Source organism: Bubalus bubalis, chromosome 10, assembly GCF_019923935.1.
Source record: "Bubalus bubalis isolate 160015118507 breed Murrah chromosome 10, NDDB_SH_1, whole genome shotgun sequence".
Classification (NCBI taxonomy): Eukaryota; Metazoa; Chordata; class Mammalia; order Artiodactyla; family Bovidae; genus Bubalus; species Bubalus bubalis.
Window position 1 is genome coordinate 90,994,791 of NC_059166.1, and position 143,494 is coordinate 91,138,284.

Here is a 143,494-nt window from a genome sequence, read left to right on the forward strand (position 1 = left end):
GAGCGGCTTTCACTTTCATGGCAAATTACTACTATAACGGAACGTCATATACATGCCATCCACTCCAAGTTCTCCCCTTAACGATGCACGATTTAAGCCCCTGTCTTCCGCCTTAAGGTTCCCAGTCCCCGCTGCTCTCTGAGCTTTACCAGGGAGCGCAAGGAAGCGTAGCACTAGTCTTTAGAACACCAGCCACCCAGCGGGCCTACAACTGGCTGGCCCGACAACTCGGCCTTCGCCGCGCCTCAGCAAGCCAGGCCTCCGGAACCCGGCCGTCCCCGCCCCACCGCCAACCAAGTGGCCCGACCTCAAGATGGCGGCGGGGGCGGAGCCTGCGCGGCTGCCCCGGGGCGGGGCCTGTGACCGACGTGGCCGGGGGGCGGGGTCAGACTGGGGGTGGTGCCAGCGGCCCAGCTCTGCCTGGCCGCCTCGGCCCCGGGGCGGGGGGCTTCGGCGGTCCGGCTGGAGCTCTCTTTCCAGCGGGGCAGGTTTGCGCCGTAGCTCCCTGGAGACGTCATGAAGTCCCCGGTTTCGGACTTGGCCCCGAGCGATGGCGAGGAGGGCTCGGACCGCACACCGCTCCTGCAGCGCGCCCCGCGGGCGGAAACCGGTGAGTGGCGGCGCGATCCAGGGGGGTTTCGGGCGGGTAGCCGTCCCAAGGTGGAGGGTGTCCAGAGCCGCTCAAGCCCTCGGGGGCTGAGATCAGGGAGCCCGGTGAGGGCCCCCCCTCAAGCCTCCGATTTCTCGGATGCCCAGAAGCCCGGTGCCGGGCCCGGGAGGCAAGCGGCGCAGGGAGGCCGGGGCCGGGCGGAGGCTCGGGCGGGACCTCGGCAGGTGCAGCCCCGGGGGTCTCCGCAGGTGCAGCCCCGGAGGCCTCGGCAGGTGCAGCCGGCGGGCTCGGGCTCGGACGTGCTGGGCGCCGCGGGCTCAGGACGCCGGCCGATCTTCCGTAGTATTGAGCTGGGGACCCTGTGGAAGAACGAACTGGGGGAGAGAACCTTGAAATGAATGGGCAGAGGGCGAAGCGGAGGACCCCGAAGAAAAAAGCGCCCTGGGGAAACCTGCAATTGAAGGCTGGAGGGCGGGACGGAGACGCGGACTCTTCCTCCTTGTCACTGCCAGCTTGCCACAGCTGCTGGTCCTCCAGCATGTGATCTGGTAGCTAGCTCCTTGGGCGTGGAGACAAAAAAAAAAAAAAAAAAAAAAAAACACCGGACTGGGGTTAACTTTGTTGCGTATGCGGAGGGAAATTATTGGATAACTCAGCGAATATTTTGAAATTGTGCCGTAAAAGTTACTGCATACATTTTTTCCCCCCGTGTAGATAGTTGTCTACAATGAAGTCGTAGCAGTCTAATAAGTTAGGAAACGGGTAGACTATCCATAGATAGGCTCAAAATAGGCTATCCATAGAGCGCGCTAAGGTAATTTGTCCAAAGCATTGCAGCAAATAGAAAAGGATGTATAATACTTCACAACTCATCTTCCCTGAATTTGGGAAAATTAAAATATTTTGCTATCATGCTTCTTTAAAAGAAATCAAAACTAAAGAATAAATCACTTTGCATGCATTCTGTAGTTTCAAAGATGTATGCTTGAGAAACAGAGCTGAATTAGAAATTTAACTTTTCTTGACCAAGAGCAGTATAACCTTTTAAGTTTGTTTTCAACATTACCAGATGGTGGCAGTAGGGGTAGCAATATTATAGCTCCATCTGGCAACTAGGTGCTTATTTTTGTGGACGCTCAGGGTAAGCACTGTACCATACTGGCGTTTTATCTGGAAGTCGGACTTAGTTCCATAACTGATCTTTTTTCATGACATATGAATTAGATTTCTGTAATCCTCTTCTCTGAAATAATCTAGTGTGGAAATACAGAAATAAATGCCATCATAAAGATATTCCCTAGAAACTACTATATTCTATTGCAATTGGGAAATATATATATATATATATAAAAAATCAAATTTTAGCTCAGATGTTAAACAGAGTAGTTGTCAGGAAATGCAGATTAAAACTGCAAAGAGCCATCTTACTAAAATAGCTAATGTTAAAATGGCCAAAGATACCAAATACTGGCAAATATATGGAATAACTAGGACTCATATTTTGCTGGTAAGAGTGTAAAATGGTACAAGTACTTTGGAAAACTGGCAGTCTGTTAATATTTTAAAGTTAAACATGCAGGACCATAGTACCACACAATGTTTATAGAAGCTTTAATTCATAATATCCATAGTTAAAAACTGGAAACAACCTATCCATCAATCCATCAACAAATGACTGGATAAACAAATTGGGGTATATTCACATATACTCAGTGATAAAAAGTACCTACTGACACACGTGATATGGCTAAATCCCAGGCACAAAGGAAACCACCATGTTAATGTATCTTTCGGTCAGTATGAAGTTCTAAACAAGCGAAACTAATCTGTAATAACAGGAAGCAGATCATTGATTGCATGGAAACTACAGGCAGGAAGGAGTTGCCTGCAGAGACACTAGGGTACTTTTTGGGGTGATGGAAAAATTCTGCATCTTGACTAGGGATCACAGATGTATATATCTGTCATAATTCACCAAATAGTACACTTGAAATGGGAGCATTTTATTGTGTGTAAAATATACCTCAATAAAGTAGATTAAAAAAGAAAATTTTCATTCCTTTTGGAAAATGGAATGAGATGGAAATGAAATTTGAAAACAATCCCTCCTTGATTCATGGGTTGAGTGTTCTTGTATAGATCTTAGCCCTGGTTCCTCATGCCTTGAGGTGGCTGTCTTTATTATAACCACTTCCCCTCTTATTTTTACTCTATACATTACCTACAGGAGAGGAAAAGAAGATAAAAATAGCACAACACATTGTTATTTTTTGCTATTTAAAATATAAGGGTTTTAGAGAAAAGTTACAGGGTGTTGCATTAGTCAACAATATTTTAAATTAAGCTCTGTGCCTGGCATGCTATGACAAGGACAAGAGAGGAGCAATGGGAAAGACAAAGATGGGTATAACAGCTTTATAAGAGGCATCAGGGGTTACCTCGTCTTCTCGCTCAGTAATGCCCCTGTCCTAGCTTCTGTACATCTAATAGGAGAAACAAGATGACTATTAGTTATATTTTTATTTAAATTATGTTCTGTATGTTTACTTTGCACATTTCAGACATTGTAGGTGTTAAAAAAAAACAAACTTTTCATCCAGAATTAGCTTTTTTAGTGGTGCCTGAAGGAGTAGATCTTCAGCTGACCTTAAAATCTCTCTTTCTGTATGTTTATATATGTCTTGGGCTTCCCTGGTAGCTCAGTGGGTAAAGAATCTGCCTGCAATGCAGGAGACCCCAGTTCGATTCCTGGGTCAGGAAGATCCTTTGGAGAAGGGATAGGCTACCCACTGCAGTGTTCTTGGGCTTCTCTGGTAGCTCAGCTGGTAAAGACTCTGCCTGCAATGCAGGAGACCCTGGTTCGATTCCTGGGTCAGGAAGATCCCCTAAAAAAGGGATAGGCTACCCACTCCAGTATTCTTGGGCTTCCCTGGTGGCTCAGATAGTAAAGAATTCACCCACAATGCCGGAGGCCTGGGTTGGATGCCTGGGTTGGATCCCTGGGTTGAGAAGATTCCCTGGAGGAGGGCATGGCAACTCACTCCAGTATTCTTGCCTGGAAAAGCCCTGTGGACAGAGGAGCTTGGCGGGCTACAGTCCATGGGGTCACAAAGAGTCTGACGCAACTGAGCGTAGTATGTATGTTTTACTTATCATTTATGTTTGTTTTGGAACAAGCCTATATGAAATTAGCAGTATCTTCTCTACGCCTATGTGTATAGTTTTGTTTATCAGAAGAGATAACAAAAGCTGATAAAATGTTAGTTATAACATTATACATCAGTTAAAACACCTTAGAGACTAAACTACCATCTGATGGGCATCATTTTATATATAAACAACCAAGAGCCAAAGAGATTAAGTTCCCAAAGATTGCTGTAGCCGTGTTAAAGTCTAACCAGAGTTCTTCTAGATTTTAGTCCCATCCTCCTTCCTTGTCTCAACACTGCCACCTTTGCGTTACATTTGAGAAATTCCTACTTGCAAAATGCTTAATCATTTTTGTTGACTTAACAAATTTGAAAGTTCACCAGTCACTCCTTCATGGATAAGAGGACATGGTTTTGTTTTATAGGTAGTGCTTCTTTATTAAGAGAGCTAAAATTAAGGTATATTTCTATAGTATTGTAAATCAGATCAACTGTTAATATATCCCCCAAAATGTTTTTAAGTGATGGGGGGAAGGAAGGCTCGATGCTGATAAACCACAGGAATGTATAGATTTTTCTGCTTAATTTAGATAGGAGGGAGGAAGGGAATTAGGCACATACATAAAATTTCCATTCCTCACACTTCTCACCAGTTGAAGGTTTATTTTTGTATGAATGAAATGTGTCTTGTATTTGATTAAATGGACTTTCAGAATACTGTTTGCACCAAAATATGTTCATTCATGTTAGGAAAAGTCAGTTTTAGATCTCCTTAGACATTTCTTTGTGTTTAAAAGCAGAACATGGATCTGGAGGCAGGGTGCCTAATTGCCAATGCTAGTTTCAGTACCTAACCTAACCTCTCTGTGCCTGTAAATCAGAGAAAAATAATATACCTAACTCATAGGGCTATTTGTGATGATTAAATAAGCTAATGGAAAGTGCTTGGAATAGAGTTTAGCACACAGTAACATAGTAAATGTTAATTACTATTATTATCATCAATTAAAATTGTTTGGATTTTGCATTCCTCAGAGCAGCTGGCACCAAAAAAAAAGAGCCCCATTCTTCATGTCACACTCTATTGGAACTTGATTTTCTAGCTTATAGTGGCACATCCTCTGCTTTATTTCATTTTTTTGTTGTTTTGTTTTTGGCCTCTACTATTCTTCTGGGACAAGAGGCAGATGGTTACATTCAAGGTTCAGTTATATAAGCTTTGTATAGTACACATAAATAGACCTTGTGTGTAGTTACAGTCTTAAATATAAGGTATGGAGTGCTCGTAGATAGCAACCATATTGCAGGATGAAGGGAAGTAGCCTTGGGTCATGTTGTGATAATCAATACATATTAAAGTAACTGAGTCCATTTTAGTGGTTTTTTTTATTTTTCTCTTTCAGAGTATAGATTTAAATAAGGCCTACATTTAATGTTGTGTGTTGGTCACTCAGTCGTGTCCCGCTCTTTGCAACCCCATGGGCTGCAGCCTGCCAGGCTCCTCTGTCCATGAAATTCTCCAGGCAAATACATTTAATATTGTTGCATATATTTTAAAAATTAATATAGTCAATGCCTAACAGGAAAAAAATTAACTGAGTCCATTTTAATGGAATTTGTTTTCATGTAAATGGATATTAATTTGGGAACTAGAAATAAATAAGGATTTTTCAGGAGTGAGTTAGCTGTAAGACAGGCTGTGTGTGTGTGTGTGTGTTAATTGCTCAGTCATGTCCAACTGTCTTGGCAAGTCCAACCCATGGACTTGCCAGGCTTCTCTGTCCATGGAATTCCCCAGGCAAGAATACTGGAGTGGGTTGCCATTCCCTTTTCCAGGGGATCTTCCTGACCCAGAGATTGAACCTGGTTCTCCTGCATCACAGGCAGAGTCTTTACCATCTGAGCCACCAGGGAAGCCCAAGACAGGCTAAGATTAGTTAAATATTTACCCTTTTTAAAAGCAAAACTTATTTTAGCCATTTAGATAAGAACTCTTTTTTAATGAGGTTCCCTGGCTAAGGGGCTCAACCATCCAAGCCCTCTCCTCTATACAAACGCATCATCTTTGCATAGGTCAGTGCCCTTGACCATGAATTTTCCACCTCAGTCTCAGCCCCTCACCACCACTCAGTACATCCCTGCTCCTCAGCCAGGCCCGCTCGTCCCCAGTGTCAAACCCTCCCACCGTGAATGGAGGCCGGGCATTCTCAGGTTTTCACCAGCCTGAACTCACCTCAGGCACCTCATTACTCCAACAGAAGCCTGGCCTTCTGGGCTCTCCACGCCCAGTTCTCACTGCTGTTATCTTACAGCAATTGGTGGGGTTACTTCCTTCATACTCCGCACTGATGCTCCCAGACAATCGCCCCTCCACTCTCAGGGCCATTTGTCTAGACCACTTTCCCTGACATGGTCTCCTCCTCTGCCCACTGCCCAGCCCTTTGCTTCATTGATCACAGGCTTTACCACCCGACACATGTCCATCTTCTCCGTTCTAATTCCCCACTGTTATCTCGAGTGACTTCTCACACACGTCTCCTCAAGTTCTCAGACTCAAAAGTGTCCGACCACTTCCTTCCCTCCTCAGTCACCCCTTGGACTTCGTCAGCTCCCATAACTGCCTTAACCACAACTAGAATTCCTCCCTTCCTGCCTGTGTAACTGCTCCACTTTGACCTCTCTCTCATTCCATCTGAACTTTCCACCCACTGACTCATTTATTTTTATGGAAGATTTCACAAGGATCCAGAAGTAGAGAGAAGGTGTGTCTTTTATCTGTTGTCAAGATAGATACCAACTTCATAGGTAGAACTGTGAACTTCCATCCAGAAACACCCCTTGGGACTTCCCTTGTGGACCAGTAAGACTCTGCTTGCCAAGGCAGGGAACGTGGGTTAGATTCCTGCTCCAGGAAGATTCCACATGCCTCGGGGCAACTAAGCCAGTGCAGCACAGCTACTCTTTTTTTTTTTTTTTTTAATTTTATTTTTTAACTTTACAAAATTGTATTAGTTTTGCCAAATATCAAAATGAATCCACCACAGGTATACATGTGTTCCCCATCCTGAACCCTCCTCCCTCCTCCCTCCCCATACCATCACTCTGGGTCGTCCCAGTGCACCAGCCCCAAGCATCCAGTATCGTGCATTGAACCTGGACTGGCAACTTGTTTCATACATGATATTACACATGTTTCAATGCCATTCTCCCAGATCTTCCCACCCTCTCCCTCTCCCACAAAGTCCATAAGACTGTTCTATACATCAGTGTCTCTTTTGCTGTCTCGTACACAGAGTTATTGTTACCATCTTTCTAAATTCCATATATATGCGTTAGTATACTGTATTGGTGTTTTTCTTTCTGGCTTACTTCACTCTGTATAATAGGCTCCAGTTTCATCCACCTCATTAGAACTGATTCAAATGTATTCTTTTTAATGGCTGAGTAATACTCCATTGTGTATATGTACCATAGCTTTCTTATCCATTCTGCTTATCCATCTGCTGATGGACATCTAGGTTGCTTCCATGTCCTGGCTATTATAAACAGTGCTGCGATGAACATTGGGGTACACGTGTCTCTTTCCCTTCTGGTTTTCTCAGTGTGTATGCCCAGCAGTGGGATTGCTGGATCATAAGGCAGTTCTATTTCCAGTTTTTTAAGGAATCTCCACACTGTTCTCCATAGTGGCTGTACTAGTTTTCATTCCCACCAACAGTGTAAGAGGGTTCCCTTTTCTTCACACCCTCTCCAGCATTTATTGCTTGTAGACTTTTGGATCGCAGCCATTCTGACTGGTGTGAAATGGTACCTCATTGTGGTTTTGATTTGGATTTCTCTGATAATGAGTGATGTTGAGCATCTTTTCATGTGTTTGTTAGCCATCTGTATGTCTTCTTTGGAGAAATGTCTATTTAGTTCTTTGGCCCGAGCCTGTTCTCTAGAGCCCGTGCTCCACAACAAAAGGAGCTACCTCAGGGAGAAGCCGATGCACCGCATGAAGGGTAGCCCCCACTCCCCACAGCTAGAGAAAGCCTACGTGCAGCAGTAAAAGACTCAGCACAGCCAAAAATAAGTAAGTCAATAATTTTTTAAAAGATACACCTCTCGACTTTTTCATGTTCGCTCAGTCATGCCCAACTCTTTGTGACCCCATGGACTGTAACCCGCCAGGCTCTTCTGTTCATGGAATTTTCCAGGCAAGAATACTGGAGTGAGTTACCATTTCCTCCTCCAGGGGATCTTCCCAACCCAGGGATCAAACCTGCGTCTCCTGCGTCTCCTGAATTGGCAGGTGAGTTCTTTACCAGCCGAGCCACTGGGGAAGCCACACTCTCTACTTTTAAGCCCCCTAAATATTTGTATGCCAACTCTTGCAGACACAGCTCTAGGCGTTGAAGGTGGGCAGCAGTGAACAATACAGCCGAAAAGCTCCTGCTTTCACTGAGCATTAGCCCGCTCCATTTTACTGGCTTCTTGAGTCAGAATCGCGCTCCAGCACTTTATTTTCTTGCTCGTACTCTAAACTCCTTTGCCCTCTTGCTTTGTCGCCGCATCCATCTCAGTGTGAGCTATCTGCTTACAGGCAAGTTGTGCTTCAAGGTGAAACACAAGGGCAGATTGCTCGCCCCAGTTTTGGGTGATGTTCACTCACTCAGCAATTCTATCTGTTTCACTGGGAACTTCACACCCCCACTCTCTTCAATAGCTTCTTTTTTCAACTCTTAATTTCTCAGAAATGAGAAATAACCTGGATCCCTAACATACATGCATGCTCAGTTGCTTCAGTCATGTCCAACTCTTTGCCACCCTATGGACTGTAGCTTTCCAGGCTCCTCTGTCCATGGGATTCTCTAGGCAAGAATACTGCAGTGGGTTGCTATGCCCTCCTCCAGGGAATCTTCCTGACCCAGGGATTGAACCCACATCTCCTGTGTCTCCTGCACTTCAGGCTGATTTTTTACCCACTGAGACACCTGGGAAGCCCTAATTACCTCAATTCCTAATATCCAGAGAAAGCATTATAATAACAACAGTTCACAGTAATTGAAGCATATTATGTGTATTCTAAATATTTGATATGTGCCACCCCAGTTAATCCTTAAAACCATTATCTAAAACACTTAGACTGATACTGAGCACATTGAGCTCAATAATTATTGCCTATTGTTTTTGTTATTAAATTAAGAAACCAGTGTTCCACTCAGTTACTGCAGCATCATAGTCCAGCCCCATCAGGTCATCTGCTGTTTCCTGCTCCTTTTTTTAAAATTAATTTATTTTTAATTTTATTTTTTTTAATTGGAGGATGATTGTTTTACAATGTTGTATTGGTTTCTGCCTTTACGACAACACGAATCCGTCATATATATATATATATATATATATATCCCTCTCCCTCTTTAGCCTCCCTCCCCATTCCCATCCCACTTCTCGGGGTCATTACAGGATGCCATGCTGGGCTTCCTCTATTATATAGCAGTTTCCCACTAGCTATCTGTTTTCCACATGGTAGTGTATATCTGTCAATGCTATTTTCTCCAGTCCTCCTATTCATCCTGCCCTTTCCTTTCCTATTGTGTCCACAAGTTCATTGTCTACATCAGTATCTCCATTTCTTCCCTGTTAATAGGGTCATCAGTACTATTTTTCTGGATTCCATATATGTGAGTTAAAATATGATATAGTTTTTTCCTCTTTCTGACCTTGTTGTTGTTCAGTCGCTAAGCCATGTTTGAGTCTTTGTGACTCCATGGACTACAGCACACCAGTTTCCTCCATCCTTCAGTATCTCCCAGAGTGTGTTCAAATTCATGTCTGCTGAGTCAGTGATGCTCTCTAACTCTTCCTAACCTTTGCTATCCAACCCTTGCTATCTAACTGATGCTTCAGACCTTCCAATGAATATTCAGGGTTGATTTCCTTTAGGATTGACTGGTTTTATATCCGTGCAGTCCATGGAACTCTCAGCAATCTAGAGGGGTGGTATAGGGTGGGAGGTGGAAGGGAGGTTCAAGAGAAAGGGGACATACGGATGCCTATGGTAGATTCATGTTGATATACAGCAGAAACCAACACAATATTATAAAGCAATTGTCCTCCAATTAAAAATAAGTAAGTTTTTTTTAAAAGAGTCTTCTCTAGCACCACAATTCAAAAGAATCCGTTCTTTGGCACTCAGCCTTTTTTATGGTCCAACTCTCCTATCTGTACATGACTACTGGAAAAAACCATAGCTTTGACTGTACGGACCTTTGTTGGCAAAGTGACACCTCTGCTTTTTAATACGCTGTCTAGGATTGTCATAGCTTTCCTTCCAAGGATCAAGCGTCTTCTAATTCCATGGCTGTAGTCACCATCTGCGGTGATTTTGGAGCCCAAGACTTATTTCATTCTGTATAACGGGTTCTAGGTTCAGCCACCTCCCTACAACTGACTCAAATTCATTCCCTTTTATGACCAATATTCCATTGTATATATATGGACCACATCATCTATATTCATTCATCTATCAGTGGACATCTAACTGTGATCAGAAACCTTTCAACAAACAAAAGCCCAGGGCCAGATGGCTTCCTGCCCCTTTTGTGCTCACTCTTCTTGTTTCCACACTGTGCTTGCCCTGCCTTTGTTTGTATCACTCTCCCTCCTCTAGCCTGCCCATGGCTTCTTGCTTATGGATGAAGATTCAGTGTTGGGTGTTCTTTCTCCCAGAGGTCTTCCTTGACCATCCCCTGCCCCACACACAGCATGTTTACGTCCCTCTTTTGTCCCGTGTTACACACTTATGTGTATTGTAGCACTGTATCTCATCGGTATGACTTTCTCCAGGGTAAATGGGAAAGGATTCTCTTTTACTGCCTGCCCTTCGGTACTTCATCTAATCTACACACAACCCAGTGAGGTAGATGGCAGTCACCTCATTTGGCAGCTGAGAAACCTCATAATGGAAACTCTTAGCAGCCTTCCCCCAAGACACACCGCCAGTGAAAATCAGAGCTGATATTCCATCAGCAGGTCTGCTGCTGCTAAGTCACTTCAGTCGTGTCTGACTCTGTGTGACCCCATAGACAGCAGCCCACCAGGCTCCCCCGTCCCTGGGATTCTCCAGGCAAAAACACTGGAGTGGGATGCCATTTCCTTCTCCAATGCATGAAAGTGAAAAGTGAAAGTGAAGTCGCTCAGTCGTATCCGACCCTCAGCGACCCCATGGACTGCAGCCTACCAGGCTCTTCCATCCATGGGATTTTCTAGGCAAAAGTACTGGAGTGGGGTGCCATTGCCTTCTCCCATCAGCAGGTCTGCTTTGATCTAAATCAGCCTGTGTTCTTTCAACTACACCTACTTCACATTCCTAAGTTGAAACCATGTTTTAGAAGCTGCTGTTTGTTTTGGTGGGTGCTCCGCTCGTTATGCAAGCATGGTTTTACTTTGAATTTGATTTCTGTGTGGCGGGTGCCCAATGAATGTACTCTCTCATTGTCACACAAGCGCACTTTTCTTGGACCAGTTTCAACCACTGGCCACATTCACAGGTACATTTTGCTCTGCCACCATACATTCCTTTATTCTTGTCATACTTTCTTGAAATAACATCTTTCCAACTGATTTCTAGTCAACAGCCATTTTTTAAAACTAAGAACGATTTTTTTGTAATATTTCTTAAAACCTCATAGTCATATACTTTGTGGCTTCTGTGTTGGCATTTTCTTTTCTGATTATTGAATGTGCCTCCCGAAGTTAAAATTGCCTGATCCATAACTACTAGGTCAGATTTTCAAGTAATTGCACTGGTAATTTGAAATCGTTTTACTCGCTTCTTCTCCACTTCCCAAACTTTTGGCACCAAGGATGGGGGAAGGGATAGTCAGGGAGTTTGGGATGGACATGTACACACTGCTATATTTAAAATAGATAACCAACGAGGACCTAATATATAGCACAGGGAACTCTGCTCAATGTCATGTGGCAGCTTGCATGGCAGGGGAGTTTGGGGGAGAATGGATACATGTATATGTGTGGCAGAATCCCTTTGCTGTCCACCTGAAACTTTAACAACATTGTTAATCGGGCTATACCCCAATACAAAATAAAAGGCTTAATTAAAAAAAAAAAAACAACAACAACAAAAAACATGCCTTGTAGTTTGCAAACTGTCCTTAACTAAACAGCTACCAATTTGCTTGGGGTGGAGAGCAAGAGTATCTAGATTCAGGCGACAGAGGCAGTGTGAATAAAACTTTATAAATACAGTTTCCACAGGTCTGGATTGAACTGTGGCAGGTGGTGCCACAGTTCGAACACCAGCTCTGCTCTTGAGAAAGAAATCAAGAATGCCAAATGAAAAATTCTCTGTTAAAAGATGTCAGTCTTTCACAAAGCTAAAATTAATAGCAGGTGTTAAGTGTATGAGTGCTTACAGAGGAGTGAGTTGGATTACAGTATGTTAACATACACCTAAATGCAGTTGTGCTGCCTTCATTAAGGCTTTAATCTGAATCTGTACCAAGACAATTGTACTCTGAAAAATATATCCTTGTGCAAAGCTAGGTCAGTGAAAATACCAGGATTCCTGAGTAGGGAACAACAGGCATATGTGTGTGTGTATTGTATTTGTATGTGTGCATACAATGCTAATATATCCCTGCCAAATAAAAGCACACACATATGCTTTTATGTATATATAAATGTACGTATGTATTTAACTTGGCGTTAGCGATTGAAATAGATTTTCATATCTTTAAAAACACTCAGTGTGGGCCGAACTTACGGTGTAAAACCCTGGATTCACCACTATGTCATTGTCACTTGGGGTCAGTCACCCTTAATTCAGCTTCCTGAATTCTTATCTCCCCTCCAGTTCTGCCACTCAATAAAAGAAGAAAACCAGAGACAGTAGGTGCATACACCTATAATTAGAGGGAAAAAAATAGGTCAAACTCCTCCTGTCATATGATCTTCCTTTAACAGGTTTCTCCCACCCACTCCCTCTCCGTGTGTGTGTGTGTGTGTGTGTGTGTGTGTGTGGTGCATTCTCTTACTGTGCTTTTGACCGCGGGCCCTTTAAGCAAGACCAGCTGAGCAGCTGTTACAGGGCCTGCAACTGTCATAGATTCTGCGAGTTTGCTTCTGGATTCTTAAATACATATATTTCAGAAAGGCTTAAGTATTAATCATGGCTTCTGATTCAAACCCAGCCTCTGAGGATGGTTTTCAAGGTAAGAAACTGATCGTGGTGTGTGGGAGGCAGAGCGAGGGGAAGGGGGTTCACGCCCTGGCCTTAGCAGAAAGTTTTTTATGCTGAGATGTGTTTATGATGAGAGAGGACTACTAACCCATAGTTAGTAATATACACGGTATGCTGAATACTCAAAGACTTATTGGCCATGTTTGAGATGGTTTTTCAGCAACAGCAATGCCATTAAACCCCTTTACCTGTGTTTCTCGTATCTTGTCAGCTGACGGGGATTGTCAGCTTCAGTTTTGACTCCAGAATGCAGATTTTTCTGAGCAAAGTTAATAAAACTGGTGCCTCCATATTTTAAGAAACCATCTTACAGTTCAGGCTCTCATATGTTAAATGTTTATCAAAGGTACAGATACCAGAACAAATTCTCCTTGATACATGCTTTTAGGTATACTTCATCTGATAATATTCTCAGAAAAATATTCATAATTTACTAACTTGTGTACATCTAAGAAGTGACCTTTTAATGATTTAGACAATATGATCTAAGTTATTCTTTTCATGGAAGTTTTACCCCAAGTCTTTATTTCAGCTCCAGTGTGCTGCTCTGCTCGTTACAACCTAGCATTTTTGTCCTTTTTTGGTTTCTTCGTTCTCTACTCATTACGGGTGAATCTGAGTGTTGCACTGGTGGACATGGTGGACTCAAACACAACTGCCAAAGATAACAGAACGTCCTACGAGTGTGCAGAGCATTCTGCTCCCATAAAAGTTCTTCGCAACCAAACGGTGAGTGCTGTTTTTTCGAGCAGATGATCTTAATCGTAAAACACTTCCAGGTAAACATATTGAAAAACATTGAATTTGTTTGTCCCACAGAAACACAAACTCTTTCTTCATGTAAACCCTGAACCATTTTCTTTTGTGTTTTCCCAGTGACTGGTTAGCTGCTGCTGCTGCACCCTGATCTGTTTGAAAAGTAACTTTTGAGTTTCCTCCATAAACATGCCATCCTTGAAGAGAATTTAGAAAAACCTGTCTGGCATACTGGGAAATTAGATTGTTTTAGATGTTGCTAAATAGTTTTTATGGGAACAATATTTAATAGCTGTACTCTTTAAAAGGTTCCTGTTGCAGGAGAACTTTTAAAATTTTATTTATTTATTTTTGGCTACACTGGGTCTTTGTTGCTGCATGGGCTTTTCTCTCCTTGCCGCAAGTGGGGGCTCCTCTCTAGTTGTGGTGAGCAGGCTTCTCATTGCGGTGGCTTCTCTTGTTGCGGAGCACGGGCTTCAGTAGCTGTGGCACGTGGGCCCAGTAGTTGCAGTTCCCCAGACTCTGGAGTACAGGCTCAATAGTTGTGGTGCTTGGGCTTGGTTGTTCCACGTTATGGGGGAATCTTCACAGGTCAGGGATCGAGTGTCTCCTGCATTGTCTGGCTGTTTCTTTACCACTGGTCCACCAGGGAAGACTTCTGTTGCAGGAGAATTTAAACAATCTCAACTACAAGGGTGAAAAATAAGAATTCATCAATTTCTTTTCAAAAATCTATAACATGTCTCACCTAAGCTACTTACATCATTTTGCCCCCCTCGTATTCTAGTGGTATTGATGAGTGCTTGTTCATCATTTGTTCAGAATTGAGTTTTACACATATTAAATGTTTTATTTTGCATGGAGACAATACAGGGGGGCCAGGCTGGTGTCCTTTTATAAGCATATTTTTATCCATCTTCAGTGCTCATCAAGGAGCCAGATCCCATGTTAGGTGAGTCTTCTCTGCCATTTACAGATGAGAAGACTTCCCTCTTCTCAAACAGGGAAGTGGGTTTCTGCCCCCAAACAAGCACATGTACAAAAATAATGACATCAAAAATCTTTACGTTGGACTTTGATAATGCTACTGAATACATGTTAAGGGTACATATCACCCACTTTCCCTGACTCAACCTGTAACTGCTAGATACTTCATGAAGCCCTAGAATTTCAGAGAAGCTACAGACTGGTACTGTAAACAAAGATAATTGTGGGTTTGCTTTGTATTTCTCCTTTCCACAAATTCTTCTGATAATTCAACTACTTGAAAAGTTGTAGTCACTAATCGTGTCCGACTCTGCAATCCCGTGGACTCTAGCCCACTAGGCTCCTCTGTCCATGGAATTCTCCAGGCCAGAATACGGGGGTGGGTAGCCATTCCTTTCTCCAGGGGATCTTCCTGACCCAGGGATCAAACCAAGGTCTCCTGCATTGCAGGCAGATTCTTTAGCATCTGAGCCACCTATCTGCCCTGTACGCACAATAAAAAGAAATCCTGAATGGTTCTTAACACATGGGTTAGATTACATGGCTACGTGTACTAAACATTCAAATACCCAGTTGTCAAATCTTCATATTCAGACTTCCCTGGTGGTGCAGTGGATAGGAATCTGCCTGCCAATTCAGGACACAGGTTCGATCCTTTGTCCTGGAAGAGTCTACATGCCATGGCGCAAATAAGCCCGTGGGCCACAACTTTTGAGCCTGTGCTCTGCAATAAGAGAAGTCACTGTCATGAGAAGCCCATGCACCGCAGCTAGAGAGCAGCCCCTACTCGTTGCAACTAGAGAAAGCCCATGCATAGCAACAAAGACCCAGCACAACCAAAAATATAAATTAATAAAATTTTAAAATCTTCATATTCACCTTACTGTGTGTTGCTACTAGTTAAAAGACATTTCCTACTCACATGAAGCTTCTGGCTTGGTTTAAATTCTTGCTCTATTGTACTGCTCTATATCCTTATTTAAGTGCTTGCTCTGAAATGAGGAGACATTATATTTTTGCATACTAGTAGCTAACATCAAGTGATTACTTAGTATGTGTCAGGCCTTATTTTTTGTGCCTTTTCCATTTAATCTTCCCAGATTACAAATCCAGTAAGTAATAGAGCTGGCCTTGAACCCAGTCCTAGCTCAAAAGCCTGGCTTAGCCTCTGAAGTATCCTGATCAGTAACTTTCTGGATCAACCTTCTGCCTTTTTTGAGCCTTCTTTGTCACAAAACATCTACAATTCATCCCATAGTCTAGTTTTATAAAATAGCAAGCATGCCTGCACATTATGACTTTCAATGATTTTCCATTCACTCCTAGAAACTGCAGGTCTGTATCACATTGACTCACCCACCCAAGAGGAAGTCTGCATGTTCTTCAGCTTCCATCAGTGGTTCTGGGGAGTTTCCTGCTAGTCCAGTGGTTAAGACTTGGTGCTTTCACTGGTATGGCCTGGGTTCAGTCCCTGGTCAGGGAACTAAGATCTCACAGTCCTCACTGCCAAAAAACAAACAAACAGGAAAAAAGAACAGTGGTTCAAAATTGCATTTATATGTACCCATATGCCAGTAAGAGAAAGGAGCCATTTTATTAAGATGTTAAAAGGCTGGGTTTTTTTTTAATTTTTTATTTGGTGGAAATTTTCTTTACAATGTTCTATTGGTTTCTGCTGTACAACAATGGAAATCAGTCATAATTATATATGTATCCATAGCCTCCCTCAGCTGCCCCCATCCCACCCGCTCTAGGTCATCACAGAGCGCCAGGGTGGGCTCCCTGTGTTCTGTAGTGACTTCCCACCAACTGTTTATTTTACACGAGTGTGTATATATGTCAGTGCTACCTTCTCCATTCATTCCCACCCTCACTTTCCCCTGCTGTGTCCAGAAATCCATCCACTAATTTCATCAGTACCATTTTTCTAGATTCCATATGTATATGTTAATATACAATACTTGTTTTTCTCTTTCTGACTTACTTCACGCTCCATAACAGGCTCTAGGTAGAAACCTCAGGCACTGTTAGTGGGAATGTAAACTGATGCAGCCATTATGGAGAAGAGTGTGGAGTATTCCTTAAAAGAAAAAAAGAGGACTAAAACTACCATATGACCCAGCAATCCCACTACTGGGCATATACCCTGAGAAAACCACAATTCTAAAAGACATATGCGCCCCAGGGTCCATTGTAGCACTGTTTACAACAGCCAGACGTGGAGGAAACGTCCAAGTCCATTGACAGATGAATGGATAAAGCTGTGGTACGTAAACACGATGGAATGTTACTTAGCCATAAAAGACTTTTTTTTTTTTTTTTTTTAATTCCTATTTATAGGGTAAAAAGTACCAGTGGGATGCAGAAACTCAAGGATGGATTCTCGGGTCTTTTTTTTATGGCTACATCATCACCCAAATTCCTGGAGGCTATGTCGCCAGCAGAAGTGGGGGGAAGCTGCTGCTAGGACTCGGGGTGCTCGGCACTGCTGCCTTCACCCTGTTCACTCCGCTCGCTGCAGATTTCGGAGTGGGAGCCCTCGTTGCACTCAGGGCACTAGAAGGGCTAGGAGAGGTATGCTTTTTTCTCTTATATTCTTCTTCTTACCCCTTCTCCCTTTCTTATCTTCTTAAAGATATCATTCCCTGGTATGAACATGAGCCCCAAAAAATGACACTGGAAGATAATAGGGATTTATTTTTTAACTAAAAACTGATTAAACCATAAAATAACATGAGTAGATGTTTGTTTGTGGTCGATGAGCTCTCCAGTGGAAGCACTCCAAAATTAGAAGCTTTACTCAAAGACCAGAGAAAACATTTTCTAGGGGACACTTCATAGCTCCCCCTGCTCCCTCCTACTGAGGAGATAAGGAAGTGAAAAAGTGTTCGTCTCATTCAGGCCTTAAATAAAGTAGATGAGTAAAGTTAACATTGAGAGGAATCCCTTTATATCTGTGTAGGAAAAACACTGACTGGAGTAGTAAAATCCAGTCATATAATAATGGCTAGACAACTTTGGACATTGCCAAGTGCTATTTAAATTTCAGCTTTGCTCACTCATCTGAACGATCCTTATCAAATAGAGGTGTACCAAATAAGCTCTTCTTGATTATAAAATAAAACTAGCCCCCTAATACCAGATTCTTCTTCTCCTTACCTAAGTAAAATACATGTTTTACAGATAAAGACACGGAAGTTCTAAAAGGTTAACTAATCTTTCTGAGGCTACAACAGCTAGTGAATGGCCAAGGAGAGCAGTGAACCACTTTGAATCTCAGAATTTATTCCTTCCTGTTCCCCGTAGCATCTCCTCCTCTCCCAAGTCTCTATGGACCTCCCTGCTTTCACCGTTCTGTTACTTCTCCATTATCAGTAATTGGTATTTTTTTAAGTCAAAGTGTAACAGATGTACAATATTATGTAAATCTCAGATGTACAACATAGTGATTCAAAATTTTTATGGATTATACTCCATTTGTAATGTTTATAAAATATTATATTTCCTGTGATACATAATTTCCTGACAGCTTATTTATTTTATACCTAGTGGTTTGTATTAATACCTCTTAATCCCCTACTCCTATCTTGCCCCTCCACTAATTAGCATTTACTAGGCTGATTATGACCAGAAAACTTAAAAAAAAAAAAATTCCATAAACACCCTAATTAAGTATTTTTTGGTAGGACCATTTTTCCTATTGATAAGGGTGAATTTGAATTTTCTTCTAGTATCCCACCGTATTAGATCAGTATGTTTAAGTTATGTATTGGTTACATTTCCATTTCATGCAGGCCTTAAATAAAGCAGATGAGTAAAGTTAACATTGAGAGGAATCCTTTTATATCATCACTCAATACATTCTTTTATATTTTTTATAACCCTTACCTTGCAGTCCTCAAACCTGTTGACAGAATCCACAAATCTTTGTTCAGATTTTTAAAGTACTTCACTATGAGGTATTTTCACTCAACACTGTAAAGTCATGTCCCTCCATGAAACCTAATTCTGGTTTGAGTCTTATCCAGAAATTTTTCTTGCAACAAGATACTCAACTGAATTTAAAACATTAACAAAACGACTTTGTATTTCATCAGAAATGCCTTTTTCCCTTCTCAGGGTGTCACATTTCCAGCCATGCATGCCATGTGGTCTTCATGGGCTCCCCCTCTTGAAAGAAGCAAGCTTCTGAGTATTTCATATGCAGGTGAGATAACCATCTTTATAAAGACTGTTGCTACAGTTTGTTATCTACACATCAGCCTTGGGGGAAAGGTATACACCAGAGTCATGCAATGTCAAGTGTTTCCTTTGGGGAAAAATAAAGTTTTGAGGATACAACTTTGTTATTAATGGTTTTCCTTGGCTCACTAGCATACAGCAATGTGGCATAATTGACTGTTGTCATTTTGTCCATCTGCCATCCTTTATTTCAAACCATGTTGCCTTTTCAGATGTTGGTATAGAGAATGCTGTAACAGAACAAAATCCCCCAAAAGCTGGAAAATTGAATACTTGTGTCCTTAAATTGTGATTTCTGGTTTGATCATCTCATAAACATATCATGACTTTCAATCCCTCCCTTCAGACACCTTTTTTTTTTTCCTATGCATTATTTTCTATTGTTTTGATCTATAGGTAAGATAGCATGAGCTTTATATGTGAATTATAATTCCTCCAGCTCACATACTGAATGAAAACTTTTTGACCTGACCACTTTTAAATACAGTGGTTGAGAAAGACCTCTCTTGCAGTGGCTTTTAAGCTCAACTCTGAAGAAGGAGATGAACCAGTCATGCAAAGAGCAAAAAAGGAAAGCATTCCAGCCAATCAGAGCAACATGTACAAGGACTGACAGGCAGGAAGTAACATAGTTTCAAAGCGATGAGAAACACTGCTGCCGCTGAATAGCCTCAGTCCTGTCCGACTCTGTGTGACCCCATAGATGGCAGCCCACCAGGCTCCCCCGCCCCTGGGATTCTCCAGACAAGAACACTGGAGTGGGTTGCCATTTCCTTCTCCAATGCATGAAAGTGAAAAGTGAAAGAGAAGTTGCTCAGTCCTGTCCGACTCTGAGCAACCCCATGGACTGCAGCCTTCCAGGCTCCTCAGTCCATGGGATTTTCCAGGCAGGAGTACTGGAGTGGGTTGGGCTTAGAGAAATAGACAAGAGCCAGATTACATCAAGGCCTACAGGTCACAGGGTTTTTCTTCTCCAAAATGGGGAAATATTTTACATGAGAGATACGATCTCATGTACATCTTAAGAAGGTTCCTTTTTTTTTTTTTCTTTTAAGAAGATTCTTACTAATTGAAACCTCACAACAACAACAAAAAAAGAAGATTCTTACAGCTCTGTGGAGATCGATGTAAGAAATCTGATAAGAAGTTCAAGAAGAGGCACCATCTGTGGTTCTCCTTTGCCTATTAAATAAAATCTGGGGTCAGATGAGGGGTCAAGAGTCTTTGTGGTCATTATCACTTCATTTTAGCCAGCCTAGCCCCTGGTACATAGTGCCTGGCAGGGAGCAGATATTCAACAACTGTTCAGCCTGTTTCTCTAGCCTCTCTTTTCCTTTCCTTCACCCAGCTGAAGTTCCCAACGCCACTTGCCACCTTCCTTCTTTCATTCCTTACTCACCCTGTTACCTCTGCCTCTATATCTTCTTTCTTATGGGACCAAATCTTGCTCATCTTTTCAGAGTCCCACCACTGCCTTTTAACATCTTTTCCTGACCTCTAGTGGTCAGAGGTTATCTGTCCTACCTTTGAACTTTGATGTTGCTCTGTGACACTCAGCACTTTCTAACATATAATAATTGTTTATATTTACTTACTCTATAAGACTAAAACTTGAGACCAGAAACAATGTCTGATTATTTTAGCTTACACGGTACCTACTAAGATGTCTTCTGTTTGGTGGTTAAAATGAGTTTTAGCACTTATTTATCTGATACAAATGTGTGTAATGTATTTAGAGCAAATTAGATTACTGAAAGCTTTGTTCATTTTCCATCAGATGTGCTGCAGTACGTTATGTTTAGAGATCATCTTGAGCCTTTCCCCCAAACACTTGGCTTTCTAACACATTTACTAGTAATGTGGCATTTACTAGCTCATATTATAATAGGTCTTCTGTTGATTGATGCCTTCTAATTCAGCAATAGCTATATAATCGTAACTAATGTAACTATATATTAATGTATCCATTTTACATATTATGAGTTTTCTGGTAAATGATCCCTTAAGAGAATGGATTATTTATATTTGCATGTGACTAACTCAACTCCTCTGGCTTCCCTGGTGGCTCAGTGGTAAGGAACCTGCCTGCCAGTGTAGGAATGGCATTCTTTCCCTGGGTCAGTAAGATCCTCTGGAGAAGGAAATGGCAACCCACTTTATTCTTGCCTGGGAAATCCAACGGACAGAGAAGCCTACATGGCGGGCTACAGTCCATGGGGTCACAAAAGAGTCGGACATAACTTAGTGACTAAACAACGACAAACTCAACTCCTATGAGATTTTTTTTTTTAATTCATGTATTTATTGCTGCACTGGGTCTTCACTGCTGCACGTGGGCTTTCTCTGGTTACAGTGAGTGGGGGCTGCTTTGGAGTTGCAGTGCAAAGGCTTCTCCCTGTGGTGGCTTCTCTTGTTGCAGAGCACAGGTTCTAGGCCCACGGTCCTCAGTACTTGCCGCTTGTGTACTCAGTAGTTGTGGTGCATGGGCTTAGTTGCTCTGCATCATGTGGAATCTTCTAGGGCCAAAGATCAAAGCAGTGACCCCTTCATCTGCAGGCGAATTCTTAACCACTAGACCACCAGGGAAGCCCCACCTATGGGAGCTGATCGCTCTTTTCCTCATAATCTGTTATCCGTCTTCTTAAGCAGTAAACCTGTCCCCTGTTCGTTCATTTTTCTCCAAAGTTTACAAAGTTTTGTTGTTGTCCTAGGAGCACAACTTGGGACAGTAGTTTCTCTTCCTCTTTCTGGAGTAATTTGCTACTATATGAATTGGACTTACGTCTTCTATTTGTTCGGTAAGTTTATTCAAAATGTAACCTAAATTATGATGTGGGAGGTCTGCAATGTAATAGAGGTTTAATAATTGGTTAAAATATGTATATGCCAACCCACGGAAGTAACCATTTCCTAAACCACAAAGCCCTGAAACACTTACTGATAACCTGTTTTTCAAGTTCATGTGGTTAAAATGATCTGGCTAAGCTGTGACTTGCTGTTAATGTTGGAATATTTGTTCAATAGAAAGTGCTGTTGAATCCAGGCCTTCAATGCTACACTTACTACAAAAATTGCTATGTCATTTATTATAAAAATGTAAATTTTGAAAATATTTCTTCTCAAGCAAAGTAGGATACTCTCACTTGGTAGTTTTCATCTTTTTTGTTTGTTTGTTTAGCCCCAGGGCCTTTCATTCCTCAATCTCAATAGCATGATGATACACATTTTTAATAAAGTAGATTCCACCTAAACATTTACTTGGGAAATATGTCTGCAATCAAAACAAATAAACAAAAGCAGATACCTGCGGAAATAATAGATTGTAGACATTTAGTTTTTTAAAGGTTTTGTCTGGTAGATCCTGTTAGGCAGTCATGTGGTCAAAAGTTGTTCGCTTTAGGTGCAAAATTCCCATTATAAAATAAATAAGACTAGGTTTGTAAAGTATTGCACAGTGATATTGTAGTGCATATTTGAAAGTTGCCAAAAGAATAGATCTTAAAAGTTCTCATAACAAAAAAAAAGATTTGTGTGGTGAGAATGCTAGACATATTGTGGTGAAGTTTATAATTACATAATTTTTTTCAAGACATAAGTAAATTGCTGCATTGGTGCATTCTGATTTCATTTAACTATTTTCTATTTTAAGGCCTTGTTGGAATCATCTGGTTTATTTTATGGATCTGCTTAGTTAGTGATACACCAGAAACTCACAAGACAATCACCCCCTATGAAAAGGAGTATATTCTTTCATCATTAAAAAATCAGGTATGAACTTTGGCATATTCCAAAAATTATTTCAGAAACTTTTTTTTTCAGGTTTAAGATACCAACTTTTTATTGAATATTTCTGTTATGTACACTCTAGGCAAATTGATATACAAAGTACTGTTTTGCCCAAGATATTTTAGTTCTTTCTAGTTCAAATCTACGAAAAATTACTTTTCATTTTGCATCTTCTAGAGTAATGATTTTCAAGTGACTCTCTTTGTCGTTCTTCTTAGTAGAGAATAAGATGTGTTATCTACAAAAGGAATCTTACAGCTACATTCTAAATGTTTGTTGTTAGGAAACGAGTGTGTTTTTATCTGTATTTTAAATGAGTGTGATTTAACAAGGACAGCACATTTGCTATACTATATAATTTGCTCCTCTAGAATAGACCTTTAGAAAAAATTTATATGCACTAAAGTAAGATTTTCTTCACTTAATTGAGCACAATAGCAAATCAGAAATCAAATCTGTCATAATTTAATACAGTAAATTCTCAAGCCCTGGGGATAAAATATTTGTCTTTTAGTGAGAATAAAAGAAGAACCTGAAAACATTAGGAAAAATTAAAATACACAGTCTTTTCTTTAGCATTATTAATGGCTTCATAGTCACTTTATTGCTTTAAAGAACATGAAATATTTCATATAAAACTTTTATTCCCCATCAAGTTATTATTGTCACTTTATTGGTTTAAAGAACATGAAATATTTCATATAAAACTTTTATTCCCCATCAAGTTATTATTATTGATATTTTCAATTCCCCGCCCCCTGCCAGGCTGGTACAATTGCTCTTTTATTCTGTTCTATTTACAGTCATAAGAGTCAGTGACTTGTTGTTATTACAGTTGATTTACAGTGTTATGTTTCAGGTGTAGAGCAGAATGATTCAATTTTATATATATTCTTTCAGATTTTATTGTAGGTTACTACAAAATATTGAATACAGTTCCCTGTGCTAAACAGCAGGTCCTTGTTGGTCATCTATTTTCTTCTTTAATTTTTTTAATTGAAGGATAATGGCTTTACAGTATTTTGTGGTTTTCTGTCATACATCAACAAGAATCAGCCATAGGTACACCCATGTCCCTTCCCACCCAAACCTCCCTCCCATCTCCCACCCCATCCCACCTTTCTAGGTTGTCACAGAGCCCCTGTTTGAGTTCCTTGAGTCATACAGCAAATTCCCATTGGCTATCTATTTTACATGCTGCTGCTGCTAAGTCGCTTTAGTCGTCTCCGACTCTGTGTGACCCCATAGACGGCAGCCCATCAGGCTCCCCCGTCCCTGGGACTCTCCAGGCAAGAGTACTGGAGTGGGGTGCCATTGCCTTCTCCAATGTATGAAAGTGAAAAGTGAAAGTGAAGTTGCTCAGTCGTATCCAACTCTTAGCGACCCCATGGACTGTAGCCTACCAGGCTCCTCTGTCAATGGGATTTTCCAGGCAAGAGTACTGGAGTGGGGTGCCATTGCCTTCTCCGATCTGGTGTTGTAAATTTCTACGTTTCTCTCCATACATCTCACCTTCTCCCTCCTCGCCTCCCCTTGTGTCCATGGGTCTGTTCTCTATGTGTGTTCCTCCATTGCTGTCCTGAAAATAAATTCATCAGTACCATCTTTTTAGATTCCATATATATGCATCAGTATATGATATTTATATTTCTTTTTCTTCCTTACTTCACTCTGTATAATAGGCTCTAGGTTCATCCACATTAGAACTGACTCTAATGTGTTCCTTTTTATGGCTGAGTAGTATTCCATTGTATGTATGTACCACAGCTTCTTTATCCATTCATCTATCAATGGACGTCTAGGTTACTTCCATGTACTAGCTGTTGTAAATAGTGCTGCAGTGAACGCTGGGGTACACGTGTCTGTTTCAATTTTGGTTTGCCTGGGGTATATGCCTAGTAGTGGAACTGCTAGGTCATATGGTGGTATTATTCCTAGTTTTTTAAGGAATCTCCGTACCATCTTCCACAGTGGCTGTAATCAATTTACATTGATTACAGACTTTTTGATGATGGCCATTCTGACTGGTGTGAGGTGGTATCTCATTGTAGTTTTGATTTGCATTTCTCTAATAATGAGCGATGTTGAGCATCTTTTCATGCGTTTGTTAGCCGCCTGTATGTCTTCTTTGGAGAAATGTCTGTTTAGGTGTTTTTCCAAGTTTTTGATTGGATTGTTTGTTTTTCTGGTATTGAGTTGTATGAGCTACTTGCATATTTTGGAAATTAATTCTTTGTCAGTTGTTTCCTTTGCTATTCTTTTCTCCAATTCTGAGGGTTGTCTTTTAACTTTGTTTGTAGTTTCCTTTGCTGTGCAAAAGCTTTAAGTTTAATCAGGTCCCACTTGTTTATTTTTGTTTTTATTTCCATTACTCTAAGAGGTGGGTCATAGAAGATCTTGCTTTGATTTATGTCATCTAGTGTTCTGCCTATGTTTTCCTCTAAGAGTTTTATAGTTTTTGGTCTTACATTTAGGTCTGTAATCCATTTTGAATTTATCTTTGTGTATGGTGTTAGGAAGTGTTCTAATTTCTGTTTTTGCACATAGCTCTCCAGTTTTCCCAGAACTACTTCTTAAAGAGGCTATCTTTGCCCCATTGTATATTCTGCCTCCTTTGTCAAAAATAAGGTACCCATAGATGCATGGGTTTATCTCTGGGTTCTCTATTTTGTTCCATGGGTCTATATTTCTGCTTTTGTTCCAGTACCATACTGTCTTGATGACTGTAGCTTTGTAGTATAGTCTGAAGTCACAAAGTTTGATTCCTCCAGCTCCATTCTTCTTTCTCAAGACTGCTTTGGCTATTCAGAGTCTTCTGTGTTTCCATGTGAATTGTAAAATTTTTTGTTCTAGTTCTATGAAAAATGCCATTGGTAATTTGAAAGGGGTTGCACTGAATCTGTAGATTGCATTTGGTAGTATAGTAATTTTCACAATGTTGATTCTTCCTACCCAGAAACATGGAATATCTCTCCATCTGTTTATGTCACCTTTGATTTCTTTCATCAGTGTCCTGTAATTTTCCATATACATGTCTTTTGTCTCCTTAGGTAGTTTTATTCCTAGATATTTTATTCTTTTTGTTGCAGTGGTGAATGGGATTGATTCCTTAATTGCTCTTTCTGATTTTTCATTGGTGGTATATAGGAATGCAAGTGATTTCTGTATATTGACCTTGTATCCTGCAACTTTGCTGAGTTTGCTGATTAGCTCTAGTGATTTTCTGATAGTTTCTTTTGGATTTTGTATGTGTAGTATCATGTCATCTGCAAACAGTGAGAGTTTTACTTATTTTCCAATCTGGATTCCTTTTATTTCTTTTTCTTCTCTAATTGCCATAGCTAAGACTTCCAAAACCATGTTGAGTAATAGTGGTGAGAGTGGACACCCTTGTCTTGTTCCTGAATTTAGAGGGAATGCTTTTAGTTTTTCACCATTGAAAACAGTGTTTGCTGTGGGCTTAATCATATTTGGCCTTTACTATGTTGAGGTAGGTTCCTTCTATGCCTATTTTGTGAAGTGGTCTTATCATAAATGGGTGCTCAATTTTGTCAAAGGCTTTTCCTGCATCTATTTAGATGATCATACAGTTTTTATCTTTCAACTTCTTAATATGGTGTATCACACTGATTGATTTGTGTATATTGAAGAATCTTTGCATTCCTGGGATAAACCCAACTTGATCATGGTGTATGAGCTTTTTAATGTGTTGTTGAATTCTATTTGCTAGAGTTTAGTTGAGGATTTTTGCATCTATGTTCATCAGTGATACTGGCCTGTAATTTTCCTTTTTTGTGTTGTCTTTACCTGGTTTTGGTATCAGGATGATTGTGGCCTCATAGAATGAGTTTGGAAGTGTTCCTTCCTCTGCAATTTTTTGGAAGAGTTTCAGAAAAGTAAGCATTAGCTCTTCTCTAAATGTTTGATAGAATTCTGTGATACCATCTGGCCCTGGGCTTTTGTTTTGGGGGAGATTTTTGATCACAGTTTCGATTTCAGTGTTTGTACTTTGCTTGTTCATAATTTCTGTTTCTTCCTGTTGAACTTTCCTAAGAATCTATTTCTTCTAGGTTTTCCATTTTATTAGCCTATTCTGCTGCTAAGTCGCTTTAGTCATGTCCGACTCTGTGTGACCCCATATACGGCAGCCCACCAGGCCCCGCCGTCCCTGGGATTCTCCAGGCAAGAACACTGGAGTGGGTTGCCATTTCCTCCTCCAATGCATGAAAGTGAAAAGTGAAAGTGAAGTCGCTCAGTCGTGTCCGACTCTTAGCAACCCCATGGACTGCAGCCTACCAGGCTCCTCCGTCCATGGGATTTTCCAGGCTAGAGTACTGGAGTGGGGTGCCATTGCCTTCTCTGGTTATTAGCCTATAGTTGCCTATAATATTCTCTTATGGTCCTTTGTATTTCTGTGTTGTCTGTTGTAACCTTTCCTTTTTCATTTCTAATTTTGTTGATTTGATTTTTCTCCCTTTATTTCTTGATGAATCTGGCTAGTGGTTGTCAATTTTGTTTATCTTCTCAAAGAACCAGCTTTTAGTTTTATTCACCTTTGCTATTGTTTCCTTCATTTCTTTTTCATTTATTTCTGCTCTGATCTTTATGATTTATTTCCTTCTGCTGACTTTTTTTGTTCTTCTTTTTCCAGCTGCATTAGATGTAGAGTTAGGCTGTCTATTCGATGCTTTTCTTGTTTCTTCAGGTAGGATTATATTGCTATAAACTTCCCGCTTAGAACTGCTTTTGCTGAATCCCATAGGTTTTGGGTCATCATGTTTTTGTTGTCATTTGTTTCTAGGAATCATTTGATTTCCCTTCTTATTTCTTCAGTAACATCTTCATTATTTAGTAATGTATTGTTTAATATCCATGAGTTTGTGTTTTTTGCAATTTTCCCCTGTAGTTGATATCTAGTCTCATAGAGTTGTGGTCAAAGAAGATTCTTGATATGATTTCAACTTTCTTAAATTTACTGAGGTTTGATTTGTGACCCAAGATGTGGTCTATTGGAGAATGTTCCATGTGCACTTGAGAAGAAAGTATATTCTTCTGCATTTGGATGGAAAGTCCTAAAGATATCAATTTGGTCCATTTGATTTAATGTTTCATTTAAGGTTTGTGTTTCCGTATTGATTCTGTTTTGATGATCTGTCCATTGGTGTAACTGGGGTGTTAAAGTCCCCTACTATTATTGTGTTACTATTTCCCCTCTTACACCTGTTAGTGTTTGCCTTATGTATTGTGGTGCTCCTGTGTTGAGTACATAAGTATTTACAATTGTTATGTCTTCTTCTTGGATTGATCCCTTGATCATTATGTAGTGTCCTTCTTTGTCTCTTACAATATTCTTTATTTTAAAATCTATTTTGCCTGAAATAAGGATTGCCACTCCAGATTTCTTTTGGTTTCCATTCACATGGAATATCTTTTTCCATCCTTTTACTTTCAGTCTGTATGTGCCTCTAGGTCTGAAGTGGGTCTCTTGTAGGTAGCATATATGTGTGTCTTGTTTTTGTATCCATTCAGTCAGTCTGTGTCTTTTGGTAGGTGCATTTAATCCATGATACATATATTCCTATTGGCATTTTCTTGATTGTTTTAGGTTTGTTTTTGTAGGTCTTTCCTTTCTCCTGTGTTTACTGGCTGTTTAAGTCCCTTTAGTATTTATTGCAAAGCTGGTTTGGTGATGCTAAATTCTTAACTTCTGCTTGTCTGTAAAGCTTTTGATTTCTCCATCAATTTAGAATGAGATCTTTGCCAGTTATGGTAATCTTGGTTGTAGATTTTTCTTTCAATACTTTAAATATATCCTGCCATTCCCTTCTGGCCTGCAGAGTTTCCACTGAAAGATCCACTGTTAATCATATGGGTTTTCCCTTGTATGTTACTTGTTCCTTTTCCCTTGCTGCTTTTAATATTCTTTCATTGTGTTTAATCTCTGTTAGCTTGATTAATATGTGTCTTGATAAACCTTGGGTTTATCCTGTGAGGGACTCTCTGCACTTCTTAGACTTGATTGACTATTTCCTTTCCCATGTTGGGGAAGTTTTCAATTATAATTTCTTCAAAAATTTTCTCAGTGCCTTTTTTTTTTCTTCTTTTGAAACCCCTATAACTCAAATGTTGGTGCATTTAATATGTCCCAAAGATCTCTGAGGCTATCCTCAATTCTCTTTATTCTTTTCCCTTTATTCTGCTCTTCAGCAGTTATTTCCACCATTCTATATTCCAGCTCACTTATCTGTTCCTCTGCCTCAGTTTTTCTGCTATTGGTTCCTTCTAGAGTATTTTTAATTTCTGTAATTGTGTTACTCATCTCTGTTTGCTTATTCTTTATTTCTTCTGTGTCCTTGGTGATTGTATTAACTGTGTTAAATGTTTCTTGCATTTTCTCCATTCTATTTTCAAGTCTTTGGAGCATCTTTACTATCATTATTCTGAATTCTCTTTCAGGTAGATTGCTATTTCCTCTTTATTTATCTGGTCTTGTGAGTTTCTACTTTGTTCTTTCATTTGTGCTGTATTTCTCTGTCTTATCATCATTTTTTTTTTTTCCTAACTTGCCCCACTTGATGTCTCCTTTTCTCAGGCCTTAGGGTTATAATCCTTATTCCTTTTGGTTTTTGCCCTTGGAGCGAAAGACTGGATGGGTGGTTTGTGTTGACTTCTTGTTAGGGGTGACTTGTGCCTGTGTTCTAGTGGGAGGAGATCAAGCAGGTAATTACAGAAATAATGGTACATAAACACACACTTGCACACATACAGTATTCTAAAGAAAAGAGCACAGGAGATTGACTTGGTAAACAAGGAAAACCAAAAGTGATATCAGCTAATTAAAAAGCAGAGCTAGTGAATGCTCAATCTGGAAAACTGAGCACAATCAGAGTGCCAACTGGGGAATATAGCAAAGAGAGCTCAACAATTTAACTTACTTGGTGAGAAAAGAAAGAGTGAAAGAAAAAAAGGAGAATAGAAAAAGGGGGAAAAAAAGAGGAGAAGGGAAGGAAGAGAGAAAAAGAGGGGATGGAAAAGAGGGTAAAAAAAGAGAGAAAAGAAAAAATAGAAAAGCAAAGATAAATAGATGTATTTGGAAAAGATCTCTATATGGTCAGGAATAGCTATAGTCAGTATAGAACGATAGGCAAAGAAGTTGAATATGTAAAAAACAAAATTTAAAACCTCATTCAAAAAAAAAAAGGTGAAAAAGAAAAAAAGATCTTAAAAATGAATTATTTTTTTTAACAAGAAAAACAAAGAGGAAAACTCCACAGCACTGCAAAAGGATAATGTGAAGGTGAGACTATGTAGGGGGAGTAAGCAGGGTGATTTATAAGAAAAAATGAAAAAAAAAAAAGGTTCTCAAGGTCGTACTTCTTCTTGGTTGTGGAGTTTTCCCTGTGGATGGGGTCGGGTTAGTGTCCTGTGATGTTTTCCTGGTTGGGGGAGCTTGTGCCTGTGTTCTGGTTGACGGAGCTGGATCTCATCTCTCTGAAGGGCGGTGCAGTGTCCAGTAGTCTCTATGGGTCCAGTATGTGTTTGGGCAGTCCTTCTGGCCCTGGCAGTGTTAGACACATCTATTTCCACAGCTGCTTCAAAGTGGCCCTCTCAGCATATCTCCACTGTCCCCAGCCCCCAACTTGTCTCCGGGATCATTGCTATGCTTCTGTTCCCCTGTCCCGCCCTGCACTGCTGGCCGAAGCTTGCTGGGCAGGGGTTTGTGTGGACTTTTTCTTGGCTCCTCGACTGTGCCCTCTGTGTTGTGGAGACTTCTGTGGGCTTCCCTCAGCCCTCAGAACTCACCGCCCTGTGTTGTGGGCTTGTGTACACTTGTGTCAGCTTCATGGTCTCAGCCTCTGCATAACAGGGCTTGAGTGCGCTTGTCTCGGCTCCCCACATCTGGCCTCTGCATCGCGGGGCTTGTGTCCACTTGTCTCGCCTTCCGGTGCCCGGCCTTTGCATCACGGGCTTATGTGCGCATGACTCTGTTCCCCAGGCCCGGCCTCTGTGTTGCGGGGCTTGTGTGCGCTTGTCTGGGTCCCCCGGGCCCATCCTCTGCATCGCAGGGCTTGTGTGCGCTTGTCTGAGTCCCCCGGGCCCATCCTCTGCATCGCGGGGCTTGTGGGCACTTGTCTCGGCTCCCCAGGTTCATCCTCTTCATCACAGGGCTTGTGTGTGCTTGTCTCGGCTCCGGGTTCCCGGTCTCTGCATCACAGGGCTTGTGTGCGCTTGTCTGGGCTCCCCGGGCCCATCCTCTGCATCGTGGGGCTTGTGTGTGCTTGTCTCGGCATCGGGTGCCCAGCCTCTGTGTCACCGGGCTTGTGTGCGCTTGTCTGGGCTCCCTGGGGTCACTCTCGGCATCGCGGGGTTGTGTGCGCTTGTCTCAGCTCACTGGGCCCACCCTTTATCACAGGGTTCAATTTTTATATATAGAAAACCAGGTAATAATTAAAGATTTACTCATTCACTTTTATTTTTAACTTTTTATAATTTGCTACAAAGGTCTCTGTAAGCTGCTGAATTTTAAGAAATATGGCATCCCTTGGTCTTCGCCAAAAGTTGGCAGAAATTTAGAAGGTACCACCAATGTAATAAAGTTACTTTGAGATCTCTGTGTTCTCTGAGATATTAATTAAATGAATACCCATTTTCCCCCCACTAAGGAACAGATTAAAAGAGTTAATGCATTGTAAATGGATCTTGCCACATAAAATATAATGTATCTTATATACAGTAGAATATTACTTGGTCATAAAAAAGAATGAAATTTTGCCATTTGCAACAACATGGATGGATCTGGATGGTATTTTGCTTTAGTGAAATAAGTCAGATTGAAAAAGACAACTACTGTGTCTTTTCATTTATATGTGGAATCTGAAAAATAAAACAAGTGAACAAATATTAAACAGAAACAGGCTCATGGATACAGAGAACCAACTAGTGGTTAGAGAGGGAGAAGGGGGAGGGGGGCCAGGCAAGGTAGTTGAAGGGGATTAAGAAGTACAAACAACTAGGTATAAAATAAATAAGTAACAAGGATGTACTTACTGTGCAGCACGGGGAGCATAAGTCAACATTGTGTAATAGCTTTGTATTGAATTTTGAATTATTCTTTAGTACACGAGGAACTAATATAATATTGTAAGTCAATTATGCTTCCATTTTTTAAAAGCACTTGGTATGTTTTCTCAGCATTGATTATTAATAACTTGCTCCTTCTAAAATTTCATTTTTACCATTATCCTCACTGACTTATGAAACTTTTTAGTTTATTTAGATTTTTTTTTTAAAGAGAGCTTCAAAGGTGCCTAAATCTGTCCATTATCCAAACCTAAGGTTAATCTGTTTTTCCATATGCTTCAGAAATTGAAATATTCAGAAGCAAGAGGAATTAAGAGAATTAGGTTTCCTAGAACTTCAAACGGCATTCTTAAACCAGATGAAATTGTAGTTGAAAAATGTCATAAAATACTTTGTTACATGAAGCTCTGCTTTTAATCCTGGATCCAATAAATGATTGGGATCTGCTGTACTTCATTCATTCCTTAAACATTTTTTGAGCACTTACTATGTCCTAGGTTCTTTGTCAGGTGTGTGTGTGCTTAGCTGCTCAGTCGACCCCTGGACTGTAGCCTGCCAGGCTCCTCTGTCAGTATGGTTCTCCAGGCAAAAATACTGGAGTGGGCAGCCATCCCCTTCTCTAGGGGATCTTCCTGACCCAGGGTTCAAACCCACGTCTCCTGCTTTGCAGGCAGATTCTTTACCATCTTAGCCAGTAAGGAAGCCCCTCTTTGTAAGGTATTGAGGACCAAAAAATTGATAATCAGAGAAGAAATGAACAAGACGTGGTTCCTGTGGGACTTATGATATCCAGAGGGAGACAGACGTGAATGGACAGAACTTCAGGCCGACGCTGCTGTCTACAGGTTACCTAGTACGTCTTTGATACAGAGAAGGCAGGAGTCCTCAGCCAGCCCGGAGATAATACTCTCCTGCCAAGGACTGTCAGCAACATACCTGTAGGTGAACAAAGGGATTTCTTTCTTTCTTTTTCTTTTTAATATGAAGGATTACATGAATTTGCATATCATCCTTGCATAGGGCCCATGCTAATCTTCTCTGTATTGTTCCACTTTTAGTGTATGTCCTGCCAAAGTGAGCATGGGATTTCTTGCTTTGTGGTAATGCAGAAGAAACCACACCATGAGGAACTAAAGGGCATCTCTTGAGAGAGCTGAAGGCAGCTTGTTACAGTTTAGACTTCTGTTACTTGACTGTGAGGAAGGTTTAAAGAATCCCTGTTTTGCTCCAGAATTGGTGCTGTGAGAAGGCAGTAGCGGTGGCTGAGGATCTTAATTTTTATCTAGGTGGGGCTGAGGCTATAATCGGCAGAGAAGCAGCAGTCACATTAGCCAGGAGAGAGTTTTGCTCTTCTGTGTGGTTCATACATTCTTGTTTTCATCTGTGCTCAGAGGTGATCAAGGTGTTGTCTATCTGTCTCATTCCATCATTTTTTTTTTTTTTGACATTTTATTTGACTGTGTTGGGCCTTCATGGCTGCGGGCTTTCTCTGGTTGTGGCGAGCAGGGACTACTCTTCATTGCAGTGCGTGAGCTTCTCCTTGCGGTGGCTTCTCTTGTTGCAGAGCATGGGCTCTAGAGTGCTGGCTCAGTAGTTGTGGCGCGTGTGCTTAGTTGCCCCACAGCATATGGAATCTTCCCAGACCAGGCGTCACAGTCAGCAGGAGCGTGCTGTGGCCCAACTGTTAGAAGCAGACCATCTCAGGTGAGAGCAGTCAGAGGCTGCGTGTTTCTTTCTTACTGGTAAAAGCTTCATCTGAGCAATCTTGAAAGAGAAGTTGGCGTTAACTAGGCACATTGGGAAAGGGAGAGATGTGTGGGTATCCCCCGGCAAGGATGTGGTATAAGCAGATTCTGAGGAGAGACAGTGATACTCGCCAGGAATCAGGTCTTGCTGCAGGTAAAAGGCAAAGGCAGAGAGTGGCAGAAGAAGCCTGATCATGGAGAATCCTGTGTGTCCCACTGAGGAGCTTAGACTTTGCTCTTTAGGCACTGGGATGCCGTGAACTGTTTGTAAGCTTGATGCTGTTAAAGTGCTGCACTCAGTATGCCAGCAAATTTGGAAAACTCAGCAGTGGCCACAGGACTGGAAAAGGTCAGTTTTCATTCCAGTCCCAAAGAAGAGCAATGCCAAAGACCGTCCAAACTACTGCACAATTGCACTCATTTCACATGCCTTTTGACTGTGTGGAGCACAACAAACATGGAAGATTCTTCAAGAAATGGGAATACCAGACCACCTGCCTGCCTCCTGAGAAATCTGTACTCAGGTCAAGAAGCAACAGTTAGAACCGGACATGGAACAGCAGACTGATTCCAAATTGAGAAAGGAGTACGTCAAGACTGTATATTGTCACCCTGCTTATTTAACTTATATGCAGAGTACATCATGAGAAATGCTGGGCTGGATGAAGCACAAGCTAGAATAAAGATTGCCGGGAGAAATATCAATTACCTCAGATACACAGATGACACCACCCTTATGGCAGAAAGTGAAGATGAAAGTGAAAGAGGAGAGTGCAAAGGCTAGCTTAAAGCTCAACATTCAAAAAACGAAGGTCATGGCCTCCGGTCCCATCCCTTCATGGCAAATAGGTGGGGAAACAATGGTTTGATCCCTGGTCTGGGAAGATCCCACATGCCAGGGAGCAACTAAGCCCATGCGCCACAACTACTGAGCAGCAGCTACTGGAGCCCGTGTGCCCAGAGCCTGTACTCCTCAAGAGAAGCCACCTCAATAAGAAGCCCGCACATTGCAACCAGAGAGTAGCCCAGCTCAACGCAACTAGAGAAAGCCCATGTGCCGCAACGAAGACCCACCATGGCCAGAAAATAATGTAAATAAATAAATCTTTAAAAAAAATATTGGAGCGATTGCCATTCCCTTCTCCAGGGGATCTTCCTGACACAGGGATCAAACACAAGTCTGCTGCATAGCAGGCAGATTCTTTACCATCTGAGCCACCAAGGAAGCTCTATTACAAAATAGTGATTCACGATTTTTAAAGGTTATGCTGCATTTATACTTGTTATAAAATATTGGCTGTATTCCCCATGTTGTAAAATACATCCTCGTAGCTTATTTTATACCTAATTGTTTGTACCTCTTTACCCACTCCCCTATATTGCCCCTCCCACCTTCCCTCTCCCTACTGGTAGCCATTAGTTTTTCCTCTGTATCTGTAAGTCAGCTTTTTTGTTATCTTCATTAATTTGTTGTATTTTTTAGATTCCATAAATAAGTAATACCTTGTATTTCTCTGTCTGACTTATTTCACTTAGCATAATGCCCCCCAAGTCCATCCATGTTGCTGCAAATGGCAAAATTTTGTTCTTTTTTAAATAACTTGCTGCTAAGTCACTTCAGTCATGTCCGACTCTGTGTGACCCCATAGACAGCAGCCCACCAATAACTTAGTACTATTCCATTGTGTATATACCATATCTTCTTTATCCATTCATCTGTTGATTGCCACTTAGGTTGCTTCAATTTCTTGGCAATTGTAAATAATGCTGCTATAAACATTAGGATACCTGTATCTTTTCCAATTAGAGGGTTTTTTTTTTTTTTTTCCAGGTAGGTACCCAGGAGTGGGATTGCTAGGTCATTTGGTAGTTCCCACTTCAGTTCAGTTCAGTCAACTCTGCGACCCCACGGACTGCAGCATGCCAGGCTTCCCTGTCCATCACCAACTCCTGGAGCTTGCTAAAACTCATGTCCATCTAGTCAGTGATGCCATTCAACCATCTCATCCTCTGTATCCCCCTTCTCCCCATCTTTCACCTTCATCAAGAGGGTCTTTAGTTCTTCTTCGCTTTCTGCCATAAGGCTGGTGTCATCTGTGTATCTGAGGTTATTGATATTTCTCCTGGTAATCTTGATTCCAGTTTGTGCTTCATCCAGCCTGGCATTTCTCATGATGTACTCTGCATATAAGTTAAATAAGCAGAGTGACAATATACAGCCTTTCCCAATTTGGAACCAGTCTCTTGTTTCATGTCCAGTTCTAACTGTTGCTTATTGACCTGCATACAGATTTCTCAGGAGGCAGGTAAGGTGGTCTGGTATTCCCATCTCTTTAAGAATTTTCCACAGTTTGTTGTAATCCACCCAAAGGCTTCAGCATAGTCAATAAAGCAGAAGTAGATGTTTTTCTGGAACTCTCTTGCTTTTTTGATGATCCAGCAGATGTTGGCAATTTGATCTCTGGTTCCTCTGCCTTTTCTAAATCCAATTTGAACATCTGGAAGTTCACAGTTCACATACTGTTGAAGCCTGGCTTGGAGAATTTTGAGCATTACTTTACCAGCATGTGAGATGAGTGCAATTGTATGGTAGTTTGAACATTCTTTGGCATTGCCTTTCTTTGGGGTTGGTTGGAATGAAAACTGACCTTTTCCAGTTCTATGGCCACTGCTGAGTTTTCCAAATTTGTTGGCATATTGTGTGCAGCACTTTAACAGTATCATCTTTTAGGATTTGAAATAGCTCACCTGGAATTCAGTCACCCCCACTATCTTTGTTCATAGTGATGCTTCATAAGGCCCACTTGACTTCACATTCCAGGATGTCTGGCTCTAGGTGAGTGATCACACCATCATGGTTATCTGGGTCATGAAGATCTTTTTTGTGTAGTTCTTCTGTGTATTCTTGCCACCTCTTCTTAATATCTTCTGCTTCTGTTAGGTCCATACTGTTTCTGTTCTTTATCGTGCCCATATTTGCATGAAATATTCCCTTGGTGTCTATAATTTTCTTGAAGAGATCTCTAGTCTTTCCCATTCTATTGTTTTCCTCTATTTCTTTGCCCTGATCTCTGAGGAAGGGTTTCTTATCTCTCCTTACTGTTCTTTAGAACTGCATTCAAATGGGTATGTCTTTCCTTTTCTCCTTTGCCTTTAGCTTGTCTTCTCTTCTCAGCTATTTGTAAGACTTCCCCAGACAACCATTTTGCCTTTTTGCATTTCTTTTTCTTGGGGATGGTCTTGATCACTGCCTTCCATACAGTGTCATGAACCTCCATCCATAGTTCTTCAGGCACTCTGTCTATCAGATCTCATCCCTTGAATCTATTTGTCACTTCTACCATATAATCGTAAGGTATTTGATTTAGGTCATACCTGAATGGTCTAGTCGTTTTCCCTACTTTCTTCAGTTTAAATCTGAATTTAGCAATAAAGAGTTCTTGATATAAACCACAGTCAGCTCCCAGTCTTGTTTTTGCTGACTGTATAGAGCCTATCCATCTTTGGCTGCAAAGAATATAATCAATCTGATTTCAGTATTGACCATCTGGTGATGTCCATGTGTAGAGTCTTCTCTTGTGTTGTTGGAAGAGGGTGTTTGCTATGACCAGTGCATTCTCTTGGCAAAACTCTGTTAGCCTTTGCCCTGCTTCATTTTGTACTCGAAGACCAAATTTGCCTGTTACTCCAGGTATCTGTTGACTTCCTACTTTTGCATTCCAGTCCCCTGTGAAGAAAAGGACATTTTGGGGGGTGTTAATTCTAGAAGGTCTTGTAGGTTTTCATAGAACCATTTAACTTCAGCTTCTTCAGCATTACTGGTCACAGCATAGAGTTAGATTACTGTGATATTGAATGGTTTGCCTTGGAAACAAACAGATCATTCTGTCATTTTTGAGATTGCACCCAAGTACTGCATTTTGGACTCTTTTGTTGACTCTGAGGGCTACTCCATTTCTTCTAAGGGATTCTTGCCCACAGTAGTAGATACAATGGTCATCTAAAGTTCTGTTTTTAATTATTTTTAGTTTTTTAAACAACTTCCATACTGTTTTCCACAGCAGCTGCATCAGTTTACATTCCCACCAACAGTGTACAAGGGTTTCCTTTTCTCCACATCATCTCCAACATTTGTTATTTGTGTTCTTTTTGATGGTAGTGATTCTGACAGATGTGAGGTGACATCCCATTGTGGTTTTGATTTGCATTTCCCTGATGATTAGTAATGTTAAACTTCTTTTAATGTGCTTGTTAGCCATCTGCATTTGCTCTTTGGAAAAATATCTGTTCAGTTCTTCTGCCTATTTTTTAATCAGATTCTTTATTTTTTTATGGTGACTTGTATGAGGTATGTATATATGTTGGCTATTAACCCCTTGTCAGTCATATCATTTGCAAATATATTCTCCCATTCAGTAGGTACTGTTTTTGTTTAGTTGATGGTTTTCTTTGCTGTGAAAGAGCTTTTGTGTTTAATTAGATCCTGTTTATTTATTTTTGCTTTTATTTACTTTAGGAGATAGATTCAAAAAACATTGCTACAATTTTTGTCAAAGAGCATTCTCCCTATGCTTTCCTCTAGGAATTTTATTCTATTCAGTCTTACATTTATAAATATTTAATCTATTTTTAGTTTATTTTTGTGTATGGAGTAGAGAATGTTCTAATTTTTTCTTTTACATATAGCTGTCCAGTTTTCCCAGCACCATTTATTGAAGAGTCTGTCTTTGTCCATTGTGCAGACTATCTTTTCTCTCTTGTCATAGAGTAAGAACAACTTCACTTTCACTTTCACCCTCATGCATTGGAGAAGGCAATGGCAACCCACTCCAGTGTTCTTGCCTGGAGAATCCCAGGGACGGCGGAGCCTGGTGGGCCGTCTGTGGGGTCACACCAAGTCGGACGCGACTGAAGCGACTTAGTAGCAGCAGCAGCAGCAATTGATCATGAGTGTGTGGGTTTATTTCTGGGCTTTCTATTCTGTCCCACCGATCTATGAGTCTGCTTTTGTGCCAGAACCATACTGAGTTTTTATTACTATAGCTTTATAGTATAGTTGGAAGTCAGGAAGCATATTCCTCCAGCTGTTTCTCTTTCTCAATTGTTTTGGCTGTTCGAGGTCTTTTATGTTTCCATACAAGCTATTAAATTATTTGTCTAGTTCTGTGTAGAATGGCGTTGTTATTCTGATAGAGATAGCATTGAATTGGTACATTGGTTTGGGTAGTATGGTCATTTTAACAATATTAATTCTTCCAGTCCAAGAACACGGTATATAGAGGTCTCCTTTTTAATAAATTGTTAAGACATTACCACTTTACCCATTGACATTTTCTTTCCTCAAGAGATCTGGTATTGTTTTTTTTGCTTTTTTATTTTTTTCTTTACTAAATCTTTAGGACAGGATATTTTATAACTGTTTTGCTTCTCTTCTACCTTTTTGAAAGAGTATACAATTTTGCAGTCTTATGAAGCAAATAAGGGCTTTGGCTTGAGTATTTAGTTGCCCTAACTTAGAACATGCATTTCATGCAGCTTTTTCTAAACCAATTTGTTGTTTCTTACATTTGACAGGAAAACATTTTTTTGTGAAGTTGTACATAGAAGATACTCAAATGTTATTGATTGACCTTACCCTTCCTATAGTCTAGAAGATTTTGCACATTTGACAACAAATACATTTTTGTTCTGTACTTTTGTGCTTCAACTGTTATTTTAAAAAGCTGTTTGAGCTATTATTACTTATTTAATGATACATTCTCTATACAAGATTCAAGATCTCATTGATTATTCCTTCAGAAATTCCCTTACTCAAATATCTTAAAGAATTTGCTCTCAAAATATTGGCTGGGCAGATGATCTGAACAACTGAAAAATTTCCTTTCCAGTATATTTTCATTCATCAGCAGTGGCATTTTAGAAGAATGTGAAGCTCTGGCAAGAACTTTTGTAATGCGCTTTGCCAACATTTAAGTATAATGAAGCCAAGAGAGTGTGTGACATTGCGTGATTGACAAGTCATCTCTGATAATAGCAAAAGAATAATTTCTTATCTAGAACATCAGAAAAAGCTGTTTTGTATTAAGATCTTGCCTTCAACTTTTGTTGTCCATTATGGTAGCCACCAACACTTGTGGTTATTAAATTTTAATTTAGATTAATTTAATTAAAAATTCATTTCCTCAGTCACACTAGCCATATTGCAAAGGCTTGATAGGGCTACTGTTTACCAAATTGGGCAGTGCAGATATAGACCATTTCTGTCACCATAAGAAGTTCTATTAGACAGGGCTATCTTAAAATCCTGAAGGATTTTTTTAATGTCTGCCACAGCTAATTGGATAGTTTCTCCTAGAAACATTTAAAAATTCATCATTAATTTGAATGTTTTATAAATGAAGGGTTTCCCTCCTTAAAGTATAACTTGTAATGTGGAAATACTGTAAATTGATGTCATTCGGAGAAAAGAAAGCTGTTGTTTTATACTCAGTTTACAAATGAACACTAACATTTACATGTCGTATTCTTTTTTCCAAATTTCTGACTCTGTGGGCTTCATATTCATGTGATAAATAGCTACTGAGATCCTGCTACATGTCAAGCTTATATGTTTGGCCTACAACTGGTCTTTCCCCCCACCCGGCTTTTCAGTTCAGTTCAGTCACTCAGTCGTGTCCGACTCTTTGCGACCCCATGAATTGCAGCACGCCAGGCCTCCCTGTCCATCACCAACTCCCGGAGTTCACCCAGACTCATGTCCATCGAGTCGGTGACGCCATCCAGCCATCTCATCCTCTGTCGTCCCCTTCTCCTCCTGCCCCCAATCCCTCCCAGCATCAGAGTCTTTTCCAATGAGTCAACTCTTCGCATGAGGTGGCCAAAGTACTGGAGTTTCAGCTTCAGCATCATTCCTTCCAAAGAAATCCCAGGGCTGATCTCCTTCAGAATGGACTGGTTGGATCTCCTTGCAGTCCAAGGGACTCTCAAGAGTCTTCTCCAACACCACACTTTATTAAGATATAATTGACATTATGTATGTTTGTTTAAGATGTACACCATGATGATTTGATATACTTAATTACAAAATTGGAGAAAGGAACAGCAACCCACTCCAGTATTCTTGCCTGGAGAATTCCAGAGGAACCTGGCGGGCTACTGTGTATGGCGTCGCGAAGAGTCGGATACGACCAAGAGACTAACACACACAAGCACGTGTTACAAAATGATGCCCATGGTGGGGTTAGTTAACACCTCCATCATCTCAGTGGATTACCATTTCTTTTTTGTGGTGAGAACACTTAAGATCTACTTCCTTAGCAGCTTTCAAGTACATGATAGAGTAGTGCTAGCTATCGTCGCCATGCTGACATTAGACCGTAGCAGCTGCTCATCTTGTAACTGGAAGATGAGTTTCCCCCTCTCTCCAGCCCCTGGCCACCACCATTTTATTCTCTGTTTCCATGAGTTTTGACTTTTTGAATTTATGTATTTATTTAATTTTTGACCGCACCAGGTCTTTGTTGTGGCATGCGGGCTTTCTCCAATTGTGGCGAATGGGGGCTACTCTTCGTTGCAGCGTACAGGCTTATTGTGGTGGCTTCCCTTGTTGCAGAGCTTGGTCTCTATTCCACATGTTACACGGTATTTGTCTTTCTCTGTATAACTTATTTCACTTAGCATAATGCCCTCAGGGTCCATATGTGTTGTCACAAATGCCAGGATTTCCTTGTCTAAAGCTAACTATCTAAGACAGTTATTTTCCAAGGGTTCCCAGACCACAGCCAAGAAAGGCTGAAGCTGGTTGACAAGTTACCTCAGGGTTCACAGCTGGGACCCAGATCCTTATGTCTTTTACCCAATGCACAGGCATGCAAAACTCTTACTGGGTCCCTTGGCATATGTTTGTATATCCCACTGCCCCCAGAAAAGCACTTTTGTCTGTGGATGGATGCCAGATTGTTGTTGGGACTGGGGGACAGTGGATACCAATAAGGGGCATATTATTTGGCCATCTTGCTGACATCATTCTCCACGTATAGCTGCTCATGGTTGAGTGATTCTCCAAAAAACTCAGATTAGAGAAAATTCAATTGTTAGACTGTGAAAATATTCTGGTATGGCTCAGTTTGCTTCAATTTTCCTTCATTTATATTAATATAAGCAAGATTATGCCTAAATACTGGTGAAAAGCTATAGAAGCTATTATCAGAGCCCTATACTCTTCTAAAACATCACCATCAGTAAGTGTAAATACATAGTCATAAACATGTCTTAAAATTATTACATATTTTATATCAGATATATTTCAGCTATTTAGATCAGATACATTTAGGCTCATATTTTTCAACAAAGAAGTATGATTTCATTTCTTTTGTGAGTTTCAAAGCCGTGTAAAAAGAGCTATATTCCAAATTCCTTTAAATGCTAAATTCTCTAGACTGGTTTTTTGCTTCCTCTTTGTCCTAAGATTTTCAAGCAAGGGGTGATTAGGGCTCAGTGCAGCAGGGGGGAGGCTGCAGAATTCTTTAGTTACGACAACTGCTGCTGTGTTATGCTCAGTCGTGTCCAGCTCTTTGCAACCCCATGGACTGTAGCCCGCCTGGCTCCTCTGTCCATGGGATTCTCCAGGCAAGAATGCTGCGTAGGTTGCCATTTCCTTCTCCAGGGAATCTTCTTAACCCAGGAATAGAACCAGAGTCTCTTTCATCTCCTGCATTGGCAGGTGGATTCTTTACCCCTAGTGCCACCCGGGGAAGCCCCAATTACTACAACAGTGGATCCCAAAGTTTACTACACTTTGAAATCATCCGTGCATCTTTCAAAAATATGGCCACCTACCTCCTACCCATCTCCCACCCACCTCCCAACCTGATTTAATTGGTCTCAGGTGTGATTTTGGCTCTGGGGGTTTTTTTTAGCTCGCCTGGTGATTCTAACGTGCAGCAAAGTTTGAGAACCACTGCTGTGTAGAATCACCAGGGAAGCCTTTTAAAATATACACATTGGCCCTTCACTCAGAAGTTTGACTTTGGCTTTGAATCAGCAAGTCTGGGGTAGAACACAGCCAACTGTAATCTTGAAGTGCCAAAGGTGATTCTGAAGTGTAGCTGGAATCAAGAACCCTGCTATATAAGAATAACTGTCCCCTCTCTTTCTCTTCCCCCATATCCCCTACATCTTGGGGGGGATACATGGGGGGAATCACAAGAGTATATCTACCAAATCAGATCAAAAGTCCCTAGAAAAAAAGGCCCGAAGTAATACTGGTTCTTCCCCTTTTTGAAATAATAGTGCACCCTAGAGGTGAAAACATAGATTGCTCCAGCTTTTGAAGAAGACAGAGCAGAGTCTCAGTATACAGGAAATGTAAGGAACTGATTTCTCAGACCAGTGGTCTCCAGGCTTTACTTAATCATGTGTCTGTAAAGCGGGGGTACTTACCTGGTGGTCCAGTGGCTAAGACTCTGTACTCCCAATGCAGGAGGCCCAGGTTCGATCCCTGCTCAGGGAACTAGATGCCACATTGCCACAACTGAAGATCCCAAGTGCCGCAACTAAGACCTGGTACAGCCAAGTAAATAAATATATTTTTAAAAAATACAGTGTCGGGGGTAACAATCTGAGCATATGCATATTTTTATGGTTATCTGTATGCACTTCTGTACTTTCATACATTATAAAATTTACATAAAGACAGACTCTTTAAAGGATGGGTAAGATGAAATAAACAATATATACATAAATTTTGAATTTTAATAGGAAAAGCTTTTTGTCACTTAAAAATTAATAATAATACATTGTTTAATGGGAATAGTGTGTTTGAATACGGAGTATTGATGAGCCTGCCATCATTTTGTTTGATATGGTAGCTGACAAAGGGCTCATGAAGAAAAGTGTCAACTCTACTATTTTCTTAGCATTCACTTGTGCTTATGTTATTAGACTTCTGTCTACCTTCTCCAGATGAATCTTTTGAAGACTTTTTTTTTTTTGTCTTCGCTGGGTCTTCCTTGGTGCGTGTGGACTTTCTCCAGTTGCGGCCAGCAGGCGCTGCTCTCTAGGTGTGGTGCGCAGGCTTCTCATTGCGGTGGCTTCTCTCGTTGCAGAGCCCGAGCTCTAGGTGTATGGGCTCAGTAGTTGTGGCAAGTGGGCTTAGCCACCCTGCAGCCTGCAGAATCTTCCCTGGCCAGGGATCGAACCCGGGTCACTGGATTGACAGGCAGATGCTTAACCACTAAACCACCAGGGAAAGGGAAAGTGAAGTCGCTCAGTCGTGTCCGACTCTTTGCGACCCCATGGGCAGTAGCCTACCAGGCTCCTCTGTCCATGGGATTTTCCAGGCAATAGTCCTGGAGTGGATTGCCATTTCCTTCTCCAGGGGATCTTCCCAACCCAGGGATCGAACCCGGGTCTCCCACATTGCAGACAGACGCTTTACCGTCTGAGCCACCAGGGAAGTCAGTCCTTGTTAATTCTGTAGATTTGTTTTTGTTAAAACTGGCTAATGAAACCCATAAATCCATTCTGAAAGGCAGGTATAACCTAAAGCATGCTGTAATACCACACCAAGGGCAGACCAACAAGTAAGGACGCCATTAAACCCCTTTTGATTGGGGAAATCAGACAATATGTGATTATCTGACGTATCCCAGGGCCAACCTATTTGTTAAATATGAATACAGCTTAATTTCTTGTTTTAAAATGAGTATAGTGAGTATAGATAGGTATAGTATGCCTTTCCACGCTGTGGAGGATCATCTTGCGACCCCTGGGATGTTTATACCCTGCTTTGAAGACCATTACTCCAGATGGCTACATAAAAAACCTTTTATTGCACAGTTCTTATAAATCACTGTAATTGAATAAAGATTGGAGAATGAAATATGAATTCTAATAGGACTTCCAGTCTCTTACTTTGGCCCTTATGTCAGCCTCTGAATTTGATTATTAAACTGTCCTTTCTTTTTAAGGTGGAGAAATTAATACTTAAGGGGACTTCTGACACTTATAAGGCATTTTTAGTGTGACCTTTGAGCTCTAAGATTATTTCTGTTTTTTTTCCTTCTAATCTGAATCATGGAGTTTCTATTGCTATTTAATATTTTTAAAGAGTTGTTTCAGAAATCTAAGATTTACTAGCCAAGATTGATAATGTGTTCTAGATGAAATTTTAGCTGATAAGATACAGATTTAAACCTAGCTGTCCTGTGCTGTACTTAGTTATGTCCTACCCTTTGAGACCCCATGGACTGTAGCCCACCAGGCTCCTCTGCCTGCGGGGATTCTCCAGGCAAGAATACTGGAGTGGGTTGCCATGCCCTCCTCCAAGGGATCTTCCTGACCCAGGTATCAAACCCAGATCTCCCACATTACAAGCAGATTCTTTACCATCTGAGCCACCAGGGAAGGCCAAGAATACTGGAGTGGATAGCCTATCCCTTCTCTGGGGGATCTTCCCAACCCAAGGATCGAACTGGGGTCTCTTGCATTGCAGGCAGATTCTTTACCAGCTACCAGGGAGGCCCAAACATAGCTGTAGCTTATCCCAATTACACCTGGTGTGTGTTTGTTTGTTTCCTAGCTCTCTTCACAGAAGTCAGTGCCATGGATACCCATGCTGAAATCACTGCCGCTTTGGGCTATTGTAGTTGCACATTTTTCTTACAACTGGACTTTTTATACTTTATTGACCTTATTGCCTACTTACATGAAGGAAGTCCTAAGGTTCAATATTCAAGAGGTAAGAAAAAATAAGCATCTACTTCTTACAGAGAATATACAGAATTTGTTCCTATCTATGTGAAACTCAGTTATTTTGCATCTTCCATTTTACTTTGGTATACTAAATTCTAAAGACTTCTCTTTTTAGCCTTGCTTGTTCCTTTGCTCTGTGTGTGTTAACTCTTGATTCAGGGTATCATGTCTAGTATCCCCTTTAACTGTGAAGATCTCACTAGCGCCCAGTAACATGCCAGGATCTCAGATGACAAATACAGGTAGTACTGTGTGTGTGTGTATGTGTATGTTAGTCGCTCAGTTGTGTCTGACTCTTTATGACCCTATGGATTGTAGCCCACCAGGCTCCTCTGTCCATGGAATTCTCCAGGTGAGAATACTGGAGTGAGTAGCCATTCCCTTCTAGAGGGGATCTTCCTGACCCAAGGATCGAACCCTGGTCTCCTGCGTTGCAGGCAGATTCTTTACCGTCTGAGCCACCAGGGTAGCCCTGCAGGTGATACTGTATCCCCTTGTAAAAGGGATGGCGGCAGGACTCTGCTGGCAGCCGAGTGGGGTGTTGGAAGACACAAGGTTATTGTGCAGAGGTTGCTCTGTAGTGCTATCCAGGCATTGGCAGAGCTATAGTTGTAAAGCTGTATAAGACATATCTCCCTAAAACTGTCAGTTCCTTCTGATCTCATCAAATGGAGACAATTCCTATTATCTCTGTGTTGATGGATTTTGTCTCTAAAGAAATTGAAGAAAAGCATAAAGAGAAAGAGGCATGGTTTGTAAGAAAACTTGGTAGTGTTTTTTGTCTTCAAATGAAGGCTGAATCAAAGGCATAAATGTTAGGAGTTAAAATGATAAAACTCTTAGAAGTATACATCTTTGTGACCTGGCACTGGACAACAACTTCTCACATATGACCCCAAAAGCACACATGACCAAAAGAAAAAACTGAGAAGTTGGGCTTCATCAGAATTGAAACCTTTTGTGCCTCAAAGGATATTATCAAGAATGAAAACCCACTGAATGGGAGAAAATATTTGCAAATCATATACTTGATAAGGATTAAGTGTTCCAAATATGTAAAGAATTTATACAACTCAATAATAAAAAGATAAATAACTCAATTTTTTTAATGGGCAAAGGATTTAAATAGACTTTTCTCCAAAGAAAATATGAAAATGACCAATAAGCCCATGTAAAGATGCTCAACACTATTACTCAATACAGAAATGGAACTCAGAACCATAATGAGATGCCACTTCACGCCTATTAGAATCAAAAAAAATAAAATAACAAGTGTTGGTAAGGATGCAGAGGAAACGGATCCCTCATACATTGCTGGTAGGATGCGAAGTGTAGCTACCATGGAAAACAGTTTGGCAGTTCATCTAAAAGTTACACATAAAGTTATTATGACCCAATAATTCCATTTCTGAGTCTATACCCAAAAGAACTGAAAACATATGTGCACGCAAAAACATGTACATGTACACAAAAGCTTATAACATCATTATTCATAATAACCAAGAGGTGGAAGCAACCCAAATGGTATCAGCTGATAAACAGATAAATAAAATACGGTATATTCCCCCAAGAACTATTACTGAGCCAGAGTGGAAACCCTGGAAGAAAAAGTAGCAGCCTGAGTGGTGAATGTAAAGGCAGTAAGGCTGACGGCACAACTGCAGTGGTTACATGGACCTAAAGCTATCAACACTGTTAAAGCGAACCTTTCAGTCACCTCACTTCCAAAGCATACTGAAAATGTTGGCCATCCACATGACCCAACCTTAAACTTGACCTAGACGGCTAAGCTGTAAAGAACTCCTCCGGCTACTTTTGAAAAACAAAATCCATTATACTGAAATATACCCACCAATTGCATTAACAGAAGTTAAACTGAACTGAGGCTTTACCCATAGCTTGGGATGGATTTGTTGCAAGCAACCTCATTTTCCCTAAGCTCTCCGTTAACAGAGCTTGACTGTAGTCCCCTACCGTAGTGACAAATTGCATGCAAATTTAAGGATCATTCCACTTGATGCTTCTTTTTGAAATTTTCCCAGGAGAACTATAAAAAGAATGCAGTATCAATAGCTGACTGGTAATTAGTTCAGTTCAGTCGCTCAGTCGTGTCTGACTCTTTGCGACCCCATGAATCGCAGCATGCCAGGCCTCCCTGTCCATCACCAACTCCCAGAGTTCACTCAGACTCATGTCCATTGAGTCAGTGATGCCGTCCAGCCATCTCATCCTCTGTCGTCCTCCTCTCCTCCTGCCCCCAATCCCTCCCAGCATCAGGGTCTTTTCCAATGACTCAACTCTTCGCATGAGGTGGCCAAAGTACTGGAGTTTCAGCTTTAGCATCATTCCCTCCAAAGAAATCCCAGGGCTGATCTCCTTCAGAATGGACTGGTTGGATCTCCTTGCTGTCCAAGGGACTCTCAAGAGTCTTCTCCAACACCACAGTTCAAAAGCATCAATTCTTCGGTGCTCAGCTTTCTTCACAGTCCAACTCTCACATCCATACATGACCACTGGAAAAACCATAGCCGTGACTAGACAGACCTTTGTTGGCAAAGTAATGTCTCTGCTTTTCAATATGCTATCTAGATTGGTCATAACTTTCCTTCCAAGGAGTAAGCGTCTTTTAATTTCATGGCTGCAGTCACCATCTGCAGTGATTTTGGAGCCCCCAAAATAAAGTCTGACACTGTTTCCACTGTTTCCCCATCTACTTCCCATGAAGTGATGGGACTAAATGCCATGATCTTAGTTTTCTGCATGTTGATTAGTATATGTACTTAATTGCCTTCATTTATTTTTCATTAATATTTTTTTAGTTCTGTAATGAAAGACTTTAAAACTAGAATCTTTTTTCTTGGCATTTTCATACCAAAATAAAACAAACCAAAAAAAAAAAAAAGGCATTTTCTTTTTGAATCAAAATTAAAAGAAATGTGAATAGAGTTTGAAAAGGATTCTCTTATTATATATAAGCCTCTTTTTTAATGGTTTTTTCCTTGAAAAATCAGCATACTACATTCATGAAACAGCCTTTGTTCAAAATAAAGCTTGATTTGAGATGCATTGTATTTAAAATTATAATCTCATTAATTAAAAAGTTTAAAGATCTGATCATTTGTTATAAGCTTGCTTTGTTATATGTTTAGTTTTATTAGTTATCATCACTTGTACTTTTTCCTCATGTTTTCCTAGTGTCCCTATTTCTTACAACTCAGAGTTGAAGCAGTATCTGTTGGCCTATTTTGAATATTAACATTTTGGAATCAATTTTTTAAATAAATGAATACGAGGGACTATATCCTTGAACAGAATGCTTAATAACTATGGAAGACACCCATGGACATATACATGTGGTATAAATGTTGAAGATTTTAGCAGTTTTAGGTTGTTAGGGGAGTTTGTACCACTGGAATTTTAAGTGGAAAAATTCAGTAACTAGTTATTGTTGGTCTTAGCCCAGCAGAGGACAAGGCCAAGATCAGAAAATTCTCTTCTCCATTTGCTACAGTTATTCATGTGAAAGGCTCTGCCACAAACAGTAGATGTGGTCCCTCTCTGCAGAATTCCTTTTGTTTTTAGCATCTCTTATTTACTTATTTATTTGGCTGGACTGGGTCTTAGTGGCGGCACTGAGCTGTTAGTTATGGCATGGGGGATCTAGTTCCCTGACAGTGGTCGGACCCTGGGCCCCTCGCACTGGAGCTGGAGTCTTAGCCACTGAACCACCAGGGAAGTCCCCCACTATGCAGAATTCTAAATGCAATAAAGTTAAAGAAGAAATTACTCAATACCAGAAAAAAGAAAAACATTCAGCCATAGAAGTGGAACTAGAAGCATACAACAGCTGAAAATAGATCACAAATGGTGATAAAAAATTAAATCTTTTCTTAAGCACACTTAAATTTAAAATATTAACAAATTTTGCTGATCTATTCCATTAATGATGCTTAGATAGAATTATTACCAGTTTTATTAGATGGAATGTATTTATTCGCTAGATGGGATTTATTTATTAGACAAATAGAATTTATTTATTAGATAAAATTATTACCAGGATGGGGCGGCCACATGTATACCTATGGCCGATTCATGTTGAACTGTGCCAAAAACCATCACAATATTGTAAACTAATTATCCTCCAGTTAAAACAATTTTAATAAATAAAAAAGTAAATAAAAAATATTTCTCAAAAGCTTAGAGTTCATAGTAATAATAAAATAATAAATTAATTAGTAATAAAATAATAAAATCAACAACTATAGCAGCAGAGAAAAAAGAAACAAAAATCCAGAACCAACTACAGAGCAAATCAAAATATAAGAATAATAATAATTGTTTTTCTTGGAAAAACAATTATTATTGCCAGATTTTAATATCAGTGATAAAATATCTTTCTACCTTTTTTGTGTTTGTACATCTCTAACAGGTGTACCCATCTCTCTCAGACTAAAAAGTGTTCTCTTTTTAACTTTTTACTTTGTATTGGGGTATAACCAATTAACAGACAATCTTGTGATAGTTTCAGGTGAACAGCAAAGGAACTCAGCCAAACATATACATGTATCTATTCTCCCCCAAACTTCCCTTCTAAAAGAGACAACACACAACATTCAAACCCCATGTCAGACGTGGAAAGGAATAGAGCTTGATGCCCTTGTATCCTGCCTTAGACAGAAGGACAGAAATAAAACCACTAGACATCAGCAGAGGGAGCTGGGTGGGCCAGGGCCACTGGGGCCACTGCCAGGGGAATCATGGGGACACGATACAGAGGGCACAAAGTCTGATGAGAAACTCCTCATCTACTTCCTCCATGCATCCTCATCACCCTGGAGGGGGTGGGGGGCGGTGGGGGGTGGGTACCAGCAGCCCTGGGCTCCTCTGCTGTCACTTCACCTTCATCAGCGCCCGGCACTGATGCAGCTGAAGTAGGTCTGGGCATCCTCAAGCAAGAAGCCGGAAGCGAGCAGTTTCTAACAGCATCTGGATGGTGCTCACTTTAAAATAATTCATTAAGCTGTGCATTTGACTTATGTGATTTTCTCTGAATTTTATTTTATAATTAAAAAATGTTTTCAAAATAAATAAATTAAGACTGTCCTATGGGGGAAAGCCTAGGCTAATTGGAAGACATCCTCTCACTGAAGCTAGAGCCCAAATCCCAAAATAGCATTCAAGATCACCCTAAGCAGACTAGACTACGGGGAGTTCTGGTTCCCTGTGAGACAGGCTCTCCGGGACTGCATTGAGCTGAATCCCGGAATCCTTCTAAAAACCAAACTTGTTTACTGTATTATGTAAAAATTAGCAGAATACTGCTATGTATTTGCTTTCATGTGGTGGTAGGGGTATGTGTATATGTGTGTGTGTGTGTGTGTGTGTGTGTGTTATTTTGGTTCTTTTTCCCTCCATAACTAATCCTGGATCTTCTTATTCCTTCCAGAATGGGTTTTTATCTGCAGTCCCTTATTTAGGCTGTTGGTTATGTATGATCCTGTCTGGTCAAGCTGCTGACAATTTAAGGGCAAGATGGAATTTTTCAACTCTATGGGTTCGAAGAGTTTTTAGCCTTATAGGTAGGTAAAAATGAATCATGTTGTTTTGGTTTACAATTATTTAATGTGTTTATGTTGAAAGGCAAAGTAAAAGTGATAATATTAGTTATTTGTTCACATATCAAAACAATATATTTTAACACACGTAGTACATGTCTGTATAAGATGGTTCTTTTTGAATGATACATTTTGAGGATTAAGATTTATAATATCCTATTATCTCTACCATACTCTTACAGCTATAAAAAAAAAAGGCTTGCTTTGTTAAATATCTTCCCCAGAATTTTTATAAATCATTTTGTTTTCAACTCTAAGTTTGCAATGAAAATAAGACAGTCTCCATCCCTTTTCTATTTTAAATTTCAATCAAAAATATATACTAGCATCATTATAGCAAATGAGGACCCATAAATCAAAGAACTCAAAGGAACCTTAAATAATCATGTTTCAGACTCCGATTTCAGAAAAGTGAATTTTAAAACGATGTAAGACAACTACTAAGTTCCTTGGTTCCAGTATCTACAAATACAGCATTTCCATCATCACAGAGAGTTACTGAATGGCCCTGCTATAGGCACAGAAAACACAGCAGCTGCTCGTTACATCCCTTCCTATATTACTTTTATGTTACGTTTACTGCTTCTTCTACTGCTAAGTTGCTTCAGTCGTGTCCGACTCTGTGCGACCCCATAGACGGCAGCCCACCAGGCTCCCCCGTCCCTGGGATTCTCCAGGCAAGAACACTGGAGTGGGTTGCCATTTCCTTCTCCAATGCATGAAAGTGAAAAGTGAAAGTGAAGCCATTCAGTCCTGGCCGACTCCTAGCGACCCCATGGACCGCAGCCTACCAGGCTCCTCGGTCCATGGGATTTTCCAGGCAAGAGTACTGGAGCTTAACTGCCTATAATAAACTCTGCGTACCGCTTTCAGTTGTCAAAACCTAGATGGAGTATTTTCCTAACCTTATCTAACAAAGCTTATTAGTTTACCTTCTTTGGTTATGTGAATTTTGAATCATATTCTGTATCAACTGTTGCCTCTCTCTGGAACCATATGTTTTAGTCATTCTCTTGCTCTTTTCTCAAACATTGTAGAACTTTAGCTGAGTCCTGGTCACATGTAAATTTAATAACCTTGCATAAAGAGATTTTTTAACTTTTATAATAGTTGCATTAATCCTATATATTTTCCAGCACTTTTTATTTCAGTTCAGTTCAGTTCAGTCGCTCAGTCAGTCGTGTCTGACTCTTTGCAACCCCATGGACTGCAGCATGCCAGGCTTCCCTGTCCATCACCAACTCCTGGAGCTTGCACAAATTCATGTCCATTGCGTCAGTTATGACATCCAACTATCTCATCCTCTGTCATCCCCTTCTCCTCCTGCCTTCAATCTTTCCCAGCATCAGGGTCTTTTCAAATGAGTCGGTTCTTCGCATCAGGTGGCCAAAGTATTGGAGTTTCAGCTTCAGCATCAGTCCTTCCAATGAATATTCACGACTGATTTCCTTTATTTATGAAACTATAATTGAAGCTGAGTCTTCCAGGCAGTACAATGTTTCTACAGTAGGTGGCAGTAATATCAAATCTCAAATTTATGCTATATTAAACAGCAAGCAAATACTAATGCTGGGGCTTGTTTTTTTCTTTCTATAACGTTTTAACTCCAGGGATGATTGGACCTGCGATATTCCTGGTCGCTGCAGGATTTATAGGCTGTGATTATTCCTTGGCTGTCGCATTCCTAACCATATCAACAACACTGGGAGGCTTTTGCTCTTCTGGATTTAGCATTAACCATCTGGACATTGCTCCTTCGTGAGTACTGATTTAAGATTGGTTCAGATTAGCTTTAAGTTATTATTTAAATTATTAATCATTATTAATCATTAATTGAGTGAATTATGCATAACCTAAACTTTACTATTGATACCATTTTTAAAATATCTTAGAAGTTCTAATGTATTTTTATTTATTTATTTATTTTTGGACTTTTAATTTTGTACTGGGATACAGCCAATTAAAAATGTCATGAAAGTTTCAGGTGAACAGCAAAGGGACTCAACCAAATATATACATGTATCTATTCTCCCCCCAAACCCCCTCCTACCCAGGCTTCCAAATAATATTGAGCAGAGTTCCTTGTGCTACAGAGTAGGTCCTTGTTGGTTATCCATTTTAAATATAGCAGAGCGTACATGTCCATCCCACATTTCCTAATTATCCCTTCATGAAGTGCATCCATTCACACTGTCGTGCAACCATCAACATGATCCTTTCAAGAACTCTTTTTTTTCTTATTTTTTAAAAATATTTATTTCTTTATTTAGTCATTCTGGTTCTTCATTGCTGCTCAGGCTTTGTTCTAGTTGAGGAGGGCAAGTTCTGCTCTCTAGTTGCAGCATGCTGGCTTCTCGTTGCGTTGGCTTCTCTTGTGGAACAAGGGCTCTAGGGTGCGTGCTGGCTCAGCAGTCGTGGCACACGGACTCAACTGCCCCGAGGCACACGGGATCTTCCTGGACCAGTAATCGAACCCACGTGTCCTGCATTGGCAGGCAGGTTCTTTACCACAGAACCACCAGGGAAGCGCGTTCCAGAACTCTTTTTTTTTTTGTCTTCCCAAGCTGAAACCCTGGACCCATTCAACACCAACTCCCATTCTTCCTCCCTCACCCCCGCTCCCTGGCAACTGCCCTTCTACTCTTTTCTTGTGTCTATGAATTTGACTGCCCTAAGACTGACTTAAATCTTTAAACAAAGTTTCAGTTTACATAATAATTAAAGCATGAAGTTGTTTTTAAATTTAAACGTTTAACTATCATCACCTCTGTAAAAACATTACATACACCACCCAGCTAGAATAGGACCTCAGTGAAGGCAGAGTTCTTCAGAGTCTTAACGTTCTCAGGGTTCACCATGGAGCTTGGCCCACGGTGAGCATTCAGTTGGTTGGATGAATGCCCAAGACCAGACCAAGTTGTTTGTCCAGTTATGATCTTCAGTTCAGTTCAGTTCAGTCGCTCAGTTGTGCCGGACTCTGCAACCCCATGAATCGCAGCACACCAGGCCTCCCTGTCCATCTTACCTATGTGCAAATATATTTGTTTAGTACTTGATAGCATATAAACCCTCTTCACAAACATTATCTTGTTTGATCCTTAAAGCATTCCTTTGAGAAAGGAATTCTTGACCTATTTTACGACTGAGAAAACTCAGATTCAGAGAAGTCAAGTGACTCATCTTGTATCGCCCAGCTAATACATGATAGAGGCAAAATTTCCCCTAGGATCCTACTTTTAAGCCCAGAATTCTTTCAATAGCTATTTCTCTGGAAGTATTCTTTGGGCCACATTCTTCTAGAATTCTTTTGTGCCAGTTGACACAAGGTAGAGGAGGGGACTGTGTGAATATTTTAACCAAGAGGATTCGGTGCACTTAATGTTTTTAAAATAATGAATATGAATTTATTTTTAGAGAAAAGACAAGTAGTCTCCTACCCCTTACCCCCAATTTTTCACACCTAGACTACCCCAGAATCTTCCTATTCCTATTAATCCTCAGTCTCCCATCCCTTCAATAAATACTTCTAGATAAGCACCAATAAACTGATGCTCATAGAACTTGCGTGGACCTTTGAAATCATTCTAATCCAGTCTCTTGTTTTGTATAAGAAGTCCAAGAAGGCACTACAGGATCAAGTCTTTGTATGCCTGGCTCCAGGCAGAGTCCTGTCTGCTGTTCCACAATGCCTTCCACTGGGATTCATTCTCAGCCACTGGTCCGTTTCCTTTCCTCCCCATCCATATGAATCCTTCCCAGCTCACATTCCAGTTCTTCATTAAGCCTTTCCAGACCCTTGTGCTTTTTTTTCTCTTCCTTTTCTCAGTTTATAATTTTATGCTGGATATCATAGCTTACTTTGTCATTATTTCTGAATGTAACTCTTCTCTTTCTTCTCGCCCCAGTCTGTTTGGGAGCTTTCTCAGACTGAGACATCTTATATCTCCATATCACAACTTCTGCACAAGGAGAAGCACCCCCAGTCCATAGTTGAGTGGTTGATGTACATGATCATACTAAAAAAAAAAAAATAGGAGCTTCCAGCTACATACCCTTAACAGTGGGGAACCGAGGAAAGAAAACGAGTGACACTTGAGTATTGGGCCAAGAAACGATTTGAAACAAAAGATAGCCAAGCAAAAGCTCTGGTGCTGTCACCTGTGAGGCTCAGGGCCCAGGTCTGTCCTGTTGACCCCCGGCAGTGCTGTCAATCAATTACATGCATGGAAGACGGAAAACAGATTTTCTTTTTTTATTATTTTCTTTTATTTATTTATTTATTTTTGGCTGTGCTGGGCTTTGTTGCTGTGTGGGCTTTCCTCGAGTTGTGGCGAGTGGGGCCTACTCTAGTCGCGGTGTGCAGGCTTCTCGTCGTGATGGATTCTCTTGCTGCAGAACAAAGCTCTTGGGCACGTGGGCTTCAGTAGTTGGCAGCTCCTGGGCTTTATAGCGCAGGCATAATAGTTGGGGTGCACGGGCTTAGTTGCTTCCCGGTACTGGGATCTTCCAGGAGCAGGGATCAAACCGGTGTCTCCTGTGTTGGCAGGCAGATTCTTTACCACTGAGCCACCAGGGAAGCCTGCAAAACAGATTTTCATATTCAGTATCATGTGAAAATCCTTTCTAAAAACCTATTTGTGTATTGACCTTACTGTGTGTCAGTCAACACTTTGCTTTAATGCTCTTTCTTATGAGAAACAGGGGAGGAATTTTGTGAACTTTACAAGCTAGAAAATGTTAAGTATACATGTTGTTGAGTTTAGAACTAAAGGAGTTTTAGAATTCCCCAGTGGTCCAGTGGTTAAGGCTCCTCACTTCTAGTGCAGGGTGCACAAGTTCAGTCCCTGTTAAGGGGGCTGTTAATAAGATCCAACGTGCAGTGCAGGGCAACCAAAAAAATTTTTTTTAATTAAAAAAAAAAACTAAACTAAAGGAGCTTAACATAGTGAGGAAAGAGAAGAATGCTTGAAAAGTAAATTAACCTCAAGAAAAACCCTGTTAAATATAGTGACAATTTGAAAGATCGGATATAAATGTAACTGAAATAATTAAGAGCCCATTGACATGGAAGGAGTGAAGGTGTAAGAAGCCTTTTCAGCAGAAGGGCCTAAGCAGGAGCCCAAAGGCCTAAACACATCTCTGCTCGGGACTTGAAGCGGACATGGTATTTACAAAGTAAACTAAGTCTCATTACAGAAAAGGATTCGAGGCATAGCAATAATTAAAGGACTGAAATATGTTCCCTTATGCGATTGATTAGAAAAGGAATCTGGAAAGGATTTCCCTGGAAGTAAGTTAAACGAGTGACATTGTTTTTATAAACTACAGTGCATAGTTCGTACATGCAGGGTACATAGTGCATAGTTCGTACATGCAGGGTATACATTGTATAGTTTGTACATACAGTGTATATAGTGTATAGTTGATACAGTGTATAGTTTTATCATAGAAAGTTAGAACTAGGAAAGATTTAGAGTATTCTTATCTATGCAGACTGTGGTCCATGGACCACTGGCATCATTACATGAGAGCTTGTACAAAATGCAGATTCTCAGGCATCTCTCCAGACTTAGTGAACCAGAATCTGCATCTTTAGATCCTCAGGGATCTAAAGGATCCTTTATATCCCTGTGCTTTCAAGCATGAGGCCCAGGGCTGGCCCAGTCCTCTAGTGTGTACAACAAATGTCTATATAGTACCAGTTGTACATTCAACCCTCCACATGGCACTATAGAGAATAAAACCCAGCTCCTGCTCACAAGGCAATCAGTCTAGTTTGGGAAAGAAACAATAAAAAATAATTGTAATAAGTTATTAATTCATTCTTTCAGCAAATACTTATCACATGCCTACCTACTAAGTGTCAGCCAACACAGCCCAGCCCTGGCCTGTGGAACTCTTGAAAGAAACAAATAAAAACTAACTTTTTGAAGAGAAAGTAAGAGAATATAATAGGGGGCATAAGGCAGATCAGGGAGCAAGGGAAGGTCTCTCTGAGGAACTGATACTTATTTAAGCTAAAGCCTCAAGGATAAGCAAGAAGTTAGGCAAAAAGGAAGTAGTGTTCTTGACAGAAGAATTTACATGGCAGGAAGAGGAAATTGGTGTGTGTCTCAGTCTGCTTGGGCTGCCAGAATAAAACACACAAACTGAGTACCTTAAACAACAGAAATTTTCTCACAGTTCTAGAGGCTAGAATTCCCATCAGGGTGCTGACACCTTGGTTTCTGGTGAGCACTCTTCCTGGTTTGCAGAAGGGCCAACTCCTTGCTCTGTGCTCACATGGCCTTTCCCTGGGTACGTGTGCATGGGTGTGTGCAGAGAGAGAGCTCTGATGTCTCTCACTCTTCTTATAAGGGCATCAGCTTTGTCAGATTAGAGTCCCGCTCCTAATGATCTCATTTAACCTCTATCACCTCGTAAAGAGCCTGTCTCCAAATGCAATCACACTGAGGGCCAAGACTTCAACATATGCATTTTGGAAGCACATAGACATTCATTCCAAAACTCTGTATTTCACTTAACTGAGAGGTCACCTGTGGCTGAGATGCAGGGAAGAAGGCCACTGGGGAGTAAGTAGGGGCCTATAGTAAGTATTTTAAATTGTATCCAAAGCAGGTAGGAAGTGACCTTCTCTGGTCACTTTTAAGGTCACTCTTGTGTGAACAAATACAAGCAGAGAAAACCAATTAGGAGGCTATTGCAGTAACCCAGGTAGGAGGTGGTGATGGCCTGGAATGAAGATAGGAGATGTAAAGAGGTAGATAGATTTGAGATCTTTGTAAGTACAGTAGAAGTGACTTGACAATAGATTAGACCTGAAGAGTAAAGAAGATACCCATGATGATGCGTGCATGCTCAGTCGCTGCAGTCGTGTCCAACTCTTTGTGACCCTATGGACTGTGGCCTGCCAGGCTCCTCTGTCCATGGAATTCTCCAGGCAGGAATACTACTGGAGTGGGTTGCCATGCCCACCTCCAGGGGATATTCCCAACCCAGGGATAGAACCCACATCCCCTGCATCTGCTGCACTGGCAGGCAGATTCTTTACCGCTGAACCACCTGTTGTTCAGTCGCTCAGTCATGTCCAACTCTTTTAGACCCCATGCACTGCAGCACAGGGCTTCCCTGTCCTCCACTCTCTCTTGGAGCTTGCCGAAACTCATGTCCATTGAGTTGGTAATGCCATCCAACCATCTCATCCTCTGTCATCCCCTTCTCCTCCTACCTTCAATCTTTCCCAGCATCAGGGTCTTTTCTAATGAGTCAGCTCTTCACATTAGGTGGCCAAAGTATTGGAGCTTCAGCTTCAGCATCAGTCCTTCCAATGAATATTCAGGACTGATTTCCTTTAGGATTGACTGGTTTGATCTCCTTGCAGTCCAAGGGACTCTCAAGAGTCTTCTCCAACACCACAGTTCAAAAGCATCAATTCTTTGGCACTTTATGTCCAAGTCTTTATGGTCCAACTCTCACATCCAAACATGACTACTGGGAAAACCATAGCTTTGACTATACAGACTTTTGTTGGCTAAGTAATATCTCTGCTTTATAATATGCTCTCTACGTTTGGCATAGCTTTTCTTCCAAGGAGCAAGTGTCTTTTAATTTCATGGCTGCAGTCACCATCTGCAGTGATTTTGGTGCCCAAGACAATAAAGTCTGTCACTGTTTCCATTGTTTCCCCATCTATTTGCCATGAAGTGATGGGACCAGATGCTGTGATCTTTGTTTTTTGAATATTGGGTTTAAGCCAACTTTTTAACTCTCCTCTTTCACTTTCATCAAGAAGCTCTTTAGTTCCTCTTTGCTTTCTGCCATAAGGGTGGTACCATATGTGTATCTGAGGTTATTGATATTTCTTCCAGCATCTTGAATCCAGCTTGTGCTTCTTTCAGCTCAGTGTTTATCATGATGTACTCTGCATATAAGTTAAATAGGGTTACAATATACAGCTTTGACGCACTCCTGAGCCACTTGGGAAGCCCATTATTGCGGTGACTAGGTTGTATTACATTTTTGACCCATAGTTTTTCTCATTAAGTAAACTGTGAGCTCCTTGAGAACAAGAACTATGTTTAATTCATTATTGGACATGAGAGTGCTCTATAGTGGTGGACACAAATGCCATACTTAGGAGTTTTTTGTTACGTGAGCCGCCACAGTGAGAAGCCCATGAACTGCAGTGAAGCATAGCGCTGTTCGGCACAGCCAGAGAAACGCCACGCAGCAGTGAAGACCCAGCTCGACCAAACATAAATAAATAAATAAAATTTAAGAATTATTTGTTAAATGAATGGATGGATGGGTGGGTGACAGCCATAGTTGGTGTTTACTATTAAAATGGCTTGAGCTGTTGGATCTCCTTCATGCATTATAGTTATAATTGGTTAGAAACTGTGATAAGAATCGACTATGTTCCAAGGAAGACATTAGGGTGAGTGATGTATTTCTTACACATTTGAGGAGTATCTTCATAATCAACAATTGTAGTTCATCCTTTTCCCTCTTACTCTGAGAATACTCAATAAATTGTGGGAAAATAAGATGTAATTTTTAAAAATGTATTCAACAGATTATTTATTGAGCATCTACTGTCCAAAGTGGTATGTGTCCTGGGCACACCCAGATTCTATCCTCAAGGACATTAAAATAATAAACTATAGTTTATTTTTTTTAATTTATGTTGGAGTCCAGTTGATTTACAATGTTGTATTAGTTGGACAGCAAAGTGAATCATTTTGCTGTATATGTATATGAATGTATTATACGTATCCATATATCCTCTCTTTTTTAGATTGTTTGCCCATGTAGGTCATTATACAGTATTGAGTAGACTTCCCTGTGCTATGTAGTAGAGCCTTACTAGTTATCTTTTTTATATATAGTAGTATATGTATCAGAGAAGGCAATGGGACCCCACTCCAGTACTCTTGCCTGGAAAATCCCATGGACGGCGGAGCCTGGTAGGCTGCAGTCTATGGGGCCGCTAAGAGTCGGACACGACTAAGTGACTTCACTTTCACTTTTCACTTTCATGCATTGGAGGAGGAAATGGCAACCCACTCCAGTGTTCTTGCCTGGAGAATCCCAGGGACAGGGGAGCCTGGTGGGCTGCCATCTATGGGGTCCCACAGAGTCGGACACGACTGAAGCGACTTAGCAGCAGCAGCAGTATATATGTATGTCAGTCTCAGTCTCACAGTTTATCCTTCTCCTCCTTTCCCCTCCCAGTAAAAATAAGTCTCTTTTCTACATCTGTGACTCTCTTTCTGTTTTGTAAATAAGTTCATCTGTACCTTTTTTTTAGATTCCACATGCCCATCCATAATGCCCTGCAAATGGCATGATTTCTTTCTTTTTTATGGTTGAATAATATTCCATTAAACATATGTACCACATCTTCTTTTTTTTGTTTGTTTGTTTGTTTTTTTGTACCACATCTTCTTTATCCATTCCTCTGTTAATGGATATTTTATATATCTGTAACAATGCCTTATTGAGAACAGTCATCACTGAATTCAGAATGTAGGAAAGATCAGTTTTCTCATGCTTAATTTTTTGCTACAAGCCCCAGCATTTAGATTATAACATTCCAATATTAAGTACTGATTTGGAACCAGACAAATTGAGTAACATTTTATAGTCTTTATTTCTTTCTTATCTATAGAGTAAAGATAACCTTCCTCTTGGGTTCATTTTACTGTTAAAGTGGGATAAGATATAAAAACTACTTAGAACCCTGCCTGGCATAAGGTTTTCCAACAGGCAGTCAGTCCTGTTAGCATGTAAATATATGTTGACATGGTATTTTCTAAGCCTTTCCTTCTGTGGACTAAAATATATATTTTCTATGGATAATTTTGTTACTCAGATTTCAAAGGATTTGAATAGATTTTTAACTATTAATCCCACAGAATTCTAAGACTCCAGTAGCACAGAATCCACACTGAGTTCATACAACAATTTCTTTCCCCCAGGCTCTCATCAATCTTTCATGGCCTTTCTTGCCCAGTGTAATATAAGTATCTGAATGAGCTTCTTGGTGCTGACATTTAGAATTTCACAACATTCATCTGCACTTAATATCTGTCACTGAAAAGGCCTGGCAACACTGCAGTCAGTTCCTCCTACTGCCAAGGTGTTAATGCTTTAAAAAAAAAAAAAAAAAAAAAAAAAGGACAAGTTCTACCAAGCTTGGTTAATTTAAGATCTGCTCCCTAAAGGGCATAAGCCAAAAAGTTCTGAGCTCTTTCGTTTTGTTGTTGTACACTGTGTACATCAGTTTTCAATATAAAAATTTGTGATGTTTATAGATAACTGAATTGAGTTCAGCAGGATATTTTATTTAGGCACTGTGTCAATCAATTCAGGACGCCATAAAAATACCATGTGGCTGAGTAGCTTAAAAAACAGAAATTGATATTCTCACAATTCTGGAGGCTAGAAGTCAGAGGCCACGGTGCCTGCTGGGTTGCGTTCTAGTGAGGGCTGCCCTCCTGGTTTGCAGACAGTCACCTTCTCACTATGTCCTCATGCGGCCTCTCCTCAATAGGAGCTCACAGAAACAGAGAGAGCAATCTGCCTTTCATCCTTTCCTGGTAAGGCCATCAAGCCTATTAGGTTGGGAGCCTATCTTTATGACCTCATTTAACCTCAATTACTTCTTAAAAGCCTGTCTCCAAATATAGTCACAATGGAAGTGTGGGTTGGGGGAGGACACAATTCTGTCCATAGCAGGCACTTTTCCACGTCTAAAATGGGGCGAGGAATTTCAGATCAGCAGTCTGCAACCGAGGTACTGAGGATCCTAAACCTAACAGAAACAGTATCATCCCACAATAATACTTTATGGTCTAATTAATACCAAGCTTCTTTAATTTTGACCACAATTTTATTTTATAATATCACTGATTATCTCATTAAAAAGTTGAAAGTCTCTACTTGGCCTTTGTATATAACTTGGTAGCTTTTGGGCTTCCCTGGTAGCTCAGCTGGTAAAGAATCCACCTGCAATGCAGGAGACTCCATTTCGAGTCCTGGGTGGGAAAGATGCCCTGGAGAAGGGATAGGCTATCCACTCCAGTATTCATGGGCTTCCCTTATGGCTCAGATAGTAAAGAATCCATTTGCAATGTGGGAGACCTGGGTTCGATCCCTGGGTTGGGAAGATCCCCTGGAGAAGGGCCTATCAACCCAGTCCAGTATTCTTACCTGGAGAATCCCCATGGACAGAGGAGGCTGGTGGGCTACAGTCCATGAGGTCGCAAAGAGTCAGACACAACTGAGTGACTAAGCACTGCACACAGCACAGGAGACTTTTATAAAAAACAACTTAATTTACTTGATTAACTAATTTTTAACTCTACCACCACCATTGAGTTTTCATGCTAAAAATATCAAACCTAAATATAATGAACCCTCTAGGATCTCAAGTCTGTAGTCTGCCACGACCCTATGGACTGTAGTCTGCCAGGCTCCTCTGTCCATGGAATTCTCCAGGCAAGAATACTGGAGTGGGTTGCCTGCCATTCCCTTCTCCAGGGAATCTTTCTGACCCAGGGACTGAACCTGGGTCTCCTGCACTGCAAGCAGATTCTTTACCATCTGAGCCACCAAAGAAGCCCATAGATACTACCAGTGTACAGGAAATACAGGGGAGATAAAGTGAAAGTGAACTCTCTCAGTCATGTCTGACCCTTTGCAACCCCATGGACTGTACCCTACCATGCTCCTCCGTCCATGGAATTTTCCAAGCAAGAGAATTAGAGTGGATTGCCATTTCCTTCTCCAGAGGATCTTCTCAACCCAGGGATCAAACCTGGGTCTCCCGCATTGCAGGCAGACACTTTACCATCTGAGCCACATAGGACTATATCAAATGATGCCTCAGTCTACAAAATTTAGAATTGTAGGGCCATCTGCAAGACAAAATCCCAAGTTTTTCCGTTAATACACACAACTTAGAATACTGTTCAGCAACCCTAGCATGTAATCCAAAATGTTACATACTGTATAATCCTTCAGAATCAAGTCCCAGGAGAAGGTACTTTGTCCCTTTGTCTCCAGGGGACAAAGCTCCAGCAGCCAGTGCAGCCAGAGCCCCATAGGACCAGGCGTGGGACCTGACCAACTGCGGGTCACACACCATTTCTCTGGTCAGCATATATTTAATTAGCATATATGTTGCACTGGAAATAATAAAGGAGAATAAAACATGAGTTTTCAGGGAGACTATGGGGTCAAAATTAGCAAACTTGAATTAGAGAATTATTACCTCTTAAAACATGAAATACCAGCTTTGAGGACAATAAAGATTCTGAAAAGAATTTTTATCAATAGGCATTTTTGTCATATACACACAGTATTTATAAACTCAGTTTATCAATTTCTGGGACAATATGCAGGGATTTAGCTACAGGAAGATATGTAATAAGTTCAACAAATAAGTTGTGAAACTGTGCTTGATATCTCATTTCTATAATAATATATTGTTATGTTATTAGATATATTAAAATATATACAGGAAAAAATTAGGATATTTACCAAAATGTTACTGTTGATTGTCTCTACATAGAAGGATTATAAGTTATCTTACTTTCTTCATAGTATTTTTCTTATTTAAAATTTTTAACAATGACATAAATTTTGTAATTGGGAAATAAATTCTTTTTTTAACTTAAAAAATTTTAAGATACATGAAGCTTCCTATCTAGATACCATCTTGTATGAAAATCATATCTCAGCATGTCTCCATTTCACTGTAAAAGAGATCATTTCAATGGCTGTGTTCCTCTATATGATGTTAGAACTATTGAAATACAAGGTTTTCAGCAGCTAACTATTTAGTCCTATTTCAGTAAGACATTGCTTTAGACATAAAATCTCACAAGAGTACAGCATAGAAATGTAGTTATCTATGGACAGAAGCTACTTAAATGTGTAACACAGGGAATTGCCTGGTGGTTCAGTGGTTAAGATTCTGCACTTCCATTGCAGGGAGTACAGACAAGTTCAATTCCCACACTCACCCCAAAAAAACTGTGTAACACATTAATAAAGCTCTATGAAAATGTCTCTGCAGGTATGCTGGTATTCTCCTGGGCATCACAAATACCTTTGCCACTATTCCTGGAATGATTGGGCCCATCATTGCTAGAAGTCTTACTCCTGAGGTAAGCAGATAACTTACTTATAAACCAAAAAGGTCTAAACAGTTCATTTGAAACTGCACATCTGTATCGAGTATATTTAATTAAGGGTGAAATGCTGAATCCCAAAGAAAGGCAATGCCAAAGAATGCTCGAACTACCACACAATTGCACTCATCTCACATGCTAGTAAAGTAATGCTCAAAATTCTCCAAGCAAGGCTTCAGCAATACATGAACCTTGAACTTCCAGATGTTCAAGCTGGTTTTAGAAAAGGCAGAGGAACCAGAGATCAAATTGCCAACATCTGCTGGATCATGGAAAAAGGAAGAGAGTTCCAGAAAAACATCTATTTCTGCTATGCCAAAGCCTTTGACTGTGTGGATCACAAGAAACTGTGGAAAATTCTGAAAGAGATGGGAATACCAGACCACCTGACCTGCCTCTTGAGAAACCTATATGCAGATCAGGAAGCAACAGTTAGAACTGGCCACGGAACAACAGACTGGTTCCAAATAGGAAAAGGAGTACATCAAGGCTGTATATTGTCACCCTGCTTATTTAACTTATATGCAGAGTACATCATGAGAAATTCTGGGCTGGAAGAAGCACAAGCTGGAATCAAGATTGTTGGGAGAAATATCAATAACCTCAGATATGCAGATGACACCACCCTTATGGCAGAAAGTGAAGAGGAATTTAAAAACCTTTTGATGAAAGTGAAAGAGGAGAGTGAAAAAGTTGGCTTAAAGCTCAACATTCAGAAAACGAAGATCATGGCATCCAGTCCCATCACTTCATGGGAAATAGATGGGGAAACAGTGGAAACAGTGTCAGACTTTATTTTTGGGGGCTCCAAAATCACTGCAGATGGTGATTGCAGCCATGAAATTAAAAGACGCTTACTCCTTGGAAGGAAAGTTATGACCAACCTAGATAGCATATTCAAAAGCAGAGACATTACTTTGACAACAAAGGTCTGTCTAGTCAAGGCTATGGTTTTTCCAGTGGTCATGTATGGATGTGAGAGTTGGACTGTGAAGAAAGCTGAGCGCCGAAGAATTGATGCTTTTGAGCTGTGGTGTTGGAGAAGACTCTTGAGAGTCCCTTGGACTGCAAGGAGAGCCAACCAGTCCATTATTAAGGAGATCAGTTCTGGGTGTTCTTTGGAAGGACTGATGCTAAAGCTGAAATTCCAGTACTTTGGCCACCTCATGGGAAGAGTTGACTCATTGGAAAAGACTCTGATGCTGGGAGGGATTGGGGGCAGGAGGAGAAGGGGACGACAGAGGATGAGATGGCTGGATGACATCACCGACTTGATGGATGTGAGTCTGAGTGAACTCCGGGAGTTGGTGATGGACAGGGAGGCCTGGCGTGCTGCAATTCATGGAGTTGCAAAGAGTCAGACACGACTGAGCGACTGAACTGAACTAAACTGAAAATGCTGAATGCCTATTCTTATGTAGTTATTTACAGCAATGAAAAGCTAAATGCCTTAGTAGGTGGGAAAGTATATTTCAAAGAACACTCTGAATTTTAGACAGAACAATAGAACAATGAAGATCTTGTAACTGAACCTGCGCAACTCCTTAAGAGTTGTGATACTATAGCAGATACATGACTTGTATCTTTGGTTTGAACAAATAAATTTGGCAGTGTAGAATTATTCAAGAAGTGGAACCACAAAGATATCAGGAAATCATGTGCAAATGAACAAAAACAGTTGAAATTATCAAGAATGTTTAGAAAAACAGAAGATTTAGCAAATGTATAGATGTCTTTCAGCTTCCCTGGTGACTTGGTGGTACAGAATCCGCCTGCAGTGCAGGAGACACAGGTTCAATCCCCAAGTTGGGAAAATCCCCTGGAGGAGGGTATGGCAACTCATTCCAGTATTCTTGACTGGAGAATCCCATGAACAGAGGAACCTGGCAGGCTACATACAGTCCATGGGGTCACAAAGAGTCAGACACAACTGAAGTGACTTAGCAGGCATGCATAGATGTCTTCACATATTCAAAAGATGGTGACTTCTCTCAACAGTTCTACAAAAGCAGATAGAAAGAAGTTGCTGCTGCTGCTGCTAAGCTGCTTCAGTTGTGTCCAACCCTGTGCGACCCCATAGACGGCAGCCCACCAGGCCCTGCCGTCCCTGGGATTCTCCAGGCAAGAACACTGGAGTGGGTTGCCATTTCCTCCTCCAATACATGAAAGTGAAAAGTGAAAGTGAAGTCACTCAGTCGTGTCTGACTCTTAGCAACCCCATGGACTGCAGCCTACCAGGCTCCTCCATCCTTGGGATTTTCCAGGCAAGAGTACTGGAGTGGGTTGCTATTGCCTTCTCCAAGAAAGAAGTTAGGAGGAGATAAATAGCAAATTTTCTGTTTAAAGCTTTTACTGTGTGGAATGGGCTACCCTATGACTTAGTGGGCTTCCCTGGTGGCTCAGCAGTAAATAAACTACCTGCAATGCAGGAGACACAGGTTCAGTGTGGGTTCAATCCCTGCGTTGGGAAGATCTCCTAGAGAAGGAAAATGGCAACGCACTCCAGTATTCTTGCCTGGGAAGGCCCGTGGACAGAGGAGCCTGGTGTATTACAGTCCATCAGGTTGCAAGAGTCAGACACAGGGCTTCCCTGGTGGCCCAGTGGTAAAGAGCCCACCTGCCAGTGCAGGAGACATGGGTTCGATCCCTGGTCTGGGACAGTCCCACAAGCTGCGGAGCAACTAAGCCAGTGCACCACAGCTACTCAAGTCCATGCACCTGGAACCTGTGCTCCACAACAAGATAAGCCACCACAATGAGAAGCCTGCATCTAGAGTGTAGCCCCCGCTCACCACAACTGGAGAGAGCCCATGCAGCAACAAAGACCTAGCAAGGCCAAAATAAATAAATTTAAAAAAAAGAGTCAGACATGACTTAGCAACTAAACCACCACCACCATGAATTAGTGAGCCCTGAAATAGTCAAACGTATATTCAACTGGCACTTCTTTTTTTCTTCCTCTCTTCTATTTTTTATTTTTTTAATTTATTTATTTTAAATGGAGGCTAATTACTTTACAATATTGTAGTGGTTTTGGTCATACATTGACATGAATCAGCCATGGGTTTACATGTGTCCCCCATCCTGAACCCCGCTCCCACCTCCTTCCCCATCCCATCCCTCTGGGTCATCCCAGTGTACCAGCCCTGAGCACCTTGTCTCATGCATTGAACCTGGACTGGCAATCTGTTTCACATATAATAATATACATGTTTCAACCCCATTCTCCCTAATCATCCCACCCTCACCTTCTCCCACAGAGTCCAGAAGACTGTTCTATACATCTGTGTCTCTTTTGCTGTCTCGCATATAAGGTTATCATTACCATCTTTCTAAATTCCACATATATGTGTTAGTATACTGTATTGGTGTTTTTCTTTCTGACTTACTTCACTCTATATAATAGGCTCCAGTTTCATCCACCTCATTAGAACTGATTCAAATGTACTCTTTTTAATGGCTGAATAATATTCCATTGTGTATATGTACCACAGCTTTCTTATCCATTCATCTGCCAGTGGACATCTAGGTTGCTTCCATGTCCTGGATATTATAAACAGTGCTGTGATGAACATTGGGGTACACGTGTCTCTTTCAATTCTGGTTTCCTCGGTGTGTATACCCAACAGTGGGATTGCTGGGTCATATGGCAAGTTCTATTTCCAGTTTTTTAAGGAATCTCCACACTGTTCTCCATAGTGGCTGTACTAGTTTTCATTCCCACCAACAGTGTAAGAGGGTTCCCTTTTCTCCACACCCTCTCCAACATTTATTGTTTGTAGACTTTTGGATAGCAGCCATTCTGACCTGCGTGAGATGGTACCTCATTGTGGTTTAGATTTGCATTTCTCTGATAATGAGAGATGTTGAGCATCTTTTCATGTGTTTGTTAGCCATCTGTATGTCTTCTTTGCAGAAATGTCTGTTTAGTTCTTTGGCCCACTTTTTGATTGGGTTGTTTATTTTTCTGGAATTGAGCTGCAGGAGTTCCTTGTATATTTTTGAGATTAATTCTTTGTGAGTTGCTTCCTTTGCTATTATTTTCTCCCATCCCGAAGGCTGTCTTTTCACCTTGCTTATCGTTGCCTTTGTTGTGCAAAAGCTTTTAAGTTTACTTAGTTCCCATTTGTTTATTTTTGCTTTTATTTCCATTACTCTGTGAGGTGGATCATAGAGGATCCTGCTATGATTTATGTCAGAGAGTGTTTTGCCTATGTTTTCCTCTAGGAGTTTTATAGTTTCTGGTCTTACGTTTAGATCTTTAATCCATTTAAAATTTTTTTGTGTGTATGGTGTTAGAAAGTGTTCTAGTTTCATTCTTTTACAACTGGTTGACCAGTTTTCCCAGCACCACTTGTTAAAGAGATTGTCTTTTCTCCATTGTATATTCTTGCCTCCTTTGTCAGAAATAAGGTGTCCATAGTGCATGGATTTATCTCTGGGCTTTCTATTTTGTTCCATTGATCTATATTTCTGTCTTTGTGCCAGTACCATACTGTCTTGATGACTGTAGGTTTGTAGTATAGCCTGAAGTCAAGCAGGTTGATTCATCCAGTTCCATTCTTCTTTCTCAAGATTGCTTTGGCTATTTGAGGTTTTTGTATTTCCATACAAATTGTGAAATTATTTGTTCTAGTTCTCTGAAAAATACCATTGGTAGCTTAATAGGGATTGCATTGAATCTATAGATTGCTTTGGGTAGTATACTCATTTTCACTATATTGATTCTTCCAATCCATGAGCATGGTATATTTCTCCATCTATTTGTGTCCTCTTTGATTTCTTTCATCAGTGTTTCATAGTTTTCTATATATAGGTCTTTTGTTTCTTTAGGTAGGTATATTCCTATGTATTTTATTCTTTTTGTTGCAATGGTGAATGGAATTGTTTCCTTAATTTCTCTGTTTTCTCATTGTTAGTGTATAGGAATGCAAGGGATTTCTGCGTGTTAATTTTATATCCTGCAACTTTACTGTATTCATTGATTAGCTCTAGTAATTTTCTGGTGGAGTCTTTAGGGTTTTCTATGTAGAGGATCATGTCATCTGCAAACAGTTAAAGTTTTACTTCTTATTTTCCAATCTGGATTCCTTTTATTTCTTTTTCTTCTCTGATTGCTGTGGCTAAAACTTCCAAAATTATGTTGAATAGTAGTGGTGAGAGTGGGCACACTTGTCTTGTTCCTGACTTTAGGGGAAATGCTTTCAATTTTTCACCATTGAGGATAATGTTTGCTATGGGTTTGTCATATATAGCTGTTATTATGTTGAGGTATTTTCCTTCTAATCCTGCTTTCTGGAGGGTTTTTATCATAAATGGATGTTGAATTTTGTCAAAGGCTTTCTCTGCATCTATTGAGATAATCATATGGTTTTTATCTTTCAATTTGTTAATGTGGTATATTACACTGACTGATTCGCGGTATTAAAGAATCCTTGTGGTCATGTGTGGATGTGAGAGTTGGACTGTGGAGAAAGCTGAGCACCAAAGAATTGATGCTTTTGAGCTGTGGTGTTGGAGAAGACTCTTGAGAGTCCCTTGGACTACAAGGAGATCCAACCAGTCCATTCTAAAGGAGATCAGTCCTGGGTGTTCATTGGAAGGACTGATGCTAAAGCTGAAACTCCAGTGCTTTGGCCACCTCATGCGAAGAGTTGACTCATTGGACAAGACTCTGATGCTGGGAGGGATTGCAGGCAGGAGGAGGAGGAGACAACAGAGGATGAGATGGCTGGATGGCATCACCGACTCAATGAACATGAGTTTGAGTAAACTCTGGGAGTTGTTGATGGACAGGGAGGCCTGGCGTGCTGCGATTCATGGGGTCGCAAAGAGTTGGACATGACTGAGCAACTGAACTGAACTTTACCTGATGATTATTTCTGTGCCTTTTCATCTTGTTTAGATTGCTGTGTTTGGGGTGGCCTTTCTGTATTCTGGCAGTTTGTGGTTCCTCTTTATTGTGGAGGTTCCTCCCTGTGGGTGGGGTTGGACAAGTGGCTTGTCAGGGTTTCCTGGTTAGGGAAGCTTGCGTTGGTGTTCTGCTGGGTGAAGCTGGATTTCTTCTCTCTGGAGTGCAATGAAGTGTCCAATAGTGAGTTTTGAGATGTCTACGGGTTTGGTGTGAATTTGGGCAGCCTGTATATTGATGCTCAGGGCTATGTTCCTGCGTTGTTGGCGACTTTGCATTGTATGTCTTGCTCTGGAACTTGTTGGCTCTTGGGTGGTGCTTGGTTTCAGTGTAGGTATGGAGGCTTATGGATGAGCTCTTATCCATTAATGTTCCCTGGAGTCAGGAGTTCTCTGGTGTTCTCAGGTTTTGAACTTAAGCCTCCTGTCTCTGGTTTTCAGTCTTATTCTTAGAGTAGCCTCAAGACTTCTCTATCTGTACAGCACCGATGAGAAAACATCTAGGTTAATGATGAAAAGCTTCTCCACAGTGAGGGACACCCAGAGAGGTTCACCGAGTTACATGGAGAAGAGAAGAGGTAGGAGGGAGATAGAGGTGGCCAGGAGTAAAAGAGGGGGAATCAAAAGGGGAAAGATCAATCTAGCCAGTAATCAATTCCCTATGTCAAATGGCACTTCTTGAGTGCTTATTTGTGTGACAGATACAAAGGATTCAAAGGCAAAATTGCAAATTTTCATTATTTGAAGGTTGTATGTACAGTGTGACGAAGGCAGAAAAAAATGTGTGTAGAGTGCTGTGGGTACAGAGAAGGGAACAGCCAGTTTGTGGGAACGGAGCCTGGAGGGGTGAGCCAGGGTGTGGGAGGGGCCCCTCCCACCCCCCCCCAGGGCCCAGGCACCGCCCTGGAAATACCATGGACCCTGGGCTGGTCTGCCCTGAAGCCAGATGGCCGCCTGAGGCCAGATCACTAAGCAGGGACTCTGAATTGTATAAGAAACCAAATTCAGCAACCTCAAAGTCCCTTTCAAACTCTAGTTTACTGTTTAAAAAAAACTAAAGGACTAGTGAAATTGGATTCTTCAAGAGGCTTATTTAAATCTCTATAAATAGACTTAATTTTCTGTCTCTGTGATGAAATTAACACTATCCAATCCTTAGGATTTTCAGGCTATGCCTACAAATTGTCTTATTACCAAATACTCTTGTGTTCACTGCAGGTGGCGCTCTCTACCATTTCTAATTCCTTACTCAAGTGAATCAGTGCCTCCTTGTTGTGCTTTTCTCTCACTTAATGGAAAGGAATGTTGGAACGTCTCAGCATGGTCAGGTCACAGATGTTTAGCCTTATCTTCCTGGAGCATTGTGGCAACTCAAGAACCTAAGTCAGCTTAGGTTAGCTTACACACTACCATGAGTAATTCCATACATTCTCAATAGTCCTGGCACTTCTGCTGGGAAGATACAGACTCCTGAATTCAAGTCTTGAATGTTTGTAAAGTGGAAATGAACTGGATTTCAGATATGTTGTTTTAGCGTTTGTTTAATATTATTAGAAGGCCATTCTTGTAATTTACTATTATTTTTTATACTTTGATTTATTTTTGGTTGTACTGGGTCTTCATCGCTGTGCGTGGGTTTTTGCTAGTTGTGGCAGGCAGGAGCTACTCTTTATTGTGTTGTATGGGCTTCTCATTGCAGTGGCTTCTCTTCTTGCTGTAGGTACGAGTTCAGTAGTTGCAGCACCTGGGCTCGGCAGTTGCGGTTCCAGGGCTCTAGAGCTCGGACCCAGTCCAGTAGTTGTGACCCAGAGGTTTAGTTGCCCCACAGCATGTGGAATCTTCCTGGATCGAACCTGTGTCCTCTGCATTGGCTGGCGGATTCTCACCCACTGTGCCACCAGGGAAGTTCAAAAGGCCATTATTTTTTTAAAAAAGGAAAAGCACATTTGCCTTTACAGTTGTAATTACTTACAATTAAAGTTTACTGCACAACCACAAAAATTTTGTGGAATGAGTCAGAACATAAATAAATAATGAAATAGGAAGTTCCCTGGAAGTCCGTGGTTAGCATTTGGCACTCACTGCCGTGGCTCAGGTTCAGTCAGCGAACTGAGATCCCACAAGCTGTGTGACATGGCCAAAAATTAAGAAGAAGAAGAATGAAATAAAAGGTCAGAGCGTGCCTGAGGTTCAATTTTGTTACAGACAAAACAGTATTCTCGAAAAACTGGTGGAATTTTTTTGTTAAGAGACAAACTAGGACCTTTGTGAATTTCTGATACTATTGATTGATTTTAAGTCACCCATTGCCTCCAGATAACACTGAAATGTTATTTCATCCTGTAGATCACACACAGAGCAGCTTTGTCTTGGAATCCTAAGAAACTGTCTTAAACCTGTCTCTCTGATTTATAACTATAATTACTGACCGACTTCTATCCTAGGATGATAACACATTGTTAGCAACCATATCTAAATAGTCCCTAAAATTTAAGAAGCAGTTCTAAGATTTTTTTCACCAAAATACATTAATCTCAATTCAGTTCAGTTCACTCAGTCGTGTCCGACTCTTTGCGACCCCATGAATCGCAGCACGCCAGGCCTCCCTGTCCATCACCAACTCCCGGAGTTCACTCAGACTCACGTCCATCGAGTCAGTGATGCCATCCAGCCATCCCATCCTCTGTCGTCCCCTTCTCCTCCTGCCCCCAATCCCTCCCAGCATCAGAGTCTTTTCCAGTGAGTCAACTCTTCCCATGAGGTGCCCAAAGTACTGGAGTTTCAGCTTTAGCATAATCCCTTCCAAAGAAATCCCAGGACTGATCTCCTTCAGAATGGACTGGTTGGATCTCCTTTCAGTCCAAGGGACTCTCAAGAGTCTTCTCCAACACCACAGTTCAAAGGCATCAATTCTTCGGTGCTCAGCTTTCTTCACAGTCCAACTCTCACATCCATACATGACCACAGGAAAAACCATAGCCTTGACTAGAAAGAACTTTGTAGGCAAAGTAATGTCTCTGCTTTTCAATATGCTATCTAGGTTGGTCATAACTTTTCTTCCAAGGAGTAAGCGTCTTTTAATTTCATGGCTACAGTCACCATCTGCAGTGATTTTGGAGCCCAAAAAAATAAAGTCTGACACTATTTCCAGTGTTTCCCCATCTATTTCCCATGAAGTGATGGGACCAGATGCCATGATCTTCATTTTCTGAATGTTGAGCTATCTCAAATAAGCATAATTAACCACAGAGTGCTCCTTTCTTTTTCCTTTTTTCCTAAATAAATCATTTCATGCCAGCTTCCAATTTCCTGGTTTCCTTTTTCTTCCTCATTGCAAGTTCTGCTGTTTATTTTGTTTTTCTTTTCTAAGTGCTACAAATGTAGCCCCCTGGTTACACTGAAAATGTGAAAATCCAAAAAAAAAAAGTTATTAAAGATAGTCACATGACCCAGAGATTTAGATAACTACTGGATATTTTTTACATAAATTATTTTTATTGTGCAAAAATGTCATAATTCATAATGATTAGACTACTGGATATTTTTGTACTGGATTACACACTGTATCTTTTTGATCTCTCACTGACAAATCCCATCCACGTCGTGTATTGTGTGCCATTCAAGAGCCCTGCAACTTCCCTGGTGGCTCAGATGGTAAAGCATCTGTCTACAATGCGGGAGACCTGGGTTCAATCCCTGGGTTTTGAAGATCCCCTGGAGAAGGAAATGGCAATCCACTCCAGTATCCACTATTGCCTGGAAAATCCCATGGACAGAGGAGCCTGGTAGGCTACAGTCCATGGGGTCGCAAAGAGTCAGACACGAATGAGCAACTTCACTTTCACTTTCAAGAGCCCTGCAGGATCTTTCAAGCCAGGTCTCAAACTTGAACTTCAAAGTCCATCTTAACTCATCCTTACTTGATCTGCCCCTAACACATTCCACGTGAGAACTTAGGAGGTGATGTGCTGGCATAATACTAATACTTTCCTAGTAACACATGATTCGAGGACATACCAATGTTTTATTTTTAGTAAATTTTTTCTTGAAGTATAACATGCATTTTTAAAATGCACAAATCCTAAGTACATAGTAGGACAAATTTTCACAAAGTTAAAACATCCACGTAACCCGCACCCACCCAATCAAGAAACAGAACGTTATCTCCCTTGCACAGTGGCCAGGTAGCCCTTCCTATCTCTTTCACCCCCACCAAGAGGAACCACTATCCTGACTTCTTAACACCATAGATTAGCTTTGTCTGATTGGCTTTCTATCAGTAGAATCACTCACTACTCTTTTGTGTCTGGCTTCCTTTGCTTAACATTTTGTGAACTGTATCTATGTTGTTGTGGGTCATTCATTCTCATTGCTGTATAGTATTCCATTGAATACATATGCCACAAGTTGACTGTTGATGGACATTTGTGTTGTCCGGGTTTTACGAATAATGCTACTGCTATGTAACAACAGTCTTGAGGCACCACCTTTTTTAAAAAATGAACTACAAACAAGATATTTTTGCATTTGCATCTTTTTCTCTCTTTCTCTGCAGAACACTATTGGAGAATGGCAAACTGTTTTCTGCATCGCTGCTGCTATCAATGTATTTGGTGCCATTTTCTTCACACTATTCGCCAAAGGTGAAGTGCAAAACTGGGCTATCAGTGATCACCGAGGACACAGAAGCTGAAGTAACCAATAAATAATCCTGTCTCTATTAATGTATCTTTGTTTATCATGTAACCTAAAAGTGCCTTTGATATTTTAATGTGTAAGCTATCTATATACAAGAAAAAATTGTACTGTATTAGATTTGTAAGGCTTGTAATCATGAAATGTCACTAGTTGCCATATAAGCAAAATTAGCTATTTTTAATTATTATTAACCTGTTTGCTGGAACTTATAATTCAGGGTCACATACCTGGCTGCAAGTCAGGCAACCCACAATAGGGGAGTTCTATTTATTTATAAGACCATACCTAAAGAGATGAGCTGAAACAGACCCTTCTATACCTTTGCTTAATTAAGGTGGATAATAATTCTCAGGTCTTGTTAAACATCTGTTTTTGTACACCTTCCTCAAAAAATTATTTGTCATCAGCAATCCCTGACACATAGGTCTCAAACTTGAGCCTCTTCACGGAGCTGGCAGCCACTGTATCATTCAGCCTGGCAACTTCACTGAGGGAAGCATGCCCAGGCAGCTGCCACACGTCCCCTCTCTGGCTTCAGGGACAGTGCCCAGCACTTAGGCAGCATCCAAGACCAGGGTCAGTGCCAAGGCTTTGGATGGTATTCTTCCCCTGGGGCTGTTAATGTGTAGATGAAGCCCTGAGCCAACAGGGACAGTGCGATCCACAGTCATGATTTCCATGCACCCTCTCCCTTCCCTTCCCAGCGCATGCAATCTGCAAAAGAAAGTGTGATGCCTAATTAGCCACATATAACATCATCCTTGATGATCCTACCTTCACATGGATCAGAGTATAAATCTTCAAGTCCTGTGTTCTAAGAGCTATACCAGAATAATTAAAATATAAAAAAAAAAAAAATTTTTTTTTGTCTTACACCTAAGTATCTGGTTGCAGTTCAAGGTTAAAGTGACTTCTACTTCCACATAACCTGCAGCCGGTGGGGTAATCATCTTTAGTGTTGATTTCTGAAGTCTTATTTTTCCATTTTTTCCTGGACCATCTTGAGCATGCTTTGAGGGTATTTATGTGATTTAGAACTTGATTTATGTTTCATTGTGTATGTTCAACACTACCTGTAATATTTTAACTAAAGCTATTTAATGTAATATGATGTGTATACATTCTGTAAATTAATTTTTAAATCTGTAAATAGCTTTAAGTTGCTATGGTGATATTTCTTTTATAAATCAAAATAAAGCTTTTCAGAATGATTTTTTGGGGTGATCTGACAGTTCTATGATATCTTCTAGTATCCACAGTGGCTATTTTACATCTTTCCTGCCATCTTCCTCAAATTACTGGTCGACCTCTGCATGCATCTCTACCTCCACCTGGGCAGGATACTTGGTCCTCTGAGTGATGCAGCATCACAAACCCCTACGGCCATCAGCCTGTCCTTCCTGCTCTCAAAAGGGTCCACTCTTCCCACTAAAACATATGCTTACATCAGTGATTATATCTTCTCCACCTCCACTAGACCTTGCTTCAGTAATTCCTCTTTAATTTGCTTCCTCAGTCTCTGCCTCTCTTCTTGTTCTTTCCCTTCTGTCTCAAAGACACACAAAAGCCTTCTCTAGCCTTTAAAAAGCAAAAATACCAGGGACTTCTCTGGTGTTCTAGTGACTAAGACTCTGCACTCACAATGCTAGGGGCCGGAGTTCAATCCCTACTCGGGGAACTAGATCCCACATGTCCCAGCAAAGATCAAAGATCCGGTGTGCCCCAACTAAGACCTGGCCAAATAAATAAATATTTTTAAAAATACAAAACTCTCCCAGGGACATAAAAATGGTCCAGTGGTTAGAACTCAGTGCTTTCACTGCCAGGGGCTGGGGTTCAGTCCTTGGTTAGGGAACTAAGATCCTGCAAGCAGTGCTGCTCGGCACAATAATAGATGATAGATAGATAGGGCTTCCCTGGTGGCTCAGATAGTAAAGAAGCTGCCTGCAATGCAAGAGACCTGGGTTCAATCCCTGGGTCAGAAAGATCCCCTGCAGAAGGAAATCCACTTTTCTTGCCTGGAGAATCCCATGGCCAGAGGAGGCTGGCGGGCTACAGTCCATGGGGTCCCAAAGAGTCAAACACGACTGAGCAATTAACACTTTCACTTTTCACTTTCAGATAGATATAGATATATACACACATATATATGGAATATTTCTAGAGTGATACTCAAGAGACTGGAAACAGTAGTTCCTTCTGTAGAGAAAAAATGGTCTATGGGGTGGGGGAGGTGGAAAGGAGATTCATTTTCACCTTTTGAAACGTGACAGTATAACCTAGTCACATAAAAATATCACTTAAAAACAAGACGCCTGTTACTCAAGCTACCGTGTAGCCCCCACCAGGCTTTCCACTACCTAATGGACATCCCCAGTGACCTGTCTTCACTCCACCTGAGAAGTTTTAATCCAGCCTCACTCCCTCACCCTGTTCCCCCAATAAACAACTGTTCCCATCATGATCTTCACTCCTGTTAAGAGTTTCATCTCCCTGTCACTGAGGCTCGGGCATGAAGTCATTTGCTGTTGTCTTCCTCCTCCCTCATCTCCCACCTCACCCCCAACCCTGTTTATAATTAACCACCTGTATTTTCCATTCTAGTCTTTTTAAGACTCTGGAATTTTTTACATCTCTTTGGCTATCTCCCAAATAGATCTTTGCAGCTTTTGTTTCCACCTAGAATAGATAAGTAATCTCACTGCCTTTAGTGTGAACCTCTTCTGCCTGACTTCCCACCTGTGCTGGGTTATTAGTCCAAGCACATCCCACCTCCCAGACCAGGATGCTCCCACAGGGTGAAACACTCCCATCCCACTTCCCTCTGCCCACAACAATTCCTTTACCCAGTATGCTGCAGACCAACGGGGTCACAAAGAGCTGGGGAGACTGAACAGCGACATTCTAGTTGCTTAACGAATACTTAGTAAATAACCCTTTATTGCAGGCATTGATTTTTTTTAACTCATATATTACTTTTCCAATAGACTGTTTTCTTCTCAAAAAAGAAAATAAATGCAGAAAGGATATGCTAACCTCAAAGTAAGTTATAAGTGGCAGTCATTGGTGAATGGTTTTGAAAGTATTTGAGAATAGCTCAGTCCGATATAGGCAAAGTAATTCTCCTCCCAGCTATACAGCAAGTATTTTCCACACATTCATCAGGTGCTGAGCAATACAGTGTGAAAAAAGCAAACGCCTTCTCCCATGAAGTTCACATCCTGATTTATCAAACCTTTTCCTTCATGGGGTCCGGCCTTGGAAACCTTCTATGGAGACTGTCACTATCCACCTAACAATCAAATCCAGGGCAAACAAGCATGCCAGCTGACCTCGGGAAGCCGAGTTACGAAAGAAACAGAGGCAACGCTGGAGTCAGCAGTTTGTGTTAACCATTGTAATGTCCTTCCTACTTCAGCCTTTGTTTCATTTTCAAGAAATCAGAGATGTTTGAATTTAGATCCTATTGCAAAGTAAATGATTTCTCTGAGGGAAGTTTATCACTGTTAAATAAAATTGCCCCAACAGAAAAACAGTGGTCAAGTATTTAAAGTTAAAGGCAGGAAGAGCCCTATAGGAAACGACCTAGTTCCTCTTCCTCTCAGGAAAAGTATGTTACTGCCTCAGATGACTAGATATGAGGTGAACGTCTAATTTCCGTTTTAAAAATAAATAATCTTTTTCATAGAAATGTAAAGTGGATCACAAAGCCTTTTCAGATGCCTCTGTCTTTTAGAGCAACCATAAGAAAAGCCAGTTATAAAAGTTTGTGCTTTAAGAGGGTAACACGGAAAGTAATTTCTTGGAGCTCTGCTATGGCAAGCTTTGAGTACAGGAAGTACTGAAACCAAATGAAATGTAACCCCTTTTCCTGCCACCCTTTTCCGTGTGCCTTGATGAGGAAGAACACTAGTAGTTTTCCGAGTGCCAGCTTACTTTCACTTTACCTTGGCGTAGGGGGAGGAGGAAGCTGACGCCCAGCCCTGCCAGTCCTGTGCCTCTCGGTGAGGAGCCACGATTGCACAGCTGAGCTAGAAAAGTAGTCAAGTGACCGCTTTCCTCTCACACAGTCTCCCTGCCGGGATAGGCTGCGCTTGGGACAGGGAATCCTCCTTCTGTCCTAAATATTGTGTTAAGTCTCTTCCTGTCACGCTCTCTTCAGCAGAAACCACTGAAATATGCTAGCCCTTCGAGGGTCACTGCCTCTGGGGGATCAAGTGCATACTGGCCTCATGTTGCATTAGGGCCATTGATAGCCCCTCACTTTGAGTATTTCACAGTTTCACTTTCACTCCACAGCCTGAAACCTGAGCTTCCCACAGAAGCTTGGTTGAGATTGACAGTGATCGAGATAGGATACACAGCCTTTTAATGCTCAAGAACTGTTTGTGAAAAGTATTGGGATGCTGTCAGAGGAAATTTCAATCGGTATATTGTATAAATTACCTATACAATATTTATGATGTGTGTGCATGCTAAATCACTTCCATCGTATCTGACTCTGTGACCCTAAGGACTGTAGCCCGCCAGGCTTCTCTGTCCATGGAGATTCTCCAGACAAGAATACTGGAATGGGTTGCCGTACCCACTTCAAGGGGATCTTCCTGACCCTGGGATCAAACTGGTGTCTCTTGTGTCTCCTGCATTGACAGGCAGATTCTTTACCACTAGCACCACCTGTGAAGCCCAATATGTATGATAATACACTTTTTTTTCCCCCCGCAACAAAGCTGCTGTGCTTTGAGTTCTTCTGTCATTAGCGGCAGGGCATTCACAGAGGTCTCTTTTTGATCATCATCAGCTACATCAGTATACGATAGGTGACAGTATGTGTATTTCACTGTCACATAGATTACCACGCTTAGTATCCACAGATATACCCCCAAATACGCAGGCAACAAGACTTAAAGCTGGGATCCAAGATACATGCTCTGTTAATGGAGAGGTCTTTGCAGCTTACAGGAACCCCACCAGCAATCTTGGCTCCCCATGCCAACTTCAACCAAATAAGCCCACTGACTCAAACTATTACATTGAGTTGGGAATTTTGTATCACTATCTCAGCTCCATGTATGATATTAGGGAATGTGTAGCTATTCTATGTTTATTCTATAGCACTGTGAATCTTTTTAATGTTTTCTACAAACCTAAGTATGTTGATATGATTCAGTTGCTTCTATGGAAAAAAAAATAATTCATTATTTCTATTCCTGAAATAGAAAACATTTAAAAAGGGGAAGGAACAGAGGAGCCAAGGACATCGACAGTGACTCTGCAACTACTGTTCCTGCTATCAGCAAAGGTGGTGATTAGAGCCCGCTGTCCATGTCTGAGGAGCTCAAAGCAATCCTGAGAAAGAAAAACGGAAACTTGAGAAATCAGGCTCCCTGACTTTAGACTATACTATTAAGCTAAAGCAGTACGGTATTGGCACAAAGACGGACTTATAGATCAATGGAACAGAATAGGAAGCCCCAGAATAAACCCATACACATATTCTCAATTAATCTACAACAAAGGAGACAAGAATAATATTGAAGAATATTGAAGTTTCTTCAATAAATGGTGCTGGGAAAACTAGACAGTTACATATAAAGAATCAAATTAGAACATTCTCTAACACCATATACAAAAGTAAACTCAAAATGGATTAAAGACCTAAATGTAAGACCAAAGACTATAATACTCTTAGAGGAAAACATATGCAGAAGAGTCTCTGACATAAATCACAGCAATATCTTTCTGAACCCACCTCTTAGTTGTTCAGTGGCCCAGTGGTGTCTGACTCTTTGCGACCCCGTGGACTACAGCTCACCAGGCATCCCAGTCCCCTCACCATCTCCCAGAGTTTGCCCAAGTTCACCTCCTAGAATAATGAAAATAAAAACAAAAATAAGCAAATGGGACCTAATTAAACTTCAAAGCTTTTGCACAGCAAAGGAAACCATGAACAAAATGAAAACACAATCCTCAGTATGGGAGAATGTATTTGCAAATGAAGAAACCAATAGGGGATTAATCTCCAAAATGTATATTTTGTATAAACAGCTCATGCAGCTCACTATCAGAAAAACAAACAAGCCAGTCAAAAAATGGGCTGAAGATCTAAATAGATATTTCTCTAAAGAGGACACATAGGTGGTTAAAATGCACGTGAAAAAGTGCTCAACATCACTAATTATGAGAGAAATGCAAATCAAAACTACAATGAGGTGTCACCTCACACCAGTCAGAATGGCCATCATCAAAAAGTTTACAAGCATTAAGTGTGGAGAGGGTGTGGAGAAAACAGAACTCTCTTAAACTGTTGGTGGGAATGCAAATTGGTACAGCCACTATGAAAAACAATATGGAGGCTCCTTAAAAAACTGAAAATAGAGCTAACAAATGATTTAGCAATCCTATTCCTGGTCATATATCTGGAATAAACCATAATTTGAAAAGATACATGCCCCCCAATGTTCATTGCAGCACTGTATACAATAACTAAGACATGGAAGCAACCTAAATGTCCATCAACAGAAGAATGGATAAAATATTGTACATATATACAGTGGAATATTGTTTTTGTTGTCATTTAGTTGCTAAGTCATGACTGACTCTTTTGTGACCCCACAGACTATAGGACTCCTCTGTCCATGGGATTTCTCAGGCAAGAATACCAGTGGGGTGCCATTTCCTTCTCCAGGGGATCTTCCAGACCCAGAGATCAAACCCATATTTCCTTCGCTGCAGGTGGATTCTTTACCACTGAGCCACCAGGGAAGTCAACAGTGGAATATTACTCAGCCATAAAAGGAATGAAATAATACCATTTTCAGAAACATATATGGACCTAGAAATTATCATACTAAGTGAACTAAGTCAGACAAAGACAAACATCATATAACACTGCTTATATTTGGAACTTAAAAAATGATAGAGATAAACTTATTTACAAAACAGAAACAGACTCACAGACTTCAAAAATAAACTTATGGTTACCAAAGGGCTTCAAAAGGTGGTGGGGAGGGATAAATTAGGAATTTGAGATTAACAAATGCACACTACTATAAAATAGATAACAAGAACCTACAATATAGCACAAGAAACTCTGTTCACTATTCTTTAATAACTTATATGGGAAAAGAAGCTGAGAAAGAATGGATATATGCATATGTACAACTGAATCACTTTTCTATACACCTGAAAGTAACACAACATTGTAAATCAACCATACTCCAACATAAAATAAAGATTAAGTTAATTTTTAAAAATCATGTTTGGTTCCCCTCTGGGCTTGGACCTGGTTTGAGGTGATACGGCTAACTGTACCGGGAAGGTCAGGACCACCGTTGGTTCAGGATAATGTTGACCTAGTGCCTCCTGCAGGAAGATAGTGAAGACAATCAGCCTGCACGCCAAGGACACCTGCTCCTTCTGTGGCAAAACCAAGATGAAGAGGGAAGCTGCAGCTCACGCGTGAAAACGGAGGCTGCCGGGACCTGGCCCACGCCACCCCTGGTGCCCTCACGGTGAAGTCGCCTTAGAGACTAAAGGAGATGAAAGAACAGTAGAAGCAACACCACTGGAGACATCACCAGCCTATAATAAAAGAGTTAATTTATATAACAACTACTCCAACAACAAATTGTGTTTGAACACTGTCAATGGAAATAAAAATCATTACAACATTTTTGGAGAGTAATTTAGTAGTCAGTCAAAATTAAACATATTCATTAAACCAGAAAGTCTGCCTATGGTAATCTAGCCTAAAAAGTACTTGAACAAGCACCAAGCATTTTTTAGAGTATTGTCAGTTTTTCAATAAGGACATTGTTAAAGAAGTTATGGTACATTCATATAAGAGAATACTATGCAGCCATTAAAAAGTAAGCATGCTGAAACAGAGACATAGGAAAATGTCCATACAATTTGTTTGAATATGAAAAAGAGCTTATGAATATGAAATGAAAAAGAGCTTTGAATATGAAAAAGAGCTATCATATTACAATACAATAATACATTATCGTATATTTTTATTAAGAAATAAATTATGGATGTGTTGATATATACATGGGAAAAGATCTGTTAATAGCAATAATATAAAATTAGACAGTGAAAAGAAAAAAATGCTGGAAAATATCTTTAGCATTTAGGAACAGGGGAAAATTATCTTTTTTTTAATCATTTATTTTTTAGGCTGTGCTGGGTTTTAGTTGAGGCACATGGGATCTTTTTAATTGTGGCATGCAGAATCTTTAGTTGCGGCGTGTGAGATCTAGTTTCCTGACCAAGGATTGAACCTGGGCCCCCTGAATTGGAAGCATAGAGCCTTAGCTACTATGCACCGGGGAAGTCCCTAGGAGTAGAATTAAATGGTCTTCACTACATTAAGTACTTCTTCCAGCAAAACATACCAATCAAAGTTAACAGATACTGGAGCAGAGGAGATGGCAACATCTTGTCCGTAGAAGAGATTACTATCTAGACTATTCAAAGAGCTCCTACAGATCAACAAGAAAAAGTGAGAAAACTCAACAGAAAAATGAGCAATGAATAGGCAATTCACTTAATAGAAGACAAGATGTCAAACAAGTATATGAAGAGCTGATTAAATTCCCTGTAGAGACTGGTCCAGTGGTCCAGCCAGGAGGTCCAATGGCTAAGACTTTGTGCCCCCAATGCCAGGGGCCTGGGTTCTATCCCTAGTCAGGGAACTAGATCCCACATGCCGCAACTAAGCGTTCAACTAAAAATCTTGAGTGCAGCAGCTAACCCAGCACAGCCAAACAAATAAATATTTTGTTAAATAAACAAGTAAAAGACTTCGCTGGTGGTAGAGTGGATAAGAATCCTCCTGCCAATGCAGGGGACACAGGTTCCATCCCTGGTCGGGAAAGATTCCACATGCTGCAGAGAAGTCAACCAAGCCCGTGTGCCACAAGTACTAAGCCTGGGTGTTGCAACTACTGAAGCCTGGGAGCCCTAGAGTCCATGTTCCACAAGAGGAGCCACCGCATGAGAAGCCCATGTACCGCAACCAAGAGTAGCCCCCGATTGCCGCAACTAGAGAAAGCCCTTGAACAGCAACGAAGGCCCAGTGCAGCCAAAAATGAAATAAATAACTCTAAAAAGAAATAAATACAAAGGTTATTTTTTTTTAAATAAATGAATCCTTTGTAATTATAGAAACAAAAAAAATGCAAATTAAGATATTCCTTTCAAACCATCAAATTAATAAAAATTAGAAAGTTTGATGCCATCAAGTGTTGGCAAAGGATGTGAGGAGGTGGAAATTACTGTCCACAGGGAGAAGGGAATATAAACTGGTGTATCCATTCCAGAAAGCAAAATGATTGCATTTAAATAAAAATATATCCTTTGCCCCAGTACATTGCCCCACATCAGGTTATTCGTACCAGAATAATTCTTGCTCAAGTCCTGAAGGGAACGGATACCCCACACTGTTCCTTGTGACAGAGCTGGAGGTGAGCCAGGTGTGCCTCATTAGGGAAATAGATAAATAAAATGTGGTGAATTTTACTGAGGAATAATATCACCTAAGAACATGCAGAGACCTCACAAAGTGTTGCATAAGAAGACTTAATAGCACAATAACCACTTCCAAACATTAAAAACCCATACCAAAATGTGATATTTTCCAGAGATACTTGCATAATGTAGGACATATAAGGATCACAGAGTGAATGGTGACACAGGGGAGGAAAATGAAAACAGAATTAGAGAGAAGAAAATTATAAATAAAAACAATGGGCTTGCCCCGAGCCTAAGGTTCTATAAACAGAAGAGAATTAGATAAAAATAATTTTTAAGCAGTAACTCTGAAGGTGTTGAAGATGGATAGGGGGAGAATAGTTCACTTTCTTCTGTTCACTCTTCTTCTGCATTCTTTAATTTTTTTTAGAATAACTGCATTACTTTGATAATTAAAAATATAAATATTACAGAAGAGTGGTCTTTTGGAATATTAGGGAAATGTTCATAATATGAGGTAGAGTGTGATTTTGTTTAACAGCAGCTTTTTGAGATACAATTCACACAACATAAAATTCATCTTTTTTAAAGGGTACAGTTCAATAGTTGTTAGTACATTACAGAGCTGTGTGCCCATCACATATTTAATTCCAAAACATTTCATCAGCCCAAAAGGAAACTCCATCTCCCCAAGCTCCAGTCCCTGCCAACCACTAATCTAGTTTCTGTCTCTATGTGCTGTCTGTGTGTCTGGCTTCTTTTTAGCATAATGTTTTCAAAGTTCATCCACTTTGCAGCATGCATACACATTTCATTCTTTTCAGTCCCAAATAATATTCCATTAAATGGATAGATCATTTTTTTTGGTTATCCAGTCATCAGCTGAATTCCTTCCACTTTTTAGCAGTTAGGAATAATGTTGCTATGAACATTCATACACGGTGGTTTGGGGGAGCATTTATTTTCATTTCTGTTGAATATAGCAATTCCATTTTTGTTTAAATAAAATAGGCATAGAAAAACAACAACAACACACACACACACCAAAATGTTAACAGAGGTTATTTCTGGACAGGTAATTTTTTTTTTCCTCCTTTGAGCATTTTTATTTAAATTTTTCAAAAATAAAAATTGATTGTTTAATCAGGAAAAAACATATTTTTTAAAAGAAAAACAAAAGCAAAACCTCAGTGTCAGCCCCAGAACTGATCCCCTGTCTTTCCAACACCAAACTCAGAGCCGCTGGCACTGGAACTCTTGGCTGGAAAGTTCCACGTCCCCCCCACCCCCAGCCCCACCCCCCGCCGCCACCAGCGTCACCACTTTCAAACATTACACCTCACCCTGGGCGTAAAGTGGCTTCTGTGGCCTACAAAGTGGCCCTTGTTGATATTCCTGTCAGCCACAGGCCATGCCAAACGACCCATATTTACTTGCCAAAAAAAACAGGATACCGTGGAGGCTGCCATTCAACTCAGGTATCTTCTTTGCTCTCTATCCCGGGATAATGTCCATCAGTTTCACTGTAACAGTTTTATATTTTTAAAGAACCGATTATTGAAGCATGCGCGCGCGCGCGCAAACACACACACACACACACACCCCTCTTCAGAAGCTTGGACTCCACTGCAGTTTCACTGCCCTGAAAACCACTTAACGGCGCGCAGATCGGTTTGCCCTGGACACCAAAGAAGTGCTCCAGATTTGAGCCACTGGGTGGCGAAACGAGAACTGTGGGCGCTCCCCGTTAGGGTGGGGCGGAGCAGATATTTCCAGCTCTCAGGAAACTGGAGTTTGACTCATATTTTAGCTGACTCGTGAATCAGAACCATCAAAGGCTAGATTTCTTTTGTCTGAGCAAAAAAGATGACTCTTAACAGCAGCCATCCCCGCGCTTGCGGAGGGAAAACACAAAAGAGAAGAATTTGGAATGACTCAGCCAGGGCCGCCCGCGGGCGCGGGCCGCGCCAACAATGGAAAGTCACAGCGGGGCCTCAGAACTGGGCTCTGGGCACCCCGGACGCTTAAAAAAAAAAAAAAAGTGACTGTTACTCTTTTCTTTTTTAGCCTAAAATGCAGAACTAACTTTTCAGATTACTGTTCACTGATGATACTTCGTAAAACGCACAGTAGTCGTGGGACCGTATTCCCCAAAGCCAGGGTCATCGTGGCGGGAGAAAGACGCCTGGAGACCACCCCCCCCCCCCACCCAGATCTACTCCCGTTCCCCCCGGGGGGTGGGCAGGACCCTCATGCTCTCTTCACCCACCGAAAACTATCCTGAAACAGGCACAAGAACCCACATCACAGCCTCAGCGTCCAGGCGCAGGGTGAAGGCTCGGATCTCGAAGGGAAGAACTTGCCCCCGGCGGGAACACGGTGTCGGTGAGGGCGCTGGCCCGAAGCCTGGTGGTGAGGAGCTCTTTTCGGAGGGGGCGGGGAGGGGAGCCGTCGTCTATTACAAAAGTGTTGAGCTTGGAGTATGCAGTATCTTGTCTGGGACTCAGTGACTCTCGAGGAATGTGGCAGCTGCCGCCAAGAGTCGAAAATCAATAGATGTTTCATATCCCGATTTCTGCCCTCGGCCAGCTTGCCGATGCGCAGAAAGAAAAGCGTTGCTGGCCTGGGCAGGCGCTCTGAGGGTCCCGGGGCAGCTCCAGCAGGGCCCCGGGGCGGCCAGGCTCATATCTTCCCATCCCCCAGCCGTCGGTGCACCCCAAGCGGCTGCGGCCCGCAGCGCCCCGGCTCCGCTAGCCCGGGAGCAGCCGGAGGCCCCAGAGGCGGTGCTGCGCTTTGGGGCGAAGGGCCGTGGTGGGGGCGGGGGTGGGGGGGAGGTGGGTAAGTAGGAGTTGGATCTCTTCCGTGTTCCACCCCCGCTGGCCGGCACCCGGCGCCCTACCCAGGACGGCTTCCTGCCCCGCAAAAGCCCAGGCTGCCATATCAATCCATACCTTGCTACCTTGCTCCCCTAAAATCTCTCTCCCAGCTTCCAAGAACACCTCTCGGATACCCTAGTATGTAAGAGTCCGTCTCTGAGATTTTTCTATAGTTTAGTATCCGAAACCAAGAATTCTCAGATGCAACTAGAGATTATCATACTAAGTGAAGGAAGTCAGAAAGGGAAAGATAAGTACCATATGCTATCACTTATATGTGGAATCTTAAATATGACACGTGGGATATTCCCTGGAAGTCCAGTGGTTAGGACTCCTTCCATTGCAGGGGCCTCAGGTTAGATCCTTGGTTGGGGAACTTGGATCCTACAAGCCATGCCACCGGGTCAAAAAGTAAAATAAAATTTAAAATATGATACAAATGAACCTATCTAGGAAACAGAATAAGACACGTGAAGAATAGACGGGTGGTTGCCGAGGGGGTGAGGGGAGGGAGAGGGGTGGATTGGTTGTTTGGGATTAGCAGATACAAACTGGTGTATATAGAATGGATAAGCAACAAGGTCCTCCTACCTTAAAGCACAGGAAACTATATTCATTACCCTGTGATAAACCATAATGGAAAAAAATTAGGAAGAATGTATTGGGCTTCCCTGGTGGATCAATGGTGAAGAATCCATCTGCCAAGGCAGGAGGTGTGGGTTTGATCCATGGTCCGGGAAGATCCCACGTGTTGTGGAGCAACTAAGCCCATGCTGCACAATTACTGAGTCCTTGCTCTAGAATCCGAGAGCTGCAACTACTGACCCCATGTGTCGCAACTGCCGAAGCCTGTGGCCCCAGAGCCCACACTCCTGGCAACAAGAAATCACTGCAATGAGAAGCCTTGCACCGAAATTAGAGGGTAGTCCCTGCTCCCCAAAGCGAGATAGAAGGCCATGCAGCAACGAAGACCCAGCATAGTCAAATAAATAAATAGTAAAAGAAGAAGAATGTGTATACATATATAACTGAGTCACTTTACTGTACAGCAGTAATTAATACAACATTGTAAGTCAGCTATACTTCAATAAAAATAAATTAAAAAAAAATTTTAATATAGCGAATGATCAAATGGCATTCAATATTCCCACACAGAAAGTTTCCACTGGTGTCAATATCTCATTTATGCCACATTCCGTCAGACAAGAGTCATAGAGGGCTAAAATGCCAAATTTTATAAATCGGTTCAAAGTTGAACTTTAGCAGTTTCCACAAAATGAAAAAAAATGGTCATCTCAGACTCTCACAAGGATAGGAAATTGTTAACAACAAAATTTAAAACTATTAAAATGGGAAATACCCATATTATACTTGACATGAGCCATACATTTTTTTCTTTTTATAGAATGAATGTAAATCCCCAATTGTTTTATATATAAGAGGAGCCTGGTGGTCTACAGTCCATGGGGTTGCAGAGTCAGACGCAACTGAGTGACTAACACACACACACACACACACACACACACACACATATGAGTGTGGTGCTAGTGGTAAAAAACCTGTCTGTCAATGCAGGAGACATAAGAAACTCGGGTTTCATCCTTGGGTCGAGAAGATCCCCTGGAGGAGGGCATGGCGATCAACTCCAGTATTCTTGCCTGGAGAATCCAATGGACAGAGGAACCTGTTGGGCTACAGTCTATAGGGTCACAAGGAGTTGGACAGGACTGAAATGTGCACAAACAACCTATATTTATAACAAACATTCTAAGGATATCCAGATTGCTTGATGGATTACAGTGATATGAAAGTGAAGTGAAGTCGCTCAGTTGTGTCCGACTCTTTGTGACTCCATGAACTGCAGGCTACCAGGCTCCTCCATCCATGAGATCTTCCAGGCAAGAGTACTGGAATGGGTTGCCAGTTCCTTCTCCAATGTGCACAAACAACCTATATTTATAACAAACATTCTAAGGATATCCAGATTGCTTGATGGATTACAGTGATATAAATACATACAATTTTGGGTTGACCAATTTGAATAACATATTTCTACTTCTTGAGTTCTCTTTAAACTGTCTTAAGAAACAGACTTTCTCTTTAAGCGAAAGTTGCTCAGTCGTGTCTGACTCTTTTCGACCCCATGGACTATACAGTCCATGGAATTCTCCCGGCCAGAATACTGGAGTGGGTAGCCTTTCCCTTCACCAGGGGATCTTCCCAACCCAGGGATCAAACCCAGGTCTCCCACATTGCAGGCAGATTCTTTACCAGCTGATTCTTTATCAGCTGAGCCACAAGGGAAGCTGGAGTTTCTCTTTAAATAACAAATAAAAATTCAAGACAGAAGCAAACAAAACAGACTTCTGAGAGGGAAAAGCATACTATTAATTAGTCACCCAAACAGTGGCAGAAAACCCATCTGGGGCAAACCAGGTTCACTTTGGGAGATTTGAGCAATTTATCTGAATTCAGAAACTACTCCTTACCCCTCACACTCCCAGTGAAAAGGAAAGAGGGTGGTAGAGAAGCAGGTGAAGGTACAGTTTTAAAAGAAAAGAAAGCCCAATTCAGCACTGTATTTTGAAAAGACACCTATCTTTATTAAGAGCTCTTACAGCTAATTAGTGTGTTTTGTACTGCTTTTGTTGGATACTTGGAGATTTATTTGTAAACTCTGCAATAATTTCTGTGGACATCAGCAAAGCTGGGTTAGCAAGTGTGGCAGGAAATGTGGAACTAGCCTGACTGTGTCAGACTGACCTGACAATGGTATTTCTTCCTGGGGATGCTCTTTGTGCATTATCTTTATATACACAGAACTATTGTGCATGCCTACTAAGTCTCTTCAGTCATGTCCAACTCTGTGCAACCCTTTGGACAGTAGCCCACCAGGCTTCTGTCTCCGTGGAATTCTCCAGGCAAGAATACTGGAGTGGATTGCCATGCCCTCCTGCAGGGAACCTTCCCTGGGATGGAACCCACGTCTCTTATACCTCCTGTGTTGGCAGGCAGGTTCTTTACCACTAGCACCACCTGGGAAGCCCACACAGAGCTGTTACTTACCTATAAACAAATTTGGAAAAAAGTAGTTATTTTAGCAATAGCTTCCTAGTTGCAGAGTTTCAAAGTATAGCAAGGAGAGATAAGAAAGCCTTCCTCAGTTATCAATGCAGAGAAATAGAGGAAACAATAGAATGGGAAAGAGTAGAGATCTCTTTAAGAAGATTAGAGATACCAAGGGAACATTTCATGCAAAGATGGGCTCAATAAAGGACAGAAATGGTAGGAACCTAACAGAAGACGATATTAAGAAGAGGTGGCAAGAATAAACAGAAGAACTGTACAAAAAAAGATCTTCACGACCCAGATAATCACAAAGGTATGATCACTCACACTCACCTAGAGCCGGACATCCTGGAATGTGAAGTCAGGTGGGCCTTCGGAAGCATCACTACAAACAAAGCTAGTGGAAGGTGATGGAATCCCAGTTGAGCTATTTCAAATCCTGAAAGATGATGCTATGAAAGTGCTGCACTCAATATGCCAGCAAATTTCGAAAACTCAGCAGTGGCCACAGGACTGGAAAAGGTCAGTTTTCATTCTAATCCCAAAGAAAGGTAATGCCAAAGAATGCTCAAACTACTGCACAATTGCACTCATCTCACATGCTAGTAAAGTAATGCTCAAAATTCTCCAAGCCAGGCTTCAGCAATACCTGAACTGTGAACTTCCAGATGTTCAAGCTGGTTTTAGAAAAGGCAGAAGCACCAGAGATCAAATTGCCAACATCTGCTGGATCATTGAAAAAGCAAGAAAGTTCCAGAAAAACATTTATTTCTGCTTTATTGACTATGCCAAAGCCTTTGACTGTGTGGATCACAATAAACTGTGGAAAAGTCTGAAAGAGATGGGAATACCAGACCACCTGACCTGCCTCTTGAGAAACCTATATGCAGATCAGGAAGCAACAGTTAGAACTGGCCACGGAACAACAGACTGGTTCCTAATAGGAAAAGGAGTACGTCAAGGCTGTATATTGTCACCCTGCTTATTTAACTTCTATGCAGAGTACATCATGAGAAATGCTGGACTGGAAGAAGCACAAGCTGGAATCAAGATTGCCAGGAGAAATATCAATAACCTCAGATATGCAGATGACACCACCCTTATGGCAGAAAGTGAAGAGGAATTAAAAAACCTCTTGATGAAAGTGAAAGAGGAAAGTGAAAAAGTTGGCTTAAAGCTCAACATTCAGAAAATGAAGATCATGGCATCTGGTTCCATCACTTCATGGCAAATAGATGGGGAAACAGTGGAAACAGTAGCGACTTTATTTTTCTGGACTCCAAAATCACTGTGGATGGTGATTGCAGCCATGAATTAAAATACGCTTGCTCCTTGGAAGGAAAGTTATGACCAACCTAGATAGCATGTTAAAAAGCAGAGACATTATTTTGCCAACAAAGGTCCGTCTAGTCAAGGCTATGGTTTTTCCAGTAGTCATGTATAGATGTGAGAGTTGGACTATAAAGAAAGCTGAGTACAGAAGAATTGATGCTTTTGAACTGTGGTGTTGGAGAAGACTCTTGAGAGCCCCTTGGACTGCAAGGAGATCCAACCAGTCCATCCTAAAGGAGATCAGTCTTGGGTGTTCATTGGAAGGACTGATGTTGAAGCTGAAACCCCAATACTTTGGCCACCTGATGCAGAGAGCTGACTCATTTGAAAAGATCCTGATGCTGGGAAAGATTGAGGGGAGGAGGAGAAGGGGACAACAGAGGATAAGATGATTGGATGGCATCACCGACACAATAGACATGAGTTTGGGTGGACTCTGGGAGTTGGTGATGGACACAGAGGCCTGGTGTGCTGCGGTTCATGGGGTCGCAAAGAGTCGGACAGGACTGAGCAACTGAACTGAACTGAACTCCTAGTTGCCTAGTTCTGTGTAGTCAACAATACTCAACCGATTGCCTTTTTAATGAACTCACAGCTCATACTATGTGCATGCTGAGTGCTCAGAGGAACTCATTTAATCTAAGTCATTTAATCCTCAGGAAGTAAGTATAATATTATCTTTCACATTTTACAAATAGGGAAAATGAAGCAAAGAGAGGTGAAGTAAATTGTCCAAAATCTCACCTCTAATACATTGTACAGGTGGGATTAGAACCCAGGCGGTCTGTGCCAGAGTCCACACATCCAAGCACTAAGCTGTGCAGACCTGACCTGCAAATGCTTCCTAAGGGGAATAGACATGTGAAGTGGCTTAATTAAGCTCATTTGCTAAAGATGTGTTAGCAAAAATATGTTCTAGCGCTGCCCATACCTCTCTAACAGATGTTTTCACCAGCCATCCTAAAATAAATCTGTTGCTAGTATTTACCCAGCAGTGAAGGTTTGAAGCAGTGTGACCCAGTCTTTTTCTTTAACTCTCAGTTTCAGCTAAACTAAAATTCCAGTTCATATTCTCCTGCCTCAGCATTCTCTCTGTGCTTTTCCCTCCACCTAGAATGCCCCAAGGTAACTCTCCCCAACTGCCTTCTTTTTTTGAAACTCCATCTACTCAAGGCCCAGCTCACACCGGCATTCCATTGTTATCCTAGACAGAAACTCTCCAAAGTCTGAAATCATACAGCTGCAATTATCTGCACCACTCACATGCCTACATATCTTATCTCCCCTGCTCAATCAGCAATTTCTTTCCCCCACAATACTTAGCACAGCACATTTTCCCATAAATAGTTCCCTGAATGTATAGCCCTACATTGTTTGTGCTCCGTTCATCCTCTCTGCTAAATATCTACATACATAGATAGATACATTATATACATGTTTATGTAAAATTTCAAAAAGAAAAGACATCCTACTAAAAGAACCATGATTTTATTCAGGTATCTTTCCATCTCCAGTTCTGGAAGTTCAGTTCAGTTCAGTTGCTCAGTCATTTCCACCTCTTTGCCACCCCATGGACTGCAGCACACCAGGCCTCCCTGTCCATCACTAACTCCCAGAGTTTACCCAAACTCACGTCCATTAAGTCGGTGATGCCATCCAACCATCTCATCCTCTGTTGTCCCCTTCTCCTGACTTCAGTCTTTCCCAGCATCAGGGTCTTTTCCAATGAGTCAGTTCTTTGAATCAGGTGACCGAAGTATTAGAGCTTCAGCTTCAGCATCAGTCCTTCTGATGAATATTCAGGACTGATTTCCTTAACCATTGACAGGTTTGATCTCCTTGCAGTCCAAGGGACTCTCAAGAGTCTCCTCCAACACCACAGTTCAAAACCATCATCAATTCTTCAGTGCTCAGCTTTCTTTATGGTCCAACTCTCACATCCATATATGACTACTGGAAAAACCATAGCTTTGACTAGATGGGCCTTTGTCAACAAAGTAATATCTCTGCTTTTTAATATGCTGTTTAGGTTGGTCATAACTTCTCTTCCAAGGAGCAAGCGTCTTTTAATTTCATGGATGCAGTCTCCATCTACAGTGATTTTGGAACCCAAGAAAAAAAGTCTCTCCCTGTTTCCATTGTTTCCCCATCTATTTGCCATAAAGTGATGGGACTGGATGCCATGATCTTCGTCTTTTGAATGTTGAGTTTTAAGTCACTTTTAACTCTCCTCTTTCGCTTTCATCAAGAGGCGCTTCAGGTCCTCTTCGCTTGCTGCCATAAGGATGGTGTCAGCTGCATATCTGAGGTTATTGTTATTTATCCCTGCAATCTTGATTCCAGTTTGTGCTTCATCCAGTGTGGCATTTCTCATGAGGTACTCTGCATATAAGTTAAATAAGCAGGGTGACAATACGCAACCTTGACATACTCCTTTTCCAGTTTGGAACCATTTTGTTTTTCTATCTCTGGTTCTAATTGTTGCTTCTTGACCCACACATAGGTTTCTCAGTTGGTCTGGTATTCCCATCTCTATAAGAATTTTTGTTCGTTTGTTGTGATCCACACAGTCTAAGGTTATAACATAGTCAGAGAAGCAGATGTTTTTCTAGAATTCTCTTGCTTTTTCTATGATCCAGCAGATGTTGGCAATTTGATCTCTGGTGCCTCTGCCTTTTCTAAAACCAGCTTGAACATCTGGAAGTTTTTGGTTCATTTACTGTTAAAGCCTAGCTTGGAGAATTTTGAGCATTACTTTGTTAGCGTGTGAAATGAGTGCAATTGTGAGGTAGTCTGAACATTCCTTGGCATTGCCTTTCTTTGGGATTGGAATGAAAACTGACCTTTCCCAGTCCTGTGGCCACTGCTGAATTTTCCAAATTTGCTGGCATATTGAGTGCAGCACTTTCACAGCATCATCTTTCAGGATTTGAAATAGCTCAACTGGAGTTCCATCACCTCCACTAGCTTTGTTCGTAGTGATGCTTCCTAAGGCCCACTTGACTTCACATTCCAGGATGTCTGGCTCTAGGTGAGTGATCACACCATCGTGATTATCTGGGTCATGAAGACCTCTTCTATATAGTTCTTCTCTGTATTCTTGCCACCTCTTCTTAATATCTTCTGCTTCTGTTAGGTCTATACTGTTTCCGTCCTTTATTGAGCCCATCTTTGCATGAAATGTTCCCTTGGTATAGCTACTTTTCTTGAAGAGATCTCTACTCTTTCCTATTCTATTGTTTTCCTCTATTTCTTTGCACTGATGGCTAAGGAAGGCTTTCTTATCTCTCCTTGCTATTCTTTGGAACTCTGCATTCAGATGGGCATATCTTTCCTTTTCTCCTTTGCCTTTAGCGTCTCTTCTCTTCTCAGACAACCATTTTGCCTTTTTGCATTTCTTCTTCTTAAGGATGATTTTGGTCACTGCTTCCTGTACAATGTCACGAACCCCCATCCATAGTTCTTCAGGCACTCTGTCTATCAGATCTAATCCCTTGAATCTCCTTGTCATTCCCACTGTATTATTGTAAGGGATTTGATTTAGGTCATACCTTAATGGTCTATTGGAAGTTCTGGAAGTAGACCCTTGTTCTTTCTAAGCAAACAGAAATATAAAATGAGTTGCTTGGGTAATTTAAAATTTTCTAGTAGCCACATTAATAAAGCAAAACTAAAAAGGAGAAATTAGTTTTAATAATAAATTTTATTTAACCCAGTCAACCCGAAGCATGTTAACATTTTCAACATGTAATAAATGTTTAAAAAAAAAACATTAAATCAATATTTTACTTGTGTATGTGAGAGAGACACACAGAGAGGAAGAGAGAAAGAAGTATTGGGAATCTGATGAGTATTTTATGCTTAGAGCTTCTCTTAATTCAGACTGGGCACATTACAAGTGCTCAGTAGCCACATGTACCTAGTATCTTCCATTTTGGATTAGGCAGGTCTGAGGTCCATCTAGTCAAGGTTATGGTTTTTCCAGTAGTCATGTATGGATGTGAGAGTTGGACTATAAAGAAAGCTGAGTGCAGTAGAATTGATGCTTTTGAACTGTGGTGTTGGAGAAGACTCTTGAGAGTCCCTTGGACTGCAAGGAGATCCAACCAGTCCATCCTAAAGGAGATCAGTCCTAAGTGTTCATTGGAAGGACTGATGTTGAAGCTGAAACTCCAATACTTTGGCCACCTGATGTGAAGAGCTGACTCATTGGAAAAGACCCTGATGCTGGGAAAGATTGAGGGCAAGAGAAGAAGGGGACAACAGAGGATGAGATGGTTGGATGGCATCACCGACTTGATGGACATGGGTTTGGGTGCACTCCAGGAGTTGGTGATGGGCAGGGAGGCCTGGCATGCTGTGGTTCATGGGGTCTCAGAGTCAGACACGACTGAGCAACTGAACTGAACTGAGCCCATCAACATGGCCTTCTCGTGGCAACCCATGTTAAGTCTAGACTGGAGACCTAAGTTGGGTTGATGAGACTAAAGCAGAAGATTCATGATCCACACTTGGGAGAGATTTCCGCCTGGTGGTGATGATGAAGGAAGCCTCTAGCTCTGATCACCTGGCAGCCTTAGTGAGAAGCATCTCAGAGACATGAGGGGCAACCAGCAGGATTGGTGGTAGGATGTCACCAACCCTGAAGATGATGGGAGTGGGGAGACGGAAAGAACTTGGGCTCCTTAGTGACATCACACAGGGCCTGGAGCTCATCCTACTTCTGGTCTTGAAAAATAATACATTTCCCTTTTATTTGAATCAGACTGAGTCAGAGTTTTCTGTAACATCCCAATATCAGAGCCAACCCTTGGATCCAGTGTTGTAGCCTTCTCTGGGGCCAGGCTACTCCATCAGGATGCTTTTCAAGAATTATTTTTAGCTGATTCTTCTGGATTCCACTTAGAGTCTTTCAGTAGTTTCAAATTGGCAACTGCCAATGGATTGGGGGGTTAAGGTCCTCAAAGATGCTGGTGCTTGTGAAGGCCTCGCCCAGCAGGTGAGGCAGTGAGTGTACAGCAGCAGCATCTCGGGACAGACACTGCTAGCACACTGCCTTCTCGAGCAGCCAGCACGTGCTCCGTCTGCCAGGGCAGGTATTTGTCATTGCCTTTCATCACCTCTCCTGGAACCCACAGGCCCTGGGACCGGCCCAAAGCTGGACAAGCAAGAGCCTTTTGCCAAGAAGCAGCTCAAGAAGCCACACTTTCCTCTGGGATATGGCAACTTTTTAGGGCAGCTTTTCCCTGTTGAAGACAGGACAGGGTGCCCTAGGACAACTGCTGGTGCAAGGAATTTCGAAGAAAGATCAGAAAGATGGACAGAGGACATTCCTGGTGGTCCAGTGGTTAAGAATCCACCTGTCGGACTTTCCTGGTGGTTCAGTGGGTGAGAATCTACATGCCAATGCAGGGGATATGGGTTTGACCTCTGGTCTGGGAAGATCTCACATACCGTGGAGCAACTAAGCCCGTGGGCCACAACTACTGAGCCCACATGCTGCAACTACTGAAGCCCATCTGCCTAGAGCCCATGCTCTGCAACAGGAGAAGCCACCACACTGAGAGGCCCCAGACAGTGAAACTAGAGGGTAGCACCTGCTCGCTGCAGCTAGAGAAAGCCCACGCCAGCAATGAAGACCCAGTGCAATCATAAATAAAGAAATAAAAGAAAGACGGAGAGAGTCCTGACAGCTTTGGGTCCATAAACTGAAGAGAAGTGGAAATAAGAAAAATGGGCAGAAAAAATGCCAGCAAGGGAGTGGGATAAAATCGCTCACAAGCCCGTCGCTAACAAGCAGCAGCAGTGCGTGAACGCACCTGCCGCAAGGCAGACAGACCTTAGGATTCACGACGACGCACAAGTCTCACAGCCCAAAACTAGGGATGGCAGAGCCACAGATTGCTGCCCCTTCAGCCCATCTGGCTTGGAAAACGCACCTTGGGCACCAGTTGGTGAAAAATGAGCAACATAGTAGAGTGAGAAGAATGTGGCTCCAGGACCGGAGAACTGCCACTGAGGGTGGTGACTGGTGGACAAGACCTCCACGAGCCTCAATTTTCTAGTCTCATGAAATGAGCACTGTTATCTCAATCTCACAGCTCTAAGAAGCTTATGTTCCAAAATGCACCTTGCTTATAGCACATCAGCTATAAATGCCATAAATGTCACTGTCACGATTCCTTTAATAAGGAAAAAATAGCTCTGATGGATTTTTCATGCCCAGAAGCCACTGCCATTAATGCTGCTTCTGAAGGATAATTGACAAATATAAGTGTTTTTAATAAAATCATATGTTCTTACAGCATTTATTCCTATCAACTTACTCTCTCTGTGCCTCTCTTTCCTAATTTACAAAATGAGCCTTCAAATACTTGTCCTGCTGGGGCCTGGAGTGGTGGTCAGATGAGATTACAGATCCAAATGATTTATTTAGATTTAGAGCTTATACATCAAGTGTTACCTCCCTCCAAAACATTTATAGCATCTCATTGCAAAAAAAAAGCTTGCCAGGGCACAGAATCCAACTTTTGTTTTATGAAATATTATAGACAGTGGAAAGTGTAGAAAAGTAATAACATCCTTATTACTATTTGTTAAATATGGGTGACAGCCAATGTTTAAACATTTCATAAAAAAAACATTTTAAATTACAGTTGTTGTTTTTTTTTAAATCTATGTCAAGGAAATTCCTTGGTGGTTCAGTGGTTAGGACTCTGTGCTTCCACTGCCAAAGACCTGGGTTCAACCCTGATTGGAGAACCAAGATCCCACAAGCTTTGCAGTGTGGCCAAAAATAGATAATATAAAATAATTTTTAAAAAAGATCTAGTCAAATATCAGGGGCTTTCCAGGTGGCTCAATGGTAAAGAATTTGCCTGCAATGCAGGAGACAAAGGTTCAATCCCTGTGTCCCGAAGATCCTCTGGAGAAGGAAATGGCAACCCACTCCAATATTCCTGCTTAGGAAATCCCATGGACAGAGGAGCCTGGTGGGCTACAGTCCATGGAGTCGCAAAGTGTCAGACACCACTTAGCAACTGAACAACAACAGCAGTCAAGTATCAACATCTTCTCTTGGATGCCTTTTAAGCCTCCCAACCCTCCATACACTTCATTCTCAGTGCTGAGTTAGATGTGTTTTCTCTGTGACACTTTGAGATAGCTTCTGTTTAAATCACTTACCACACTTTCGTATTAACTTCTCATTACCCCAGGTTTTGTGCTCTTTGCAAGCAGGATCAAGCTTTCCTCTGTCTCCTCATCAACTCATGCTTGGTACATTGTGGGGCTTAGTAATTATCCTGTTAACTAAGTAAATTAACATGAATGAAAGACTCTGGTTTCTCTCTGTCTTTACCAACAACCAGAACCTTCTTTCTTCTCCAGGACTGTTTCTCCTGTCCCTTTCTCTTTTGTACTAGACATGAGTTCCTCTGAATGTTGCAACTATTTGTCTTAAGAAAAATCTGATAGCCACACACCAGAGAAGAACTATGCTTTGATTAAAATTGATTTAGATATTGCTCTAGACTGAATGTTTGTGTCCCTTCCCATGAATATGCATATGTTGAAACTTAATCCCCAGTGTGATGGCATTTGGAGGTGGGCCTTTGGGAACTGATTAGATCATGAAGGAGGAGCCCATAAATGGTATTGCCTTAAGAAAAAAGACCCCAGAGAGCTCCCTCTCCCCTTCAGCTATGTGAGGATTCAGGGGAATGACAGCTGTCTCTGAACCAGGAAGGCTTTCGCCAGACACAAAATCAGCCAGTCTTGATCTTGGACTTCCCAGCCTCCAGAATTATGAGAAATAATTGTTGTTTATAAACCATCCAGTCTATGGTAGTCTATTATAGCAGCTCAAATAGACTAAGACACACATACCAAAAATACAAAAGGAAAGGCAATTAAAACATCACTCTTTCTGTAGCTGTTAAACACTACAAATACAAGTCTGAAAAACAAGACAACTCCTTTTTTTTTTTGCTTACTATTTTATTTATTTATTATTTATTTTATTTACTTATTTATTTTTGGCTGCACTGGGTCTTTATTGCTGCTCTCCAGCTTTATCAGTTGTGGTATGTAGGCTTCTCACTGCGGTGTCTTCTCTTGTTTCTGAACACAGGCTCTAAGGCCCCCTGGCTTCAGTAGTTGGGGCTCAGCAGTTGCGGTGCACAGGCCTATCTGCCCCAAGCCATGTGGGGTCCTCCTGGACCAGGAATCCATGCCCCCTTCATCGACAGGCAGATTTTTAACCATAGTGAAGAAGGAATTCATAGGGCCTGGACTCCATCGTAGGCCTGTTCATGCTGATCATGCTCGGCCACCTTTCCAATGGACTCTGAACTCTGTGTTTAGTGCCTATGAAAACAACAACTGAAGGATAAGACCCCCTCCAGACAGGGGAACCTTGAAGATCATATCTAGGTTACTCATCACCTCAGAGAAACACACACTAATCACCCCTTCCTCAAGACAGGCGATAAATTTTTCTGTATCTATCGGAGTATAACCTCAGGTTTATTGATTATTGGCTAATTGTTTGACTGTTTAACATGAGCACACAGCAGGTGAATGATGGGGTTATTGGGATTGTATTTTCCTTGGTTTATGTAAGTCTCAAGGAATTTGGAGTGGTGGGTTCAGACATGTACACATGGGGTATAAAAGGTTTTCACAAATGCTGGTCGGGGTCCTTGGCTAAGAGGAGACTCTGCCTTGCGCCCGCCGGTGTAATAAACTGCCCTCCACTATCTGCATTGTCCTTCTGAGTGAGTTGGTTTCCCGGAACGCGTGGCTACAACATTTGGTGCATTGGCCAGGAAACTCCTCACTTTGAGGAGACAGGTCTCATTTGAGGCCACCCCGAGGCTTTGTGGCTTGAATCTCCTAGAGAGGGTAAGGCGCCTCGCCCCTCTGGAAGAATTCAGCCTTTCAATGCCCCATTTCTTTGCTTTGGCAGGTAGTGAACAGCAGCAAGGGAACTGAGTGCTCAGGTGAGGAGGAATCCACCCAGCAGGGTGGAAGAGGGGGCCTGATCACCCCCCTGGGAGGGACTAGAAGGAGTGGGGACCCACAGGAGCCTGGAATAGGCAGGTGGCAATTGCTTGGTACACAGGTCGATGAGCGTGTTAGGGCTTAGGAAGGAGATTTGTGAAGGTCATTTAGGAGGTGGTGTCCACGCTGTCTTGGGGAAAATTATTACCAAGCAATCGCCAGGGGATTTTTAGGAGAAAAATTTGGTCCTTGTGTGCTCACATTCTACCCTCCCCCAGGAGGTGTCCCATCTGCTGTGAAATTCTTGACCCCCTCGGAATTGTCAGGCTAGAATGAGGGGAATACATAAGTGAGTACGAATTGGCTTTTCCGGAGATGGCCTAGGACATGGGATATTTAACCCATCTGTGTTTTCATCCACACCTGATCAAGTCCACCAAAGCAGAATGGACTTTGAAAGTTAAGGGAGAAACAGTCTTGGACCACGTGGTGTTCTGATTCGGCCGTGTTGACGGCCAGGTGAAGACACACCGATCCCCCTTCTCCCTCTGGGATCTGGCAGGTAAGGCTCTTCCCACCCCAGTTAGGAAGGAGGCGGAATGGCAATTTAAGTGTTTCATTGAGTGGAAATATCAGAAATACAAAGGGTACCGAGAACTTCATAGACAGAACGAAAAGGAAAAGTAGAAGAAGGTCCGAAAAGGTAAGCAAGATGAGGGGAAGTGAATCTAAGGCAACTGTATTGGAGTGCACGATTAAAAATTTTAAGACGGGATTAGGAGGAGACTATGGGGTGAAGATGAAGTCTAACTGCCCTCACATACTCTGTGAGGTCGAATGGCCCCTATGGGAGTAGGGTGGCCACCAGAGAACACCATCAACTTAAAAATAGTGGAAGCAGTCTATACAGTAGTCACAGGAGAGCCAGGACACCTGGATCAATATCCATATATTGATTCATGGCTAGGGTTAGCTCAAGACCCTCCTACTTGGACAAGGTTCTGTATCCAGAAGGGAAAGGGGGAAATATTAATGGCACAAAAAATGACTGATGATAAAAAAGGAAATTCCACTGAATTTGGACGGGGACGACCTGACCCCTCCCCAATACTGGATAATGATGTTCCTGCGTCCCAGTGCTCCACCAGGACCGGAGGCCACCTTAATGCCCGATCCAGGGCCAAGTGAAGTCCTGCAGCAGCTGCTGCTTGTCTGCCAGCTCTCCCTGGGGTCGTAGAGCCGCCACCTCGGCAGGCTCTGATCCCCAGTGACAGAAGCCTCTGGCCAGCACTTCCAGGATCCAGCTCCAGCCGAACCACCCAAGCTATACTCGTATCTCCTGGTGAGTACTGACAAAAAGGGGAGGGAGACGTTGGAATTAAGCAGAAACTGCGCTCTGCCAGAGAGCCGGAGGGAACGAAAGAGAACAGACAGAGATTTGCAATGCTAGCTGCTGCTCTGGAAAAGTCTATCTCGGGCCCTCCTGAAAACCTCCTCTGCTCCAGGGACAGGACAGTCCTTCAACCGGTCCCAACGGAGGCCCCGGGCCCCGTTACAGCCAAACCAGTGTGCCTGGTGCCAAGCTTTTGGCCACTGGAAGAATGAATGCACTAAGGCAAGGAAGGAAGAGGAAGCTCCCACAGTTGTGGGGCTTGCTGGCTTGGAAATTAAATAGGGCTGCCGGGGTTCAGAGATAGCAGGTCCCCGAGAGCCCATGATAACCTTAAAAGTGGGGGACCAAAACATTGACTTCATGGTGGATACAGGAACAGAACTGTTGGTAGTAAAACCTGTGGCACCATTGTCCAAAAAGACTACCGCTGTAACTGGGGAATCGGGAGAAGACATGATTAAATCGTTTGGCCAGCCCAGAAAATGTCAGATGGGGAGGCACCAAGTGATTCATGAATTCCTCTACATTCCTGAGTGCCCAGTACCCCTGTTGGGAAGAGACTTGCTTTCCAAACTAGGAGCACAGGTGACTTTCTACCCTGAGGAGAGGCCCACCTTCCAGATGGAAACTATGACTTATTTGCTCTCCCTCTCAAGACCCACCCAAAATGAGTGGGTTGCATGAGCCTCCGAAGGCAGAACCGGGTGGGCTGGAAGAGCATGAGAGAGAGCTAACTCAATTATTCCCTGAGGTCTGGGCGGAAGACAACCCCCCCTCTCCCCAGGCTGGCTAAACATCAAACCCCAGTGATAATAGAACTCAAACCAGGCACCATCCCGGTTAGAAAGCTCCAGTACCCGCTACCGATAGAGGCCTGGGCCGGCATACTGCCCCACATCAATAGATTGAAACAAGCGGGCATTCTAATAGAGTGCCAGTCGGCTTGGAATACACCAATCCCATCAGTCAAAAAGGAAGAAGGACAGGACTATAGGCCTGTACAGGATCTCAGGCTAGTCAACCACGCTACTGTGACTTTACACCCCACTATTCCAAACCCCTATACCTTACTTAGCCTCCTCCCGCCGAGGACTAAAGTTTATACTCGCCTAGATCTCAAGGATGCCTTCTTCTGCGTACGCCTCGCCCCAGCGTCACAGCCCATCTTTGCCTTTTAATAGGAAGATCAAGTCGGGGGCACCAAGCAACAGCTCATCTGGACTCCCCCACAAGAGTTTAAGAACTCCCCAGCCATCTTTGGGGAAGCCTTGGCTTCTGACCTGAACTCATTCCATCTGGAAGAGTATGGATGTTGGCTCCTACAATATGGGGATGACCTGCTGCTGGCTGCCGAGACCAAGGAAAAATGCTGGAAAGGGACAAAAGCACTGCTCCAGCCGCTGATGGAAGCAGGTTACCCGGTGTCAAAGAAGAAGGCACAGATCTGCAAGGAGGAGGTAAGGTATCTGGGGTTTGTTTTAAAGAAGGACACAAGGTTCCAGACCCTAATTGAGTCCTATATACTGATGGCACTAGCCTCATAAAACAAGGACAACGGCTGTCAGGTTAGCCAAAGCGGAAGGGGCCATCAAGACTGAAAAGGGATAGTGGGAATTGCCAAGTGGCAAATTATTGGTACCGGAGGAGCTGGCACACAATCTGGTAAGCCAAACACACCAAGCGACCCACCTAGGCCATGCTGCCTGCTCACAGGCTAATGCTGCCTCTCGGGTATTCAGACAAAAACCTCCAGGTATTCAGCTGAAAGGCACGCTGCCCTTTGAACACCTGGGAGTGGACTTCACTGAAATGAAACCTCATCGACACTACCATTACCTGCTGGTCATGGTATGTACATTCTTGGGATGGGTAGAAGCTTTTCCTACCTGGACTGAAAGAGCATCAGAAGTAGCCCGGTGCCTGCTTAGGGAAATAGTTCCCAGATTTGGACTTCCTACCGGCACTGGTTCAGACAATGGCCCAGCTTTTGTAGCTGATTTGGTACAACAAGTAAGCAAAACTTAGAACATCAAACGGAAACTGCACACTGCATATAGGCCCAGAGTTCTGAGATGGTGGAATGAACCAACCGGACATTAAAGAGACTCTCCAAGTGGATCATAGAGACTGACTGCTCCTGGGTGGACTTGCTTCCGACGGTTCTGCTCAGACTCAGGATGACCCCACAGTCCCAAGGCTATTCTCCATACGAAATTGTGTATGGGAGGCCCCCTCCCATAATAAAACAGATGTCAACAAATTTGCCTCAGGTAAGGGGGAATAGGATTTCACAGCAGATGGAACTGCTGCTGCTGCTGCTGCTAAGTCACTTCAGTTGTGTCCAACTCTGTGTGATCCCATGGACGGCAGCCTACCAGGCTCCCCCGTCCCTGGGATTCTCCAGGCAGGAACACTGGAGTGGGTTGTCATTTCCTTCTCCAATGCATGAAAGTGAAAAGTGAAAGTGAAGTCGCTCAGTCATGTCTGACTCTTAGCGACCCCATGGACTGCAGCCTACCAGGCTCCTCCGCCCATGGGATTTTCGAGGCAAGAGTACTGGAGTGGGGTGCCATTGCCTTCTCCTAACTACTGCAGTTAAAGTTGCAGGTATTGTCCCTTGGATCCATCATACAAAGGTGAAGAGAACATACCACGCAGACCCCAAAAACACTGGGTGGACTGCACAGAGGGACCCCACTGATCCTTGAGAGACTGCTACTGCTAAGTCACTTCAGTCGTTTCTGACTCTGTACGACCCCATAGACGGCAGCCCACCAGGCTGCCCTGTCCCGAGGATTCTCCAGGCAAGAACACTGGAGTGGGTTGCCATTGACTTCTCCAATGCATGAAAATGAAAAGTGAAAGTGAAGTCGCTCAGTTGTGTCCGACTCTTAGCGACCCCATGGACTGCAGCCTACCAGGCTCCTCCACCCATGGGATTTTCCAGGCAAGAGTACTGGAGTGGGGTGCCATTGCCTTCTCCCTTGAGAGACTAAGACCATCCTTAAGAAGAAGGAAAAGAAGATCCTGGACAAGCCCCTTCAGTATGAAGCCGCACAATCAACTCCTGCTGTTTGGCCTCATCAACGTGATTTTGAATTTAACTTCCGTTTCAACTCAGGACAATGTTTTCATCTCATGGGCACATTCCTACGTGGACTTCCACAACACTTCCAACTGCTGGGTATGTAGGGCTATCCCTCTGTCAGTGATGGATGGACTTCCTTGGTGGGTGTCACCGCTCTCCCAAGGAGATTTTAAACCACTCTGCTCTTTTCTGGGACAACAAAAAGAGACTTTCCTCTCTCTTGTCAATAATAACCTCTCCTTGCTGTCTTGGTGTAAGACCTACAGTCAATAAACTTGGGTCATGGGGTTACATTTGATATAAATGCCAGTGTAACAAAAGCCTAAACTACTTGTTGTAAATCTACCCCGGTAGTCCCAGAAAATCTACCTATTTACATGCTAGGTGGACAAGATCCATGTGTTTCAATATGAGTATATTGTTGCCTTATTCGTATCCTCTATAGGGACAACAGATATCATGATTAAAGTAGAGGCCTTGACTAATTTCACAAAACAGGCCCTCCTAGATAGAACAAAAGCCATCCAAGCCTTAAATGAAGAGCAAATCCAAATTTTCTCTTGAGAAAAGCGGTAATTCATAATAGAATGGCTTTGGACATACTCACAGCTGCTCAAGGAGGGACCTGTGCTATAATTAAGGTTGAATGTTGTGTATACATTCCTGACTTATCTGGCAATGTATCGACTGCTTTAGATGACGTGAAAAACCAGGTAAAAGCAATGTCAAATGAAAACATTCCTTTCTGGACTTCGGTCCTATCTTGGGTGAAGGGCGATTGGTGGAAAACTTATTTACCACTATTATAGATGCCTTAATAGTTCTGCTTTGTGGACCCTGAATTTTACAATGTATTATGAACTTTGTAACCTGAAGGTTGATGTCATTCTCCCAAACTGGTGGTCGGAGAGCCAGGGTGCAATATATCCCTATGAATGATGCTCATAATATGAGTTAAGAGCATCAAGAGGGGGGAATGAAGAAGGAATTCATAGGGCCTGAACTCCATCTTAGGCCTGTTCATGCTGATCGTGCTTGGCCACTTTTCCAATGGACTCTGAACTCTGTGTTTAGTGCCTATGTAAACAACAACTGAAGGATAAGACCCCTCCAGACAGGGGAACCTTGAAGATCGTATCTAGGTTACTCATCGCCTCAGAGAAACATACACTACTCACCCCTTCCTCCAGACAGGCCATAAATTTTTCTGTATCTCTCGGAGTGTAACCTCAGGTTTATTGATTATTGGCTAACTGTTTGACTGTTTAACATGAGCACACAGCACGTGAATGATGGGGTTATTGGGATTGTATTTTCCTTGGTTTATGTAAGTCTCAAGAAATTTGGAGTGGTGGGTTCAGACACGTGCACATGGGGTATAAAAGGTTTTCACAAATGCTGGTCGGGGTCCTTGGCTAAGAGGAGACTCTGCCTTGGGCCCGCCGGTGTAATAAACTGCACTCCACTATCTGCATTGTCCTTCTGAGTGAGTTTGTTTCCCAGAACGCGTGGCTACAACAATAAGACCACCAGGGAAACCCCATGAAAACTTCTTGATATTGATAATCAAAAAAATCAGTTTCAAGGCATGGGTCTTCTCCTCAGTGGACAAAAGGCATACAGATTTGGGGAAGACTTACACTGTTTGGTCCACAGGAATGAACTCCTTTTGACAAGATTGTTCTTTTTCCTATTACACTCATAATATTCAAAGAACACAACTGAAATAAGTTAGTCAAGTCTGTCCACAACCAGCCTACGGAGTACTGGGTGGTTCTGAGCACCTAAACTGCTCTTCCTAATACACATTTAACTGAATACTTATTCTTGGTTTCATTATGAAGAAATACAGTTGTCTTTAGGTTAAAATTACTATGCTATAAACCCCACAATTAGTTATCACACATTTCCTGAAATTTTCCTACTTCAAATTTAACCAATGTGTTCCAAATGATACTATCCAGAACAAAAGCTGGTATATCTGGTTCCAGGTGCAATTGCTTCTTCTGATGTCCTTGCTTATCTTTCCGGTCCCATCTGCTGTGGCTCCCTTGCCACACCCTGGAGGCAACCACACTAAGTCACTCTCTTTCTGATCTCCCTGCCTTTACAGGTATTGTGTCTTTGACTTAGATTAGAATGTCTCCACTCATCCCCCAAGATCCACTGTCACCTCCTCTGGATCTGCTCTGAGCACTCTACTCCACCAGGCATCATACATACGTCTATTTCAATGCACACATCCTTGGTTCCTTGTCTTTTCTCTTCTCTACCCCGAATGCCCCTAGTGATCTAAAATGATCACCTGCTCATCTTTGTAATTCTATTGCCCAACATGGCGTCTGACCCTGAATCAATGTTTAGTGAATGAATGGCTGAGACTGAACAAATAAATGAATGAGTGCATATGACTCAACAAAGCTGCATTTACTCAGCACCTCCAGGATAAAGACCCTTAGCCATATCATGGTCATCCTAGAGTGCATGGAATTTGGAACCAGGCATGCCCAGCTGGTCTATTGCATGCCCAGGGGCTGCAAGAACCCACTTTCTTCTTTTGTGCACAATCCTTAATCTAAACACTGTCAGTTCTACCCACTTTCCCACTTTTCCTCTGCTTTGCTTCACTCCTTCACTCATCTTCCAATTTCCCATCATGCCATCAACCTCTAAGCCATGTCCAGGTAATATGTGTAGCAGATAAATGAATGCAAACTGAAGCATTACCTGTGCACTTTGTACTCTATTCTCTTATGTAACTTCAAATTGCCACCAAGTAGCAATGGCACCCCACTCCAGTACTCTTGCCTGGAAAATCCCATGGACGGAGGAACCTGGTGGGCTGCAGTCCATGGGGTCGCTAAGAGTCGGACACGACTGAGCGACTTCACTTTCACTTTTCACTTTCATGCATTGGAGAAGGAAATGGCAACCCAGTCCAGTGTTCTTGCCTGGAGAATCCCAGGGATGGGGGAGCCTGGTGGGCTTCTGTCTATGGGGTCACACAGAGTCGGACACAACTGAAGCGACTTAGCAGCAGCAGCAGCAGCAGCAGCAGCAGGGTGATCATGGGAAACCTTACTCCTTCTGTGAGCTCAGAACAAACCAGAGACACCTCAGGAAGGTCCCTCTCCCAGGAATCCATAGTTCCCTTGAGGTAATAAGAAATCAAATTATACAAAGCAAAAGTAGCTTCTGTATTTAAATATTTTATGAGAATATTGCTATTTGCAACAATTATATAACCCTCTAAAAATATTTTTCATGCTTTATTTTGCTACCTTACCCTGAGGTTGATGCTGTGAAACAAGTTTTTAAAAATCAGGAATTATCATTATTTTAAAAGTTAGAAAATAAAAGTTCAGTGAGACTCATGATTTCCAAAGACTTGGCAGAGAGGGAGCCGCGTTAGATCAGATGGTTGTTGCTGGAGGACCTGTGGCGACAATCCCCAGAGAGAACTTGGCATACTTTCAATATATTTGTTTCTGTTTGAGTTAATCCTCCACAAACACATTTAATCATGCAACATCTCACCTCCCCAATCATTAAACTAATTCAGTGCTCCCAGAATAAAGTAAAGACTCAAGGATTTTAAGGCTGCCAAGGTCTGACTCCACCTTCACTGATGTAATATTTGCACAGCCTTTAATCACTATTCTCTGTAAGGTACTAAGAGGATTCAAGCTTACACGGATGCAGAGGATAAACATCGTTCTTCCCCTTCAGGGAGTTTACATTCTAATTTAACTTTCAACCTTATTCCCCATGTGTATGCTGTGCTTGGTCCCTCAGTCGTGTCCAACTCTTTGCAGCGCCATGGACTGTAGCCTGCCAGGCTCCTGTGTCCTCTGTCCAGGCAAGGATACTGGAGTGGGTTGCCATGCCCTCCTCCAAGGGATCTTCCCAACCCAGGGATCAAACCCAGGTGTCCCAAATTGCAGGAAGATTCTTTATCATCTGAGCCAACAGGGAAGGATCTAAAATATTCTTCCCTCAGGCCAGGCTGGTCTGTATGGTGATTTACACAGTCTTGAGCAGGTGGCTCAGGGGTAAAGAACCCGCTTCCCAGTGCAGGGGCCAAAGGAGATGCAGGGTCAGTCCTTGGGTCAGGAAGACCCCCTGGAGAAGGAAACAGCAGCCCACTCCAATATTCTTGACTGGGAAGTCCCACGGAGAGAGGAGCCTGGCAGGCTACAGTCCATGAGGTCGCAGAGTCGGACACAACTGAGCACACACGCATGAATGGATGGCCCGGACCTCCTCCTGGTGTTTGACTCATCCCTCCTCTCGAAGTCTCTCTAAGTGAAAGAGGAAGTGAAAGTCGCTCAGTTGTGTCCGACTCTTTGCGGTCCCAAGGACTATACAGTCCATGGAATTCTCCAGGCCAGAATACTGGAGTGGGTAATCTATCCCTTCTCCAGGGTATCTTCCCAACTCAGGGATCGAACTCCGCATTGCAGGCGAATTCTTTACCAGCTGAGCCTAGGCGTCCTTCAAAACCTAACTCAAAGAAACATCACTGTCCCACCAACAACATGTCCCACGTGCCTGGCATGTCCTTCAAAATACTTCAGTAGGAACTTCCCTGGTGGTCCAGTGGTTAAGAATCCGCCTGCCAACACAGGGAACACAGGTTCGATACCTGGTCAGAGAACTAAGATCCCATATACCTTGGGACAACTAAGCCTGAGTGTTGCAACTATGGAAGCCTGAGTGCTCTAGAGCCTGGGCTCCACAAGAGAAGGTCCCACAGGGAGAAGCCCCAGCACCACAACTATCAAAAGACCTTGGGCAGCAAGGAAGACCCAGCACAGCCATAAATAAATAAATAAAATAGTTTAGTAGGAGAGGGATGGGTAGGAGGGAGTATGAGAAAAGAATACTGGCCATGTGTTATTATAGCTGCATCTGATGAATGAGACATGGCAAATGGGCGTGGGGGAAGAATTCCATTGTTCTCCCATTCCTTCTACTTTTGCCTGGTTGAACTTTTCCATAATAAAAAGTTTAAAGCATACATATACAAGTAAACACTTTAAAACCAAAGTGCTTTAAAAATAAATCATATATTTCTGCCAGCCTTTCTAGTCAGAGTCACTTTCTCCATTCTCTGTGCTCATTCAAGATGTTTTTGTTTTTGTTTTTTGCTATCTTGCATGTCTATCTTCCCTTTAGACTGACAGTTTCTTGAATACACACCCTTTTCCTCTGTCTTATCTATCTACATATCTTGTGGCATAGCACAGTCTCCACTGGTTGAGCAACTGCAAAATAGTTCTTAAATATGTAGCTTAACTTGCTAGTAGTAAATCGGGACTAGAGACTCAGAGAATGAAAATATTGTGATTTTTTTTTTTTTTTTAAATTTTTGGCTGTGCTGGGTCTTTGTCACTGCTCGTGGGCTTTTCTCTAGTGGCAGCGAGTAGAATACTCTCTAGTTGCAGTGTTGCTTAATGTGGTAGCTTCTTTTATTGTGGAGCATGGGCTCTAGGCTCAGAGGCTTCAGAAGTTGTGCATCATGGGCTCAGTAGTTGTGGTGCAAGGGGTTAGTTGCCCCAAATCATGTGGGATCTTCCTGTACCAGGGATTGAACCAGTGTCCCCGGCATTGCAAGATGGATTCTTAACCCCTGGACCACCAGGGAAGCCCAATATTGTGATCTTTAATGGCAAGTAATAAGAATGTATAGTTGTAGTGGTGATCATTTTGTAATATATAAAAATATCAAACGACTATGTTGTACTTGTACACCTAAAACTGATGTAATATATTTCAATTTATAAAAAAAGAGTTGCTATTCAGTCGCTAAGTGTCCAACTCTGGCAGCCTTATAGACTGCAGCATGACAGGCTGTCTCCTGGAGTTTGCTCAGATTCGTGTTCATTGACTCAGTGACTCTAACCATCTCATCCTCTGCCGCCCCCTTCTCCTTTTGCCTTCAATGTTTTCCAACACCAGATCTTTTCCAAAGAGTCAGCTCTTCCCATCAGGTAGCCAGAGTCCAGTGAATATTCAGGGTTGATTTCCTTTAGGATTGATTGATTTTATCTCCTTGCAGTCCAAGGAACTCTCAAGAGTCTCCTGCAGCACCACAATTTGAAAGTATCAATTCTTTGGTGTTTAGCCTTCTTTATGGTCCAACTCTCACATCCATACATGACTACTGTAAAAACCACAGCTTTGACTACATAGATCTTTGTCAGCAAAGTGATGTCTCTGCATTTTCATATGCTGTCTAGGTTTGTCATAGCTTTCCTTCCAAGGAACAAGACTCTTTTAACTTCATGACTGCACTGTCCACAGTGATTTTGGAGCCCAAGGAGGGACAAAAAAAATCTGTCACTGCTTCCACTTTTGCCCCATCTATTTGCCATGAAATGATGGGACCCAATGCCCAATGTCGTGATCTTGGTTTTTTCAACGTTGAGTTTCAAGCCAGTTTTTTCACTCTCCTCTTTCACCCTCATCAAGGGCTCTTAGTTCCTCTTCACTTCTGCCACTAACACTTTAGTGGTATCATCTGCATATCTGAGGTTCTTGATATTTCTCCTGGCAATCTTGATTCCAGCTTGTGATTCATCCAGCCTGGCATTTTGCATGATGTATTCTGCATTTAAGTTAAATCAATAGCGTGACAATATACAGCCTTGCTATACTCCTTTCCCACTTTGGAAGCAGTCTGTTGATCCATGTTCAGTTCTAACTGTTGCTTCTTGACCCACATACAGGTTTCTCAGGAGGCAGGTAAGATGGTATGGTATTCCCATCTCTTTAAGAATTCTCCACAGTTTGTTGTGAGCCACACAGTCTAAGGTATTAGTGTAGTCAGTGAAGCAGAAGTAGATGTTTTTCTGGAACTTCCTTGCTTTCTCCATGATCCAACGGAGGTTGGCAATTTGATCTCTGGTTCCTCTGCCTTTTCTAAACCCAGCTTGTACATCTAGAAGTTCTCAGTTTAGGTACTGCTGAAGCCTATCTTGAAGGATTTTGAGCATAAACTTGCTAGCATGTGAAATGAATGCAGTTGTATGGTAGTTTAATATTCTTTGGGATTGCCCTTCTTTGGGACTGGAATGAAAACTGTGTTTTCCAAATTTGCTGACATATGGAGTGCAACACTTTAACAGCATCATCTTTTAGGATTTTAAATAGCTCAGCTGGAATTCCATCACTTCCACTAGTTTTGTTCATAGTAATGCTCCCTAAGGCCCACTTGATTTCACACTCCAAGATGTCTGGCTCTAGGTGGGTGACCATAACCAACATGGTTATCCAGGTCATTAAGACTTTTTTCCATATAGTTCTTCTGTGTTTTCTTGCCACCTCTTCTTAATATCTTCTGCTTCTGTTAGGTCCTTACATTTTCTCTCCTTTATCATGCCCATCCTTGCATTAAATGCTCCTTTGCTATCTCCAATTTTCTTGAAGAGATCTCTAGTCTTTCCCATTCTATTGTTTCCCTCTATTTCTTTGCATTGTTCATTTACAAAGGCCTTCTTGTCTCTCCTTGCTATTCTCTGGAACTCTGCATTTAGTTAGGTATATCTCTCTCTTTCTTCCTTGCCTTTCACTTCTCTTCTTTCCTCAGCTATTTGTAAAGCCTTCTTAGACAACCACTTTGCCTTCTTGGGAGAAGGCAATGGCACCCCACTCCAGTACTCTTGCCTGGAAAATCCCATGGACAGAGGAGCCTGGTAGGCTGCAGTCCATGGGATCACTAAGAGTCAGACACGACTGAGCGACTTCACTTTCACTTTTTACTTTCATGCATTGGAGAAGGAAATGGCAACCCACTCCAGTGTTCTTGCCTGGAGAATCCCATGGACAGAGGAGCCTGGTGGGCTGCCGTCTATGGGGTCACACAGAGTCAGACACGACTGAAGCGACTTAGCAGCAGCAGTAGTTGCCTTCTTGAGTTTCTTTTTATTTTGGATGATTTTAGTTACTGCCTCCTGTAAAATGTTATGAACCTCCATCCATAGTTCTTCAGGCACTCTGTGTACCAGATCTAATCCCTTGAATCTACTTGTCACCTCCACTGTAAAATCATAAGGGGTTTGATTTAGGTCATACCTGAATATTCTAGTGGTTTTCCCTGTCTTCTTCAATTTAATTCTGAATTTTGCAACAAGGGGCTCATTGTCTGAGCCACAGTTAGCTCCAGGTCTTGTTTTTGCTGACCGCATAGAGCTTCTCCATCTTTGGCTGCAAAGAACATAATCAATCTGATTCTGATATTGACCATCTTGTGATATCCATGTGTAAGAATCACCTCTTGGGTTGTTGGAAAAGTGCATTTGCTATGACAAGCATGTTCTCTTGACAAAACTCAAAAAAGAATATATAGTTGCAAACTCCAGTGCCTTCAAATTAAACTGCATTAAAGTCTTCCTTGAATTTGCCTAAAGATTTAAAAACAAATTAGTAAGTGGTCAAATGGCACATTTCCTGGCAGTGTATCTTTGAGGAGACCTGCTGCTTTATCATCTTATTTACAACTATTCTAGGATTTGCAAAAGTACATTAGCAATGTATTTGAGCTACTATTTCTCAAAACTTCCCAGCAGCAGTGCTTTAGGCCAATTTCTAGTAGCATGGGCATTCCTGCTTGTCAGGAAGCCTTTTTTTTTTTTGTCTGCAAATCTTAAAATGGAGAGTGGAGATGGGAAGTTGGTACTAGCTAATTCAATTATCCTCCTGTTCATCAGCTCTATTAAAAATGCCATGGCCAAACACTTTAAAATAAGCAGTGCAGAGTTATATGTTAACTTGTGTATAGTGTCCTATTCACTGCATATTTATATGCAGGAATCCCAGAGGCCTGGGGCAGGAATGTGTGGCTGCCTGTGCAGTTAAATGGCAAACATTCTTTACATGTCTGCAGACCCTGTCCCTCCCCACTCTGTCTCCTAATTTTAAACCACCCAACTTCCTAGTCCCCAGACTTGCCCTCCACCAAACCTTCACCCATAACAGCACACTCCTATAACAACACCTTTTAAACTTGAATGTGCAAACAAATCATTTGAAATCTTGCTAAAATGCTGATTTGGATTCAGCAAGCCTGGGGTGGGGCTGGAGAGTGTGCCTTTCAAACAGATTTCCAGATAATACTCCTTGCTTCTGGTCTACAGCCCACACTTGGAGCTGTAAAGCTCTAGAGCAGGAGTCAGAAGACGTTCTGTAAAGGGACAGATAATAAAATGCCAGGCTTTGTGGGCAACAGGGCCGCTGTTCAACTACTTGATTCTGCCACTGCAACAAGAAATCAGACAGACAGCATGCAACTGAAGGGGTGTGGCTATGTTCCGATGAAACATAAATTATGGGCCTTGAAATGTGAATTGCATAGAATTTTCACAAGTTAGGAAAGTTTAGTCCTCTTTTGATTTTTTTTCCCTACCCTTTAAAAATGTAAATACCATTGTTACCTCAGTTCAGTTCAGTCGCTCAGTCGTGTCCGACTCTTGGAGACCCCATGAATTGCAGCACGCCAGGCCTCCCTGTCCATCACCAACTCCCGGAGTTCACTCAGACTCACGTCCATCGAGTCAGTGATGCCATCCAGCCATCTCATCCTCTGTTGTCCCCTTCTCCTCCTGCCCCCAATCCCTCCCAGCATCAGAGTACTGCTACTGCTGCTGCTAAGTCGCTTCAGTCGTGTCCGACTCTGTGCGACCCCGTAGATGGCAGCCCACAAGGCTCCCCTGTCCCTGGGATTCTCCAGGCAAGAACACTGGAGTGGGTTGCCATTTCCTTCTCCACAGCATCAGAGTAGGACTGTACAAAACCAGGTTGGATTTGATGGCTGCACCAGAGTTTGTCAGTCCCTGCTCTAAAGTGCAAACTTTGGAAGTACAGACCCAAACGTGGGCCCTTGCTCAGCCTTATGCGAACTCTGCTGCTCACTCAGTTATCTGATCTCTCAGAGTCTTCTTTTACAAAGCTTTAAGTGGAAGCAAGGGCTTCCCTGGCGGTCCAGTGGTTAACAATCTGCTCTGCAACACAGGGGACCCAGGTTCGATCCCTGGTCTGGGAAGATCGCACATGTCACCGAGCAGCTAAACCCTCGAGCCACAGCTACTAAAGCCCACGCATCCTCGAGCCCGTGTTCAGCAACGAGAGGAGCCGCTGCAATGAGAAGCCCATGCACCGCAAATAGAGAAAGCCCAAGCACAGCAACGAAGACCCAGCACAGCCAAAATAAATAAACTCTAAATGAAAGAGAAAGTTCTTGTCCTCTTAGGGCTGTTGGGTCAAGTACCGGGCACACATCAGGGCTTTAGTAGAAGGAAATCAGGATTGTTATTGGCATGTCCAGGCTTACTTCCTTAGACATTATTTTCTTCAGCTTATTCACCCTATAAAATCTGTTATGGCTGCTGATCCCCCACTACACCAAGTTTAAAGGTTTCTGTGTGACCTTCCAGGCTCTCCGTGATCTTAATTCACTCCCTTTCCCATTGTATTCCCTGAGACTGCCCTCTGTCAGCTGAATCAAGCCAATTTCCCATTGTTTCTGCCCTCATGTGGCCTCCCCTCTCTCAAACAGTCTTCCTTCTCTCATTTGCTTGCTACAGGCTAAGCAGCTAGGGCCCAGTTCAGTTCTGTCTCCTCTATAAAAACTGACCTTCAGGTTATGGTTGTTTTCTACAGTCTATTTTCTACACGCAGTATCCCATGCCAGATGTTATGAATTTCTTGGCTAAGAATTATTTGAATAGCATTTGCCTGGCCAAGGCAGCAAAATATGTCCATATTGGTACTTTTTATAAGAATTATGAGATGGCTTTTGGCCATATTTATCCATTGTAATTTGGGTTCTAGGCTTTCTAGATATAAAGTTTTTTTTAAAACCTAGTATTTGACAGATCTTCAAAGCAATTTCTTTGTTAAAAATGACTAGATAATTTAAAACTGACAGTTTTCAATGAAGCATAACTGATATGAATAAAAATTTAGTAACTGTAGATATGGTTTTTGCAAATCTTGGTCTCAGAATATCCTCCTAGGATATTTGATTGAAATGCATACTTGAGTCCCCACCCCAGAGACTGGCCCAGTTCATTGGTTCTTGGAGCACAGGGAAACCTAAAATAGGAGATGAGTGGCACGAATAATGAGAAACACTGAAGACTATTTGCCCCTTTTATAGAAATATAGAATTTAAAGATGGTTTCACCTGTATTTTTTTTTTAACACAAATCAGATAACCTCAATTCTTTTTAAAATTGATTAATTAATTTTTTTGGCTGTGACGGGTCTTAGCTGCAGCACGCAGGATCTTTTGTTTTGGAGCCCCAGCTTAGCTGCCTCCTGGCATGTGTGTGGGATCTTAGTTTGCCAGTCAGGGATCCAACTCTTGTGCCCTGTACTGCAAGGCAGATTCTTAACCATTGACCACCAGGGAAGTCCCTCACCTTTAATACTGATTCAAACCAGGATCTGAGTCACAAATTTGAAGTGCCTAGTGGCAGCCTTCTGTAGGTCTAATTTTGATATGACTCATTTTCTAACTTAGGGAAAGCACCTGCCTCTTCCTCCCACCAAGCTCAAATAGTCATTGACACCAATGACTTTGACCATAATTCTTAGAAGATTCATAATGAATCATTAAAAGAGATGAGAAAAAAAAAAAAAAACAGTAATCACTTGGTCCTCATGAGTTCATGAAATATACTGCATTTCTTTCTGTGACTGATTTGTTAATCAGAAGAAATGCAACAACATTGTGTATGTGAAATTCAGTAATGTATTTGAGGAGTAGAAAGGAGGAATGTAAAAAGCCCCAAAAGATTGATCAACGTTCTTGAAAAATGAGATGGATTCCTCCAGAATGGAGTGCATTCCCCATTAATGGAAGCATTCCAAAGTAAGTTGGACAGTCAATTGGCTAGGATGATAGAGGCAGATGAATAGTATTGACTTAACTGAATAGATTTAAGATCCCAACTAAGATTTACTTATTTTGTTTTATGATACTTTATAGTCATTCTCTGTGGACAAATAAAATACCTGACAGTGCTTACATAATCACAGATATAAACTCTAGAGAGTGAACACTAAATTCCCACAACTGTAAAGTCCATGAGCAGAAATCCAAGACCTTTCTTGCATTATGCATCCTTCTGTCAACTACAAATTGGCATTTGCCAAGGGCATTTGCCAGTGACTGAACAACAACCAGGGCCTTTGCCATCTGCATCTATGGGCCTTGAACCCTGTGGGGCTACAGCTGCTGACCTTCCACACTCTGCGAAGGGAATTCAGGGTGGAGAGTGAGGCACTCTGTGCTCCAGGTAAGCTGGTGGAACAGTTCGTTAGATAGATATTTTCAGCTAGATATTTTCAGTAACTGATTTCATGATCCCAATCTTTGCATCTTCTCATCTCTAGAAAAGCACTAAATCCCTTCACAAGGACATCAGCTCCTTGTGACTATCAGAAAACCTTTGTAAAGTGAGTGCTTGATAACACTAAACTCCTCCTTTCGTCAAAAATCTTATGTATTGACCTTCCGCCACTGCTTCTTTGGAGCAGTCTCGCAGAGCCATCAGAGGTACTGTCTCCTGGCCTGCAGTCCCCATTTTGCCCCAACTAAAACTTAGCTCACAATTCTCACATTGTGCCTCTCTTTTTAGCTGACACCTTAACCAACAACAACAATAATAAAAAGATCCTAGTGTACATTCTGTTTGGGGAATAGTTAAGCCATAGCAAGGGAGCAGGATCAATACTTCACTTGTCCATTCCCTCTTCACTTTCTGGTAAGATCAGTAAGGCTGTTGCCCTGAAGTGCTCCCATATAGACACAAATCGGTTCCTAGGTAGTCATGTACTATTAGATACTCAAATGGGCCTCTGAAAACTTCCATTGGCAGGTGAACAATATTGTGGACATCATTATTTTCCAAGTGGCAATGATATGAAGTTATGAAGGGGCATTTGTCAAATATCTGGAGTCATTGTTAAAAAGTTAAGTCTTCCATGACTAAAAATTCTAAACCTTAGAGATAAAACTTCAGCTCTTCTGCTGTATGACACAGGGAGCTCAGCTGGTGCTCTGAGATGACCTAGAGAGATAGGATAGGAGGGGTAGGAGGGAGGTAAAAGAGGGAGGAAAGTGAAAGTTAAGTTGCTCAGTCCTGTCTGACTCTTTGCGACCCCGTGGACTGTAGCCCACCAGGCTTCTCCATCCATGGGATTCTCCAGGCAAGAATACTGGAGTGGGTTGCCATTTCCTTCTCCAGGTGATCTTCCCGACCCAGGGATTGAACCCAGGTCTCCTGCATTGCAGGCAGACACTTTAACCTCTGAGCCACCAGGGAAGCCAAAAAGAGGGAGGGGATATATGTAAATCTAGAGTTGATTCGTGTTGTAGGACAGCAGAAACTAACACAACAGTGTAAAACAATCATCCTCCAATTTTTCTAAAAAAAACTTCAGCTATTAGCATGGATACTTAATTTTTGAACATTTCCCTCTGCAACACAACAGGAGGTAAAAGAGTGATAGGATTAGGGTGTTTCCTGAAATTTTGATTCTTGGCTACCTAAACATGATTTTTTGGTTTCTGTAAGGCATTGACTTTGCATAACTGATGCCAAAGAAGCTGAAGTTGACCAGTTCTATGAAGACCTATGGGCTTCCCTGGTGGCTCAGACAGTAAAGAATCCTACCTGCAATGCAGGAGACCTGGGTTTGATCCCTGGGTTGGGAAGATCCCCTGGAGAAGGGCATGGCAACCCACTCTAGTATTCTTTCCTGGAGAATGTGAAGACTTACAATACTTTCTAGAACTAACACCAAAAAAATAAAAACCAGATAGCCTCTTCATCATAGGGTTCAGTTCAGTTCAGTTCAGTCGCTCAGTCGTGTCCGACTCTTTGCAACCCCATGAATCGCAGCACGCCAGGCCTCTCTGTCCATCACCAACTCCCAGAGTTCACTCAGACTCACGTCCATCGAGTCAGTGATGCCATCCAGCCATCTCATCCTCTCTCGTCCCCTTCTCCTCCTGCCCCCAATCCCTCCCAGCATCAGAGTCTTTTCCAATGAGTCAACTCTTCGCATGAGGTGGCCAAAGTCCTGGAGTTTCAGCTTTACCATCATTCCTTCCAAAGAAATCCCAGGGCTGATCTCCTTCAGAATGGACTGGTTGGATCTCCTTGCAGTCCAAGGGACTCTCAAGAGTCTGCTCCAACACCACAGTTCAAAAGCATCAATTCTTCGGTGCTCAGCCTTCTTCACAGTCCAACTCGCACATCCATACATGACCACAGGGAAAAACCATAGCCTTGACTAGACGGACACCTGGAAAGATAGGTAAGTTTGACTTTGGAGTACAGAATGAAGCAGGGCAAAGGCTAGCAGAGTTTTGTCAAGAGTCACTAGTCATAGTAAACAACATTTTCCAACAATCCGAGAGACAATTCTATTCATGGACATCACCAGATGTCAATACGAAAATCAGATTATGTTCTTTACAGCCAAAGATGGAGAAGCTCTATACAGTCAGCAAAAACAATACCTGGAGCTGACTTTGTTCAGACCTTGAGCTCCTTATTGCAAAATTCAAGCTTAAATTGAAGAAGATAGGGGAAACCACTAGAACATTCAAGTATGACCTAAATCAAATCTCTTATGATTATACAGTGGAGGTGATGAATAGATTCAAGGGATTAGATCTGGTAAAGTGCCTGAAGAACTATGGATGGAGGTTCTTAACATTGTAAAAGAAACAGTGACCAAAACTATCCCAAAGAAATGCAAGAAAGCAAAGTGGTTGTCTGAGGAGGCTATACAAATAGCTGAGGAAAGAAGTAAAAGGCTAGGGAGAAAGGGAAAGATATACCTAACTGAATGCAGAATTCCAGAGAATAGCAAGGACAGATAAGAAGGTCTTCTTAAAAGAACAATGCAAAAAGATGGAGGGAAACAATAGAATGGGAAAGACTAGAGATCTCTTCAAGATAACAGAAGTACCAAGGAAAGATTTCATGCAAGGATGGGCACGATAAAGGGCAGAAACAGTAAGAACTAAGAGAAGCAGAAGAGATTAAGAAGAGGTGGCAAGATACACAGACGAACTATACAAAAATGGTCTTAATGATAACCATGATGGTGTAGTCACTCCCCTAGAGCCATACATCCTGGAGTGTGAAGCCAGGTGGGCCCTAGGAAGCATTAATGTAAACAAAGCTAGTGGAGGTGATGAAATTCCAGCAGAGCTATTGAAAATCCTAAAAGATGATGCTGTTAAAGTGTTGCACTCCATATGTCAGCAAATTTGGAAAACCCAGCAATGGCCACAGGACTAGAAAAGGTCAGTTTTCATTCCAATTCCAGAGAAAGGCAAGGCCAAAGAATGTTCAAACTACCATACAATTGCACTCATTTCACATGCTAGCAAGGCTATGCTCAACATTCTTCAAGCTATGCTTCAGTAGTATGTAAACTGAAAACTTCCAGATGTATAAACTGGGTTTAGAAGAGGCAGAGTAACCAGAGATCAAATTGCCAACAGTCAATTGGCAAAACTGGAGAAAGCAAGGGAGTTCCAGAAACATCTACTTCTGCTTCACTGACTATGCTATAGCCTTAGACTGGAGGATCACAACAAACTATGGAAAACTCTTAAAAAGATGGGAATAACAGACCACCTTAACCTACCTCCTGAGAAAACCCGTATATGGGTCAGGAAGAAACAGAATTGGACATGGAATAAAACTGTTTCAAACTTGGGAAAGTAGTACCACAAGGCTGTATATTGTCAACTTGCTGATTTAACTTAATATGCAAAGTATATCATGCAAAATGCTAGGCTGGATGAATCACAAGCTGGAATCAAGATTGCCAGAAGAAATCTAAATAATCTCAGATATGCAGATGATACCACTTTAATGGCAGAAAGTGAAGAGGAGCTAAAGAGCCTCTTGATGAGGTTGAAAGAGGAGAGTGAAAAAGCTACCTTGAAACCCAACATTGAAAAGCCTAAGATCATGGCATTGAGACCTCAATACCTCATGGCAAATAGAAGGGGAAAACGTGGAAGTAGTGACAGGTTTTATTTTCTTGGGCTCCAAAATCACAGATTTTGGATCTGTGACCACAGCCATGAAATTAAAGGACACGTTCCTTGGAAGGAAGTGAAGTGAAGTCGCTCAGTTGTGTCTGACTCTTTGGGACCCCGTGGACTATAGCCCACCAGGCTCCTCCATCCATGGGATTCTCTAGGCAAGAGTACTGGGGTGGGTTGCCATTTCCTTCTCCAGGGGATCTTCCCGACCCAGGGATCGAACCCAGGTCTCCCGCATTGTAGGCAAATGCTTTACCGTCTGAGCCACTAAGCATTGTGGCTCCTTGGAAGGAAAGTTGTGACAAACCTAGACAGCTTATTAAAAAGCAGAGACATCACTTTGCCTACAAAGGCCCGTATAGTCAAAGCTATGGTTTTTCCAGCAGTCATGTGTGGATGTGAGAGTTGGACCATAAAGAAGGCTAAACACCAAAGAATTGATACTTTCAAATTGTGGTGCTGCAGGAGACTCTTGAGAGTCCCTTGGACTGTAAGAAGATCAAACTAGTCAATCCTAGAGGAAATGAACTCTGAAAATTCTTTGGAAAGACTGATCCTGAAGCTCCAAAGCTACTTTGGCCACCTGATGCCAAGAACTGACTCATTGGAAAAGACGCTGATGCTGGAAAAGATTTAAGAAAAAAGGAGAAGGGGATGGCAGAGGATGAGATGGTTAGTTCATGTCCCCAATTCAATGGGCATGAATTTAAGCAAACTCCAGAAGATAGCGGAGGACCCTGAAGCCTGGTGTGCTGCAATCTATGGGGTTGCAAAGAGTCAGACATGCCTTAGGGACAGAACAACAACAGCAATCATTCACTGGAGCACCAGAGTTGGGAGAGAGCAAATGAGCCAAGATGGCGTGTTCAGGCTCTCTCGCCCCATGTTTTGTAAATAATGACTATGTAACAGCTGAGATCATTTAGAGCACTGGACATGAGCATCACCAGGTGCTTGCTTGGTGATGGGCTACTTTGTGCTGTATGCATATATGAGCTCCACCTAAAACGCTGAGGGATTACTGCTGGGTCAGGGCTGTGTCCGTTGGGTCAGCCACGAGGGGAGAGAATATAGCATGTTTGCTGCTAAAGCTGCTGCGCCAGACAGGAGAGAATAAATGTGTCTGCAGTTCCTGCGGCTCTTCGAGTCTCCTTCCAGTCTCTTAGCTCACACCTTGGCTACCCTGGGTTCAGTGAACAGCGCACACAGTGAGATACAGCAAGACAATTGGCACTGTGAGCAGGATCAGCAATACAAGAGTGTTCACTGGGCTATTTTTTTTTTTTTTCCTTTGGCTGCACCTCAAATGGCATGCAGCATCTTAGTTCCCCGACCAGGTATTGAATCCATGCCCCCTGCAGTGGAAGTGTAGCGTTTTGACCACTGGACCTCTGGGGAGGTCCCTGGGCTATGTTTTTAAGTTGTTCTAAACTGGAAAAAGTCAGTATACAGATTACTATTGATTAGAGATTCTGGTCTCATGTATTTTTTCTCAGGTATAAATGTAGCAGCAGTGGGTGAGGTTCCAAATTTGTTTGCTTTTGGTTTATATTTTTACCAGGAATTCAAGTTAAGAGATTCCTATCAGTGTAAAACCCTGTTTAAAGCTTCTTAATTTCCATGTCACATTGAAATCTCACCCACTAGCCTATTTTTAGCCTCTAATGTAAAAGAATAACCCCAAATCAAAAGAAAGTCAAGGGCAGATGTGGTTGAAGTTGGCTCTTAGCAGCTTTAGAAAGGGTGAGCCCTTTATAAAGCGATAACAACTATTAATGCAATGGTACCCACAGCCACTTGCATGGTGACATTGCCTCAAATTATTTTCCCATTTTTCTGCAGAATCAAGGGATTTCTGCTATTAGCATTGATAGTAGTTTAAATTTTTTTATTTTTAAAATTTTGATTTGATTTTCTTTTTGGCTGTGCTGGGTCTTCGTTGCTGTGCAGGCTTTTTTCTAGTTGCGGTGAGCCAGGTCTGCTCTCTAGTCGCAGGGCAGGAGCTTCTCACTGTGGTGGCTTCTCTTGCTGCCAAGCATGGGTGAGGGCACCTGGGCTTCGGTAGTCGTAGCATGTAGGCTCAGTAGTTGTGGTTCCAGGGCTCTAGAGCCCAGACTCAGCAATTGTTACGCAGGGGCTTAGTTGCTCCAAGGCATAAGGAATCTTCCCCAACCAGGGATCAAACCCCTGTCTCCCGCATTGGCAGGCAGATTCTTTACCACTGTGCCACCGGCAAAGCCCAGTACTAGTTTAAAATATTTAAATGAGGCTTTTAGACTTCTAAGAAAAACTCAGGCTTGAGATTGCTAAAATAATCCCCATATACCTAAAAATGAGCTCAGCATTGGCTGCTAAAATTAATTTTTCTACTAGTGATTAGGATGCAGCTTGCTGATTTTCAATTGTTAAGCTTTCTGCTCTCAGGCGAGCGCAGCCCAGAGCCTCCAGGAGGCAGGCATGGCAGCGAGTCCTGCTCAGGGAGTCATCTCCAGGGGCTGACTTGGCTTCTCCCTCTGTGCTCAGAGGACAAGTACAGCCAAGTCTCAAAGGCAGACTGAAAAATTAACAGTCTCTAGAGTAATGAGGAAAATGATCAAGGCTGCTCGGCCTGGGGATTGAGAGCCTGGAGAGCTGGGCCCCAGTTTCCTTTGCCTTTGCGGATGTGCTAGGCTGTTGGCAGCTCTCTGGGACTTTCTCCATTCTTGCTTGGAGGACAAAGCTGAGTGATGCTGCAGAGGTTACAGACCATGATGAGAGCCTCCCCCAAATACAAATCCATGTACAGCTGTTTGGGCTTTCTCGATAGCCTTTTAAGAACTAAGCGGTCTGGCTTCGTTGTGAGTATGCACTTTCTAAACTGTCTGATTTCTTCACCTCTGTATTATATACTTCAGGGTAAAATGGAGATTTTGAAAAACTGTGACCGGCTCCAAAATGAAGGGACTCGCTTTCTCCTTGCCCCGTAGAGATACTAAAAACAGCAGTGGAGTTATAAAGAGGAATCCCAACCCTCCGCGGGGAAGAAGCTATACATGAAGGCAGTGCGGTTTATACTCACATTGCAAGACCAGACAGGGACTCTTTCATTCCAGCAAATGTCATCCAGCTGCTTCCGCAGCACAGAATTGACAGGTGGGGGGAGGAAGATAGGATCAGCAAGAGAAAGAGGAAAATGGGGCTATTCATGCTGATATAGGGCAGAACCAACACAACACTGTAAAGCCATTATCCTCCAATTAAAAATAAATAATTTTTTTTAATTAAAAAAAAGCTGCAGTCAAAAAAAAGAAAATGAGGCACAATGGAGAATAAAAAACACCTAGAGAAAGTTTTAATTTTTCTTTGCTATTTTCAAAAACTACACCTAAAATCTTAGAAAATAAAGGCAGAACACTCTTTGCCATAAATCACGGCAAGATGTTTCTTGATTCATCTCCTAGAGTAACTGAAATAAAAACAAACATAAACAAATGGGACATAATTAATCTTAAAAGCTTTTGCACACCAAGTGAAGTGAGTGAAGTCGCTCAGTTGTGTCCGACTCTGCGACTCCATGGACTGTAGCCTACCAGGCTCCTCTGTCCATGGGATTTTCCAGGCGAGAGTACTGGAGTGGGTTGCCATTTCCTTCTCCAGGGAATCTTCCCAACCCAGGGGTCGAACCCGGCTGTCCTGCATTGCAAGCAGACACTTTACCGTCTGAGCCACCATAAACAAAATGAAAGCACAACCCTCAGAATGGGAGAAAATATTTGCAAATGAAGCAACTGACAAGGGAGTAACCGCCAAAAAATATACAAACAGTCCCTGCAGCTCAGTATCAAGGAAAAAAAATTCAAAAAATGGTCGGAAGACATAAATAGACATTTCTACAAAGAAGACATACAGATGGCCAAAAATCATATGAAAACATGCTCGACTTCACTAATTATTAGAGAAATGAAAATAAAAACAACAACGAGGTATCACTCCACACCCGTCAGAATGGCCATCATCACAAAGTCTACAAACAATAAATGCTGGAGAGTATGTGGAGAAAAGGGAATCTTCTTACACTGTGAGTGGAAATGTAAATTGGTACAGCCACTATGGGAACAGTACCGAACAGTTCCTTTAAGAAAACTAAAAATAGAGCTGCTGTGTGATCCAGCAATCTCACTCCTGTGCTTATATCTGGAGAAAGCTATATCAAAAAGTTCTATCTGTATCAAAAAGATACATGCACCCCAATGTTTGTTGCAGCACTGCTTACGATAACCAGGACATGGAAGAAATCTAAATGTCCATCAACAGAGGAATGGATAAAGAAGATGCAGTACATATATGTTGCAGGCAAGGGGACCCCTTCCGAGGCCTGAGAGTAGGTGCTTGTCTAACACTCAGAAATGAATTGTCAGAGAAGACGCACGTGCTGACAGAGCAAGAGACTTTATTGGGAAGAAGCTCCCAGGCAGAGAGCAGCAGGGTAAGGGGACCCAAGAGAACTGCTCTGCCTTGGGTTTTATGGTGATAAGGTTAGTTTCCAGATTCAGGGTCCTTTCTGGGGGCTCTTGTATCACTCAGGCAAGATGGATTCCAGCCAGAAGGATTCTGAGAATTGGGAGGTCATATGGACTGGCATCTCCTCTCTCCTTTTGACTTTTTTTTCCCCACACTTGAATGTATATAGAATTGTCTGAGGAACTGTTTAAATGGGCAGTTTTCCAGGCCCCTCCCCAGAGATTTTGATTTAGTTGATATGAGATTGGGTGGAGTCCCCAAATTTACATTGTTAGCCTGTGTCCTGGATAATTTTAATGCAAATCGTCATGGACAACCCTTTGAGAAATACTGCTTGGCTTTAAAATTTAGCAGTACTTAAGTGTGAGGAAAAATATACTTTAGATAAATCGGGAAGAGTTTTAACATTTCTTGTTAAGTATCGTTTTGTTTTTCAGTTGCTGTCATGTCCAACTCTTTGTGACCCCATGAACTGTAGTACGCCAGGATTCTCTGTCCTTGATTATCTCCTGCAGTTTGCTCAAACTCGTGTGCGTTGAGTCAATAATGGATGTTGGCAAAAGGCTTTGGGATCTGTCAGTCTGCATGAAAACTTGCCTCTACTTTGTAGCTAGCTGTAGATCAGTAAAAAGTTAATCTTTGTTTCCTCACAGGCCAACTGGAGATAATCACAATTCCAGGCACTTTTGTGAAGACTAAATGATACAGCATTTGTAAGGCAGCTGGGATACAGTAAATAAATGTTCATTTCTACATATCAAAGGCTTATCTGTTTGCAAACAGTTTACTGGGGAAAGTTAGATACTACCATAAAGACTATTTTTTAGTGATTAAACTTTTATTTCTTTTAGGTTGAGATATCCCTCAGGGATATCTGGGATGGGCTTCCCTAATGGCTCAGTTGGTAAAGAATCTGCCCGCAATGCAGGAGACCCTGGTTCAGTCCCTGGGTTGGAGAAGGGAATGGCTTCCCACTCCAGTGTTCTGGCCTGGAGAATTCCATGGACTGTATAGTACATGGGGTCACAGAGTTGGACACAACTGAGTGACTGTCACTTTCACAGCAAAAGAGAAATCAGACGAGAGGGAATGCTTGGGTTTGACATTTCAGACATTAGAATGTTTCTGTTATAATTTTTTCCTTTTCTTATTATAGTACCTAAGTTGTTTAAAAATGTGAATAATGGATTTTTTCTTTTTTTTTTTTTGCCACTTGGAGTGGTTTGTGGGACATTGGTTCCCTGACCAGGGATCAAACTTGGGCCTTTGTCAGTGAGAGTGCTGAGCCTTAACCACCAGACTGCCAAGGAATTCCCAATACAATAATGGAATTTTTTAATGGCTTATATTTTGCAGGTCAATCTGAAAAAACAATTTTACTGCACTAACATTGTGAATAAATTGAAACTATTGATTCAATTCATTTTATGTGAGAACGAAGTTAAGTTCTTGGGGTAACTTCTAGGGTTTTTACTTCTAACAATAAAAGCCCAGTAGGATTTCATGGGGCTTACAAAAAGCACTGTTGGGGAAGGGAAGAAAAATAGTTAAGATGCCATTAAAAGACTTTCAAATTCTATTTTAGAATAATTTTAGATTTACAGAGAATTTGCAAAGTAGTGCAGAGAGTTCCCATATACTCTCATTTGTTGTTTAGTCACGAAGTTGTATCCAACTCTTTTGTGACCCCGTGGACTGTAGACAGGCAGGCTCCTCTGTCTATGGGATTTCCTAGTCAAGAATACTGAAGTGGGTTGTCATTTCCTCCTCCAGGAGATCTTCTTGACCCAGGGAGGCAAATTCTTTACTGCTGAGCCACCGGGGAAACCCATACTCTCATTTAGTAGAAGGTTTATTTTAAAAAATAACCTAAGTATTTTGTTAGGCATGAATATTAATCACAACATCTGGTAACATAATCTTGAGGACTTGGCTGGCCACCCTAGGCTAGCTTCTCTTCCATCTCACTATACCTAAGGACAAAGCTCTTCAGGCGATGGTAATGTTCTCTAAGCCCTTCATTATAAATTCTAGGAAATTTGGCTCCAAGTATCAGCCACACTGGTGGAATACCTTAGGGGCCGCTCAACCTTGACCTTTAGATGACAATGTTAATAATAACTAGCATGGCCTCAATTAAAGAAGCTAACAGTCTTTAAAAACAAAAAAATCTATATAGGAGGCATTCTGGTTTCTTCCCATTCTTCCTTAAACTTTTTGTCACATCTTCTAGGGACAGACTTAAATGATGTCTCCACATATGACAGGCATCGCACCGAACCCTTGTAACTCAGATTGGGACTTGAACTGAGCCAAAACCCGCTTCTTCCAACTGATATCACATACCTGGTTGCAGGACTAATGAAGCTTAGGTTCTTGATGCCTCATGGCAGAAAGAATTCAGTGAGAGACAAAGTGATAGGTAAGAAATGGTTTTATTTAGAGAGGAAACACACTCCAGGGAGTGTGGATCATCTCAGAAGGAGAAAGAGCTTTTATGGAGGAACTTCCTGACTTAGACAGTAAAGAATCTGCCTGCAATGCAGAAGACCCAGGTTCAATCCCTGGGTTGGGAAGATTCCCTGGAGAAGGGAATGGCTACCCACTCCAGTATTCTTGCCTGGAGAATTCCATGGACAGAGGAGCCTGGTGGGCTACAGTCCATGGGGTCACAAAGAGTTGGACACACTGAATGACTAACACTTTCTACTTTAACATCTTATATGGGCTGGTTAATTTCATAGGCTAATGAATGGAAGGATTATTCCAAATATTTTGGGAAAGGGGTGGAGATTTCCAGGAATTGGGCTACTGCCCACTTTTTGGTCTTTGTTAGGCTTGGAACTCTTCCGGCACCTGCGGGTGTGTCATTTAGCCTGCTGATGTGTTCAGTTCAGTTCAGTTCAGTCGCTCAGTCGTGTCCTACTCTTTGCGACCCCATGGACCGCAGTACTCCAGGCTGATGTGTTACAATGAGCATATACTGAGGCTTGAGGTCTAGTGGTAGTCGACTCATCTGCTATCTTGGACCATCATTTGATTCTAATGAGCCTTATGTCATGTACTCAGGCTAGACCATTCTTTCTAAGGTTGTGCCCTGCCCCCTTCCCTCCTATCTCACTGTTTAGTCATAAAACCAAGGTCCCATTTCCTTGCTGCTGATCAGTCAGGAACTGCTTGCTCTTAGCTCCCAGAAGCTGTCTGCGTCCTTTGTCACATGGCCCCTCTGTCTTCAAATGTTCCTAATACTTCTCATACTTCAGACCTCTCACTTCCTCTTTGGCCACCAACCAGAGAAAACTCTCTAATTTGGAAGGACTTGTGATTAGGTCAAGCCCAACCCAGTCATGATGAAACTGCTGAATTGTTTCAAACATGTCCACCCTTCTGTGGAAATAGAAAGTGGTTTTTTTTAGAGAAAAACTCTTTCAAAGATGACAAATACCTGGAGAGAACTGAGCTTACATCTACCTGCCTGAAGAGGAAAAGTATTTCCTCTTTCATTCTGTATGTGGTAAAATGTCCTTTCAAACATTTGCCCCATGTTTAACTTTTAACTGGTTATTCAGGTCTTAAATCCTCCCCACAAGTATTTGTTAGTACCTATGTGTCCTAATCAGTATTGGAAGTTGTAAAGATGGACTCAGGAACTTCCATGATAAAACCTCAAACTGTGTATTCAGCTTTATTTTATTATATTTTTATTTTTTATCCATGCCATGCAGCTTGTGTGATCTTAGTTCCCTGACCAGGAATTGAACCTGGGCCACTGCAGTGAAAGCACCAAGTCCTAAAGACTGGACCGCTGGGGGATTCCCAGCTTTGTTTATAGCATTTCTCCAACTCAGTGCTATTGGCCTATTGGGCTGGATAATCCTTTATTGTGGAGGCTGTCCTGAGGGAGCCCTGTAAGATAGGAACAGCATCTCTAGGCTCTCCTCTACCTACTTCATACCAGGAACATCCCCATGTCATGACAATAAAAAATGTCACCAGACATTACTACCCATCCCCTGGTTGAGAAGCAGTGTTCTAGAACCACTCAATTCTACGACTACTCAACGTTCCTTAAACAAGCCATGTCTTGAATTATTACTGCTTTCTCAGTCTCAAATGACAGTAGAAATCCTTTACATCTTTTAAGACCCATATTCTCTGTGAGGAATTCTCTGAGAATTCCTCAGGTGCAGAGAATCCAATGGCAAACCATATATACCCGGTCCCTCCTTGCTTTCTTAAGGCCTATGCAGTCTATGGGGTTTGTAGGGGAGGGGTCAGTTTGCCTTATAAACTAAGTCAAGTGTGCCGAAGGAAGACAATTCAGAAACTTTTGTATAAAAAAATGTATGCAGTGACTTCCCTGGTAGTCCAGTGGCTAACACTCTGCTCCCTATGTGGGGTTGGACCCCTGGTCAGGGAACTACTAGACTCCTTAGGCCGCAAGGAAGAGTTTGCATGCTTAGTTGTGACATGGGATCCCACGTGCCGCAATGAAGATCTGGTGCAGCCAAATAAATAAATAAATGACAGCAAACATATATTTTTAAAAATATTGTGCAAAGGAAACTGTCCTAGATTTGGGGGATGATGAAGCAATAGAATGGGTGGGAAAGGGGTCTGGGCAGGCTTCCCTGAGAATGTGACTGAGCTGAGCTCTTAACCAAGTCAGATTTCACCGGAAATGAGGGGTTCACCCAGGTCCTGGTGGGAGCTGGGAACATTTCCAGACACTGTTGCCCTGAAGGAATTTACAATCTAGGAGTAAGAGGGCCATGTTAAACGTGCTTTCAGTGTGGCAAATGATAGGCAAAAACAGGGAGAGGCCCAGAGTGGGGCATTCAATCCAGCCTGGGGATTCAGGAAGGACCTCAAGAGGCTTTGTCACTCCTCCTCACAGACTAGAAAACTGAAGCTTACACCCCTCACCCAAGATCACGGGGCTCAGGAGGAGAACAGACCTGATCAGCCTCAAACGTCTTGAGCCCAAGCCCTGCTCCTTCCACTCTCCAGGCTCCTCCTTGCAGCCCCAGCACTCAGCTCATTTCTCCTGTTCAGCACTGACTTCATCCCAACAGGCTTTATATGGCAGCACTTCCCCTAATTAGAGGACACTGTATGTAATTTTGCTTAATGACAGTTCCATCAGTTTTATATGTGCCAAAAGCAATTTGGAAAATTAACATCACTTTTAAAAAACAACATCATCTATGTGACTCTATAAAAGATTGTCAGTTCCTTCTCAAGGACCACTGAACAATAATGCTTAAAAAGTTTGCTTAGGGACTTCCTTTGCTGGTCCAGTGGTTAAGACTCCGCCTGCCAGTGCAGGGGATACAGGTTTAATCCCAGGTCCGGGAAGATCCCACATACCTCGGAGCAGCTAAGCCTGTGTATCACAGCTACTCAAGTCCGTGTGCCTAGAGCCCGTGCTCCACAACAAGAGAAGCCACAACTAGCGAGCTGCCCCGACTCATTGTAACTAGAGAAAGGTCGTGGGCAGCAATGAAGACCCAGCACAGCCAAAAACAAAATAAATAAAATGAAAAAAATTTTAAAGCTTGCTTAGAATAACAGTAAGGATTAAATTAGTTAATACTCACAAAACACTTAGAAGAGTTCCAGTATAGGTATGAGCTCAGTAAATGCTATAATGACTGAATGAGGGGAGGATTCATGGGTGGGTAGAAGAAATAGGTGCTTCCCTAGGAGCTCAGCTGGTAAAGAATCTGCCTGCAATGCAGGAGACCCCAGTTCGATCCCTGGGTCAGGAAGATCCGCTGCAGGAGGAAATGGCTACCCACTCCAGTGTTCTTGCCTGGAGGATTCCATGGACAGAGAGGCTACAGTCTATGGAGTCGCAAAGAGTCGGACACGACCGCGCGAATAACACACATATTTGCTAAGCAGACATCAAGCAGCAATGTCTAGGGTCTCCTCTGAGGGCCTAGGTGAACCCCTAACTCCTAGACAAACTCCTAGAAAAATCAAACAAGAAAACATAACTGAACTGAAACTGAAGTCGCTCAGTCGTGTCCCACTCTTTGCGATCCCATGGACTGTAGTCTACCAGGATCCTCAGTCCATGGAATTTTCCAGGCAAGAGTACTGGAGTGGGTTGCCATTTTCTTCCCCAGGGGATCTTCCCAACCCAGGGATCAAACCCGGGTCTCCTGCACTGCAGGCAGACGCTTTACAGTCTGAGCCACCAGGGAAGCCCAAGAAAACATAGTACAAACTTAAAAAAGGAGAAGACCAGGGCTCGTTAGGAGGGCTGCTGGAAAACACATGAATTTTGGAATGATTTTTAATACCAAAAGAAGGTTTTTATGATTGATTCTCAAACTGAAGAGAGTGTACATGTGTCAGTGCGTGCGTGCTAAGTTGCTTCATCGTGTCCGACTCTGTGCTACCCTATGAACTGCAGCCCGCCAGTCTCCTTCTCTGTCCATGGGGATTCTAAGGGCGAGAATACTGGAGTGGGTTGCCGTGCCCTCCTCCAGGGGATCTTCCCCACCCAGGGATGGAAACTGCATCTCTTACGTCCTCTGTATTGGCAGGTAGTTTCTTTACCCACTAGTGCCACATGGGAACATGTGTCAGTATACGAAATTTATTGGAGGAAAAGCATATTAAAGTCCTAGATTCCCTCCCTATTACATTAATTCGATCATTCAACAAATGTTTATTGACCATCTACTATGTACGCCTGCAGACGGTGAAGGACAGAGAAGCCTGGTGTGCTGCAGTCCATGGGGAAACAGAGTCCAACACGACTGAGGGACTGAACAACAGCAGCTATGTGCCAGGCACCAGATACCCTGGTAAGAAAAAGAAAGTCAGACAAGGTTTATGCTCTCATGGATTATACATTCCAAGAAACAAGACAAAACTGAAATATCAATAGTAGCCAATGGATAAGGCAATTGCATGTTGTAATAAAGTGTCAAGAAGGAAAGAAAGAAGGAGCTACAATGGAAAAGCACAGTGACAGAGAGGATCCCTCTGAGAACATAGCATCTGGAATGAGACTAGAGGGAGGAGCTGGACCAGCCATGTTTCAACCCTGTCCTCGGCTCATGTTAGCAACTCCTCTGGCCACGGAAAGTTTCTGTGAGCAAAACGTTCCTGCACTGATTGTTTCATTTTGTGACAGTTAAGGCGATGGCACCCCACTCCAGTCCTCTTGCCTGGAAAATCCCATGGACGAAGGACCCTGGTAGGCTGCAGTCCATGGGGTCATGAAGAGTCGGACACGACTGAGAGACTTCACTTTCTCTTTTCACTTTCACGCATTGGAGAAGGAAATGGCAACCCACTCCAGTGTTCTTGCCTGGAGAATCCCAGGGATGGGGGAGCCTGGTGAGCTACCATCTATGGGGTCGCACAGAGTCGGACACGACTGACGTGACTTAGCAGCAATTAACACAAAATGCATTTTTTCCTCCTGCTTTCATAGAATCCTGTTTTCTAATTCCAACTGACTGTTCTGAGACTGAAGGGTCCCAGTTTCCATTCTATAGCGGCGATTTTTATCTTCTCCCACATTCCTGTCACATAATGGATGTGCCCACATCTGAAGAGGGTTTCTGTAGGCAACTTTTGCTTCAGGTTAGGAATCTAATAATAGGTTCCTTCTGCTGTCTGGCTCTCATCTACTTCCTTTATTGTTAAAGTTTAGTGTCGGAATAAATGTTTTTGAATTTAGGAAGACTTTACCAGAGACTAACTTAATTTTGTAAAAAATGCTATATATATATATATATATATATATATATATATAAATTTTGTTGTTGTTGTTCATTTAGAGATTTACTTAGGGGTATATATATAGTGAGGTATTTTTTGCTTCCTTTGGGTTATTATGGGTTTTTTTTTCCCATTTATTTTCTTAAAATACAATGATAATCACGAATTTGTTGTAAGTACCAACAGGAAAGTAAAACTTTAGAATGTCTCTTCTCATCAGTTAGTTGTAATGTGTTTAAGATTTATGAATTATGAATTAACTTTTGTCATCATTAATGATGATGCTACTGTCTATTGGACTTTCACTGTATGCCAGATTGTGTGCTAAGCATTTCACGTTCATTATTTCATTTAATCTATTAAGTATTACATTCTGTTGCAAGTGAAGGAACAGAAGCTCAATAAAGCTCAGGAACTTGCCTAAGAATGCAGAGTAAATATTAGAGGCAAGAATAATTCAGGGGTTGTTGTTTTAGTCACTAAGCTGTGTCCAGCTCTTTTGTGACCCCATGGACTGTAGCCTGTCAGGCTCCTCTGTTCATGAGATTTCCCACGCAAGAATACAGGAGTGAGTTGCCATTTCCTTCTCCAGAGGATCTTCCCAACCCAAGGATCAAATCTGTGCATCCTGCATTGGCAGGCAGTTTCTTTACCACTGAGCCACCAGGGAAGCCTGACTGGTAAAATATGTCATTAAGTAAGGTAATACTATAAATGGAATAATGCTTATATTAAACATTAATGAGCCTGCTCAGAAAGAAACAATGGAATGACTAAAGTAGTATACATTAAGTAATTGTTATAAGGAAATGATAATTCCACCAAACAGTATTTGCCAAGTCCATTATAATCACTTAAAAGAATTTTCTTTCCTGAAACCACTCAGATTGTGCGATCTTAGTTCCCTGACTGGGGATGGAACCTATGCTCCCTTGCATTGGGAGTATGGAGTCTTAACCAACAGACTGCCAGGGAAGTCCCATAAACTCTGCTTTTTATTAAAGTGCTTAGCCCATTAATTTTTTTTTTTTTTTTTTGGCCATGCTATGCAGCATGCAGGATCTGTTTTCTGACCAGGGATGGAACCTATGTCCCCTGCAATGGAAGTGCAGAGGCCTAATCACTGCACAGCCAGAGCATTCTCCCCATTAACATGTATTGTAATTATTGGATTTAGGTCTACCATTTTACCATTTTCTTTGTTCCTTCGGCTTTTTGTTCCACTTCTTCTTTTGGATTGCTTGGACATTCTTTAGAATTCCATTTTATCTAATGGCTTTTTAGCTGTATCGCCTGGCATTTGTTTTTACTGTTTGCTCTAAGGTTTACGGTACACACCCTTAACTAGAAACCTTGCAACTGGATCGGCCCATTCACCTTCCATACCTGTCCTTGAAGCTATAATTGTTTTTTGGTTGTTGTTGGCTTGTTTTTTTTTCTTTTTGTCTGTGCTGGGTGTTTGTTGCTGTGTGAGGGCTTTCTCTAGTCGTGATGAGCCGGGGCCACTCTCTAGTCGTGGGGAGCCGGGGCCACTCTCTAGTCGTGGGGAGCCGGGGCCACTCTCTAGTCGTGCGGAGCTGGGGCCACTCTCTAGTTGGGGTGCTCAGGCTTCTCATTGTGGCATATGGGCCCTAGAGCACTGGCTTCAGTACTTGTGGCCCAAGGGCTTAGTTCCTCTGCAGCTTGTGGGATCTTCCCCAACCAAGGATGGGACCTGTGTCCCCTGCATTGACAGGCAGATTCTTTGTTTTTAAATTTGTTTACCTTGTTTTATTATTTATTTTTGGCTGTACTGGGTCTTTGTGGCTACTCTCAGGCTTCCTCTAGTTGGGACCAGTGGGGGCTACTCCCCGGTTTCCGTGCTTGAGCTTCTCCTCGCGGTGGCTTCTCTTATTTCGGAGCTCGGGCTCTTATGGCATGACTAGAGTACATGGTTGCAGTGCATGGGCTCAGTAGTTGTGGCACATGGGCCTAGCTGTCCTGAGCCATGTAGAATCTTCCTGAACTTGCAAGCGAACCCTTGTCCCTTACATTGGCAGGTGAATTCCTAACCACTGGACCACCAGGGAAGTCTTCCCTAAGAAGGGTCTTATTGTCTTGCTTAAGTTTCACTGAATGAATTGACTTTCCTTCACCAGATTTGGGAAGTGTTCAGCCATTATTTTTCCATAACATACTGATTAATGTTGACCCTCTACCCCAAATTTTTAAGTAGTTCTACCCATAGCATATACACACTTCCTACAACTAAAATATATGTATTTTTAAATTTTGAGTCAATTAGTTAACAATGGCACAGGAATGCAACTAATTCTTTATTCATTCACTCATTCATTTAATACACAATTACTGGGCAGGAACTGTTTTAGGTGCTGAGGATAGGCTAATAAACACACAAAATTATATAACACTTAGAAAATGTAACGAATATTAAAAATATACATTAAACGGGAATTCCCTGGAGGTGCAGTGGTTAGGACTCTATGCTTTCACTGCCAAAGGTCTGAGTTCAATCCTTGGTTGATCCCACAAGTTGTGCAGTGAGGCAAACAAACAAAGTAAATTAACTTATTTAATTATCATAACAACTCAGTAACATGAGTATCCCTATTTTACAGATGAAGAAACAGAACTTAAAGAGATTAAGCAACGTTGTCAAAGCTCACATATCAGAGCTGGACTTTGAACCTAACTAGTCTGGCCTGGAAAATCCCATGGACGGAGGAGCCCCGTAGGCCGCAGTCCATGGGGTCGCTCAGAGTCGGGCAGGACTGAGCGACTTCACTTTCACTTTTCACCTTCATGCATTGGAGAAGGAAATGGCAACCCACTCCAGTATTCTTGCCTGGAGAATCCCAGGGACAGGGGAGCCTGGTGGGCTGCTGTCTATGGGGTCGCACAGAGTTGGACACGACTGAAGCAACTCAGCAGCAGCAGCAGCAGTCTGGCTCTAGGATTGCACTTTAAAATCCTTGCCACTTTACCACTGAAGGCAAAAGAATGGAGGCTATAAAGATGGGCAGCTGTTACTTTTAGCCTCATGAGCACAAGGTAAATCAAGACTAATCTCTTGGCAACTCCCTGGTGGCACAGTGGTTAGGACTCTGAGATCTCACTGCAGGGGGACCCAGGTTCAATCCCTGGTTAGGGAACTAAAGTCCCACAAGCCGTGCAGCATGGCCAAAAAAAAAAAAAAAGAAAGACTAAACTCTCTTTCAGCTTGGAGAGTTTATTATTATAGCAAAGGTTAGTACAGCTTAACTGGAATTAGTGGAATCAAACGGAATTAATGAAATCAAGTGAGGAAACAATACAGTACTATATAGAAAAGGAAATAGTCACCATGCTGCTGTGGATCCATAGGTGGCAGAAAGATAAATTCATGGAGATATTGTTAACAGCTTTTAAGCACATGAGCTAAAAGCCACCTGGGATGCCCAGGTGGCACTCAGTTCAGTTCAGTCACTCAGTCATGTTCAACTCTTTGAGACCCCATGGACTGCAGCACACACCCTGTCCATCACCAACTCCTGAAGCTTGCTCCAACTCATGTCCTTTGGGTCAGTGATGCCATCCAACCATCTCATCCTCTGTCATCCCCTTCTCCCCCTGCCTTCACTCTTTCTCAGTATCAGGGTCTTTTCCAGTGAGTCAGTTCTTCGAATCAGGTGGCTGAAGTACTGAAGCTTCAGCATCAGTCCTTCCAGTGAATATTCAGGACTGATTTCCTTTAGGGTGAACTGGTTGGATCTCCTTGCAGTCCAAGGGACTAGTGGTAAAGTCCAGGTGGTGCTGGTGGTAAAGAATCTGCCTGCCAAAGCAGGAGATGCAAGAGATGCTGGTTTGATCAGTGGCTCAGGAAGATCCCCTGGGAGTAGGAAATGGCAGACCACTCCAGTATTCTTGCCTGGAAAATTCCATGGACAGAGGAGCCTGGTAGGCTATAGTCCACGGAGTCACAAAGAGTCAGACGTGACTGAAGGCACGCCCACGTGTGCACACACACACACATTCACATGGTGGCTTTTAGATTATGTTTTCATTTTGAGTGAGTGTCTTCTAAAAAAAAATAGATGATCTAAGAGCTTACCATAGTGGTTCCCCAGATACTGAGACTTGGTTTTCCCTTTTCATTAATGACTGTGTGTCATGCTGTTTCCCCAAGCGATCATTAAATGTAAGATGGTTGAATGTTTTTTAAAAATAAGTTTCTAAGGGAACCTGAGTTTAATCCCTGATCAGGGAACTAGATCCCACATGCCACGACTGAGATCTCACATGCCACAACTAAAGATTCTATACGCTACAGCTGAAAAAGAAAAAAAAAAGATCCCGAGTACCCCAGCTAAGACCTGGTGCAGCCAAATAAACAAATAAATACATTTTTAAAAGGTCTCTAAAGTTCTTTTTGCAGCAAGAACAGCTTGGTGGTAGATATATGGGAAGCAAACAGTACTGGAAAAACAGAGGCAATGACATAGCAGCAATTAAAAAAAAACTATGTTAAAATAATTTTTTGAAAAAGATACAGAGCATTTAATCTTGGAAAGTACAAGGATGTGAAAGGACTTCAGAATTAAGGGTGACTCTTTAAGCTGCTTTTGATTTTTAAAGATCCTAGTTTTAAAAACTTTAACATTTATAACTTTACAACATTTAATACATAGCATCGTCAAGATTCTGAAAATGAATCTGATGGGGAAAATAATAAGCAAATCTAAACTGCCGGATGTTAAATACAGAGCGCAAAGCAAGGTCACTGTGGCATCTTCTTAGTAAAGAAACTTCACTCTATGACAAGATTCCAACTAACTAGGACTCTTAAATAACAACAACAAAAAAGAATAACAAGCAACAATTAAGATTTATTGGATGTTTACCAGGTTCCAGGCATTGAGTTAAGTACTTTACACTGACTGTCTTTAATCTTGCCACAATCCTCCAGGGTAGATATTATTTATTATTATCTGCACTTTACAGATATGAAAACTGAGACTTAGGTTAAATCACTTGCCTAACATCCCATCACCAGCTATGGTGGACCCAACACGGATTTGGGTGAAGGCTTTCTGACTGCAGATCTGTCTCACTTTGAAAGCACTAGATAATACACACATTAGGTGAAAAAACAAAGAAAAGGAAAAAGAAAAATTCCCTGTCAATTATTATTCTAACTTGGTGCAAAAAACCATGCTCAGCACTTGAGATTCTTACCTTGTTCTTACAGCAGCTTTACAGGGTAAGTACTATCATCTTCTTTTGATAGAGGAGGGATCTGAAGTTTAAAGAGGCCAATAAACTTGCCCAGAGCTACACATTCAGCAAGTGATGGATCCGACCGAGGCTTGGACCCAGGTCCATTTGTCTCCGAAGCCCTGGTGTTCTTCACCGTTTCTTTGGGGGACTCAGTGAATACCCCAGGTAGATCTTGCTCTCTGTTCCTATCTGTGAAGGTGCAAACTCTCCTCACATTTTCTAGGGCAATCATCCAAAACACGCACCCTCCACGGCCTCCTTCCACCAACCAACTCCCACAGTTCCTACCCAACCAGGTGAGACTCTGAGCAGATCTCCTGTCTGCTGTCCTCATCCACTGTCCCAATCTGGGTCCCTCCTGACTGCTCAAAAGCACCCAAGCTTACCTGGTTCCAGTGCTCATGTCCCACTGGAGTCACCTGCATACCGTTGATTCCTCTCCCTACCTCTCTGGAGTTCTGCCACACATACATTGCAGCAGTGACTATTTTTGTCTCCTCAGTGTCTTGCTAACCATCTGGCACACAGAGGTGGTTGCTCGTGACTGTGCTCGGCTTTTGGGATCTTAGTTCTCCAACCAGGGATCAAACCTCTCAACTAATGTTTGATGCCTGGATAAATAAACAGTGACCTCTGAAGTCCTATTCAATTACTATATCGTACTGAAGGCCATAAGTTGAAAGTCGCTGCCATTTATGGAACTCTCACACACACACACACAGTCACAGTCACATATATTGGTGAATTGACAGTTCTAATATTTACAAGGAATGGATTAAAGTACTCATTATTAGAATGAATAATGACAATTGGCAGAGTAAATTTCTCTGTGTTTCGAACAGATTTTTCTTTCTTGCTTTTTGAAAGTGCTAACAAATTCTTTTCTAATTATAAGAGCACTAATGTTTGTAAAAATGGTCTGCATCTTCAGTTACATTATCTCAGTTCTGTAAAATACATGTCATAAGATACTGTACAGTAGGATAATGAGTTAAAGGGTGACTTTTCACCCCAAGATCACACAGCTAATAAATAAAATTGCTTGGGGACTTCCCTGGTGGTCCAGTGGCTAAGACTGAGCTTCTAATGCAGGGTACCTGGGCTTAATCCCCGGTCAGGGAACTAGATCCCCCATGCTGCAACTGAAGATCTTGCATGGTGCAACTAAGACCCAGCATAGCCAAATAAATAAATAAATAATGTAAGAAATAAAAAGAAACAATTCTAAAAATAAATTGCTGGGAACAGACTCCAGCTCTTCTTTTAATCCAGTGTTCGTTCTATGTTATCTATGCATGTTAAGTCGATTTAGTCATGTTCAACTCTGGGCAACCCTATGGACTATAGCCCACCATGCTCTTCTGTCTACGGGATTCTCCAGGCAAGAGTACTGAAGTGCGTTGTCATATCCTCCTGCAGGGCATCTTCCCAACCCAGGGATCGAACCTGTGTCTCTTGTGTCTTCTGCATTGGCAGGCAGGTTCTTTACCACTAGCGCCATCTGGGAAGCCCAATGTTATCTATGAAGACATAGATATTGTGGATGACACAGATATTGTGGAGTCACAATAAGTAGTTAGGGAAGATTATTTATCCTTTCCTTTATACCAAATGAGAAAGCATATATCCTGGTAGGCACTGGATTTGAAATCATGAGAGCAGTAGCAGAAATATTTTTAGTTTCCTTAATTTTCCTGACATATCCTTTATACTTTCTCTAAACTACTAAAAAAAAATGAGTAACATTTCGCTGTATAACTTCTGTACAATTTTTTACGATGTACCTATTTCAACATGTTTACAAATAAAATGATAGCAAAGAGTTTATCTTCTCTACTGAATTAAATTAGCGTCACAACGGCATATCAATTGAGGGCAGGTGTTCTCCAAAATACCTATAGAAACATGGTCTTTACTAGATAATTGAATGCCCTTGCTGGTATCTTTTCATGTCATTACATATTACAATAGGATTGTGAGGTAGGTGCTCAGTAAGAGTAATGAGGAGACCCATGTAACACATGAACTGAGAAGCGAAGACTACTGGGTATCACAGATCTGTAAGCAGCAGACAGAGGTTTCCTTGAACCAAAACCTCTGCAATTTTCATTAGATTGTACTGCCTAGCTGCTGCTGCTGCTGCTGTAAGTCGCTTCAGTCGTGTCCGACTCTGTGCGACCCCATAGACGGCAGCCCACCAGGTTCCACCTTCCCTGGGATTCTCCAGGCAAGAACACTGGAGTGGGTTGCCATTTCCTTCTCCATGTACTGCCTAGTCCTGCTGGTAAAAGGCAGGACTAGATCTCTGGTCATATTTTTCGGGTTTCAATGCTGCTCTGCTGGACACAATGTCCTGACAGAAAAGATCTTCTATATGTATTAAGTGTAAAAAGCAAGGCGATATATTTCATTTTACTACTTTTACAGAAATAAAGTGAAACTTTTAAAAAAGAATTTATGTCTGCATTTGCCTATTACCCACATACTCTCGGTTGCCTACAGGCTCTCCATGTGTAAAGTATGGGTGCTGGGATTACATTAAATATTGCAAATATTAGAACAGTGCCTGGCACTCTGAAGTATCATTTTACTTGGATTCTCAGTTCAAATTCCCTGGCATAATCAATTTCTAAACTACCCTTTTAAAAATCATTTTCAATTGCAGAGGCAAGATGAAAATGTGGCAAGCCACAGCAAAAATGTAATTACTTAAAGCTGCTCTAAATTTGGCCCGAAACAGAATGATTAGCCAATACCGAAAGACGCTTGGTGAATCACAATTACTGTACAGATATCCCAAAGAAATTGTTCCCTATTTTACTGAATACATTTATTTGGTTATTACCAAGATCTTCCCCCCACCTACTCCCCAAAGGGGTCGCGAAGATGTTGACGACAATGTATTTTAACAGCTTGCTACTCTGAAGGGTATAAGCAACTTGAAGGAAAATCTAAAGCAAAATAACGATCTTAGATTGCGGCCCCCAAAACACATTTACAAGTCTCAACAACGCTTTTGGTTGTTGCTTGAGTTCTTGTTACCGCTTGAGTATCTAAGTTAAAGGCACACTAACTGCTGTAACGTCGTGGGAAAAGATGTGCTAGGATTACGTGCAAAACAGGGGGTCCGGGGAAAAGGGCGGACGCGCGAAGCTGACGAAAACCATCCCCCGCTCCGGCCACGCTGGGTTTTCGGCCTCCTCCCGGGCGCTTCCTTCCGCCGTCCGGGTCCAGAGAGTGACCTCAAGCAGGGGGCGGGGCCGGGGCGGGGCCGCCTCGGCGCACAGTGAGCTGATTCCGCGGTCGCCGCCCGCCTGGCCTGCCCACAGGTGTCGGAGCGCACGCGGGGCGCGGGCTCGCCCTCGCGTGCACGCCTGCGCGCCCTGAGCCGCGCGGCTCCGCCGTGCGACGCGCTTCCCGCCGCGCTCCGCGTCCATCCGGAGCACGGACGTGGGCTTTGCTCTGAGCAGCGGCTTGTGGCCGCCGTCTAACCCTAACTCGCTCTGTGGCTCGAGATCCCTCCAGTTCTCTAAACTCTCGGCCATTAGGGCAGCAGGACTAAGAGCACCCGGTCAGTCGCTGGTGCTCAGTAGGTCACTTATGTGATCAATCAAGGACTGTTGTAGAATTTTGCAGTTCCTTAGGAACTATTTTGAAGAAGGATTCTCTGGAAGGTATTTATAAAGTGTATATACGGATCCGCAGGCTCAGGCCTTGGGGACAACTTTCAATTAATTGTGCCTATTTTACAGAGGTCACGTGTCTCACTTTTATTTTTTTCTAAACTGAAATTATATTGGATGTTTTCCTCTTACCAATATCTGCTTTCATTTTGACTTTTCTTTCTTAGATTAGATGCTAACTGCAATTCTGGATTTCATGTAAAACTTTGAAATATTCAACTTTTGGTGTCTTTAGTCTTTGCTTCCTTCCCTCCTGTCACTAAATAACCGGTTCTTTAAGTTTCCAAAATGTTGTCAGTCCTGTTAGTATGACCTCCAATAATGTACACACCTAAACCATCTGAAGAGTATGGAAAGAAAGCATGGTAAAGAAGCATGTAAAATAATAAATCTAATGTGGCAACCTAATTTTAATATGAAATAACACTGTGCTGTTAATATCACTGTGATACACAAATATGACTGTGGGAATATAGTTCCAAGAGATTAGCCATTAATTAATATTTCCAAGTTAATAAGAGCAGAGGTATTTGCATTGTTCTATTGCTAGTGATTTATTTTCACTTGTATTTCTTACATCCTTATCTTATTTCAAACATGGACTAGCATATCAAGATAATTTCATTCCACATGCATATGACTGGGTAAGGACACTAGGAAAACGCACTGTGAAAAAAGAATTTGTGGAAGAAGAAAAGCTAGAAATATAGACATTATAGAAAAGGCTTTTGTTGCTAAAAACAAATGTTACACGTATTTCTAGAGAAACTTCATATGGCCTAGTTTCTTTCATGAAAACTATCTGTTAAAACAAGCCTACAGACTCCTAATGAAGAAAGAAAAACTTGATTTTTAGAAATGTATGGCTACAAAGAATGGTAAAACAAGATGTAGGAAGGTTGTAACAAAAGACTTTCTTTTAAAAAGAAAAAAAAGGTATTTGGATTCTGAGAAGTGACTGAAAGCTAGGACTGGAAGAACTGTATTATAGAATGAAATTGAAAGTAAACACCATGGAAATTTGCCTATACTGCTTCCCACTGTTTTATATAAGTTTTCCTCTTCTAATTTGATTGTGGGTTCCTCTCCAAAAGGAGGTACTTCTTTTGCACTTGCCACTTTGCCCTGGACACATAGTAGGTTCTCAAATTGTGTTAACAGATTGGCTCAAAAAGTTGTCCTGATGTTCTATATGTGGCATAAGAGACAAA

At 41.9% G+C, this 143,494-nt stretch overlaps 1 protein-coding gene, 2 long non-coding RNA genes and 1 other non-coding gene across 9 annotated transcripts; 2 read left to right on the forward strand and 2 right to left on the reverse strand.

The window, feature by feature from the left end:
• The first annotated feature begins 391 nt into the window (after positions 1–391).
• Positions 392–75,990, forward strand: SLC17A5 (solute carrier family 17 member 5). Of its 6 annotated transcripts, XM_006071100.4 has the most exons (12): positions 392–610; positions 7,997–8,053; positions 13,539–13,735; positions 17,090–17,323; positions 18,869–18,956; positions 21,703–21,789; positions 22,641–22,759; positions 45,185–45,343; positions 50,804–50,936; positions 52,583–52,730; positions 64,057–64,147; positions 74,637–75,990. In XM_006071100.4, exons 1-12 carry the CDS (start codon positions 517–519, stop codon positions 74,772–74,774), a joined length of 1,545 nt encoding a protein of 514 aa, XP_006071162.3. In that variant the 5' UTR covers positions 392–516; the 3' UTR covers positions 74,775–75,990. The 6 variants fall into 6 exon arrangements, with proteins under 6 accessions (XP_006071162.3, XP_044780444.2, XP_025150661.3 ...); XM_044924509.2 differs by lacking the exon at positions 64,057–64,147; XM_025294876.3 differs by lacking the exon at positions 45,185–45,343.
• On the reverse strand, positions 32,834–32,938 carry LOC112587687. The gene has a single exon (XR_003112186.3). It is a non-coding gene; the product is annotated as a U6 spliceosomal RNA (small nuclear RNA).
• On the reverse strand, positions 52,726–86,660 carry LOC102414293. The gene is made up of 3 exons (XR_006639660.1): positions 86,526–86,660; positions 80,532–80,645; positions 52,726–55,551 (listed from the first exon to the last, which is right to left on the reverse strand). It is a non-coding gene; the product is annotated as an uncharacterized LOC102414293 (long non-coding RNA).
• LOC123464629 lies at positions 86,532–104,229 on the forward strand. Its single transcript, XR_006639661.1, has 3 exons — positions 86,532–86,668; positions 100,969–101,098; positions 101,674–104,229. It is a non-coding gene; the product is annotated as an uncharacterized LOC123464629 (long non-coding RNA).
• The last annotated feature ends 39,265 nt before the right edge of the window (positions 104,230–143,494 follow it).

Excerpts from the sequence above, each read along its gene's own strand:
- SLC17A5 (XM_006071100.4), top strand. The coding sequence starts at position 517 with ATGAAGTCCCCGGTTTCGGACTTGGCCCCGAGCGATGGCGAGGAGGGC. Across the intron at positions 21,790-22,640 it reads TTACGTCTTCTATTTGTTCG|GCCTTGTTGGAATCATCTGG; the intron begins GTAAGTTTATTC and ends TTCTATTTTAAG. Across the intron at positions 22,760-45,184 it reads TTTCATCATTAAAAAATCAG|CTCTCTTCACAGAAGTCAGT; the intron begins GTATGAACTTTG and ends TTTGTTTCCTAG.